The sequence below is a fragment of the Lygodium microphyllum genome, chromosome 10 (genome assembly GCF_053477565.2).
Source record: "Lygodium microphyllum isolate KBCC chromosome 10, Lygodium_microphyllum_v1.1.10, whole genome shotgun sequence".
NCBI lineage: Eukaryota > Viridiplantae > Streptophyta > Polypodiopsida > Schizaeales > Lygodiaceae > Lygodium > Lygodium microphyllum.
This window is the reverse complement of record NC_141144.1, coordinates 66,857,290-67,001,468: the sequence shown is the minus strand read 5'-3', so window position 1 is coordinate 67,001,468 and position 144,179 is coordinate 66,857,290. Positions and strand designations below refer to the sequence as shown.

Here is a 144,179-nt window from a genome sequence, read left to right as displayed (position 1 = left end):
TTGACATGAACAGCGGCATCTCCTCCACACACTCAGGATATCGAATCGGTCGATGACACGTACTACGTCAAAATTCAAATCGTGCTTCCTCTCGATCTTGCCTAGCTTGCTGGTACTTGGTGAGCCATGTCTCCATAGAGGCATGGTGCAACATACAAAAGTGATTCACTTTCTCCTCCATTGCAGCATCCATTCTTTTTTCCACCACATCTCCGGTCAGTCTATCATCGTCCTTCAGCGACCATAGCATATTGTTGTTTGGATCCACCATTGGTAGCCATTGTGAAATATACACTAGCGCCTCAGACACCAACCAACCTTCAGCCATGCTGCCTTCTGGCTGAGATCGCTGTCGCACAAAGCCTTTCAAGACTTTCATGAAGCACTCCAAGAAGAACATCCATCGCATATGGACAAGTCCAGTAATCTCCACTTCATCTACAAGATGCACAAGAAGGTGGATTTGTATCGTGAGCATGCTAGTAGGCAGGTATTTCTCAAAGAGCCAGACCGTCTCCACTGCTCCCTGCCTCGTGGATTCAATAGAGGACATCCTAATCTCCTTCTATGAGATCCATTGCACTAAAGTCGACAACCTGTAAATGGCCCCGCGTATTTGTGGAGTAAGGCATCCTGCGATCGCGATCGGTAGTACAAACTACCACAAATGAGAAAGCATTATGAACAATGGCTGCACTCCAAATAGCAAAATGTGCACACCAATTACAATCCATTCGTAGTACAAAACTGACATATCTTATGCCAGTCATGGGATTTTAGCCCTGATCATTGGTCACCTTTAGAAAATGCAGACCTGAGAGAACACATCATACCTATCAGAGTACAGATAGACTTAACTATTTGCTTCACAATGAACTCTTCTTTAGTGGACAAAACCTAAGGAGCGCGAGGTAGCTGCATGCGACCATCAACACTCGACTACGGCCAAAGCGCCTTCATCTTGCCTACCTCCTTCAAATCCATTCATGCCGCTATAGTGTCTCTCTTTCCTGTGATGTGATCCCATAGCAAGCTGCCCACATTCTTAAAAATATGCATGGGATCCAACAAGTGGTTGATCTGTAAGTGGGTCCAATATGGCAACTCATAGAAAACTGAGAACCGTCGCATTCTATTTGGACGTAACTCTACGTGGACCATTTTTAGCTAGTACCAACTTGCGGCATTCATATGTATTAGAGGTCATCCAAGAAAACCTTCCCTGAGTTCATGACCCTCTGGCAAGAAAGCGATGTGTCCTTGATATATCATCTTCTTCATGGTTCGTGACCTTCGGGAATCTAACTGTGGCTCGCACAATGGACATGCATGATAACATGAGGTAACCAGACCTGTTCCAACACCTCTATCCAATGAATACAAACTTGAACAAGCTATGATAGATATTACCAACGAGAACAGAAGTCTATTTACCTGAACACTCTCCAAATCCCAGAAAGTCATGCATCCTCCACATGAAAATGGCTCGAATATTGGCAGACCATTGACCATCGTGCTTGCTCATAACTTGCACAGTGACCCCCTCCTCCCACAAAATCTTAAGCTCATTGACTAATGGATGAAGATACACATCCATATTTTTGACTTCATAGTGAACGGAAACGAGTAAGCTAAGGATGAGATGTCCTTTCTTCATAGAAATCCATGGAGGGATAGTGTAGTTGACAAGGACTATAGGCCACACACTGTAAGAAGTTGAGCGCAGACCGAATGGGTTCACGCCATCCATTGCAAGACTGAGTTGAAGATTCATTGGCTCTCGAGGAAAGCCTGGGAAGGTAGAGTCAATGTGGCTCCATGCATGTGAATCCGCTGATATTCATTGAACTCCATCTCTGGACCTTTTCTGCGCATGCCACGTTGTCAAGCTCGCTATGCTAGACATACGAAACATGTGGTTTATGTGGGGGATAAGCGGGAAGTGTCTAAGAACTTTTTGAGGGATAGTTTGTCCTTGCAAGTCTTGTCGATACTTGTGAGCACCACACTTTGGACATGTCTCCATAGTCTTGTATTCTCCTCGAAACAGTATGCAATCGTTGATACATGCATGGATGTTGTTGTAGTCTATGCCAAGCTTTCGTAAAACATATCGTGCATCATCACGAGACTTAGGCATGGTATTTGCAGGTAGTAATATATGATATTTCAGTAACTTGAAAAAAATCATAAAATACCTTGAAAAAGCACAAATGTTTTTAGTGATAATGCTGAAAAGAAATCAATGAAGTGTACGTACAAGGTACCTGAACAACTCGATCACACTTGCATTGCTCCACCCACATTTTGCTTGCACACTTAGGAGTGCAAGCAGTGTCTTCAAGCGAGATACTCGGCACCCATCATATAATGGTATGGATGCTTCCTCTCTAAGCAGATCAGAAGTCTCAACATCCATGGGAATCAATGCATCGATCATTGCCTCCATCTGAATCTCCAAGATTGTAGATAGGTCTGGAAGGCTACCTATCTCCTCTGGTATTGACGGTATAGATTGGGTAGTACCTTCCAAGTGGTGGATTGGCTCAAGCACTCCATCCATCGCACGCCCACGAACTCTTCTAATTGGTTGCAAAGGGTGCACTCCTCCTTGGGATGAGACGTCACCTTCCTAGATTGAAAATTTGCCAGCCACGCCCAATCTTCTTGTATATGGTATTTAATTAGCTTGCGAGTACAATGCATGATTGATATTAACTTTTCTTACCGTTTGCTGAAAATTCAAGATTGTCTAATCAATGATCTCAGATTGAAACTCACCGAAGCATCGTACATGTTCTATAGACAATCGATGTTTTCGTCTAATTGCCAGCTTGCATTGAGCAAGGACATGGGACACGCTAATTAAGATACAGCTCGCGATCTTGAACAACAAGACCTTCATCATTTTTCATTTTTTATACGTCACGACAAACTTTTTTTTTGTTATCATTCTTTTTTTCTTTCTTAAATTGTTTGAGAAGGGATTTCTTCTCTTGTAACTCAACAAAAATTAACATATGTAAAGTCTCCACCCACCCACCCACAAATTAATGTATATATGTCGGAGTGTTTCCCGTCTCATGGTGTTGCATCGGACCTCGCTGCCACTCTCTCTTTGCTTGTTATCCATTCATTATCTGCTCTCCTTCCATCTCTCTCTCTTTTTCTCTTTCTTTATCATGTTGTATATTTATTCCCTCTCTCTCATTTCCTCTTATTTTTCCTCCCCCTCTCTCATTTTCTTTAACGACTACGACCACGACCACGACCATGATCACGACTATGACTACGACCATGACCACGACCACGACCATGACTACGATAGCCATGATGACAACCATGACCACGACCACTACCACTACCACTATAATAAATAAGAAAAGAAGAAAAAACAATAACAACAACAACAACAACTACTACTACTACTACAATGACCACGACCATGACCACAACCACGACTACCACTACCACTATAATAAACAAGAAAAGAAGAAAAAAAAACCAACAACTACTACTACTACTACTACTACTATAAAAAATAAGAAAACTAAACAACAATAAACAAGAAAAGAAAAAAAAAACTACTACTACTACAAACAAGAAAACAACCTCTCCCTTCTTTTCTCTCTCTCTCCCTCTCCCTCTCCCTCTCTTTCTCTCTTTCCCTCTTATGTTTAATGTTTTCTCCTTCTCTCTCTCGTTCTTTCTTTCCTTTTCTCTCTTCCTCTCCCTCTCTCATTTCCTCTCCCTCCCTCTCCCTCTCCCTCTCCCTCTCTTTCTCTCTTTCCCTATTATGTTTAATGTTTTTTCTCTTATCTCCTCTCCCTCTCTCATTTTCTCTCCCTCCCTCTCCCTCTCCCTCTCTTTCTCTCTCATTTCCTCTTCCTCTCTCAATACACACGAATTATACAAAAAACAAGTAAAAGAGAGAGAGAAAACAAAAAATCAAAGCAAGAATGGACAATGCACTCACCGTAAAGGCTCGAAGAAGGGTTTGGTGGCTCCTCTTCACGACGACGGCTCCTCTTCGCCCTCCGTACACCTCCTCCTCTTCTTCGCGAACGGCAACGGCGGCAGTGAGAAGCCTTCTTTCTCCCTCTTTCTCTATTTCTCTCCCTCACCCTCTCAAATGCAAGATGTTCGCTCTCGCTCTCACTCTCCCTTTCGCATATGCACGCAAAATAACGAGCTCGGATTTCGGCACGCGTTTTTTCGTATGAGTACCATCACTATTTGCGTCATTTGCGACACAAATAGCGACACCGTTATTTTACGTCGCAAATCGCCGTCGCTATACCTCCATATCCTTGTAGTGATGGTCCCAATTATTAGATTGATCGATCATATAAGATCTAAGGAGATCTAGGATAGTTCTATTAGTAGCCTCGATCACCATCACTTTCAAGATGGAAAGTAGAAGTGAAGTCCATTTTAGAACCTAAGTTCTTGAATAAAGCAGCCCAAAAATAATTATAGAAGCAATAGCCATGGTCGAATAGAAGAATTTAGAAAAAACCATGGTGCAAAAATATAGTGCTAATGAAAAGCTTGGCAACTTGAGAGAAATTAAAGTCTTTTTGCATGGAATATAATACGCTTGTTTGCTAAACCTATCAATAATAGTCCAAATCATATCATTATGGGCTCAACGGAGATTTGTTTCCACAAACTTGTAGGGACGGATAATTGTACTATATATTTTACCATGATATTGTCTAACTATTTAACAGATAAGACATTTAGATTCAAATTGAGCTACATCATGTTTTAAATTAGGCCAATAGAAAAATTCATCGCAAACAGTTAAAGTAGATTGAATATGTCTATGGCCCATACAGGGTAGTGCATATGTTTCGTTCATAGCCATTACCCTAAATGATGTAGATACACAAAATTTCTTTTGAAAATAATGAATCCATTAAAAAAAGTATAATTATTAAAAATAGAAAGATTAGAGTTGTGTATATGATACTATACATTACAAAAGCTAGGATTAGAAGAGTAAGTAGAAATCATGGCATCAAAAGATTAAATTGCTATTGAAGACATAGAATTTAAGTAAATAATTTTTATTTGGTCAAAACCAAGAATATAATGAGTAGAAAAATGATTGTGGGGGCGATGACTAAGAGCATTAACAACAACATTAGCACGTCCTAGTTGATATTGAATCATAGGATGAAAATTATGAATAAAGGAAGCCCATTTAAATTGCCTATTAGAAATTAATAACTGAGATAAAAGATGCTTTATGGCTTGTTGATGGATAATAACTAATGATTCCTTATCATGAGTGCTATAATTTTGCTTAGATGGTTTCAATTTGTGGCTCTCGTAACAATGGGATGGTCATGTGGCATGAGTATAGTGCCCATTTCTAATCCACTAGCATCGATGGTGATAACAAAAAAAAGGCTAGTTAAAATTAGGTAATTTCAAGACAAGACCATGAGTTAATATATTTTAATGAGTCAAAAGACATTTGTTAACTAGACTTCCAAAATGAAAAATAATACTTTTACAAACTAAAAGTGTTACAGGTAAAGTAATTAAAGAAAAATTACACACAAACTTCCTATAAAAATCAACTAGTCCAAGAAAAGAACAAACTTCATACGCATTTATAGATACAGGCCATTCAGTTATAGTATGCACTTTCTTTGGATCAGCACTCTAATATCTTGGGTGGAAACAATATGACCTAGATATTTAATTTGGACTTGAAATAATACACTTTTTATAAGGTTAGTATACAAATGATTAGCTTTTAGTAAATCAATGTAGCATACATGAATCTTTAAAGAAAATATACTCAATTACCATATTAAAAATGATTATGATAATTAATATTTTTTTGAAAATAGCATAAATTTTTAACAAAACAAGTATAATTTTTTAATTATTAACTAAAAGAAAATAATTTTATTTTAAATTATTTATTATTAAATTTTTATATTAAAAACCAATTTTTTAATCTATTTTATAAACCAAGTTACTTCCATAATTTTGTTTCTTTTTTAGAAATTATTTTGGATTCTTAAGTAATTTTAAGAAATATAATGAATTATATACTTTTTATATTTTTTGCCAAGAATTTCTATAAAATATTCTAATTTCTTAATATTTTTGAAAAAAATATCTCAAAAATTTTAACACATACACTATATATTAAGGTTACTTACCTTGGAGGAGAGTTGGGGATAAGAGGGAGAAAAAACAATGCATGATGCATGCCCCCCTACCCCCCCCCCCCCCCCCCCCCCAAAAGGACTTTGTAGCTATACCATGGCATTACTGCTAGAAGCACCTATGTAGGGAGTAGTAGTGACTCTAAACCCTACTTGGCGTCCACTCTACGTGTGATTCCTTATACCTAGTGGCGAGCCCTCATATGTGCACAAGGGTGTACTTCTGGGATGTGCCTATGTTGTATTGTTTCTTTCATTTAATAATACAAGAGTATACCTTACTCTTGCATATTGCATTACCTTTTTGTGCCATGTTGAGTGAGTGATTAAGCATAGGTCCATTACACTTGGTATTAGAGCAACTCTTGCTTGGAGTTGAGGAGTATTCACAGAAGTGGGAGAGAAGATCCATGCCCTGAAATCTTGTCATGATAACCCACATCACATCACCCCATGCATCAATGCCCATCATGTCAACCCATGGTGTGATGACCTCGATAGGAGTTACCACCTGAGGATCTGACACGACTTCCCCATGGCACAACTACCACCCAAAGGAAAATGTGGCTTCTCCATGTTGATAACCCCAAAGTCGAGGCACAGCTCCCTTGCAATACACCATTAGGAGCCTAGGTGTGGCTTTCCACAACAACATGGAGCACAACACAAAGAATGTACCAATCCCCTTGGTGGTTGAAGAGAAGAAGAAGAGCCATGGTCAAGAATGGAGAGAAGCTCACGAGGAAAAGGTAGCCAAATTAGAGAAGCAATTAGAGGGCAAATCAGGCTTGTTAGATGCAATTTGGAAGATCATGCAAATGAGGGAATAAGAGGAAGAAAATAGAAGAAAGTTTGAAGAAGAGCAAGGATATAGGGAATGGCTAAAACAACAAGGGGAAGAGAAAAGGTGCAAACTACAGCAATAGGAGGAGGAGAAGCGATGCAAACTAGAAGAAGAGATAGATAGATTGGGAAATATGTTAGCTAATGAGGAAGCATCCAAGAGGTATCATGACACAAAAAAGAAGAAAAAAGAGAAGGAATTTGAAGTAGGAGACAAGAAGAAAGACAAGAGACAAAGCAACAAGAGAGTAAAAGTTCAAAAGATGACTATAGCAAGTTCAAGATGCCTCAACCCACCAAGTATAAGGGAGAGAGAGATGGGTTGATTTTGAAGAAGTGGATTGCAAGGGTAGATAGATACTTGAAGAATGATAGGATCACCAAAGAGAAGAAGGGAGATGTGGCAGCCATCTATCTTAAAGAGCATGCCACTAGTTGGTATTTACTGGAGCAAAAGCAAGGCTATACCATCTTTTTATGGGAATAAATACAAGAGGAGCTTAAGGATTACTTCATCACGAAGATAGAAAAATTTAAGGTTGGTGGCAAGTGGAGAAATCTCAAACAAGCACAAGGGAAGATGAAGGAATATGTTAGCAAGTATAAATAATTGATGTTGAAACTCCCAAACATGGATGTAGATAGACAATTGCATGGATTCCTATTCAACGTACATGAGTGACCTAGAAGAGATATAGAGCGACAAAAGCCAACAAGTCTAGCAAAGCCCATGAGAATGGCTGAAAGGTTAGTAGATTTAGAAGGAAGGAGGACCATCCAAGAGTTCCAAACTAGATTCAATAGCAACCTCACCACTAGCTCTTGGACCACAAGACCAAATCCCCCAAGAGGCTCCAGCATAGAGATTAGAACCTAGATCTCAGAACTACTTCAGAATCTACCTTCGTACCAAAAGAAGCATCTTGAAGATGGGAAAATATTCACTATAGACCAACTTCAAGCACATTTTATGGTAGTAGGATCAAATACACCATGGCGCAAACCCCAAGCCTCAAACATAGGAGTTCGACATTTCAAGTGTAAGGGACCACACTACCAGAATAGATGTCCCATGGAAGATACAACATCAACAAGTGGATCCAGAATAACAGCCACAAGCTTGTTTGAAGGAGAGGAGCCACAATCCCAATGCATTCAAGAGATCCCCAATGGGAGTGAGAAGGGCCTATATCACCCAAGAGTTGGGATAGTGAGTGCAAATCCTCAATGCATGGCGGCAAGAGTAGTAGCAATGCACCATTTATACTTGAAGGGAAGAGTTAGTGGAAGGGATCAAGCAATCATGGTGGATACAAGAACAACCCACAATTTGATCATACTAGAGTGTGCAACAAAGCATGGGCTAAAATTATATAAGGCCCTAGAAGGATTAACAATAACTTTTGTTCAAGGAGAAGCAAAGGAGGTGAAACAAGTGTTCATAATACAAGTGGAAGTTGGGAAGTGGAAGCCATGCTCAATTTTCTAGTAATCCCTATGGATGACTTTGAAGTCATTTTGGGTCTAGAGTTCTATGACAAATATGTAATCTCAATGTTTGGCAAGGGACTCAATGAGATATTACTAGATATGCAAGGAGAAGGTATATAAGTGCCATGTGAAAGCATGTAAATCCTAGGTAGAACACCAATAAAACCGCATATAAAGGAGAACAAGCTAGGAGTCTCTTGCCACGTTGCAAAGTCAGACCCTAGAAAACGAATAGCTCCAATTCATGCAATGCCATAGCCAGTTGCAAACATTAGGCCTCACATCATGACCTGCAGTGCAAAAACAAGTGGAGAAGTCAATGAAGCAAGGAGACATGGTGTGATTATGCCCGTGGAGAAGAAGATAGCCAAAGGCCCCAAACTACAAGTTGGAAACAAATAAGTAGAAGAAGTACTTAAGGAATATGTTGATGTGATGCCCGTAGAACTACCTAAAGGCTTACATCCCAAAACAGATATAGACTATGAGATTGAGTTAATCCCAAGAGTAGTCCCATAAGCTAGGGCCCCATATCAAATGAATCACACTGAATTAATGGAGCTGAAGAAACAACTACATGAATTGGAAGAGAAAGGCTTTATCCATCCAAGCAAGTCCCCATTTGAAGCCTCAATGTTGTTTGTCAAGAAGAAGGATGTTAAACTCGGATTTTGTGTAGACTATAGGGCACTTAACAATATCACCATCAAGAACAAATACCCAATGCCCTTAGTGGAGGAATCGTTAGATAAAATCGGTCATAGTCCCACTCTCCCATTTGACCAAGGAGAAGGAAATTTCATATGAGGAAGTGAGTAGCAAGCAGCCTTTGACTTAATGAAGGAGTGTATGAGCCAAACCCTTGTACTGAAAGTGCCAAATTTCACCAAACCCTTCAAAATCTCAACATACACATCTAATTATGGCATTACGGGAGTATTGATGTAAGATGGGCACCTCGTATCATAGCTTATGAATCCAAGAAATTCACAAATACGCAAAAACTAAGTGGAGCACCCATTAGAAGAAAATACTAGTAATAATCCATTGTCTTAAAAAGTGGAAGCACTATGTATAAGACAAGCACATAGTTATCTTCATGGATAACATCTCACTCAAATACTTCTAGTCCTAGCCCAAGTTGTCTACCAAACAAGCCAAATGGCTACATTTCTTGGTAGATTTCAACATGGAAATCAAATATAAGCCAGGATCCACAAACAAGATAGCTAATGCACTAAGTCGAAAAGCTAATTTGAAAGTAGTGAGTGTAGCCAATAGCAACTCCTAGAGTAAGTGAAGGAGACCCTAGCAGATGATCAAGAAATACACAACCTAATTGAAAGTAGAGAAACACCACATGGCATGTATACACTAGAAGAAGGGATCATTTTTGTGGAAAGGAGATTATGCATCCCCAATAGTATGGAGTTAAAGAAAATCATACTACATGAGGTGCATGTTGAGAAACTAGGGGGACACAAAGGCTAAAGCAAGATTCTAGAAGCCTTAGCGAAATATATATTTTGGCCAAACATGAATGAGGAAGCCATAGACTATGTCAAGACATGTCTTAGTTGCCAACTAGTGAAAGCTCCACAAGCTAAAATGGCAAGCTTACTTCAACCAATACTAGTGCCCAGCCACCCATGGGACACCATTAGGATGGATTTCATTGTAGAACTCCTTAAATCCCATAACTATACAAACATATTTGTAGTAGTGGTCTATTTTTCCAATAAATTACACTTCATACATGACAAACCACTATTGAATGCCAAGGAGGTAGCCTGCCTCTTTGTCATTCATGTTTTCAAGCTACATGGGCTATCCTTAGCCATTATATCAGATTGAGATGGGTGCTTCATGAGCAATATGTGAAAGGATCTCTTTAAGGCTCTGGAAACACAACTATGATTCTCCTCATCCTTCCACCCAAAGATAGATGGATAGACTAAACAATTGAATTAAGGTATTGAAGACTATCTCAAAAGTTATGTACGAATGGACCAAAAAGATTGGGCCTTGCACTGTGATGTTCTTAGGTTCCACTACAACAACTCAATCCATTCTGCAATTGGTTAAACCCCTTTTGAGTTAGCCACAAGAAATAGTTCATCACATCATTGGCCTTAGCCTCAAGAGATAGCAAAGTAGAAGATCAAGATACAAAAGATTCCTTAAGGAAATGGAGAGAGAGAAGTGCAACAGTAAAGCAGAGTTTGCAAAAGAGTAAGATCAAACAAGCCAGCAAGAAGAACAAAATAGTCCTATTCACTAAGGAAGATATGGTTCTTGCAAGTTCAAGCATATATCCTTGCCTAAGATATGAGCCCCAAGTTCAAGCGCTAGTACTATGGACCATATTGCATCACCAAGTTTTGAATGAGGCCACCTACAAGTTGGACCTATTAGAGAGCACATGCATATACAATGCATTCCATGCTGGCCTTCTATGCAGGTTGTACCTAGATACCCAATGGGGGCGGAACATTCCACTATTTCATTCAAAAGGCTCCTTCGAAGTAGAAACATTCCTTCAATATCAAGAGCACAAGGGTGACCCCAAGTATCTTGCCAAGTGGAAAGGACACCCTCTCAAGGAAGCCCCTTGGATTTTCAAAGTAAAGGCTTGTGAATATAGCAAAGAGACCTTTGCTACATAGCTAAAGGAGAACACCAATACTTTCAATGTACCTTGAGTCATTCCTTAGATTATCTTAGGACTTTGAAGCCTCCATTCCTCAAATGAAATTGAGTCGAGCATGAATGGAAACAACACCAATAAAAATTGGTAGTCACACTGGCCAGCTTGATAGAAAAAGCTACACTAAGACCCCAAGTCATAGTGCAACAGATACTAACTAGCTTGATAGGAAACATTGCATTAAGACATCGCCCTTGAGTCAAGTCTTAGTCCCAAATCTTAGTCTGGTAGACGCTAACCAGTTTGCTAGTATGAGCTATGTTAAGATCCCATAATGAGTCAATCAATGCCGCTCTTAGATTACTAAGGACGATAATCCATTTGTGTGGAGGTGAGTGTAAGGCCTTTGTAGCTACACCATGGTGTTGCTTCCAAAAACACCTATATAGGGAGTAATAGTGACTTTGACCTCTGCTTGGCTTCCACTCTATGTGTGATTCCCTATACCCAGTGCTAAACCCTTATATGTACCGCATCATGAGGGTGTAGTCATGGGATGTGCCTACGTTGTACCATTTCTTTTATTGAATAATACAAGAATATACCTTGCTTTTACATATCGTGTTACCTTTCTGCACCATGTTGAGTGATTGAGTGTAGGTGCATTAATCCCCCTCCCCTCTCCCCCCTTATATTTTTATAAAGGAAAAAACAAAAAACTTTTTTCTAAACTATTAAGGGACAAAAAAATAAATTAAATTACTTTTCCATAAACTAATTAAAAATTATTTTCTATGAAAAAATGATATCCTTTTATAATAAAACAAAAAACAATCCACTTCTTTCATAAGCTTATAAAAAGATGAACCCCCTTTTGTTTAAAAAAAAACTATGCAAAGAAGGGCCCCTCTTCTCATTTTCAACACACAATGATGAGGACTTCACTCTTGTGAGTGAGTGGGAGAGTGATAATCTTGAGTTAGAGGTGAGGAAACTTTTGCATGAGAAAGTTAAAAGCTATTTGCATGATGATGTCCCCTTTTTTGAAAACCGTTCTTTTCTTATCCTTCTTATTCATGATATCCCATCAACATAGCAGGATCTTCAAATAGCCATGATGCCGAGATTCCAATCATTAATATGGTTGATGTATAGTATTTAATTCATATTTGCTATCAAATAATCAAAATAATGCCCATTTTTTAGAAATATAATTAAAAATCCTTTATTAACCAAAGTAATACTAATTTTTTAGAAAAAATAAAACCATAATGATTTATTTTATTTTTTATTATGGTTTTATTTATCTTAAAACCTTCTTTAAAAATTAATACAAGAATCCTTATCTTATTATTTTTACATCTTAAATATATTTAATATATAATAAAAATAATTATATATATAATGAAAATAAATTAGAATAAAATATAAATTTACTTAAGTGTGAGTAAAAGTGTTAGTGTTGTAAATTTTTAATTTAAAAATATTTAAACGATTAGAAAATGTAGTAAAATTGCATAGAAATCCTATTAACTTTTAGGTTAGAAATTCTAATCAATGTTTGGAATTCTAAGTTTAGCTTTTATTGTAAATTATAAATTTAAAGGTTTATTGTTATTTATTTACGTGTATAAATTTAGTAGTGTTTGTAAATAGAAAAAATATATTTACATTGGTATTTTAATAAGGTGCATTCATATGCACAAGTTTAAGTGCGTTCTTTAGGGATTGTTCACCTATATCAACAATGATTAGATTGTTTTCACAAATAGTGAGATGGAGGATAAATTGTATTCAGACATATGAGTGGAAAAATAAATTTAGAATATTTGGTTTAAATTTTCAATAGAAAGGTAAATAAAAAACCGTATGTTCACATGCATGGAAACTAAATATGTACAAATGCATGAGACGAGCTTATATTGTGAATTTATGGATAAATACTATTTCAAATATTGCTTTGAAAAGATTGATTGCTTGAGAAATTAGCAATTGTTTGTGATTGCTTTTAAATGTAATGAAAATCATACTAATTACATCCATGTCATGAGCATTTGATTGGAAATGAGATCTATTGCCATTCCCACGGCTACCTCAGTTACTTCTCACATAAAGTTTGTACATGACCTACTGCAGTTAGGTACATTTTGGTCCTCCGTATAGGAAGGTTTGTCGTTATGGTGGACGAGAACTAACAGGGCTTTGGCATGAGTTACAATCTCTATCCTAATCATCCTAAGATAGGGTTGGAAACCTATATAAATCCAATGTAGTTGGTGTTGGAAGGCTCAAGAAGAATAGGGGAAGGGTGGAACCTAGCTTATGGATTGATTCACTCTTTGAGCAATTGTATATGTAAAAATAAGAAAAATCAATGAATAATGATTTTCTCAATGGATTGCTTAGTGTACGCAAACTGACATGATAAGGAACCAAGTGTGAATATTAATTAAGGAAGTTGTTTTCACATGTTATAAATAGTGTGGCAGCATGCCTTATTTAAAACACTAAAATACAACTAAGAGGGAAGTAGGTTGATGGTTTCTTGACACAATCACCTTAGGCTAGGTGGATCTAGTTAGTTAGGTGGCCTTTCCCTGAACTTAGAATAAGGACCTTTAATCCGCAACCTTCCTAATAAGCAATCCTAAACTAAGTACTGTTTAGGGGCCCAATGTGAGACTATACCTTATGGGTAGTTGGGTTGATACTTAGCTCCCTCTTGTTTCTCACTCTTATTGAACCAAGTGTGGTGCTTGCTTACCTGAAGCTTTAGTGATTTGCAAATTGCGTTCATCTTAAGTTTGATATTAGACTATTGATAGCAACCCTAATTGTGTAGTAAGAATCTACAAGTCCATACTCATGGGATAAGGCTAGACACTTCAAATACGAGATAGACATAGGAACTGCCTAGTTGACTAAATTTGAATGCTTAGGACTTTGAGCATCAATGGTGATTATTAGAATTGATTCCTAGAAGATTATTGATGACTACCCATCGTAAAGAAACTTAGTTATGGATACGTATCAGGTGGAATTAGAGCATTAATTCTAGATTATGCTCTATCATTATATTAAGAATTGAAATGAAAATTTTCTTAAGCTATTTAGTGTCATGATCAATGTAGTTTTACTTTTAGGGAATCTTTGATCAATTTATGGTACATGAGGTATACCAAGCCTTATTCACTATGGCTTATGGGTCTAACAACTTTCAATTTAGACATGATATTATCTAGTGGATGCCGAAAAAGTCAATCACATAATAAAGTTTATCTAGTGGATGCCAAAAAAGTCAATAACACCATATTGGGGAATATGGGAATTTCCCATAAGTTTGGGACACGTGGTCAAATCTTTGGATTTGTCATAACTTGAACACTATAACTCCAAATCGAGCGCTCTATAGCTCAATAGATTGCATTTTTCAAGCACTTTCCAATGATAGGTCACATCATATGGTTTTGAGAAACTTATGGGCATGTTATCTGGGTGCCATCTTTTTAGTATTCAAAAAATGAGAATTGGGAGATTCCCAAACTCACTAATATTGTGTTCAATCACATTGAAAAATATATTTAAAGGACTCAAAATCTTGCATGATGATGTCCCCTTTTTCGAAAGCCTCCATGATACCAATTCTTTCATGCACAATACTTGACACAATATACACGTTGGTACTAGATATCTACCAGCTACTATATGTACATCCATCATATCGACAACCCAAAGTATGAGCTATGGAGGATACATTGGGCCAAGAGACTTAACATAATCCGACTCTTTACTTTCTACCCAGGTCCTCTAAGAGTTGAGCTTCATGAGGGTGAGGAGATGACTCGAGCAGCCCAAGTGAGTATATTGTAGGATTATTTGGGTCTTTTGATCCAATCATATTGTATTTGCACATAAATCTTATTATTCCATTTAACTGGTAGAGGGATTTCTTGATCTTCCCATTCGATATCTATTCCTTAGTGAGCCGCCCAAATTTGAGACTATTTCTATTTAGCAATACCATGGTTGATTGTATATATTTATATCATGCAACTTTTAGTGAACAAAACATTGCATATAAATAAAAGTATAGGGGCTTCTCCTTACTTTCCTTGACTTGCTAATTGTATTAAATTAATCCACCTTGTCATATATAGGTTCAAGGTGAACCCTGGCATGACCTTTTGGTCTTCTAAACAATGTATCAATCTACCATTCACTCGTTTCTTATTGATAGGAAGATTTCATGAAAATCTTAGAAAAGTTATATTGTTCCCCTAAATACTATTAAAAAAGGTGATGGACTCATCATAGTGACTATTGCTTCATCAATGCTGAAAAATTAGCCTATAATACTAACCTCAAAAGAATTTGATGGAGATGGAGAAGCTCAAGCTTGTTAATATACTTTTGTTTGAAGAGCCATGCATAAAAACTATTATAACAGTGGGATAATACAAGTATATATCAAGATTGTTATATTTACGATTGAGTTACTGATGTCCTAGCCGTAGATAGGATAACTCACCTAAGAAGACTAAAATCAAAGGATTTCTTGAACAACCAAACCGTTATCACCTCTTTTTGGTCCATGAATTACCACCTATGTTCAAAGAGATGCCAATGTACAAATTTCATGACTAAAACCTTTTTTCAAATGTATCAAAGCTCCCTTCATAAGCTACATATTGTACATACTAAAATAATAAAACTTAACCTTTGGATATTGTAAATATAGCTTGTCCTAAATAATCTTGTCTAAGGACATCCTACACCTTTTAGATACCCCCATTGCCAGTTTCTTAGGTCGATCAACAAGAAAAAGAAATTCTATTAAAATAGGTTAAGCCATCATGATTTGATGGCGAAGGCTTAAAGGTAGAAACAAATGATGAAACTTGGATAGAATAAATTGAATATTTTAGCTAGAACACATTTAGATAATTAAGCTATGGTCGCCTAGTTGTGCCTCACTAGTGAAGCTTGATTATGGTGGAAACAATGGTGTTGAGACAAAGTTGCCTCCGAGTTATCCCAAACCCAAGAACAAATCAAGACAACTATCCATGGAAGATACTTGTCTCTGGCCTATTAGATCCACAAAATGTGTTCATCTACCTCACGCAATAGACCCTAATAGTAGAAGGGTATTACTCTTATTTCATTTCCCTTCTGAAGTATGCCCCCAAGTTGACTACAACACAACAAGTAGCACATTTTTATTGAGGCCTAAACCCACTTTTCAATGAGCAACTTAAGGCCATGAGACCTTGTGACCTAGAAGATGCATTGCTAAGAGCTTAGCCCCTAATGGAATCTCTTCCAAAGATAAACTTCTACCCTTACCCCTTCTACCCAAACCATGTATTTCCCTACCCAAAGAGAGATTAAGTTAATCTTTATCCCAATATTCAAAACAACAATAATAACAATCTCCATTCTAGAAATCTAACCCTGGAGCTTAGCCATGATGCTTTAAATGTAACCAATTAGGCCAATTCGGGGCTTAGTGTCCCATTCATATAAATAATGCTAAGCCTCTTACAATCTACCAGCAAGGGGTAACTTCAATAATCGAGGGCAAGGATGGGGAGTAGAACAAGGAGAAGGTAGTCGTGCATGTTTCCTTGCGAGATAAGAAGAGGAAGAGGATCTTGCCCTCTATGAGGAAATGGAAAGAGGAACCATTCATGCGTCCATTAACAATCACTCAACTAAACCCCAGTTCACCATCTTGCAAGTGCATGCAGAGCATTGAGGTAAAAATCTTCAAATCCTTGTTGATTGTGGTGCTACTCATTTAATTATATCTCCTAAGTGTATTATGAAGATACAGTTGTATCCTAAGCATGTTAGGAAACTCATAGTTGAACTAGCAAATGAGAAGGAGGTATAATCAAATCAAATCCTTAGTAACATTAATTTACATTTAGGAAATCAATACACTATGAAATTTTTTTAAGTTTTATTCCTAGTTACCTACAATTGTCTTCTAGGCATGGATTGGTGGCTAGGCCCTAATCAGGTGGTGTTGAGAGATAAGCATGTGAACCCTAAGTATGCAAGGGTGAATAAGGGTAGTTGGATGTGAATGAAATGGTGGGCATGGGAAAACCCTAACCCTAGCCATCCAACAACTATTTAAACATCCTAGAGATTACTCTCAATGTAGGGGAGAGTGTACCGATTGTACTTGTGAACAACTCATTATGTAAGATCTTCTTCTTGTACTTGAGCTCTCTCTCCCTTTTATGCACACTTTCTCTTGCTCTCACTCTGATATTGCAACATGTTATCGAATCCAACTTTGATCCAACAAGCCTCCTTCAATTCCATTTCCCACTAAGTGCACATGAACATGTTGGTTTCTCATCATACTTTCACCTCCATCACTGTCTACCACACCCACCTCTATTGTTGGAGGACATGGATGTTGGGGGTAAAGGCGCCTCCGCCTAGCCGCCCGTGTATTACTACACTGACAATCACCACCACTGCACACTGCAGGTGGCGGGCGCCCGTCACCATCACTTTATTCTTTATTCTTTATTCTTTTAGTGACAGTTTGAATAAAGGAAGGCCCGGTCACACATTGTGACTGTTGGAGTTCCCATTTCTTGTCTCTCTCTTTCTTGCTCTTGCTCTCCCGCCATAGCTCTCGAGTGCAAGCTTCGATCCTTCTCACCTTTCAACTAGTATCAAAGCTCGGCTTCTCAATTCTTGAGCTTGGTTCGTGGCATTCTCAACTTCCCATTGACTCCCCACTCGCATTGGGTCTCCTTCCCCACAGCTATATGTGACTCCTTCAAGCTCCCATCACTCCTCGGCTTCCCGAGCACCTTCCCGAACCCTTTGGACATCCTCAAGGCATTCACACAGAGGTATTGCTTCACTCTTTACAGGGTTTACCTAAGTTTTCAGGTCTCTTGAAACATGGGCAGCCATAACCCAAAACCCTTGAAGCTTCTTTGCTTCATATCTTGGCATAGACCTCTTGTGGCTACTTGAGGCTTCTTGTGTGCCTTCCACAGGCCCTCCTTGAGCTCTCTTTGGCCTCAATCTACAAAATGTTGATTAGCATGAAGCCCTTTTAACCTCAACAAATTTGCACCAGTTTTGGCCTGTTTTGGAGTGCATACACACTCCAACAATCTACCACTTCTTGGGCAGCCACTTGGAAAGGCTCCATTTCGAGCATATGAACATGCTTTCATGCTTGGTTTTGATGGTTGATGTGTTGACATAGCATTTGGACTGATTTAACACTGTTTTGGTACTGTCATAACAGTCCATAAGCAGTTTATGACAGTGTTACACTAACATTTGATGCTACAGCTTGTTTGGGATTGTCATTTGATGCCTAGTTGGTCCCGTTTGATGCCCGGATGTTAGGGGAATGTATGTCTATTGTTTGGCAACCATGTGGAGCTGATTTTGGTGCTGAAATTCTCAGTTTTGAATAGTAAATCACTGTTGTATACAGTTGAGCTGAAGTCATTTTACTAATGTATACTTATGCCTATGCTTTTCAGGCTATGTTTCAGGCATATATGGTGATGTATTGACACTTGGGGCTCAACATAGAGTTTGGTTTTGATTTGGGATCATTGATTGAGCTTGAGCTTGCTTTGCAAAGTATTTGGATGCTCCGTCTTGGATGTACTTATGGCATGTATGTTGCTTATGTCTGACCGGTCTTGACATGCTTAGCCTATGCCATTACTACATGCTAGTTACATTGTTTGGAGCCTATTGCTACTGGAGCTCGGTCTTGGCTTGACCTTGGATTCTTGGAGCTTACTTGAGCTATTTATTGGCTTGCCAGAGTTGTATCTTGGGATGTACTTGATGTCTTACATGCTTATGGATGCTACATATGGATGCTCTACCGTCTACATGTCCAGGATGTACCATTGATGCTTGATCTTGGACACTTGTCACTGGTGTTTGTACATGCTTTGTTCAAGCTTTGTTGCTTGATAGATATAACTTTTGTGCCAGTGGGATCATCTTTGGATGCTTGACAGCCATTGAGCAAGCTGTCTATGCTCTTTGAGCTTTTGAGACTATTTGGGATCTTTTACCCTTCAAGATGATGCATGGTTCATATGTCTTGGTTCCTCTAATGCTTATGAGTTGACTCTTTGCTTTGGGTCCCTCTCTTTGTGAGCTAACACCTACTTGTGTCAAGTATTGGTAGTGGAAGGAACACTTTGCCTCGTTGACTAAGGGGTGTGCCTACTCACTGGCAGATGTTTGTATGACATGTTTGGGTGTTGGATTCATGCTTATCGACTGTCATATGCCTATGTTATGCCCGCTGTCAAGATCGTGGGAGAGAAGGAAGGACTCTCACTTGTAGCTTTCTCACTTGCACAATGGGGGAATACACATACAGGTGGAGGCTGAAAACAGTTTTTCCTCTTCTTAGTTGTGTAAGCCAAAAAGAACTCTAGTACATAGAAATAGAAGAACCCTATATATGGGTCTCAAACAAAACTCAACTAACTAAGGTGACATACTAACTGAGCCACAAACTAGAGTAGATAAGGATAGCTGTCATCTAGCTATTCTTCATGGGCAGTGTACCAACTGCATCTGCAGCTAACAAGTCGGTGACATAAATGCACAACGATCACCCTGGCATATCACGAGTGGAGCTTGATATCTCAACACTCGCCCTTGAGCTCAATCCCAATATCTGCACACCAAGCAGGTCTCTGAACTTGCGCAGCTTCTCTGCGTGCCAATGCCTTCGTAAATATGTCAGCTACGTGATCCTCTGTGCTGACATAAACTACATCAATAAGATCTAGTAAAACCCTCTCCCGCACATAGTGATAATGCACCTCAATGTGCTTTGTTCTAGCATGATAGACTGGGTTATTTGCCAAGTGTATGCTACTCATGTTGTCACAATAAATGACAACTGGCCCATCTGTAGGTTGATGCATATCATAAAGTAGCTTATGCAACCAAGCTACCTCACATGCAGCCATTGCTGCACCTCTGTACTCAGCTCGACAAGGCAACTATAGACTGTTTCTTGCTACTCCAAGTGACTGCAGCACTCCCAAAAGAGAACACATATCCACTAGTAGATCGTCTATCAAAAATACTACTAGCCCAATCAGCATCAGTGTATCCATGCAATTGTATCTGAACCCCAGTCTCATAAAATAGTCCATACTGTGGACTTCACATACCTGAGTATGCGTCTAGCCGCATCCAAATGTGGTTTCCTTGGAGCCTACATAAACTGACTTACCAATCCAACAGCATAGCTCAAATCTGGCCTGGTAATAGTCATATAAATCAAACTTTCTACTATGCGTCTATACATAGTAGGGTCTTCCAGAAGCTCACCTGCATCTGTGCTCAACTTCACATTCTGCTCTAAAGGAATTGAAATAGGCTTACAGCCTGTCATTCCATATTTGGACAGCATGTCCAATCCATACTGCCTCTGCAAGAGCCATATCCCACTTGGTGATCTAATCACCTCAATGCCCAAGAAATAACACAACTCTCCCAAATCCTTCATCTCAAACTTCTGCTTCAATAGCATTTTCACATGAAGGATATCTTCATCACTATCACCTGTCATAATCAAATTATCAACATAAATGACAAGTAGCATAATACCTTTCTCTGTTTTTCTCACATAAAGTGAGAAATCTGCCTTGGAAATTTGAAAGTCAATAGTGACAAGATACTATCCTATCTTGTCAGACCATTCTCTAAGTGCTTGCTTCAAGCCATATAAGGCTTTCTTCAACCTGCAAACAAACTCAGGATGAATAGCATGCACATAACCTGGTGGCTGCTCCATATACACCTCTTCTTGCAAATCACCATGCAAGAAGGCACTCTTTACATCCATATGATGTAAAGACCATCCCTTTGATGCAGCCATAGCAATGACTGCTCTTACAGTTGCCATCCTTGCAACCGGATTGAATGTTTCTTCATAATCAATGCCATATGTTTGTGCATACCCCTTGACTACTAATCTTGCCTTGTATCTGTTCACAGAACCATCTGTATTGTGCTTCACCTTATAAACCCACTTACAACCAATTGCATTCTTATCTTTAGGCAAAGATACCAATTCCCATGTAGCATTTGCTTCCAAGGCATCCATTTCTTCATCCATGGCTTTCTCCCATTTTTCTTTTCCCATGGCTTGCTCAAAAGAAGTGGGTTCTGGTTCTTGTATCACTTTGACTATATAGGCATAGTGAATGGCTATAAATCCATCATATTTCAGCCTATCCACAGGATACCTAGCTCTGGTAGACCTACACAAAGTAGGCTCACTTCCAGAAGCTCTCAAAACATCCTTGGTCTTCCTTACTCCAAGTGTAACAACAGAAGGAATACCCAACTCATCATCAATGCTCTATTCTGAGCCACTGGATTCACCATCCACATAAGAGTGACCTGCATTCACATCAAACATGGACTAATCTACCTTCTCTTTTCCTTTTTGTGACACCTGCATACCACTATCTACATTGCTTTGAGGAGATTCTCATGATCTCAATCTGCCTGTCCATGGCGAAGAATCTGAACCACTGCTAGAGGACACTCTAAGTCCACTAATATTTTGTGACTGCCGTTGTGAATTCTATGCAGCATTACCATTTTGTGCATCTACATCATCAATCACATTTACTAGTTTATACCAGCTACTCATCTCATCAAAAACAACATCTCTACTCACTGTAAACTTACGCGTAGAAGGGTTATAGCATCTATACCCTTTCTGCAGAGAGTAACCAATAAAGATGCACTTCTCAGCTTTTGGATCCAACTTGGATCTCAACTCATCTGGCACATGAACATAGGCAATGCAACCAAAAATTTTCAAATGAGAAATATCTGGTTTCCTACCAGTATACCTCTCCTCTGGAGTCATGCCATGTATTGCTGTAGTGGGAATCCTGTTCATTATGTAAACTGCTATAGCAACTGCTTCAGCCCACTAAAAATCTGGCATGTCTTTTTCATTGAGCATGGCACGAGATACCTCTCCAATATGCCTATTTTTTCTTTCTGCAATTCCATTTTGCTGTGGGGTATGACTACATGAATATTGTTGCTTTATGCCATAATCCTGCAAGAACCTTGCAAACTCATTTGAGAGGTACTCTCCCCCTCCATCTGACCTTAGGCATTTTATTTGCAGGCCTGTCTATTTTTCAACCATAGCTTTAAGAGTTTTGAAATGCCCAAATACTTCACTTTTCTTTTTCATAAAATACACCCAAACTTTTCTGCTATAGTCATCAATAAAAGTGACAAAATAATGACAGTCTCCAATAGATGCAGCTTTAGTAGTCCACACATTAGAGTGGATTAATTCCAATGGCTTCTTACTCTCTTTAACATGTCTAGGAAATAGTTTCCTTGCCTATTTTCCAAATTGACAGGCTTCACATACCTTATGCATTTCTACAACCTTGAATTTAGGAAGTCCTGCAACAATATTTTGGGCCTACATTGATTTAAGTCGCTGTACATTAACATGACCAATGCGTTTATGCCAGATATCAATATATGCAACTACACCGGTCCCATGTGCAAACATTGCTGCACTCAATTCAGGCATGTCTGCATCCAACGTAAACATTATGCCCTTCTTATTTCCTTTTGCTATCAAGCGACCTTTATTTTTCATATCCTCAACAAAGCATCCATGAGGATTAAATCCGACCTGCAAACCCTGCTCAACTATTTGACCAACAGAAACCAGGTTCTTGGTGATATTCGGGACATGAAATACAACCGACACGCATTTCTTTGTTCCATCCTACATAGACAAATGAATTTTTCCAATTTCCACAATAGGATGTGCAATATCATCACCAGTCTCCACAAATCTTGGTTTTTCCATTTCCTTGCATCCTGCATCCATTCTGCATGACCTGTCATGTGGTTTGATGCACCTGAGTCAACATACCACACATCGTTGCTTTCTTCTGCACTTGTCACAGAATTGGTCATGTGCTGCACCATAAACAAATGCACATTTTTGTCATCACCCTCTCTACTAGAAGATGCATAATTCCCTTGTTGCAATTTTCCATTCATGATGTCATTCTGCTTTTTATAGCAGTCTTTAGCCATATGATCCATTTTACCACAGTAGTAATATTCAACATTGCTGTTTGCATTTTGGCCTCTTTGCCATCCACCACGACCTCTTTGGCTCCCCCTGCCTCTAGAGTTACTATGTCCTCCTCCATAGGACTAGTTTTCTTGAGTTTGCTGCATATTTTGATTTCTACCACGGCCTCCAGATCGGCCTCCTCTACCTCTGCCTCTACCTCTTTCAGCATTTGAGTAGAAGACAGCTTCTTTTGAAGTTCCTCCTGAAGAAGATGCACCACCATTTCTCTGCTCCTTAGAAATTAGAAGAGCAATCAACTCCTCAAAATCAGGAAATCTTTTACGGATGGAAATTGATGTTTGAAACTATGCATAATCCTTTCCTAGACCGTTCAAGGTCACAAAAACTAAATCATCATATTCCACTAGCGACCCAATGGAAGAAAGTGCATCTGCAATCTTCTTCACCTTCATGTGGTAGTCATTGATGCTCATGCTTTCTCTTTGCACATTGTGCAACTCTTGCTTGAGCTGCATTTTCCTGGCTTACGTATTTGTGCTATACATTTTTGACAAAGTATCCCATGCCTCCTTTGGCATACTTGCATCCTGAATATGCACAATCATAGAGTCTGAAATACTGATAGACAGCCAGTACATAACTTTTTTGGCTCTCTCATGCCATCCTTTAAATGCTTGCATTTGCTGTTGATTGGGAATATCAGGAAGAATTGGTTCTTCTTCATTTCCTGCAACGAATTTCCAATATCCTTTTCCCATAAGGAAATTCGTCATTCTAAACTTTCATGCTTAGAAGTTGGTTTTGTCAAGCTTTTCAGTGACAATCTGTGAAAGAGAATCAGACGCCATTAAAAAACACTGCAAAAAATTCTGTCATTGCAAAAAACACAACTTCACCCTCACAAAGGCAAATCTGCAAAATTGACAAAAGTGGTATTTGACCACATAGTCACTTCCTAGTGACGATTTTGCATCAATATGCAACAAGGATGATTCTGTAACTCCCAATGTCTCTGCGCACAGGCATACGATGCAATTTCTACGATAACTTTTCACCGACCTGTAGAACAGTGGTCGCACAGTAAAAAATAGGGCATTTTCTTGAGTGCATGCGGAAAACTTCTGCCTTCAAAATGGGCCCCGAAATGGCCTCAAATCAAAACAACAGGGCAACCAGAGGCTAAAGCCCTATCCTATAGCATATACTACCCTCTTGCTACACCGCGAAGGGTGTCTCAATCTGAGACAATGCACTCTTGCACTTTTCGGCTGTGCTACCTGCAGAGACTTGCTCCCAAACTCAAAAAATGAAAGTAACACTAGTCCTCTTACCAGAACACCGCGAACTTGGTTTGCTTTCTTGAGCTCCTTACCACGAACCAGGCTCTGATACTATGTCAAGTTATGGGAGAGAAGGAAGGAGTCTCACTTGTAGCTTTCTCACTTGCACAATGGGGGAATACACACATAGGTGGAGGCTGAAAATAGTTTTTCCTCTTCTTAGTTGTGTAAGCCAAAAAGAACACTAGTACATAGAAATAGAATAACCCTATATATGGGTCTCAAACCAAACTTAACTAACTAAGGTGGCATACTAACTGAGCCACGAACTAGAGTAGATAAGGATAGTTGTCATCTAGCTATTATTCATGGGCGGTGTACCAACTGCATATGCAGCTAACAAGTCGGTGACATAAATGCACAATGGTCACCCTGGCATATCACGAGTGGAGCTCGATATCTCAACACCCACATGATGCCGGCTTTGGTCTTGGTAATATCTGATTGACTTGGATGCTCTCATTTACTGAAATCTGTAATTTATTATAGCAAGCATATATGTATGGACTGACATGAATTTTCATGCTGAAATATTCTGAAATGATGTACTTTCACTAGTACTTGGTGGGTAGCAGCTTTGGTTACACTTTTCTTGCCATTTTCTCTCGATTTTGGTGTTTTTTTTGTCATTTTCTACAATAAACAACAAGCAGTTTTAAACTGTCTACAGTCTTCCAGCCTGCATTATGGCGAGTTCGTCCATTGAACGTGCTATTTTCAACATAACTAAGCTTGATGGTACAAATTACTCTTATTAGAAGAGCCAGATTTGGCAGGTGTTGGTGCAAAAATTGCAGATCAAACCTTTGAGGTTGAGTGGGCATTCGTCTACAACTATGCCAGATGAGGAATGGCTTGAGCTTGATGAGTTATGCAAGTCCACTATTATATTATCTCTCACAGAACAAGTTCATTATAATGTCTTTAAGGAAGAACAGAGTGCATGGCAGTTGTGGGATAAAATCAAGAATCTCTATGACAAGAAAAGTCAAGCGAGTCAAATGTATTGGCTAAAGCAGCTTATGGATCTGCGCCGCATGAAGGAGAATGTGACTATGTCTGCTCACTTAAGCCAGTTCCATGCTATACTCAAGAACTTGACTTCGCAGGACATCACTTTTGCAGAGGATGTCACTCCTCTTTTCTTGCTTGGTACTCTTAATGAGTCATGGGATGTATTCCGCACTGCATTATGTACCTCTACTGCTAACTTGAAATTATCTGATGTTGAGAGTGCTCTTTTGCAGGAAGAGGTTAACCGTAAGAATTTGGATGCCTCATGTATTCTTGTGCACTTTATTTGTCATATAATATAACTCATTTTGGAGAGAGAGTGTGTATGCGCGTGTACTTTGCGGTATAACTCATTTTGGAGAGAGAGAGAGAGAGAGAGAGAGTGTGTGCGTGTGATAAACGCAGTTTTTAAATTGAGAGAGGACGAGAGAGAGAGAGCAAGCTGTGCTTCGTAACAGCTACACCATGGCGAGTAAACAAGGTAATGCCTCGCTTTCTTTCTCCTTGAGTACAATAATGGCGGTCGCAATCCTTATGAAGGTGCGGTCTTGCAGGGCCAGATGCGGAAAGCAAACAATACGAGGAGGTGAGTCAAATACGAGAGAGAGAGAGAGAGAGAGAGAGAGAGAGAATGCATGTGCGTCGAAGCAACTCCATCAGCCAGCTCTCGTGTAATCATAAAGTCTTCGTAGAGGTTTTCAATCACTGTCACAACACGACTAGGTCTTACTTGTATTTTTGCATGTCCTTTTGCATTTTGATACGCCTTGTGCTCTAGAGCTAGAGCCAAAGGTCCCTAACAGATGCTACATAGTATAGCAAGGTTCATCAGAACTCTTGGTAGAGTGGCCCAAAGAGCTTATCACCTTGCTGATATAGGACTTCTGTTTGTACACGGTTCATCTTGCCAATAGAGATACTTCACTCGTGTGGATACGTATATGGGCAATTCAATTTACATGTAGTGAGTGTGCTTCTTTTGTAGAGGATACCATGTCTTTAAAAAATATGTGCTGAATGTAACTCCTCTCGTCCAATCATTGTTATCATTTCTAAGTCCAGTAATGGTTATTAGTTCAACCGAGTAAGGCAAAAAGAATGCAAACTAATCAAATGAGACACGAGGCTGAAAAGAGGTCAAGATTGTATTGTCATCTGGATTCAATTGAGTATGTAGAATGTAAGGTAGAGGAGTATATGTTTCCCTGTACTCCAGCTAATGTAGGTGGCTACGAGGGGTAGATAGCGATTCAGTGCATGCACTCACTTGGTAAAGCTTGATTCGTTGGTTAGGGGGGCTAGGAACCAAGCTTGATTTTGTGATCGATTGTTGGTTGTTGGAGTTCAATGTTTTTGCGCTTCTGCTTTCTGCTACTCAAGCTGCAAGTGGAGAAGGTATATTTAATGTGGTGTGGGAGCTTGTCAACTTTTTACTTACCTTCTTAGGTACTGCTTGTTGGGATGCAGCCAGTGCATTTTTTAAACTGCTGCACTTGCTATAACTGATGGAGGCAATTATGGCGGCTGTTGCCACATTCTGGTGATTGGAGGGCTGATTGAAGGTGTTAGTGCTGTCTATTTTTTGGAAAATCCAGCTGCTGCAATTTTTGGGCTGTTGGGTGGTATAGAGTGAGTAAAAAAATTGTGTTTGTTGCTGCATAACTTGATGGCGGAATCAAGGATGTCAGTATTAGCAGGCATGTTATTTCTTGTCTTTTTTTGTGTCCATCTCCTGGTTGTGAGCCTCTGCCAAAGTCTGTTGAGGACATTTGGAGTTGTGGCACTCCTTGTCCCATTAGTCCTTTGTGTTATTATAGCAGCATCCATCCTAGCCTCTAGGCACATCAGGTGGAGATCTCAGATCTGTCCATTTGCTTTCTCTGACTTGTCCATGGCCTCTCCAGGCCTGCCCACTGTTCATGAGCATCCATGTGGCACTCCCGCAGCAGTCATCCCTTTTCCTCTGCACTAGGATCCTAGATTGTTGTTTCCTGTTGCCTCCCTTTGTGGCCTTGAAGCATCCAACAATGCAACAAATTTAGGATTCTTTAGAAGTTGGGCAAAAGTTTCTAGTGCACTTGAGAGTTGAGTGAACTTGTTAACTACAGTGAGTAGTTGTGCTTTGAATAAAGCATCATCGTTCACATTAGTCCTCCTTGGCTCCCTAGATTCTCAAGCAACATTATCTGTCTTATCCCTATTAGTAGACAATTATGTATTGTCTGGTCATCTCTTACTTGGCAGCCTCAGTATGAGTTCAACAGGGACATTAGGAGCTATGACACAGACTTTGTCTGTTAATTTATCTCTTCGAGACACGTTAGGTGGAGGTTCTTCTTGCTTATGTCACTGAGCAATGGTTCAGCTTGATTTCCTTTGTTCTGGGCAGGCAGCATTGCCACTTGACAGGGTGGACATTATCCCATCAGCGGGTACACATGGCTGTTCACACTGGTCCCCGACCTGCATTAAATGCAAGTTGGCCGGATCAGGTCAGTCAGTTTCATAGCTTGCGGCCATTTATTGCTGCCTTTCCACTCCTTTGTCAGTTCATGCAGATCATCACCAACCCTCATCATTTTGTCATCATCCTCCTGCCTCTATTTGGCACCCTCCCTAATCCTCCGTGTTGTGTGTGGGGGACTGATAGTTCCAGCCGTGTACCTTCAGTTTTCTTCCTTGGACTCCATTGAGTTTCTTGTCTCCCCATCTTCTCTTCTCATTCTAGCTCTTGTTTTCTTCTGTTTTCTTTCAGTTTTGTTGCTTGGACTCCATTGTGTTTTGTCTTCACCTTCTCTTCTCACTCTTGCTCTTGTTTTCTTCATTGTTTTGTATCCATCTTCTCTTCTCACTCTTGCTCTTGTTCTCTTCAAGTTTTGCTGCGCACTCTCACATAGTATCATTAGCCATTGTGTTTTGTATCCATCTTCTCTTCCCACTCTTGCTCTCATTCTCTTCAAGTTTTGTTGCTTGGACTCCATTGTGTTTTGTATCCATCTTCTCTTCTCACTCTTCCTCTTGTTCTCTTCAAGTTTTGCTGCGCACTCTCACATAGTATCATTAGCCAAGGTGGGCGTTTGGAAGAGATTGAAGTGGAGCATCCATTATAGGCTGTACCAGCTGCATTTCCATTCATTAGGGGCCTCAAGTGCCGCTTTTTTTGTAGGGAAAGCCTTCCAAGATCAGGTTTTCATCCCCAATAGCTCCACATGTTGCATTTTCCTCATCAATAGCTTTCCCCCTTGCATTTGCAGCCAGCCAAACCCTACCTGTTGTGTTTTCTCAGTCTGCCCCTCTTTTTGCCTGATTTCACTGCTGATATCAACATTCTAGGCCATACAATCACCAAGCAAGACTCCTTTCTAGGCTGGTGACCTCAATAGCAGGTCACCTCAACAGCATCAGCCATTCTTCCTTGTTTTTTGTAGGTATCTTTAAAGGGCATAGATTGTAGGCTGGCACGAGTGGCAGGATTGTGTGGATTGAGATTGCCAAGACCACTGAAGTGAATTGAGATTGAGAAGGTTGGCTTTTTGACTGCTATGATTGAGATTGTTGCAAAGATTGGCAAGATTGTGATAGAGATCTCAACGTGGATTGATAGGCACATTGCTACCACACCAAATTCCAACTCCCAACTGCCTATATACCATTCTCTCCTTATTCTTTCTTTGATGGCTGCAAGTCCATGATTGGCAATCATGGCACCATTTGTTTAGCTGTCCATTCTACCCTCTCTCCCCGCTTCTAATAAGATGGATGAGGCAAATTACTCATTACTCAATCTGGTCATGCAAAATTGAGTGCATTCTCAATGCTTTTGAGCTATGGGAGTTTGCCATTGTCCCTCATCACCAACCTGTAGTGGATTCCCTCGTTGGAGCAACCATGGACTCAACGGCTCCATAGGATTGACCCAATGCTAGGGTCCACTCATTGCTCTTTTCAAGTTGTAAAGACGTGCATGACATGTCTCCATTGTAGGGTTGCATTCCGTGCATGTATGGAATGTTCTGTACGGTTCTGTGTAGGATCCATGCGTTCAAATCGTTCGAAAAGGTGACCATTGCCTGCGTGTAGAATCTGACTGTTGGTTTTGCATTTTGATAATATTTTTGGAATTGTTTGGAGTTTGAAGTTTGAACTTCACTTTTTCTTTCACATTCCTTCCTTCATGAATCATGAATCATACTCTCTCTTCTCCTCCCTCACCTCAAGGCCCACTCCTTGTAAAAGGGCAGTCTCCTTCCCCCTATCTCACCACACAGATCAATTTGTAGTGTGCTCATCTTCTTCAATCGTCTTTTAAGTCTCCATTTTCTTCAAGCACCCTACTTCCTCTCTCCCTCTCTCTCTCCCCCCCTCTTCCTCTCCCTTTCCCTCACCTCTTTCATGTTTCTCCTATTCCTATCTATCCCTATCCCCCTTCCTCTTCCTATCCCTTTTCCTCACATCCTCTCTCTCCTCTCCCTAATACCTATCCCTCCCTCTTTCTCCCTCCCTCTCCCTCTCCCTCTTCATCACTTTCAACTTTCATTCATCGGACATCCATATCACATCCTCTGCATGTCCCTATCTCTTTTTCAAATCCCATTTCTCTCCCTCTCCTTCTTTCTCTCATTTCTTTCCACAATGCCTAGGTCTCTCCATGAAGCTTTTCGTCTCTATACCACAAATCTTGAGAAGACCATGTGCAAGTCAAATTGCTACCGTTGGACTTGCAAGTTTTGTGGGAAGACAATGACATGTAGTGTGACAAGGCTCATAATCCATTTGACCAAGGTGGGTGGTCAATGCGGCCCATGTTCTCAAATCCCCCAAATTGTGGCCGGTGAAATTATGAAGAAGTATTCTTCCCTCTCCATCAAAGCGGTCGTGTGTCGAGCTTGTCAAAGGTTCAAGAGGAGGTGGTCACCCCCAGTATGGAAGTGGATACTTTCAAAACTCCTAATCCTAGTCCATGCACCTCAACGGCCTTGAGTTCTACTACCATTGTTGGAAGCAAAAGGCCATGTAGATAAGCTTTGCTACAAGAAGCTACGGGTGGCTTTTTTTGGCTTTTGTCTTTTTTCAAAGAGAGACAAAGAAATGTGGAGATAGAGATTGCACGCACCATCATTGAGTGCAATCTCCCATTCCATTTGCTTGGAGTGGATAGGTGGAAAAGAATGGTCAAAGCCATTTCCGTGGTTTGTTCATGCAAGGAGTGGTATGGTATCTCCTACAACAATATGTGGACTAAGAAGCTCAACGAGGAGAGAGAGAGAATCAATAGATCTCTTAAACTTGTGCATGTTGGATGGGCAAAGTATGGTTGCACCATACTCTTAGATGGATGGAGATATAGGAAGAAACGAGGTATGATCAACATTCTTGTTTCTTTACCTCTTGGCATCTTTTTCTTGTGAACTATGGATGCTGGGCAAAGAGGACGAAGAAGAACACGGGCTTTTATATAGGCACATATTCGACAAGCTATTATTGAGGTAATCTTAAAACTCAAGATTCAAAATTTAAATTATTTTATAGTTTATTATTCATTTTTTGTTTAAATTTGTATTTTTTAGAATCTAAATTTAATCTCTTGAGTCGTATTTTACCATCTACCCCAATATCTCTTCCACTTCATCTACAACCTTAATCTTGGTTCTCACCCACCTTCTATTTCTCTTGTACCATGTAGGTTGGTATGGCCAATGTGGTACAAGTGGTCACCGACAATGCCTCCAATTGTCAGAGGATGGGATGCTTGCTTGTTGCGGAGTTTCCATCCATTGTTTAGACCTTGTGTGCCACCCATTGTATTGACCTTCTCATGGAGGACATTGGGCCCCTTGATTGGGTGAAAAAGATTGTTGTAGATGCTTGCTGCATTGTAGATTTCATCACAAAGAAAGTAAAGATCTTGGCTATCTTTTGCGCCTATAGTGATGTGGAGCTAAAGAAGCCCTCCAAGTCTTGTTTTTTTGCCATGTGATTGCTTTTAGAGCAACTATATGATGTGCAAAATAAGATTTAGCAAGCCATGGTCTTAAAGGAGTTTAAGACATGGTTGCAAGAGCAGCCACTCGAGTGTAGAAGAGGGAAAAGCCATTCAGGGGCTTTTCTTGAAAGAGGTGTTTTGGCATGATGTATGTGCATTGGCCATAGCGATCACCCCCTTATATAGGGTGTTAGACATAATTGACATAGAGGGTGCCACCTTGCGGTTTCTTGTACACTTTATGAGAGAGGTCATTGAGGAGATCAAGGCGTATAGAACACTTGGTGTCAAGGACTTGAGGTAACTACTTTAAGCTTTAAGTTGATTAATTGATTTAAGTTTTAAATTTGAAAGGCTAAATGTAATGGCTGCTACTCGAAGGGCTTCTATACCATTGGAGTTGGTCCACACCAACCTATGCGGTGCTTTGGGCACAATCTCCATTGGGAAGGCCAAGTATTTGATGGTGATCATTAATGATTTCAGCTGTTATGTGTGGTCTTATTTTTTATAGTACAAAAGCGAGGCATATTTCAACTTTTGTGATTGGAAGGTGTTTGTGGAAAGGCAAACGTCTACCTTGCAAATGGATTCTCGGACAAGCATAAGGCTAGGCCCATTGCCAAGGGATTTGCCCAAAGGATAGGGTTGGATCATGACCACTGATTGGTTTTCTAGATGGACGTGAAGTTTATCTTTTTGAATGGCATTTTAGAGGAGGATATGTATGTCTCATAGCCTCCAAGTTTTCTTATGCGGGGGGAGGAGTGTGAAGAAAACTGCTAGGGTTTGCACCAAGGACACACAGAATGTGATCACGATAGAAATACAAAGAGACAAACACAGACTCAGAGGGCAAAACTCAAACCCTAAACGTAAAACTCAAAAACTCAAACCCTAAATGCAAAACTCAAAACTCAAATCCTAAACGCATAACTCAAAACTCAAACATAGAAACTCAAGCACAAACAGAAGAAGGGAAAGAGAGAATACAACTCTGAAGTGAATGAATGTTGTAAATGAATGTAAGAGTGTACAGTGTGCTTAAGAGTAGAGCAATGTCGGAGTGTGATGTCCACCGAAGTTGGATCCGAAGTATGTGACCACCAGTCGGAGTGTAGAAGTTGCCAAGAATTGCGTGGTGGGGAAACTTGCTTGAGGTGCTGTGTCAAACACACACTGTATACACAAGAGGAAGCTCACTCAAGAACACAAGAAGAGAGATGGAGGCCAAAACGTTTTCTTGTTGATTTCTTATTCTTCTTCCACACACTATACAATGTACACAAAGTATAGATAAGATACAATATAAAGGAAAGTGGTCTTCTAAGTCAAACAGTGCATAACCGACTTCACTAATCGAATGGCATTATATCTTTGCTAGCTGTAGGTAGGTGTAATAAACTAAATATAATAAGTGATAAGTCAGTGGCCATGTGAGTATCATAATGACCATCAAAGTGCTAAGTGTAGATGTGTGGACTCATCTAGCCAGACGGTCCATCATCAATGTTTGCACGTGTTGAGCTTGCCATCTCAACACTTTCCCTTAAGCTCAATTCTATCTCTACAACTCCAAGTAAGCTTCGGAACTTTCAAAGCTTCTCTACACCCAATGCCTTTGTGAAAATGTCAGCTATCTGATTCTGTGTGCTGATATATACCGAGTTAATCTCTCCTGCAAGTACCTTCTCTCTCACAAAGTGGTAGTGCACCTCAATGTGTTTTGTTCTAGCATGGAACATTGGATTCCTAGCTAGCTGTATGCTGCTCATGTTGTCACAATGAATGACAACTGGACCACCTCCTTGCACGTCCAAATCACCTAATAACTTTTGCAGCCATACCATCTCACATGCTGCTATAGCAGTACTTTTATACTTAGCCTCTATACTCGATAAAGCAACTGTAGGTTGCTTTTTGTTGCTCCATGTTACTGCTGCACTACCAAGGGAAAACATGAATCCACTTGTAGATCTTCTGTTTGACATGCTACCAGTCTAATCTGCATTTGTGTACCCAAAGACCTGTACAGTCCTTACCTGCCTCATAAAAAAGTCCATAATGTAAAGTGGACTTCACATACCTCAATATACGTCTAATTGCATCCAAATGAGGCTTTCTAGGCATTTGCATAAATTGACTGACAAAGCCAACAGTATAGCTGAAGTTTGGCCTTGTGAGTCATGTAAATCAAACTCACTACTATAGTAGGGTCTTCTATCTCATTCCCAACGTCAGTACTCAACTTCACATTTTGCTCCAATGGTACTGAAAGAGGCTTATATGTTGTTATACCATACTTGGATAACATATCCAGGCCATACTGCCTTTGGGATAGCCATATACCCTCATCACATCTGATCACCTTAATACCAAGAAAATATCTCAGCTGATCCAAATCCTTCATCTCAAACTTATTCTTCAAGAAGTCCTTAATTTCAACAATCCCATTGTCATTGTCACCTGTAATAATCAAGTCATCCACATAGATGACTATGATGACTAAACCTACATCTCCCTTTCTCACGTAAAGTGAGTGATCAGCATCAGAAATACAAAATCCAATATTGACAAGATACTCTTCAATCTTGTCAGACCATGCTCTAGGTAGCTGGTTTAGCCCATAGAGTGCCTTCTTTAACATGCACACATATGTGGGATGCTCTAAATCCTCATAACTTGCTGGCTGCTCCATATACACTTTTTTTTGCAATTCACCATACAAGAAGGCATTCTTAACATCCATTTGCTGCAAACTCCAACCTTTGGCTGCTGCCAAAGCAATCACACATCTAACAGTTGCCATCCTAGCAATTGGATTGAATGTCTCTTCATAATCTATGTCATATGTTTGAGCATAGCCTTTTGCAACCAGCCTAGCTTTATACTTGCTAACTGAACCATCTGCATTATGCTTGACTTTGTAAATCCACTTATAGCCAATAGCTTTCTTACCCTTAGGTAAGGGCACCAAATTCCAAGTCTTATTGGCTTCTAATGCAGCCATCTTCTCATCCATTGCTGCATCCCAATGAGCATGACTAATAGCATTCTCAAAACAAGTGGGCTCAACATCCTCAACTAGTTTCACCATATAAGTATAATGGTGAGTTGCATAACCTTCAAAACCAAATCTTTTAATAGGGTATTTGACCCTCCTAGATCTGCGTACCATCGGATTACTCAATGGAGCCTTTACATTACTCCGAGCTCTCTGTACACCTGGTGTCCTGACTGAAGAAATACCAAGCTCATCATTCAAACTCTCTGAGCCATTGGAATCTTTGTCAAATCCCAAATGATTGGTAGATGCATCATCACCATTCAACACTTTCTTCTTTGCTTTGTCCTTCCGTGCAACACTTATAGATCCACTTGAAGATGTGGGGCTGCTACTCAATCTCCCAGACCAAGGGCTCACTGTAGGTATAGTACCAGATGATGTTTCTGGTCCACTAAGACTCTGCGATTCTTGTTTTTCTTTCTGCACATAATTGTCATGATCATTATCATCATCTAATACATCACCAGTAGGTGCATACCAGTTGCCCATCTCATCGAAGATAACATTCCTGCTCACTCTGAACTCACCTGTGACAGGGTTACAACATTGATACCTTTTCTACTCTAAAGAGTACCCAATAAAAATACATTTTTCAACCTTTGGATCAAGCTTTTTCCGTAGCTCATCTGGCACATGAACATATGCAACACATCCAAATACCTTGAGGTGCGATACATCAGGCTTCTTGCCAGTAAAGCACTCTTTAGGAGTCATCCCATGAATTGTAGCTGTGGGAGTTCTGTTCATAATGTGGACAGCAGTATGGACAGCCTTAGACCAAAAATGTTTGGGCATATTGTTTTCAACCATTAATGCTCGTGCGACTTCTGCAATATGCCTATTTTTTCTTTTTGCAACTCCATTTTGCTGTGGGGTATACTTGCAAGTAAATTGCCTCTTTATTCCATGAGTCCTCAAGAAGCCAGTAAACTCATTAGAGAGGTACTCTTCCCCTCTATCTGATCTTAAGCACTTCACTTTCAAGCCTGTTTCTGTTTCAACAGCTGCCTTAAAAGATTTGAAGTGCTCAAACACATCACTCTTTTTTTTCATGAAGTATATCCATAGCTTCCTTGAACAGTCATCAATAAATGTGACAAAGTATTTGTTGCCACCAAGAGATACATTCTGTGTAGGCCCCCAAACATCTGTATACACTACATCAAGTATTTTTCTATTCACTTGTCTTTCATGTGAGAAGGGTTGTTTTGTCTGCTTACCAAGCTGGCATGCTTCACAGACTTTATGCAATTCTACAACTCTAAAAGAAGGCAACCCTGTAACCAATCCTTTGGACTGTATTAATTTCAGCTTTTGCACATTGCATGTCCAATATGTTTGTGTTATATTTCAATATCTACAACTATTCCTTTTCCTTTAGCATACATAGCAGTATCCATTGCAAGGATTCCAACATCTAAAGTGAACATTCGGCCAACTCTATTTCCTTTTGTGACCAACCTGCACTTATCATTAAAGTCTTTTACAAAACAATCTTTTGCATTGAATTGGACATGCAACCCCTGCTCTACCATTTGGCCAACAGACACTAGATTCTTTGTAATTAATGGCACATGTAATATATCTGTCAGACTCTTTGTCTAGCCATCATACAAGGATAAGGGAACCTTTCCAATGTGTGAAATTGGGTGGCATGAATCATCACCCGTCTGCACATAACCTGATTTTGTAGGTCTTGCATCTCTCCAAACCATTTAACATGATTGGTCATGTGATTAGATGCACCTGAATCAATATACCATACATCATCATGTGTCCCCTTTCTTACAACTGCGTTCATCAAATGCTGCATAACAAACAGACGCTCATTTTTGTCTTCATTCTGTCGTGTAGATGATGTATAGTTTCCTTGTTACAATTTACCATTGTGTATATCATCCTTCTTAGCATAGCAATGGGTTGCAATATGGCTTGTTTTGCCACAATAATGGCAAACAATAGCAGAATTTCCAGAACCTTTATTCTGCCATTCACCTCTTTCTCTAGAGCTCCCTCTGCCTCTAAAGTTTCCTCGGCCTCCTGAAACCTACATTTCACCAAATTGCTGATTGAACCTGTTTTGCTGGTTATCGCTAGCACGTATCTGTTAGCAGAGTATTTGTCAGCTCATGTGTGAGTCTGAGCTTGATCTGGGCTAGGCATTTTTTATTAGGTATTTTAGGTATTTTTTTGGTGTGGGATTTTATGCCATTGGGGCATTTTATGCACCAGTCGGCCAGCATTAAATGCTGTCCGACCAGCATTATTGCTCTCCACTTTTTCAGCCTATTTATACTCAGTGGCTCCTCCTCAGTCAGTCACTTCATTTCACCATCTGCAGACTCTGTGGAGAGAGGAGCCAGTGCCAGTGCCCACGCAGCCAGTGACTCACTGTTGTATGCGACTGTCTCGTGTTCAGATATATGGATTCCATTTCCCGTGCATACATCTGAGTTCTCATCTGTATCGTATTCTTTTCTTTTCTCTTTTTGTCTTGTGTTTCAGCAGTTTATTTCAGCACATGTTTATGCTTCCACCGCTGCTCCACTTCTGACATGGTATCAGTTTTCAGGATTTGTGTTTCTGCTGTGTTTTCTTGCTGATTTCAGGACTGTTTTGTACCCCTGCTGATCAAACGACTGCTGTAGCAGCCAGGCGACCTGTTTTGGGGCTGTTTTCAGCCTGCGTTTTTTGCAGTTTTGCCATCGCCTGCTGCCTACGCACCCTTTGCTGCCTGCGTTTTTCATCTGCAGCTGCTGGCGACAGTTTTCTACCTGTTTTTCTCCAGTTTACAACCTGCGTTTTGCTGATTCAGCATCTCTCGTGGCTGGGTGATTGTTACTTCAGGCCGTTTTCTCTGTTTTTGGCAGTTTTTGACTGATTTTTTGACTTTCTACAGTAGATTTTGTCTTCTATTGATCAAATTTTGGGTTATATTGCATGTGAACTCTCATTTTCTGCAGTCTGTGCTTGTGTTTTGGCTGTGTTTCCTCTCTCAATTCCATCTCTTCTCTACTTCTCTTCTTATCCTCTCCATATGGCTCCTCCGTGCACTTCCACTGATGATAAGTTACATGGACCTGATTATCTCACATGGAGTGCTGTCATGAAAGCTTGGTTTGTGCAGAAGCGGCTATGGTACATCGTCTGTGGAGCTATTGCTCGACCTCTCCGTCCTTTTCCTCTTCTTGAAGACTTTGATGAGGACAACCATGAGGAAGCGGTGCTCACATGGGACTTGGACGATGCCCGTGCTTACTCGGCGTTGCTTCGGTGTATTTCTAAAGCGGTCTTACCGGCGGTTATCTCCTGTAGGACATCTCCTGAAGTATGGCAGAAGTTGCAGCAGATGTACGAGGCATCTTCCACCATGCGGGCAGTCACACTTTATGGCCAGCTCCAGCAGATGAAGTTTGAGCCGAAAGATACTATTCAGTCTTTTCTTCTTCGTGTTACGCAGGTACAGGACCAGCTTCGGCACATGCATTCTGCTCTTTCCGAGGCGCATCTCGTCGAGACGGTCCTCTCCAAGCTCCCCCCGGAGTTTGATGGAGTGGCCAATGCTTTGCGGGCGCAGACATCATCGACTCCTGTCAATTTTACACATATGACCTCGATGCTTCTTGAGCATGAGATATCCTTGAGATTACAGGGGCGGCTTCCGGCACATTATGGAGGTGAGGCTTATGTAGCTTCAGAGAGGGGTAACGGGAAGAAGAAGTCGAAGGCCCAGTGTTACCACTGTGGCAAGAAGGGACATTTGCGGAAGGACTGCAAGAAGTTAGTGGCTTCCAGGAAGAAGGAGCAGAAGACGAAGCGGGATGCTGACTCTACCGATGAGTCCTCTCCTTCATCAGACTCCGACTCCGATCCTCCGACCAAGGTGAAGTCCAAGGAGCGGAAGGGATCCTCTTCTTTGGATCGCGGGAAGGGCTTGGTGGCACCTTCCTCGGCTGCTTTCTAGTGGTGGTGATGAGGTCATCCCTCACAACTCTCTTGTGCCAGAGAGGGAGTGTGAGCGGGTGTTCAGATGGGGCAGCCGCGCGCCTCATCTATACTTTTATACAGGTGCACAGGTTCCAGAGAGGGACGTCCCTGACGCATCGACTTCAGTCTGGTGGAATCAAATCCTGGAGCTGGGATTGACATCCAGGTTCATGCTGAGCTGGTTATCTGACAGAGAGCGGGAGGCTTTCGTCTGGAGCTTACATGAGGGGACACTTTGGTGGTTTGGCCAAAGGCAGGGAATCCATGGTCACATATGTTCAGAGGCATTTTTGACAGGTTGGTCTTGTATGCTACTGCGAGACATTGATGATGGACACAGAGACATTCTATGATCTTCTCTATTTTCAGGTGTTTGGTACGATTGACATCGGCATCAGGTTCTCTCCGAGGCACCTTGGTGGTGGCTTGATCACCCACTGGTTGGGTATCCATGGTTCTACTTGGTGGTTCTATGTTGTATAGTTTTTGATCCCTTTTCATTGTACTATTGTATTGTATCAGATCACTCATGATTTGAGAGAGGGTGTTAGCAGAGTATTTGTTAGCTCATGTGTGAGTCTGAGCTTGATCTGGGCTGGGCATTTTTTATTAGGTATTTTAGGTATTTTTCTGGTGTGGCATTTTATGCCATTGGGGCATTTTATGCACCAGTCGGCCAGCATTAAATGCTGTTCGACCAGCATTATTGCTCCCCACTTTTTCAGCCTATTTATACTCAGTGGCTCCTCCTCAGTCAGTCACTTCATTTCACCAGCTGCAGACTCTGTGGAGAGAGGAGCCAGTGCCAGTGCCCACGCAGCCAGTGACTCATTGTTGTATGCGACTGTCTCGTGTTCAGATATATGGATTCCATTTCCCATGCATACATCTGAGTTCTCATCTGTATCGTGTTCTTTTCTTTTCTCTTTTTGTCTTGTGTTTCAGCAGTTTATTTCAGCACATGTTTATGCTTCCACCGCTGCTCCACTTCTGACAGTATCATACCACGGCCTCTCGAGGAGAATCTACCACGTCCCCTTTCTGAACTTGAGTAAAATGCTTGAACCTGTTTACCATTTTTTTCAGATGAGTCACCCTGCATGTTGATCTCTTCGGTAACCATGAGAGAGATCAACTCATGAAAATTTGGAAATGGCTTCCGTACATATATTGAAGTAAGAAATGATTTTTATGCCTTCTCATTGTTAAGGCGACTCAAAGTGGATGAAACCAAATCATCATCATCAGGCATTGCATAAATCGCTGCTAAAGCATCTACAATGCTCCTCACCTTCAACACATACTCATTGACATACATTTTCCCTTTCTTCAAGGCATTCAACTCTTGCTTGAGTTAAATCTTTCGTGCCTTTGTATGTACTGAAAACATGTTCTCAAAAATTGTCCAAGTTGCATGTGAAGTTTTTGCATTTCTGATATGTCTCAACATTATATTATCAATGACTGCAGATAACCAGTACATTATCTTTTTGTCTTTTGCATTCCATTCTTTCCATGCTTTTAATTTATCTGCAGTCGGGGATACCCAGCTCTGGCTCCTTTTCTTTACCTGAAACAAATTCATAAAGACCCTTTCCAATGAGGAAGTTCGTTACACGGAACTTTCATGAAGGGTAGTTGTTCTTGTCGAGCTTCTCAATAATGGGATTTCCACTGCTCTCTGCCATTATCATAAACAAGGATACGACACAACAAGCTAGTCTTCTACAATCTTTCACAACACGTTCACAGCACTATACTAAGTAACCTTTTTCACTGATTGCTCAATAGTATATGTAATCTGCAACGTGTTTGCAGATAAACCTTATGTTTGCTTCCTGCAAACACCTAAAAAATTACAGATTCGCAATCTGTAACCTATGTACCCACCTTCGGTCAATATAGCCGAAATCATAGTGTACCCTGAAAGTGCTGTCCGCAATCTTGCGGCTCTAAAACGGAGTCTGAGACGGCCTCAGACGCCCAAAATATACAGTGCTCTGCTCGCATACCAAATCTCACAGCAATCTATAGAATATACAGTGCTCTGCTCGCATACTAAATCTCACAATAATTTGAGATTTTTGCTCTACCGTGCTTCCGGTGCCTCCACATGCACTATTTGTCAGAGTGTAGCGACGCGGAAGCGTGGGACCAAGACTGAGAGAGAGAGAACGCAGAGAGAAGAGAGAGACAGTGGAACATGAAGATCTGCTGTATAAAGTGTGTTGTATACAAAGATATGCAGATATGTACACGGGTGCAATGCGCGGGATTGCGTCTCTCCACCTCGACGATGCAACTTGTTGTTCACCTCGAAGTCCGCTGCAGTCTGCACAATCTCCAATCTGAAATCTGCAGATGGAGATGAAATTTGCACGAGTCTCCAGCCAGAAACCTGTGAAGAGTGATAGGAGAGACTGTAGAAGATCGGCTATAAATAGCCAGAAACTGGGCGCTAAAAATAGGCAAGTCGGCTGCATTAAATGCAGCCGATTGGTGCAATACCAGGTCGGACTGCCACGCGGCAGTCCGATTGACCAGTCCGACTGGCTGCCAGGACAGGATCTGATCGCTAACACCCCCTCTCAGAGCCTGGGCAGGGCAGAAGCCTGAGGGATCTGGCATGTCTCCGAAGTAGAGCCTGGGGAAGTACCTTCGTAAACAAATCTGTAAGATTGTCCTCCGTCTTGCAGTACTCCACCGCGATGGTCTCATCCAGAAGCTTCTCTCTGATGAAGTGGTACTGGATCTCTATATGCTTCGTCCGGGCATGGAAAATAGGATTCCGTGCCAAGGCAATGCAACTCTCATTGTCGCATTGCAACAAAGTAGGACGAGTTTGGGGCAGCCAAGCTCCTCCAACAATCTCCGAAGCCACACAGTCTCACATGTGGTGGAAGACGCGGCCCGATACTCCACCTCAGTAGATGAAAGGGCTACCATGGGTTGCTTCTTGCTACTCCATGAGATAACACCTGCACCCAAGGTAAAACAATAACCTATTGTAGATTGCCTGTGGTCCACATCACCAGCCCAATCCGAGTTGCTCCAACTTGCAAGTACAAGATTTGAACCACCTGTTGTAGACCGCATGTGGTCCACATCACCAGCCCAATCCGAGTCGCTCCAACCTGCAAGTACAAGATTTGAACCACTATGCTTGCTGGATAATGAATTCCTAAATCAGATGTCCCCCTCAAATACCGAAGTATCCTTTGGGCAGCCTGCCAATGCACCGTCTGAGGTTCACTCATGAATCCCGCCAAGAGACCAACAGCAAAACAAAGATCAACACGAGTGTTGAGGAGCCAAATCAATGATCCAATCAACTGACGATAGTGGAAAGCATCCGCCAAGGGAGAAGCTGAAGGTGAAGGGGCCTTCCAGTTCGGATCCATAGGAGTAGAAATGGTCCGACAATTCTCTATCGCAAAAGAAACCAAGAGCTCCTGTACATATCTCTGCTGAGAGATGAAAATCCCCCTTTGAGACTGATAAATCTCATGGTCCAAGAAGAAACGGAGTAGACCCAAGTCTGTCATCTCGAACGTCTGATGTAAAGCTGCCTTAGTCTCTTTGACCTTTTGTGCATGATCACCTGTGACAATCAAATCATCAACATACAACACAAAGCACACAACCAGCCCTGGAAGTGTGTACATAAAGTTGCGGATCGGCCTTGGAATGCCGATATCCTAACTGTGACTGAAGAAACGAATCAATCTTCTCGTTCCATGCACGCGGAGCCTGCTTGAGGCCATACAAAGCCTTCTTTAACTTGTAGACTTGCCCATCTGAAGATCCAAAGCCAAGAGGCTGCTCTACATAGATCTCCTCCTTCAAATTACCATTGAGGAAGGCCGACTTCACATCCAACTGGTAAACATGCCATCTCCTGTGGCCGGCCAAGGCAAGAACAGCTCGAATAGTCGCTATACGAGGAGTGGGGGCAAAAGTATCATAACAATCAATCCTTGGGCGCTGTGCAAAACTTTAGCAACAAGGCGAGCCTTGTGCTTGTCCAAAGAACCATCGCTAAGGTACTTGGTCTTGAAGATCCATTTGACGCCAATCACCTTTTTATTCGGGGGGCGAGGCACGAGATACCAAGTGCCATTCCTCTCAATAGCCTCCAACTCGGCTTCCATAGCTTTCTTTCATGGTGCGGACTGTAAAGCCTCCTTTACGGAGGTGGGCTCTCGTTCCTGCATAACACGGGTCATCAAACGATAGTTAGAGCAAAGAAGCTCCGTAGAATATGCCTGGTGCCTCCGTGACCGCCGTGGACCATCCTGCGGTCCCCACTCCTCAGGGACCCCCTCGATCCCTGAATCTCGGAGTGTGTCACGGGCCCAACGAGGAGGAGGCCGGACCTCTCCTCTTCTCTCTCCATCAGCTGAAGACTCTGGGATATCCACCGGTGGTAACGCCTCGGGGGTGACCGGTGGAACAGTAGACTCTGTATCGGAAACAGAATCGGAATCAAAAGGCGTAGGCTCCAAAGGAACTGTCTCGGGAGCCCAACTCTCCCCTGGATCTCCAAGAATGGGATGCTCCTCACCCGCTGCTATGGCCGGAACCTCCACGAACCGTACATCTCGACTGGTGGACACATCCCGCTTGACGGGATCATAAAAACGATAGCCTTGGGATTGAGAGCTATAGCCAACAAACACCTGTCTTCGGGAAGTTGCTTCAAATTTATCACGATGAGCCTTGGGAATGTGAACATAGGCATCACACCCAAAAACCCTAAAATAAGAAACATCGGGCTTAGTCCCAAAGTAAGCCTCAAAAGGTGTCATCCCATCAACGGCCGAAGTGGGGGATCGGTTAAGGATGTGGATTGCAGTAGCCACAGCCTTGGCCCACAGAAATTGAGGTGTCTGTCGGTGCTCCATCATGGTGCGCGCCATCTCGATCACACTTCGTTTTTTCCGTTCAAGAATGCCATTTTCTTGAGGAGTGTTAGTATTAGCAAACTCTTGGTGAATACCTTTATCTGCACAAAAACGAGTAAACTCATTAGAAACAAATTCACCACCCTTATCGGATCGCAAGGTCTTCAATCTTCGGCCCGATTGGGTCTCCTCAAAGAGAAGCCAATCCTTGAAGTGGGAGAAGGCCTCCGACTTCAATGCCAAGAAATAGGCCCAAGTCATCCTGTTGTAGTCATCTACGATCAACATGAAGTACGAGCTTCCTCTTAAGGACTCGTTCCTCATAGGGCCACAAAGATCCGTAGATACAAGCTCCATCGGTGAAGTAGACCGCCGCGAAACTTTGTTGGGAATCGCATCCCTATGCTGTTTCCCACGAATGCAGGAGACACATGGCTGCTGGCTCACCACTATATCCGGCAACCCTTGAACAAGTTGTCCACGTGACGCCCTCCGAAGATAATCATAGTTGAGGTGACCAAACCGAGCATGCCATAGCTCTGACTGTGTTTGAGAGGTAAGAAGAAGAGTAGGGAGGGTGGTAGAAGACGTTAATTTGTAGATGCTGTTCTCCTTATATCCTGATGAGAGAATCTTCCTCAACCTACGATCAAGGACTCGAACCGAATCACTGTCAAACTCCACCAAAAGGCCAAGGGAACAAATCTTATGAACCGAAAGTAGATGATACCCTAAACCTGGCACATGCAAGACCTCTGAGGTATGGGTACCACCACATCCATGGGGAATAAGCTGCATCTCACCCCGTCCTGCAATAGACACCGAAGAGCTATCTCCAATGATAATTTGCCCACGCGAAGGTCGCAACTGGGCAACACCAACTGATGAAGGAGTCATGTGCTGGGAGGCACCACTGTCAACGATCCACTCTCGAGCCTGGGGAGCTATCATCACAGCATCAGAAGCATTCGGTGTAGAGTCCTCAATGACAGCTAGATTAAGAAACGCAGCTGATGAGGGTGCAGCCACCGCTCCAGAATCCTTCGTGTCCTTCTTGTTGGTGTCCTTGTGTTTGTCAGGGCAATCTTTCTTCCAATGGCCAGTCTTTCCACAAATATGGCATGTGGAATCTTTGTCCTTGTCCTTCTTTGACTTGTTGTCCTCCTTCTTCTTCTTTTGGTCCTTTCCCTTCTTCTGAGAGGCTTGACCTGTCAAGGCTTCCGACTTGGAAGCATGCTGTCCCTTCAGTTGTTCCTCTTGGTCCAAGACCATAGGAACCAACTCGTCCCACCGAAGAGTAGACTCACGTTCCGAAGCAATAAGGGCGGAGTAAAAAGCACCGAATCGTGGCGGCAACTGGGACAAGAGTGTGATCGCCATGTCTTCGGAGGAAATCGGCTTCCCCGCATTTTGAACCTGCATCTGAAGCTGTCTAAGCTTGTTGATGTGCTCCCGCAACAAAGAAGACTTGTTCACGGACAAGGTTCGCATCTGCACCTCCAAAGAAACCCGCTTCATAAGGGTCATCCGGTTATATATCTGGTCAAGCTCCAGCCATATCTTCCGAGCCACCGTCAAGTGCTCGATGTGGGCTATCACGGCTGTAGTACAAGATAGAAAAAGAAAAGAACGAACTTGGGCATTCAGTTTGTCCCAGTGAGACTGTGCCTTGGCCAACTCCGCACGAGCATCGGAAGAGAGTTTGGACTCATCTCTCACCGAGGGCCAGTCGATCTCCTCCTGTACAAGCTCCGCCAAATCGTAAGACTCAAGGATGGCCAACATCATCACGCGCCAGATGCGGTAATTATCACCATCGAGCTTTTGATTTGCGGGAAGAGTCGGTAAGACAGGCACCTTCTGGTCCATGATCGTCTGGAACTCCAAGTCAATCTCTGTAGACATCTTCACTTGTAATGCCTTCACAAACGCAAAAGCAGCCCCCTCTGACTGTGAAAACGCAGCCTGCTAGGGCTTTTTCTTCCGCGTCTCGAACCTTCTTTACCTGCCGGAGGTGATGAAAAAGCAAAACCTGCACTTGAAGACTGAAAACTCAGCCTTTCTCCTCTTTAAACAGCATCAAACAGCAGCAAATCCACCAACTGGATTCCTTTTCCGCGCGCCCATGCTTGCTTCAGCCTTGTTACAATGCACAGCCCTCCCGCTCGCTCTCGAACGCTGGAAACGCAACCTTGTGTCGCAATGGAATCTCCTCTTCAGGTAGGTTCTTCACTCAGCCAACCCTTCTTCAATGCTTTGATACCATGTCAGAGTGCAGCGATGCGGAAGCGTGGGACCAAGACTGAGAGAGAGAGAACGCAGAGAGAAGAGAGAGAAAGAGAGAGTGGAAGATGATCTGCTATATAAAGTGTGCTGTATATAAAGATATGCAGATATGTACACGGGTGCAGTGCGCGGGACTGCGTGTCTCCACCTCGACGATGCAACCTGTTGTTCACCTCGAAGTCCGCGCAGTCTGCACGATCTCCAACCTGAAATCTGCAGACAGAGATGAAATCTGCACGAGTCTCCAGCCAGAAACTTGCGAACAGTGATAGGAGAGACTGCAGAAGATCGGCTATAAATAGCCAGAAACTGAGCGCCAAAAATAGGCAGGTCGCTGCAGCCGACTGGTGCAGTACCAGGTCGGATTGCTACGTGGCAGTCCGACCGGTCAGTCCGACTGGCTGCCAGGACAGGATCTGATCGCTAATACTATCAAAGGTAGAGAGTGGAAGAATGGGAGAGCTTCTTACCCGTTGCTTGCTTGCTTAAACCTTGCTTTTTCTCCTTCACTTCAGCCTTCAAAATTAGCCTATTTCAGTGGCGCCGCTCTGATACCATGTCAAGAATCGCGTGGTAGGGGGACTTGCTTGAGGTGTTGCGCTAAACACACACTGTATACATAAGAGGAAGCTCACTCAAGAACACAAGAAGAGAGATGGAGGCCAAAACGTTTTCTTGTTGATTTCTTATTCTTATTCCACACACTATACAATGTACACAAAGTATAGATAAGATACAACATAAAGGAAAGTGGCCTTCTAAGTCAAGCAGTGCATAATCGACTACACTAATCGACTGGCGTTATATCTTTGCCAGTTGTAGGTAGGTGTAACAAACTAAATATAATAAGTGATAAGTCAGTGGCTTGAAAACTGGTAAACACAGCAGTGTACCGCTGATGGGAGGTTGGAAATTGTGCACAGTCTGCTGTAAACAATAGGTTGAAAACAATGTTTGCTTTGCTTGGCGATGACTAGATGATCAGATCGCAGCAGATGATGATGTCACCAGCAGCTGATGTTAGCATGGATGAAGGTGCGAGCAGCAGGAGTAAACACGGATGGAGTGGCAGTGGTCTCGAGGGTTGGACAACGACGTGGGAGGAGGTTGATGGCTGAAATTTGCACGTGGAGTGAGAAACTTGCACAGACGGAATGAGGCTGAATGGGGGCAGCCTGTCTATTTATAGATGTGGAAGGGCGCCCGAAAAATTAGGGTTTCCACTGAACTCTCTTGAACTGCTCCCCGTTTTAGGGTTTTACTCTAAAAGAGCATTTTTAGTGTGTTTTGGGGTTGTTTAAGAGGCTAATCAGCAAGTAATGCATGCTTTAGCTCAACAAGGAGGACTATGTTTATAGGTTGCAAAAAGCCCTCTATGGCCTGAAGCAAGATCCTTGAGCTTGGTATCGGAAGGTCGATAGATTCTTCTTACAAAGTGGCTTCCATCGATTAGATCATGACCCCAATGTTTATTATAAGGTTTAAGGGTGGTGGAAGTGTACTAGTCATCTTCTATGTGGATGATTTGTTTATCACAGGGAGTGACTCCCAAGAGGTTGATTAGGCTCAGGAGATCTTGTGATAGGAGTTTGACATGATGGATCTATGGATCCTACACTTCTTCCTTGGCTTGAAGATCTATCAGATGACACAAGGCATCTTCATTTTCCAACATAGGTACTCTTTGAGTTACCTTTGGAGTTTGATATGATCGAGTATTAGCCTATTTCTTCCCCCATGGATCGAGAGTCCAAGCTTTTGGCTATAGAAGATTCCCTTCTAGATGCTACTTGCTATAGGTGCCTTGTTGGCTCGTTGATCTGGTTTATTCACACTCGGTCAAACTTTTCCTTTGTGGTGGCATTGTCTTCTTCTTTTATAAAGGCTCTTACACAACCTTATTGGAGAGTCTTTTTGGACGTTTTGCGTATAGGGGATTCGATCCTACAAGATCATGTGCGGAGAGGGAGTTACTATTTTTAGATGGAGTGACTCTAATTCTGCAAGAGATGTGGATTCAAGATGATTCATTATAGGTTATGCTTTCTCCCTCGGGTCGGGAGCTATCTTGTGGAGTAGTAAAAAGTAGCCTATTGTAGCATTTTCTTCTATAGAGATTGAGTACTGTGCCCTTTGTTCCACAACTACGGAGGTAGTTTGGCTCCGTCAAATGTTGGTGGAGATTGGCTTTCCTTGGATAGGTCCCACTTAGCTACATGTGGATAACTAGAGGGCCTTAGCTTTGGCAAAGAATCACGTGTTTCATGCTCACATGAGTAGTATGATTATGTATGAGAGTGTGTTAGAAACCACTTCTTTAGTTTATTCACTTTAGTTAGGGCTTCACACTAGCACCCCCAAAAAGGGTTTGCGCTCTCATTTTGGGCACTTTATTAGTAGGCGCCCACACAATGGTACGCTACCCTAGATATCTAGGGCCTATATATAGGTCACCTCTCCCCTCATTTACACACCACCATCCCACAGATTCATTCCTTTTGTTGCTTTGTTACTCTCTTTCACATTCTTCTCTCCTTTCTCCACCCTCTCCATCGCCGTTCACACCCTGTGAAGAGGACATTACACTTCGTGGCTTCTGCATCCATCTCCACTCGGCGTTCTATTCTTGTGTTCTACTACAACATTCTATTGCTGCGTTTTACTGTGGCGTTTTATTGCGGCATTCTACTATTGTGTTTTACTATGGGGTTCTGTTGCTGCGTTCTACTACGGCGTTTTACTGCTGTGTTCTATTGTTGTTTTTGCAGCTTGGTCCTCTTCTTGGCATCTAAAGACTATGCCTCGCTCCTTTGAAAGTTGGTAATTATCTTCTCTATCCTTGATTGTATTTGAGGAGTGTGTTCCACTCGAGGGTCAGTTGAGGGTGTGTTCCGCTCCCTCGACAGCTTGTTGCTGCCCTTTCTATGCAGAATACATAAAAGAACAGGTAAATACTTCATGAAGCAAATACCTAATCTCACACCCAGAAATCATAGTAACTCAGAACCAACCATAGGAAAGCATAGATACACTACATTCAGCACCACTAATCAGAAAATAGAGAATAAATCACACAAGACATGCTACAAACGAGATCAAGATTTCAGCCATGATGGCGCCAACTGCCAGATCATCTTCATAATTAGGTAGAAACATCATACATCGGGCGTGATTATCACCAGTGATTAGATAGACAAGAACACACAAAATGCCTCATCAGGTCATGTTTTTCAATTGCCCCCAAAACTGCACTTCATGAGGCAAACTTCATAAGACATGTAAAGGCTGCTTTACATAGGAAATAGTAATAACTAAGGTAATGCACCATTCTAAGGGTAAATGTAGTGTCAAGCCAACGGCTAACACCTGGCACAGCCCGGTGGATGGCTGGCACAGCCATGACTTGAACCCTTGAATGATTGATGAAGTCAAAATGCCTTATCCAAAACCCAACATATCTAGTGAAAAAGATTATGCCTTACCCACAGCCTTTCACCGTGAAGTAAGCCACAAAGAGTAACCATAAGTAGAGCCTCTCTAGTAGGATACTTATAGCCCTCTACTGCAGTTGCATAAGCCCCTCAAAAGACAGTCAAAAGAAAACATAAAGGCATAATCCCAGAGGCATACATATCAAATATGATGTAAGTATGATGAACAAAAAGAGAATCAGATCTGATAGTTCTATATCAAAAGAACTTATGAACTATGAGGCTCATGAGCATCATTGCAATCTGTAACAGATTGCTCCTGGACATGATGCTCCTGCAATCCAAAAGATGCAATATCATGAACTGTATCCACCATATGATCTTGAATCTTAATCTGCTGATTTATATCCTGCAAAACATTATTAATATCAGCTTTGACCATATCTACTGCATCCACAGACAGATTTTCAGAACCCTGAATTTGCTTAACATTCTGCAACCCAGACACTACATCCATCATCCTATGATGGTCGGCTTGCATACCATCCAACTTTTCCTTTAACATATCTTTCTCATGAATCAATTTCTCCATCTTTTTAGACACAAATGTTTGCTGTAAAACTGCATATGACCGAGAAATAACTTGAGACATTCTAGCAGCTATGCTAACCCATTGATCATGCATAAAGGAAGTCAATGTAGTTCTCATTGATGCCAAATCTTGCTGCATAAAAATAGAGCCATCAAGATCAACCTCCATATCTCTCAAGATTTGCTTTTCCACTTTAAAAAGAGGTTGTAAACGGGCATTCAATAATACCCTTTCAGCCTTCAACTTAGCATTTTATTTAGCCAACAAATCCAATTCACCACCAAACTTATCCTGCATATTAGCTGTCCATTCCTTAAATGCAACAGAAGACAATTTACATTTAAGCAACATATCGGCATACTCATCAATTTGCCTTTTCAAAGCATCCACCTCATTCTCATGTAATTCCTTCATTTTTTCGATTTCAACTTGCATAGAATCTCTTTTAGTTTTCATGGACTCTAACTGCTCCTGCAAAGATTGCACCACACTTAACGGCACCATTAGCATGCATATCCTGCATGAACCGATGTAACCTTGCAACCAAAGAGCAAGCTTCACCAAGACTTTGAGGAACATATCCATCATGAACCACTTCCCTGTCATAAGACAAACCCATATGCTGCTGCATAGTATCATTGTGCTTTGGTATAGGCATAGTCTCCATCTTCAACTTGGAGAATCTAACCTTCTTCTTAACCCTTGAAATGAGCACATCTTCACGAGCATTGTCATTCTTGACATCATCATTTAACCATGCTGATATATCTAAAGGCACAGTGCATCCCAAAGTACTAGCATGTGAAGCTTCAGGAGATGAAAAAGTCATAAACAAAGGATCCACAAACTCCTTTGACTTAACATTCTCAAGATCATTCAATGCATTATCATGAGACAAATCTTTATCATAACAGTCAACCATTATCCCATCCACTAATTTCTGCCTTTTAAATGTAGTAATCTTGTCCATACTTGGAGATTCCCAAAGTGATGGATGCAATGTTGGACATACAACCTGCAAATGAGTATATAAACTAGCCAACATAGGTCCAAGTCTACTTTTTTGCTGCTGCTTACGAATTGTTGGCACATGAACTTCATGCATCAATTTGTCATATAAAGTTCCTGACCAATTTGGAATCCCAACATTTTCTGCATACCATAAAATACCAAAGGTATCCTTTGTTATTACATCAGGCTTTATGAACAATAAAAACCGCTGCATAAACCATTTGATGAAAAACCTCCTCTTTGCATCTGCATGCCTTAACACATACTGATTTCGAACACTTGTAGGAAGCCTAAACTCCTGCTGCATAGCTTCATGTGTGCACCGCCAATGCTTTGGCCGATCATTAAGCGCAAGAGAGAAAACATGTGCTAGTAGAGTAGGAGTAAGCTCCAATCTTCCGCCAACTTTGCTACTTTCTCGAATCATAAGTAACTGCTGTTGAGCATGTATATTATTTCCCCAAGCCTCCCATGGTAGCTCCGCATAATCAAGCAACCCAATTTGCATTAATCAGCCCTTGGTATTGGGTTCTTTGGTATCCATGAGTATAGAGCAATCAAGCATAGGAGTAGGCAACTCACTGTCATCTTCACTCGACATTACAGAAGGCGTTTTTGGCGTGGAATTCTTGACTTTCGATGGCGTTGTATCAGGTGGACTATCACTAGAGTCATCATCTTGGTCCAGGACTGCTCTCGGCTGCTGTCGTGCCCTCTTAACAGGTAGCTTCGAATTCTTCTTTTGTCTGGTCTTCACCATGGCTGCATCAGCGACGACCTGCTGCGAATTAGGAATGAAAAGAGATGAAGAAAACGATGAAGCTTGATGGCGTGAAGTCGTAGAGAAACGCTGTTGAATAGGCGCAGGCGAGAGCACACAAGTCTTCTTAGCCATAATTTGCCCTTTTTCCACTTGCCTTACCTGACCATGAGTTAAACTCCTTGAAAACAGAGACATGGTAACATACTGATTGCCACTTGTACTTCCCCTAAGTTGAACATGAGAGTCTTGTTGCTTCAAACCCACCTCATGCAACTGAAACTTGATAAGTTCACACAATAAAAATACCAATAGAAGTGGAGTTGAAGACAGTTGATCTTCTAAAGGATCACATAAACATCCCAAGTTAAAAGGTAGATATCTTTTCAAAGCACAATTTTCCATGGCCATGATACCACTTTGCCCAATCATGATTGTAGGACAAAGAAATTTAAAAAGATAATCCTCATAAAGTAAATTCCAAGAGCCAACTTTGAATATCATATATTGCCACCACTTCATGTAGTACAATTGAACCTTTACATTGAGATAGAACAATTGACAAATAAATTGCACTTCATAGAGCACTACTGAAGTTTGCCTCACTTTTTCATGTTCACCACAAGTGATACACAAGATAACATCATCAGCTAATTGCTCACCATAAAAGAATAGTTCTTTTTGCCAAAAACCAAGCCAGAACACCCTAAAAACAATAATGAGAGTCATAGAATCATAAAGTGCTCCATGAGGTAAGATGCCACAGATTACTCCATGAGGCAACAGTGCTGAAATTTGAACCAAATTTAGTGCAACTTGTTTTTGTTCAACCCCATAGAGTACCTTATCATAATCCGGTTGAACTAACCTTCTTAATCTAAATCCATTCACTGCAGGCTTAATAATTTCACCCTGTAAAGTAGTCAACACAAAAGTGCCTTGACCAACATCTTTCAAAACTTCATAGGGACCAGTGTACCTTAACTTTAACTTCCTTGGGTGCTTCCCAATCCGTGAATTATACACCATAACCAAATCCCCTTCTTTGATTATCTTCTTTTTAATATGCCTATTAACCCATGCCTGTCTTCTTGACTGCACCACCCCTTGAAGGTAGTGAGCTATAATCCGATCTTCCTCTAACTGGAACAACTTCAGGAGCCTATAATGAAGTGATTCTTCTGGACACAACCTATAAGCAACCGCTATCCTCAAACTAGGCACAAAAAATTCCATGGGAACAATTGCCTCAAGTCCATAAACCAACTTAAAAGGAGTTAAGCCTGTTAATACCTTATATGCTGTATGAAAGGACCATAACACCGAATCTAACTTTGTATCCCAATCCTTACGGTTATCAGCCACAATTTTCTTAAGAATTCGAAGTAAAACCTTATTTGAACTTTCAGCCTGTCCATTTGCTTGAGGGTGATAAGGTGTAGACTTCTTATGAAGGATCATATGCTTAGCAGTAAGCTCTTTGATTACTTCATTCAGAAAATGCGTACCTCGATCACTTACCAACTCTATGGAGCATCCAAAACGGGTCATGATATTAGAGTACAAAAACTGAGCTACACTTACCGCTTTATTATCCCGTAATGCTTTGGCTTCAACCCACTTAGTACAATAATCGGTACAAACCAGAATATACTGATTCTTACTCCGACGAGCAGCTGGCTTGATGGGGCCCACAAAATCAATACCCCACTTTTGAAATGGTTCCAAAGGTAAAACTGGATGATCTTGCATTCGATCTCGAGATTGAGGTTGACCCTCCTTCATACAAGTAATGCATTCTTTAGCATATTGATGCGCATCTTTGAGCACAGTTGGCCACCACAATCCCGCTTGAAGAACCTTTCTAGCTGTAATTTGACCAGAGAAATGCCCTCCAGTTATTCTTGCATGTGCTTCATGGAGAACTGCAGGCTGCTCTTGAACAGTTACATACCTTCTTAGCACATTATCAATGCCTCTCCTGTAAAGAACTCCCAAAATAACTTGATAACTCTTGCTTTGTAATGCCAATCTTCTACAGTGGTCTCTAGACAAATCTGGAGGCATCACTCCATGAAGCAAAAATTGTAACATTTGATCATAGAAGGAATTAAATTGGCTTACTTGAACATTGAATAATTCTCCATCAGGCAACTGATCATTCACCCCCACTACAGGGTCCACTGACTCAATTCTACTCAGAAAATCAGCCACTGCATGCTCTTTACCTGGTGTATATATTATTTTGTAATCAAACTCTTGCAATAATAACATCCACCTTGCCAATCTTCCTGTAAGCTGTGGCTTGTTAATAAGATACAGCAAAGCCTGATGATCCACATGAAAAACAACTTGGTTTCTGAACAAGTAATGTCTAAATTTTTGCAATGCAAAGATCATCCCCAAAGCTTCCCGTTCAGTAACAGTATAATTCTTCTCAGTTGTTGTAAGCCGTTTGCTTGCATAATAGACAGGTCTGAACCAACCAACAACCCTTTCCTGTATTAAGACTGCACCTACTGCAATATCAGATGCATCGACAAATACATGAAACGGAATATTCCATTGTGGTGGTTGCAAAATTGGTGCTACAACCAGCATCTTTTTCAATATAGCAAAAGCTTTATCCTGGTCATGCCTCCACACAAACTGAACCCCTTTCTTGGTTAACAATGTTAGTGGAGCACAAATATGAGCTAGATACCTCAAATACCTGCTATGCCATTTGACCTACCCCACAAAGCGCATCACTTCTTGAACTGTTGTAGGTACTACAACCTTTTGAACTGCTTGAATCTTCCTTGAATCAATAGCCATACCCTCTTCTGAAATAATATGCCCCAACAGAACTCCTCTTTTAGCAGCAAAAATAGATTTGAAAGGGTTAAGGGACATCCCAAATTGACGGCATCTTTCAAAACAAAGTCTAAGATACTGCAAATGATCCACTTTCTTACCAAATACACAAAAATCATCTATGAAGACCCTCATAAAAGATGTAAGATAAGGATCAAAGGTTTTATGAGCTGCACCCTGAAATTTTGGGGGTCCATTCTTCAAACCAAAATTCATGACAGTACTCACAAAAACACCCCATTCGGTTACAAAAGCTGTCTTATCCATATCTTCCGGATGCATACGAATCTGATTAAAGCCAGAGAAACCATCCAAAAAACTATAAATCTCATGGCCCGCCACATCATCCAATAAAGAATCCGTGAAGGGAAGAGGGAATGGGTCAGTAATAGTTGCTGCATTCAACTTTCTATAATCTACACAAACCCGTATTTTGCCATTCTTTTTAGGCACCACCACAATTGGTGACAACCAAGTCACTTCATTAACAGGGCGGATAAAACCCACTCGAAGAAGTTTGTCAATCTCTTCCTTCACCTGTTTAGCATAATTAGGATTCATACGATACCGTTTCTGCATAATGGGCTTTGCATCTGCCTTTAAATTAATTCTATGTTGACACACCTTTGGATCAAAGCCCTTCATATCCGTATATTCCCAAGCAAAAATATCCTGAAAGTCCCTACACAACTTAATTAATTGCTGTTTGAAATCTTCCTCAATGAAAATACTCACCTTTATCGGCTTAGAACCTATTTCAGCTTCCAAATACACTTCTTGGACATCATCCTCAAAGACTCTAGCTGACTTATGCATAGTATGCTCATATTTCAGCTCTGCATCTACAATAGCTTGCTGACTCACTTTGTCTAAATCCTCCTCTGCATCCAAAGAAGGCTTCTTTTGGTCTTTAAGTGTTCCCAAATCAGTGTTTTTACTTCCCTCAGAAGTAACATTACTTTCCACCACCAAATTACTATTCTGCTGCATGAAATCACTACTCTGCTCCATGAAGTCACTGTCTTGCTTCATGGAGCAAACAGTTTGCTGCATCAAATTACTCTGCTGATGCATGGGGTAACTGTTCTGTTCTGAAGATAAAACCACTTCTGATGATAATACCGCTGGAAATACCCTATATTGAGCCAAAATTTTCTGAACATCCACTTCAAAAACTGGTACAACTGTGGGGTTAGCTTGCATAAAAAGTTCCTCCTTATCATCCTCAATCTCAGGTGCAACATTGATTGGTTGAGCAACTAACGGACGGTACTTAGGTTCCAAAATTACCCGACTACTTGTGGACAACTTGACCTCCTTACTTCCATGAGGAATAGCCACTGTATTTGAGCCCCAATCCTGCTTCAACTTGGCTAGTCTAATCCAGGTCTTCCCAACAGCATATTATATGAATCTCCTAAACCTTCCATACGAAGAACAACAAAACTAACCTTGAACTTCAGCCCGGCTATCCGAATAAGATGATTCTTTAATATTCCCAATGGCTGAATTCTTCTTTGATCTGCCATTTTAACTTGAAATGGTGCTGCCACAAGTCCTTGCAACTTATGTGCCAAATACATCTCTTCAGGCAAAATATTAACTCCAGAACCTCCATCTAGAAGAACATCATCAAATTTGCTACCCAAATAGTCAACTTGAATAGTTGGAACTTTATAGTCTACCACCGCCATCAGTGTGGGAATCATCGCTTGACAATCTGAAGTTTGCTCTCGATCCATAGCATAATGCTTAAACACTCCATCCTGATTTGACATAATCTTAGCTAAAAGCTTCTCTTTAAACCCTGGAATTAAATCAAGGATTTGTTCCAAAGTCAACTATAATGAAGATTTGGCTAGTGCAGCAAACAACTCATGAGAACCATGCAATGCCTCATAAGGCTTCAAACTTTGTGAGTGTTTACTGAACTGCATTCCTGGCACAAACATATCCTTCTGATTTTCCTCATGAAGCAGCTGACTGTCTTGAACTTCATGAGGCAATTCTGCAACTTTAAGCTGTTTTGAAGTCTGTTTTTTGTGCAACTTTATAACTTCATTGGAAGCCACTTCCCTAGCATTTTCTTGATCTTCCCAATTAATCTTTTGCTTAGCTTTTGCTCTGGTAATGGCCAAAACTGCTGTCTCATCCGGACAATCCTCCACAACTATGCAATTTGAACAGTCACAGCTCACTTGCGGCTCCAAACCATGCTTAGTAACATTTAACACACCCTTATATAGCACTTATTTCTGTATAGCTTCACAAACTTGCTGGTTCTTTTGATGACTTGCTGCCTCACTCTCCATGACTTCTGCAGGTAACTCTACTAGGACTACTGCTGCGGGTGCCGATGGTTGCTATCCACGGGGTAGTCTTGCCGGTTGCATTTCTTGCTGCTCCCCGGTCTGCATTCCCCTTTCAGCCCTATGGCGTACCCATAACTCACAGTTAGGTCCAGACATGTGTCCCTGCCTACCACAGTAATAGCAAGGTCCTTGCTACCTCTGTTGAACATTATTCCACTGCCTTGGCTGGTCAGTACCCCATTGCTTAGGTGGCTGACCCTTCCTACCAAAGCCTCTAAATCCTCTTTGTTGTGCCAATTCAAGTGCAATTTGGTTAATTGGTGCCGCCGGAGATGCTGTTTGCTGCCTTGCATTTCGTACAACTGGATTATACCAGCATTCTCTAGCCTCATGACCCACTTTTTGACAAATGGTACATGATTTTACACTTTTGGAAGTTGTCAATACTCCCATCCCCAACAGTTGCTTCTTAATTTTCTTTTCCAACCTTTTCTCCAAGCCCGTTTTTTCCTCTTTCTCTTTCCCCTTCTTGCTATCCCTAGAAGAGGTTTTATCTTTCTTGGATTTCTTTTTGTATCTCCTCTGTCTACGCTTACTTCGATCATCATCTGAGTCACTTGATTCGGTTTTCGACTCAGAGCCTGATGAAGTATCTTCCTCCTCACTACTATCCTTTGAATCAGAACCATCAGAGTCAGAATCTGAAGAGTCATGTTTACTCTTCTTCCTGGATCTACTCTTACCAAGCCTCTTTTCCACTTGCTAGGCTGCCTCAACCAGCCGATCTATACTATTATTGTTTCCAATTTCTGCATTAGCAATTGCCGCTGCAATAGCTTTGTCCAAACCCTTAACAAAATAAGAGTATTGTAACTCCATAGAAGGTCTATCTTCCTGATTCAACCTGTTTAATAGATTTTTAAATTTCTGTGCGTAATCCTGCACTAACATTGTCTTCTGCTTGATCTGCTTCAACCTTTTCAACACATCAGTAGCTGTCTTATGCTTTCTAAACCTACTTAAGAAAGCGGTTTTAAGATCAACATATGTGGTATAGTATCCAGTATCATGAGTACTATACCAATCCATAGCTTTACCCTTGAAGGTTGCAGCAAACTGCTGTAATTTAACTTGATCCCCAAACATATTGTTGAAGCCACTGGCCAACCACCTTGTCTCGAACTGAGCGACATGACAATCCGGGTCTTCCTTCCTCCTCCCTGAGAATTTAGATGCCCTAACCTTAGGGTTAAGTGGTGGATTAGGATTCATAATTCGGAACTTCTTCTTCTTCAATGGGGGTAAGGGATCAAAAGTTAAAGACTTCCTAGCAGTACCCATTGGTCTCCTTAACAGGACTGCACTTCCTAACACCAAATGCTGTAATCGCTGTGCTGCACGATCCGGAGGAGTTGAAAGATCTTGTAAGTTAAGTACTCCTTTTGCTTCATCAGGAGAGCTTGAGGGAGATTCAGTAGACGACGCAGGGGAATGATACACAGTAGCGGTACTAGCAGCAGAGGTACCAACATCTCGGAACTCCTCTCCAAAAGATGGAAACTCCCCCTCATCCAGGGTGTTAATTCCTCCTGCTTCCCAGCTGTCATTCTGCAATAACTCCCTGTGTTGTCCTGCCAATAACTCCTGTAATTCTCTGGATTTGCTTCGGGTCAGAATAACATTTGATCGGTATGGGTAATTCGTTGACATATATGAAGAAATACAAAGTTAAACCTGTAATCTGCATCATGCTGCTTGAAGCAATATACCACTGCCCCAAGAAGCAACTAGATTTTCAGATATATATCATCAAAGAAAAATATTTCGACTATGGTTCAACATCCAGAAATAAAAACTACATAAAGAGTGTTAAATTGTCTTGGTTCTGGTTTTGATTCTTCATGCAGAAAACTTCTGCTTCACGCAGAAAACTGTTGCTTCGTGCAGCAACTGCGAACATATGGGCTTAACCTTCATCATTCTGAATAATGTTTCGACATAGAGGTTCCAAGAAGGCAATGGCAGGATCGCCAAAGTGTTGCTGCCCTTTCTATGCAGAATACATAAAAGAACAGAGAAATACTTTATGAAGCAAATACCTAATCTCACACCCAGAAATCATAGTAACTCAGAACCAACCATAAGAAAGCATAGATACACTACATTCAGCACCACTAATCAGAAAACAGAGAATAAATCACACAAGACATGCTACAAACGAGATCAAGATTTCAGCCATGATGGCGCCAACTGCCAGATCATCTTCATAATTAGGTAGAAACATCATACATCAGGCGTGATCATCACCAGTGATCAGATAGACAAGAAGAACACACAAAATGCCTCATCAGGTCACGTTTTTCAACTGCCCCCAAAACTGCACTTCATGAGGCAGTAAACTTCATAAGACATATAAAGGCTGCTTTACATAAGAAATAGTAATAACTAAGGTAATGCACCATTCTAAGGGTAAATGTAGTGTCAAGCCAACGGCTAACACAATTGTCCTTCACCTTCTAATGATTACTTTGATAGCCCATTGCCCAGAGGATTGTGTTTCACTCCCTTCATAGTGTGGATTTCCCACAAGTGTTACCACCTGACTTAGACATGACAGTGCAGTCATCTTTTGAGCTTTGGCAATGCTGTATTAGCTAGACAAACCAACAGCAAAGACTTCACAAAATAAGAGTTCACATGCCGTGTAACCAAAAATCTGATCAGAAACGAAGGCCAATTGTTGAAAAATGAAGAAAAACCAGTCTAATATTGCTAGAAACAGCAAAAGTGGCTTGTAAGATAGCCTTGGGCAGCCCATTGAGGCATCCGTAGTTTGATGCCTATTTGTGGTGGGACATTTTAGGTATAAAGGAGGGTAGAGGTGTCATCTTTGGCATAGTTCTTTTTTGGGCCTAAGATGGGGTGTTGAGTCACTAATTTCAGGGTTTTGAAAAAAATAAAATAAAATAAAAAATATATATATCATGCATTAACCCCTAATTAGTTCTCCTTAAAACAGCCCCAAAACACATTTTATGATGAATTACCAACAATGATTGGTTTTGTCTTTGGGGCCTGGGCTATAGGAAAGGAGGACCAAAATCCTCTATAAATGGAGTCAGTGCTTGTGCATCTCTCATCCATCGTTGTCTTCATCAGCTGACACCCTCCCACTATTGTCCACACCCCATCTGGAGGAGCTGCTGGTCATTTTTCAGCCCATTGTCATCATCCACCTGCCAATGTCCACGTGGAGGACATTGTCATCTGTGAAAAATGTACTCCAGCTGCTGTGGTCTGCATCTAAGAGCTGTTCTAGCGTGGAGGACATCGTCATCTGTGAAAAATGTGCTCCAGCTGCTGTGATCTGCATCTAAGAGCTGTTCTAGCGTGCTATGATTTGTTTTTGAGGCCCTCCTTCAGCAGGCTACTTCATCCCTTAGCTGGTGGCTTTAGTTCCCACACTCTTACTGCTGCATTTCAGTTCCCACCCTTAGCTGGTGGCTTCAGTTCCCACACTCTTACTGCTGCATTTCACAATCCATCATGAGTATGACACACTCCTTAACATTTTCTTCGGACACCTTTGCCTTGGTTCTTGAGACATGGAGGTTTGAGGCTCATTCATTGTATCATCTACATTCTCGTTAGTCATGTTATCATTTTGCATTCTATAAATTGTATTCTTCGTGTTATCATTCATTTCATATTTTCTTTGTTTGCCATACCCTTCCTTCATAGTGGAGGCAACATGGGAGTCACTTTGCTCCCTCGAGTTGCTTCTCTAACTTTCTTCTGATTGAGGACAACAATTTTCTGTAAGGGAAAAGTGTTGATATCCTCAGGCATCTTGGATGGATGCTCATAGCATTGACCTTTTGCCATTGACCAGTAGGTTAATAGCTATGAATGTGCCCCAAAGGCTAGGGCAGTTAAGGGTCCTTACAATGTGAATATGCGTCAAGTCCCATGGCTAGGGTTTCTAAAGATCCTATAAAATAGTGCTTAGGGGTTCAGTTGTGCTAAGATCGCCATGCTTGGACTTTAGACCCTTGGTAGCTTCCTCCACACATGCAGATGGTATGAGTTCAGGATATGTGAGATCAACTTGAGCCTTGATATGATGTTAGCGTGTTGTTTGGTACCATGCTTGGCGGTGAGCCTATATCCGCTCTATTGCTGTGAAATGAGCTTGATGTCTATCCTTCTGTGTCTTTTCTCTATGCTTGCATGGTTTGTGTCATGTCATGTGTGTAGGTTGGATATACAAGGGAGTTTGAATATATATTGTGGCCTCATGAAAAATATCGGAAAAAGATCGCGTATCACCTTAATGCTTTATGGAAGTACTTTACCTGCAGTATATCCCTGTTTTAGAAACTTAAAGGCTTGCTACTTTATGCTGTGGTCTTTCAGATGGTTGGCATGGCTAAGCAGGAGATGGAATATAGAGTTGAACTCTTCAACAAGTAACTTTCTCTACATTCATGTCTGCTTCAGCTTCATTGACAAAAGAAAGTATTGGCCATAATGGACATAAGGAGATTTTATTTTTAATTTATGTTGTGTTGTTAATGGCAGTGCTTGCTTTTTGATGGCTGTCCAACGGATTGTATGTTGCTTATGTGTAGGTTAACAAGCTCTTGCTTTGACAAGTGCATTGAAAATAAGTAAGTATTGATTTTGAATATTCAACTTTTTTTTTGGGGTTTTTTTGCTTTATGAAAATTTATATAGGCATTCGGAACCATTAACTTCACTTTTTGTAATAATTTCTTAATTTTTTTTTGTTTCTTGACTTACATTTATCAAATTTGATGTGTTTTAAAATATGAATGCTTTTGTGTTGTCACACCAATGTTCCAGATAAAGTTAATTTTCAAGGGTTGATGTTACTAGGAAGATTAGCACTGGACAATGTATTAGGAACATTGGGAAACAAGTAGAATGTAAACTATCTACATCACCGAGTGAAGGAAAATCATGCAGTGATGTTGTTTTGTAAGGAACCATGGAAAAAAGAGAGGCTAAAAAATTGAAGACCCAGGACGATCATAATTTCCTACTGTCCATATTGTCCACCACAGGATCTGGTTCATGATGATGAGGTAATTTATCAACGACCAAAATTATTTGCCAAAATTTGTATTTAGGAAATCTGCATTGGAGTTGTGCAGTCCAATGATCAAGTAGTGACTGTGAATCAAGACAGCTCCAAAAGAGATGATGGACAGTTGTGCAGGCCCATCAAACATGTCCAGAAAAGGGACCTTTGTTTCAATGCAAGTTGCTTCTAGGTTTCAAATGACATACCTACTAGCATCCTCGTGTGTCGAAGGTGGTGTAAGCAGGCCTTTGTACACCCTTGTGGCTGAGATATCATTTGAAGGATGAAAAAAGCTTTGTTACTATGGTTCAATCCTGTAATATAAGGCATGAGGAAAGGGAAGATATTAGCTCAAAAGTCGTTTTTATTCCTTCAAATGGGCATACTATGCATCCTAAGCCCAAAGCTTCTACATGGTTGTGGAAAAGTAAGATTATACCCATCAATGTCAACTGCATAATTGATTATCTTAATGCCATGTTGTGCCAAACATGTACAAATGTGCATACATAATATTTTGTGGTCATTGTTTATTTATAGTTCGGTCTATTGCTCTATTTGACTACGCATATTTTGACAGTCAAATGTTTGCAACTTCACAACCCAAATTGCTAGCTATGCATACTACTTTATAAACTCTTATCTACTAGACTTGTAGTCCATTGTCACTTTCACTAGCATTCATTTATTGCTCCATGATGTGGGCGGCCAAATACACAAAAATAGTCACAAGGTTGGGTTATAGATATGTTGTCTTGCATTTAAATGCACTTAGTAATATACATTCCCTACCCTTTGTTGCTTTAACTTTGATAGTAGGTTAGAAACATTGGAGGGCGAATGCTTAATAGGTACTTGGAATAGCCCCTCTCTCAAATCTGAGTCACCCAAGAAATTTCTATTTTCTCTTTGTGCTCTCTATTTATCCTCTCCTTTTATGAATTATGATGGAATGCTCAAATGGTTTGTTCTTGATTGATATATCCTTTCATTCAAAAAGGTTTAAGACATAGTCACAAGTAATTGGGAACATGGATGGTGATTAGGAGCAAAGAGTTGATTAGAACAACCGAAAGCAAGGGATGGGGGTAGGGGAATGAGAGCAATATTGAAAATCCATATTACACTTAAAAAACCAAATTTTCAAATGTATCCTTAGAAAACTTTTTATGTTTGTTTACATGTTTCTACAACTCCATTATTATGCTCTATGTGAAATACTATTACACTTATTTTATTCCTTCTATCATTATGGTGTGGACATACTATGCAAAAATAAACATTTGACTTTCTTGTTGGAGAAGGGGTTTTTTTCCATGCGAACACCCACATGGTGCAACTCTCTGTCTCTCTCTCATTGCTCATTGCTCATTGTGTGTGTGTACGTGTAGCTAGCATCGATCCAGTAGTAGTATTAGAGCCACTACTGCCAACTAGCTCTTGAATTGCTATTGTTGCCACTGTTGAGCCCTCAACTCAGTTTTCTTTGAGCATGGCCTCCTTCTATTATGAGCTCATGATTATTTAGATTATCTTTATAGAGTAATTGCATTATTAGGATGAGTTAGAGATTTATATGATCGTATTTTAGTTTAAAATCTAGTTGAGTATTTATGCTTTATAGGATTGTAGAATGCTCAAGTGTGAAGAATCTCTAGGCGATTGTAAAGTAAGTGTAATCTTATAAAAGTATATATATTAATATAATAAATAAGTAAATTAATAAATAAATGCATATAATATTTGTATATCATTAATAAGAAATGCTTATTATCAGGTTTTCAGTGGTGTATTTTAACAGACGGATTGAGGGTCGAAACTACCCATCGCTCAAGGATGACACTACTATCACGATCTCTTTTCGTGGCCTTAATGAGTACTTCACTCCATACCTATTTGAGATTGTGTAACGTACGCTGTCCAAGCACGTTTTAGCAGTCCATCAAGAAATGATTCTAAGCATCATTTCCCGTCACTTCCATGGAATGTTTCGGGATTTGTCGCCTAGGGTTTCTCAAGTCTGTCTCGCAATGGAACGTTTCCAGTCGAACCCACTAGGATCGACCTGAGATTTGGATTTCTAGTAGTCAAGGTCTGCTGACAGTATTTTAGCATCGGGCTTTGGACGTTCTACTTTACGCAGAGATACCCAATTTGAAGCAGATCCATGTTGCACTTGGTTCAAAGAGAATGGGAAACGAGAGGGATGTGTCGCTCAACCTCTCTGCCCATAGGGCATAGTCTCATTCCGGTCCCCCAAAACGGAATCTGGTTCTAATCTAACAATACCTAAAGGTCGAACAACGGTAAAACCTTGTGAGAAGCCTTCTAATTGTTTGGGACCGCCCTATCTTGGGGGGGTTCTGCCCACCTGCTTTTCTCAGTAGGCGTTTTTTAGTTATCTAATTAGGTCTTATCACATTTATGTGTGACATTTAAAATCAGCTTCATTAATTAAGCCTTTTAGGAAACATGGTTCATTTGTGTAAGTTATGGCACAAACTCGAATACAGAGCAAGCAATTCTTTGACAAACAAGTTTAAACAAATTCCTTAACTTATCTTCACGTTAATCTTTGTCTCTTGCCCATATAGGAGAAATTATGTATCTCTTTTGTTCAATAGAAGTATCCGGTCCAAATCGCATGGCACCATAATTTCCATCCATTATCTAGAATAGGATCTTTCAACGCCTTAGACGTTGGGCTCATGGCAATCTACAACTCTGTTTCGGACTAGGCAAGGGGTGTCCAGAGCTCCATTGACCCCAAGCGACCTAGGAGTGAGATATAATTTCCGTGGTTGGCCTTTTCACCACTTGACCTTCGGCCGTTAATCGAGCAGTGCCCACTTGGGTTGAAGCGCGGTGTGACCTTGGAGATAATCCACCCATGCAAAATATCTTTCCTTAATTAATCCAATTAAGAATAAAACATAATCAAGGCAATCAACCTAATATCATCTTTTAAGACAACATTCCTTCATTCCCATGGCAACTTGTTATCATAGACCCCTGCCATGCATTTACCCTCAAACACAAGTACTTGGAATAATCATCCAAATCACATTCCGACAATCGGTTTAATGCAAAAGCATTTAGAACGTTGCTTGATCAATCAATAAAAACAATGGTATCCTTTTCCAAACATTGCAAGAATAGTTGCGACAACCTTTTCGTTGCGTATTTGCTCTCCCCCTTGGAATTAGGAGCAGTTCCATGTAAAATTTACTTAACATACCCTTCTTCCGACTAAGGCATACGTTAAGGTTTCAAACACTGTACAAGACATAAGTTCTAGTAGTCACTTATGTTGATCGATAACCCAATCTTCCTTCCAACAAGTACAAAAGCATCGGTCTTTCCTTCGACTTAGGGTTTCCTAATCCCTAGAGCTCTCCACTTGCCCTTGAAGCTTGGAATTATAGTTTGTACCTAGTCCAATCCCTGAGTTGGGTTGATGAAGGTAATAGTTGCCAGACGGACCCCAATGCATTTTAGTTTTAGCCCTTATGATTGTTATTTGTGCTAACTATGCATAACATCAAGATTCCAATCTACCAAAGATGAGCTATTAGTTCATATTGTTAGCAAGAGCTTGGGCAAAGCCTAGAGTTTTTGGGATGAATTTCCTTTAGTCTCTCTCATTTAGCAGGTCACATCCACATGACTTCTTGGCCAATGCTTCGCTTGTAGGATGATTGAACACCTTGCAGTGGATTGCACCAGGACATGACATTGATAGGCCTCCTTTAGAAATGAAGGAATCCATGGACTGAGGCCATGGAGGAGGAGCAAAATGCTAGAAACAAGGTAATGGCAAATAGAGGGGGAGATAGCCCTAGGGACAGTGAGAGCTCATGGGCGAGGGACACAGATGGGGGTAGGAGCAAAGAGGTCTAGAGCCATAGAGACAAGTGGAGGGATGGTGGAGATCGGTCAAGGATCTTAGGTTGCTAGTCCATGTGGTGCCACCTCAACCTCCTATGGCTTCCATAGACACTCCCTTGGTTACCCAGAAGCGAGAGATGCCATAGGCTTTGATTGTAGTAGCCCCATAGAGGCAGTGATATCAGCAGTCCCCTAGGAGATTCGGTCCATCGTAGATGCACCATGGTCTCTTGGACTCTTTGCCCATTAAGTGAAGATCCTAGAGGTGATTCCATCATAGGTCCATGATACCTAGTAGGTGGGGGAAGTTGAGGAGATCTAGGAGAGTGAGTCGGAGGCAGAGGACTTGGATGCATATTTAGAGGATTTCCCTCCATTACATGCTATAGAAGAGCTAGTAGAGAGGACATTTGAGAAGGTGTGTGCTAGGGGTATACTAGGAGGCAATAGAGATAGACGTGGGCTATAGAGCCACATCAGTCTAGAAGGCTAAGATGCATTGCATGAGGTCACTCATGTGGGCTATAGAGCCACATTGGTCTAGAAGGCTAAGATGCATTGCATGAGGTTACTCACATGGAATGCATGAGGCTTCAAAGGATGAGATTTCAAGTAGGGCTAGAGCTATTGTGAAGAAATACCCTAACACAAAAACTCAAACACAATCGTATGACAATAGCACAAACTGATAAAGAACACTGTTAGGGTTAGGGTAACTTAGAGGCAATGAACATAGTGAATAAGAAATTGAATGAATTTGAAAAGATACAATGCTCATGCAGTAAACAGACTATGCATTGAAGGAATATTGATCCTTGAATTCCTGTGTCTCGAGAAAGTATGAGCTGAAGAGTATGTCATATTCTGATAGATCTCGAAATGCAGCATGGCAGCCTGCATAGGTTTTTGGTAGCAGCAAATACAGTTGTGGGCAGCCGGATCAGTGGTAGATAGGCAAAGGGGAGAGAAAATCAGCAAATGCAGCAGTTGGTGATGATGTGGCAGGCTAGTCTGAACAGCAAAATGCAGGTAGTTGGGTTGGTGCACCCAGCATCAAAATGCTCGAGTCTATGGAGTGGTTGAGGGCAGGGTGGCAGGCAGCTGGTGAAAATGCAGTAGTTGCTGCCACATGGTTGTTGGCGGCAACAAGAAAATTAGGCAGGAATATTTGGCCAGGCTGAACAGCAATATCATTTGGATCTTGCATATCAAAGGAGAAATGAGAGAGGGTTTTGATTCATATGACTCAAAGGAGTTGTATGAACCCAACTTGACCTTGTCGAGATGAAGAATATGGGTTGCTAGATGTCTCGAATGTCATATGTCCTCCATGATCAGAGAGGTGATCAATCCCACAAATCAGTCTGGATGTAGTAGCAAAGCTGGTAGGAGGGGTGTAAACTTGACTATACATGATCCGCAAGTACTCTTCAAACTCCTTCTCTGTCAAGCGACTAAAATTTGGAGCATGAGACGAAAAAGAAGGTGAAGGTGAAGGTGGGATGTTGTCTTCCTTGCCGAGTCCATAATGCCTCCTCAAGGCCTCCAATGATGGAGAAACCTAATAAGACATCATGGGAGCCCTAGAAGAAGGTGTCTAAGACATTATGAATCAGCTTCGTGTCATTTGTGTACCTCGCACAAAACCAAGCCTCCACAATATCCATAGGATACTCTTTACAAGAGCGCTAGCTCTGATACCTTGTGAATAAATACTAGGGTTTGCACTTAGGAAATAGAGAAAGTACGACCACAATTGAAACACAAAGACTTAGACAGTGGTGTGGGAAACTCAAACCCTAAATGCAAAACTCAAACACAAACAAATACGAAAAAAATAAAATAAAAAAAATATATATATATATATATATACATATACATATACATATACATATACATATACATATACATACATACAGATAGATAGATAGATAGATAGAGAGAGAGAGAGAGAGTAGTTTGAAGTGAATGAATGTTGTAAATGAATGAATGAATGTAAGAGTGTGCAGAATGCTTAAGGGTAGAGTTGAAGAGTGTTGGAGTGTGACGTCCACAATGGGAGATGGATCCGAAGTGTTATAACCACCGGACTGAGTAGTCGGAGTATGGGAAAGTGCAAAATACTAATCACCAAGGTAGTAGGAGACACAGGGGACAGCATAAGACACAGGCTAATACAGTTTGTAGGTGGAGGTTAGCTTGTCCCCAAGTTTGGAGGTGTAAATGCAAGCTGATCTGTGTGTCGATGATGGGGAAATTGTAGGTGATTGGTGGCAATTGAAAACATAGTAGTGTGAGACTCTTGGACAGCAAGGCGACAAGAGGGATGGAGATGCCATGTGTCGAAGAGGATGGTGCTAGAGGGGCTAGATATCAGAGGAAAGGTGGTTGGTGGTTGAAATTTGCATGTTGGAATGAGAAACCTGCACACAGGGATGAGGTTGAATGGTGGGTAGTCTCTCTATTTATAGATATGGAAGGATCCTTCCAAATTAGGGTTTTGCATGTGGGATACATAAACTCTCTAGAACCGCTAATCGTTTACTGAAAATTTTGGTATTTTATTGTTTTGGGGTTGTTTTAAGGAGCAAAGTGTTAGAGATTGACATCCCTTGGATAGGCCAGACACATGGCAATTTGGTCGTACGGCAAGTGATATCAACAAAAGTAGGCAGTAGTTAGCATAGGTGCCACGTGGCATAGGAGGTCCAGTCGGATAGATTTTGGGCAGTCAGCTGTAGCTGATCTACATTACTTTTGGCATTTCTTTTGGGCTATTTATTTGGTGTAGCCTCCACACACTTTCAATCATTTTGATCACAGGTTTCTAGATTGGTGAGTGGAGATCACTTCGAGGTTCATAGACTATGAGATCTTCGAGGTGGAGACATACGTAGACATACATTTTGCACGGGTGTATCTATCTGCTTCCTTATACAACATTCTTCATTGCAGATTTTCTATGTTTGACTCTCTCTCTCTCTCTCCCCTCTCTAGTCACTCTGTGTCTTGGTCATATGCTTCCGTATCACTTCACTTTGACACTAAGAAGTGGGTAATTAATTTTTAGCTCAACAATGCTAGGTGTAACCCAAAGGTGTGAAGGATGGAGATAGAGCCTTCCCCAAAGCTACATGAGCACCACACGGAATTGAAGGTGTAGAGGTTCTTAAAGCTGTCTATGTTTGACGGACCTCCCAGTGTGGTGTGTGTAAAACCTTGTGGTGTTTGATATGCAAAAGTGAAAGTTATGAAAGGAAATGGTAATGCAACTGAAGAAGTAGGTGGGATGGGTGGGTTTGAAAATTGTGATGATTGATTAAATTGATTTTGGTTTTGATTAGATGGAGGAAATTGAAATGATGGTGAAGATGTTGAATGCAAAGAAGATGATGCACCAAGCTTATTTTGACTATTAGAAGCATAATGAAAAGAAGGAAGGGAAGAAGAAGAGATACCAAACTTTGTCTTATAATCACCCCTTCTTGTATTGACATACATGAGTGGGTCTTCCATGGGGGATTTGCAATGTTTTGCATATGGCACTCTTGCTTCAATTTGGTCTTTACTAGCATGTTAAAAAGGTGGTAAAGAAAGAGAAATAGAAGAAGAAACAAAAGTAGAGACTTGTGTACCTTGTACCAAAGTAGAAGAAATAGGTTGAAAGTATGAAACATTCTCCGAATCTCATTTTTCGAGAGGGGAGCCCATCCCTAATGAAGGTCTTGATGGCCGTGCAACATCATAAAATTTGTGCACTACATCTGATGAGAAAGAACCAAATATACATTCTTCATGTAGCTTTTCATTGAAGACTCGTTGACATAACTCTTTAGACTTCTTGGCTCTAAAAGCCCAGATTAGTAGCAACTCCTCATTGGTGATGTCTTCAATGAAGTCATGGGAATGAAAGAAATGCAATGCCTTTTGAAATTCATGGAATTAATAGGGATTTCAGAATGCCAGGCCATCCATTGTGAATTGGGGCAACATTTGGCCAGTTGGTGGTTCTATTTGTGCAATTCTTGGGTAAAAATCAAGGGGCAATGGGCACAAATTGCTTGTTGATTGTATGTATAGCAAGGGGCTTTTTGGATTAGCAAAAGAGATTGTGGAATCTCAACTTGTACTCAATCCATTAGCAATTAAAGTTAAAGAAATATCGAAAGGGGTGCCAATTTCGGGGCCAACCGGGTGTTTATTGTCGAAGATTATTAAGGTAAATTGTGCATTTAAATTTATGTTTATTTGTTGAGTGTAGTAACTAAGTGTTTAATTAGGGAATTACCTCCAAGAAGGAAGGTTGGTTTCATGGTTCTATTATTGGGATACCACTCAATCCCTTGATTTGGTGGGCCCAAGGTACTTGATTGTAAGTCAAAACTTTATATTGATGCTGAATTTTGCTCTTAGTTGAGAAATTATAGTAATATGTCTTCATATAGTGAAATGTAATTAAACAGTGATGATGCCTCTGGATATAAACATTTACATGGGAATGAAGAAAATGCAATGCTTGACCTCGGACAAGGCTCACAAACTATGGACAATAAGCTAAAAATGTTTGGCAAGATGTAGGGCCTTCAAGGCATAATGAGGCTGATGACCAGCAAAGTGAAGAGCAATTTGAGGACTAGTTTAAGAATCAGATGAGGACAACAATAAATCTCTTTGCTGAACTAGCAAAGGATCCTCAACCCACTTGATTTTTGAATGCTCTAAAGAAGGACATCAAGGGCATGTAAACGCCCCGAACAACGTAGTATGCTTAACAATTATGATATTCGCTTGTTTTCGAGATTTAATATAAAAGAGAATGAACACTTAAAACTGAAAATGAAAATTACTCACAAAATTACAGCCATGAAAATGTAAAAGTAATGGAGACAAGATTGAGGGTTGAAGATGGGCAACCCCCCCCGAAGGAATGTATTTCTGCTCAACCCAAGTCCCTTAGGGAAGAGCTCAGCTACAATCAACCTGAGAGTGAGGAGAAGTAATTCTCACTCTCACAAGATCATGCAAAGATGTACAAACACACATGCATTATCTATTATGCAATGATAAGAACTGATTTCTTTACAATATGAGAGAAGAAAGAGGGAAAATCAGCCTTTCTCCATCGTTGATCAGCAATACATGGATAGGGCTTGCTTCTTGTTGCTAAAATGGAAGAAAGAGCTCGAGAAAGAGGTGCTGTAATGAATTTACAGGCTTGCTGTCCTGTAAAACAACAGTGATAGAAGAGGGAATATGGAAGAATTTGATAATGGAGAAGTGGGGAATGATGATGGGGATGGATGGGGCCAGTTTCTGGCTATCTATGGGTGTTGTACATGGTTTACAACAAAGAAAAATGATGTTGAATGAAGAAAAACGAGCTCTTATTTATAGGAGAGGGAAGAGCTAGTACAAAAGGGGAAAGTGGAGTAGCACAAGACAAGTGTCCAGCCACATGTCATGAGATGTGACAAGTGGTGGGACACTTGGAAACTTGTGTGACAAGTGTGACACTTGTCTCTTCTCTATGGCCTTCCTTTTTGGGTTGAATACTATCAAGAATAGAAACAACCAAATTTAGTAAGCACAGTCAGAGTACAGAATTTACTATTTTTAGAATGACATCCCTATTTTTTAGGACTACCATTTTTAGGCTAATTCGAGGCTCCTAAAATTTAGGGATCTCCTAAAATTTAGAGACCCTCCCAATATGGGTGTCATATGAAAGCTTTTTCCGTGTACATCACAAAAACGGTATCAGAATCTTCATATGACTTTCCTATACAAAGAAATGTGCATTTCAAGCTTTCAGCCCACACATACACATTGTACAAGCATTTCATGATCATGCCATCTTGTTGATTGTAACTGTCTGTTCTGGCGGATCTAGCCCACACTTCAAGGCATCAATCCTTCCTGTGTGCGAGTCTAACCCTGATATGCGTGAGTTCTGGTCACAGGCACCCAATCGGGCCATATAGGTGGAAGTGTGAACTATCTTTTCTCTAACCTACCGTGTGGGTCCACTATAACCTGTGACCACTCATTAGTGGCCAGCTCCAATGCACTTTTCTTTATATCTAATTAGTGCAAAGGAAACAAATTTAATAAATCATTATATAGACAAATTAATGAAAAATGATACAAAGTCTGTTTCTATAGAGTTGTGACAAACACCTTATTCAAACGGTGTATAGAAAGAAATCCGGGTGGATGCTCTAGATAGACTTCCTCCTCCAAATAACCATTCGGAGAGGCACTCTTGATATCCATTTGGTATACTGGCCAATCGTGGTGAGTGGCAAGCGCAACAAGCAAACAGAAAGATGTCATTTGGGAAATGGGTGTGAAGGTCTCCTCATAATCAATACCTTGCGTCTGACAAAAATCTTGCACTACAAGGTGAGCCTTGTACTTGTTTAGAGTCCCATTAGCCTTTAGCTTGGTCCTAAATATCCACTTCATCTCGATGACCTTCTTGTGACTAGGATGATCTACTAAGGTCCAAGTCTCATTTTGGTCAATGCTATCTAGTTCCTAACCGTGGTGAGCGGCAAGCGCAACGAGCAATCGGAAGGATGTTATCCGAGCAGTGGGTGTGAAGGTCTCCTCATAATCAATATCTTGCTTTTGATGAAAATCTTGTACTACAAGATGGGCCTTGTACTTGTCTAGAGTTCCATCAGCCTTTAGCTTGGTCCTTAAAATTCACTTCGTCCCTATGATTTTCTTATGACTAGGACGATCCACCAAGGTCCAAGTCTCATTCTAGTCAATGCTATCTAGTTCTTTCTCCATGGTCTCACGCCATAGAGGGTCTTGGAGAGCCTCTTGCTAACTGTTTGTCTCGGAAAGTGCAATGTAATGAGCCATACAGGTTGAAGCATATGAAGCCTGAGGGCAAGTTGAGTAGATCTTCTAGGTCTCTCTAGAGAGCAATCCAGTGGAAGGATACCTGAATCTCGTAGAGTGTGTTGGTATTGAAAAGTGCAATGTAATCAGTAGTAATGACTGTAGTATATGAAGCCTGAGGGGGCAAGTTGAGCAGATCTTCTAGGGTATTTCGAAGAGCAATCCGATGGAAGGATATCTGAATCCTGTAGAGTTTGTTGGTACAGCGAGGTAACGGGTCTCGCGGAGGGGGCCTAGGAACAAAAGAATCTGTAGGAAGGTTATGAGCGAGCAGTAGACCCGTCTTAGAAGTCCTAATGTCTAATGATGTAGGTTAAGGTAAGGACAGAGTTCAGTGCATAAGGTTGCACTATGTTTCTCTCATCAAAGACGATATTCCGCCTAATGGTCACCTTGTTTGACTGGGGATCAAACAGACAATAGGCTTTCACTTCGAAAGAACAACCCACAAAGATCAATAGATTAGCTTGGGGAGTGAGCTTTCTTATCTTCTCGTCAAGTGTGTGCATGCATGTACGACTCTCGAAGACTTTGAAGTGAGAAACAATAGGCCTCTCACCAAAGATTGCCTATAGGGACTCCGCTGAGAGAGTGCCGCGGTCGGGCATTGGTTGAGGATGTACATTGTAGTGCTGACAACCTCAACCCATAAACAATTGGAAAGCTCTGTTGCTGCGAACAACATAGAGCGTGCCATGTTTAAGACTATCTGGTTCCTATGCTCTACGACTCCATTTTGGTAAGGGGAGTTAGTAGAGGTGAGCTGGCGAGAAATGCCAAGCTCATGGAGAAAGTTAGAAAACTCGTGGGAGATGAACTCGCCACTGCTATCACTTCTCATGTTATCTACAAGACGTCTAGTTTGGTTATGAACCAGCAACACCCAAGCATTGAAATAAATGAAACCATCAGACTTGTGCTTTGAGAAAGTACACCCACATGTATCGAGAGAAACCATCCACTATCAAAAAGAAGTAAAGCACACAATTTAAGGCGGTTGTGGGCGTTGGGCCATAAAGATCAATGTGAATCAATCTCAATGGAGCCTCAACTCAATGAGTGGACTATTGTGGGAATGGGGTATGGTGCTGCTTATCTAGCTGACATGATTTACAAACCTCTCAAGATAGCTTTAGGTGGGGAATGCCATCAACCATTTGGTGATGCAACAACTCATAAAGAGAGTCGTATCCAAGATGTCCTAGGTGGTAATGCTAGAGATGTTCAGTGCTCGAAGGCTCTCGTGCAATGGCTTAAGTCTGGAAGTGATGGAACTCCGACTTTTTGGCTGTCAATGCAAAAATTACACGATGTAGCTAACAAAATCTGAGAAAGAGATAGAGAGTACACAACAGGTAAGAGGAAAATAAGTAAAATTCTTTAGCTCCAAACAAGTGATACAAAAACGGCTCTGTCCACCCGTGTGCTTCCATTGTGAAGCTTAGATGGCGATCTAGACAGAAAATAGGTGAAGAGTTTAAGGCTAGCTAGAACAACTCTGATTGGGTAAAAGATAGATGATAGATGGCTGTGAAGGGGTTTAGCTTTTATAGCCTGTGAAGGTGGTTAGGTCGGCTTGACCAACCTACCATATGAGCCTCCAGTGGTTGGTCAAGGAATATTCTAAGGAATATTCCCTTTACTGTCAGTCCAAGGGTGTTGCTCCCGGACCCCCACCAGGGGGGCTGCTAGCCCCCCCTCGGACCCCTGAGCTAGGGGCCGCTTCCGTTGGCCCCGGACCCCAAAATAGGGGCCCCTTTTAACTCCCTTACCTTGCAACTCGATGCAATGTGCCTCGAGTTGCTACCAGCTTAACTACTTTGTCTAACCCAAAGATTAGACCCATAACGGTCACCTTTTTGCCAACCGATCACATAGACCTCATTTGACATACAAGTCAGGCCTCCACCAATATTCGGGCTCACATATGGCTTCTCCTCATAATGGGGGCCTTACAACTTTGAGCACCATGGGTCATTGGTGGCCTCCTAGGGGTTCGTTCATCTGACCATAAACTATAGTGTTTCCAATCCAAACAAATGATTAGTTAGAGTTTCCTCTCCTAGACTTAACTTAAATTACAGAATATAATTATCACATCAGCCAAATCTAGAATAGTTTCGCTAGCTCCCGAAGTGTTGTAACTTTAGAAAGAAAGGGCTCTAAGTCGGCTTCAGGAAATATTATATGTAGTTATGATGGAGAAGAACTTCCGTCATGGACAACGGTAGTTACATGTGTCACGATCTTTTGAGAGTAGTTAGTCTATAATTCGCTAGCTACCGAAGTGCTGTAACTTTAGGAAGAAAGGGCTCTAAGTTGGGTTTAGGAAATATTATATGTAGTTATGACAGAGAAGAGCTTTCGTCATGATATACAACAGTAGTTACACGTGTCACGATCTTTTGAGAGCAGTTAGTCTATGATAAAAACCTTGTCACCACATAATTGGATTGAGTCGATCTGGATCGAGCCGATTTCCAATGCAATCATTCACCAAGTTTGATACAGGTGGTGCATGGTTGTTGTTAACTCATGCTGGTTGAGTAGCTTTTCTACTATATACATGAGAAGAATACATTAAGCAATGGATTTGGGACCTAGAGCGTATCCGGGTAGGGAGTGGCCAACCTACCACCAAGATGCCTTAGAGAGAATCTATATTAATATTGATCGTACTAGATCTTGAAAATAGAGAAGAATCATAGGAGCTCTCTATATTTGTCAACAATGTCTCGCAATCGCATACAAGTCCATCTTGTCAAAAATGCCTCTAAACATATGTGATCATCGATTTCGAGGACTGCAAAAGTATCTCCTCATGTGAGTTTAGACTAGGAGCCAACCCCCCTCTTTGTCAAATAATGAGCTCATCATGAACTTGGATATCAATCTCAACTCTAGGATTTGAACTTTATAGACTTTGGTCTATGTGTCAAGGAAATCCCTCTTTGGAACTTGTGCACTTGTATATGTGTATAGATGAGGCTTAATTGCTCCACCTCACCACCCCCTCACACTCCTTCTTTGGCATTGGAGAGTTGTGAGGAATGATTGCATCACTTGAACGAGCATTATGGTGTTGGGTTGAAGGCCCGGTAAACCCCGTGTATAGTACACGCACATTGTACATGTGAATGTACCCTTTACGTGCCCCAAGTATAAATACATTTTATTCTTTGTGTACCAACACATTGTTGGTACACTCTAATCGACTCGTACTTTCACTCTGCTCATTCATTCTTCAGCTGCCACTCTCTCTCACTTGTTGACTCCTGCTCGACTTCTATCCCTTTCACCTGTGCTCTTGTTTCAACAACTCGTATCAGAGCTTAAGGTTCTATGCACACTTCCCAATGTCTTACCAATCGAACATGACCAGCAGGCGGGTGATTGAACATTTGTGTCGTGGACCAGCCATGTTTCGTGTCGTGGACCAGCAGGTGTCGACTGGTAGCAAACATGCAGACAGGTCGATGGGAACATGGACTAGTAGGTGTCGACTGGTAGCAGGCGACAGGGCAGGTGACCTTTGTAGGCAAGCGACCTCTGTGGGTAGTAGGTGGCACCGGCCGGCAAGACATGATGGGACAGGGTCAACGGAACAACACCCACCCCCCTCAAAGAAGAAATTATTACAGACCCCCTGTTATTTCGTAAATCATAACCTTTCATTTCTTTCAAATTCTTTCTTGAATTCCTTCTCCTTGGCAGGAGTAGACACGCTGGAGGCACAGATCTTAGATCTGTGAAGATTCAAGCCAAAAATTTGGGGCTTTTCCCAGATTTGACATCGTTTATGCCTGTCAGTGACTTTCGAGTCAGAAATTGCAGACATTGCGAGCGGTGACCCAAATTAATTTGGGGATTTTGCCAAATTAGTCAAAATTTTGCCTCTTTGAGCAAAATTTCGTGACTCTCTCACTCTTGAAAAAGCCCACAAAACTGTAAACGCAAATTATTGAAATCTGGGAAAAGCCCCAAATTAGTCAGATTTGACTAATGCGGCAGCTGAAGAATGAATGAATGAGTATGCTCAGCCTTGAAACAGCCCACAAAATTGTAAACGCAAATGGCAGATAGCAAAATGCTAAGAGAGATAGTAGTAAATAGGCTGAAAATTATTAGACAATGGTTGCCTAGGCTGAATATCAGTTGATAGTGTAGAGTAGGGCCAAATAGCAGATGAAAGTTCAAAACACGGACCTGCACTAGCAGAAAATAGCAATAAGAACCTAGATCCTGAAATGTGATACCATGTCAGAAGTGGATGCAATGATAGAAGAGTGGAAAACTGTTGTAATAGACTGTTGAACATGAGGCAAAGAAAAGAAGAACATTGCAAAAGAAAAGAATGCTGTACATAGAACTTAGAAGCAAAGAGATGCTCGGAAAATGGAATCCATATACCAAGATATGAGACAATATAGATCCAACATGAGTGACTGGTTGTGAAGGCACCAACACTTGCTTCCTCTCTCCACCCAAACTTGTAGGAGGTGAATGATGATATTGATCGAGGAGAAGGAGCCCCAATATATAGGCCAAATCAATGCCATAAATGATGTCAGATTGGCCAGCTTCTAGATGATGATATCGTTAATGACATAAGCATTGTTGACATAAGTAATGGCATAAGCCATGCTAATGTAAGCATTGCCATAAGTGCTCTTCTAGTACCTTTTAAAGAATTAGCTAAATTTTTTTAAATCTTCTCGAATTTTCTAGAAGGTACTAGGTTTTGTGGTGTCCATGAGATGATCCGCTCCTTTAATGATGAGTTCCGCGAGGAACAATGGGGTATCTTGGTAAGGCTCTTGGCTTCAATGGATGTTGTAGATCAAATTCCTTTACTTTAACAGGTGCTTGGAGAAGATGAGAAGTCTGTTTCCATGTTTGCTCGCTAGTATCATAGCCCTTCCAATGAACAAGGCATTCAAGCCTTTTGCAAGGGATTCTGGAATCAAGGTTCGTACTTTGAGTGACCTTTGATTCAATAGGTGGTGGTGGTTGTAAGTTTTCCTCTTATTGAGGATGTATGGTAAGGTTCCAAGATTGAGACATGGAATATTGGGTGAATTTTCATGGATTGTGGTGATTGGGGACAATAGGTGATCGGACTCACCCTGCCAATGAACTTGAAGGTTCCAAGTTTTGGATAATCGAACTTTTGGGAAGCGCGACAAAAACATAAATCTTGCCGTAAAAGCTAAACTTAATCTCTCATGTTGTAAGTTGGATGTTGCATCTGTAAAGAAATACCCTAACGCAGAAACACAATATAATCATATGACAAACCACAAACTGGAAAGAACATAGTTAGGATTAGGGTAACATGGTAACGATGGACATAATGAAGATTATAAATGAATAAATCTGAAGAATACAATGCTCATGCACCAAACACACTAGGGAGTGAATGAGTATTTTATCCCGAACTCTTGTGTCTTGAGGACTAAGGAAGAGGTAATGAGTTGGAGAGTGTGTTGTACTCTTGACATATCTCGAAACTGAGCAAGTCAGTCTTTGAGATGTCTAGCAATAGCAAATGTAGTAGTAGATGTTGGATTTGAGTCAGACAGAGCAATGAGGAGAGAGAAAACTGCAAATCGCAACAGCGTATGGAGGGCATAGGATTGCCTGGCAGTAGCAGATAGGGCAAAACACAGCCTTTTGGTGGTTCACAAGGAGCAGACATCAGCAATCAACACCAAACACAGCAATAGTAGTCTATATAGGAGTAGTTGTAGCTCGTAGACAGGCCGCCTAGTTGAAGTGCACCCCTTGGGAAGATGGCGATAGCTGGCAGTGACAAGTAAGGGGTATAGGTAGTGCCGGAGGGTTGGAAATAGGTGCTGGATGGATGAAGACAATGTCAGGTAGCCTCGGTTGAAATATCCTTCCACGAACAAGGGTGGGCAGTGAATCTAGAGTGTCTGAAGCTTGCAAAGACGAGATTGAATGAATGGGAGGGTAGGCTATCTATTTATGAAAAGTTTGGGGTCTTCCAAATTAGGGTTTACATTTGGGACACTGAAACTCTTGAGCTGCTCCCAGTTCGAAAGAATGGTTAAAATTTATCAAGGAACTTGAGTTTTTAAGTTGTTTAATTAAAGCTAATGGTAATTTAGCTCAACGTCCCCTCTCTAGTCCAAAATTGGAACTAGAAAGGAACTATAAAACAAGCCCAAGCACTTTTTTCCCTAGGAGTCCCATCCCAAAGCAGCCAGGTTATCAAGTGAAGGGTGCACGTCAGCTGCATAGTGATCTACCAAGACTACAAAGTCGATGGTTATGTTACCAAAGGAGCCCAAGTGTTCATCTCAGAGAGAGTAGAGCATCGGAGAAAGGGTGCTCGTCGGTTACCGAGAGGCCTAGTAAGTCTTGCAACGACTGATGAAAACACATTGTTTTTTCTTGGAAAGATTTTATGTTGCTTTTTAGAAAGATTTAACATCAAGTGAGTGCTTTTAAATAGTTTCTGGTTGATTGTAGAATAGTATTCCAAAGGAAGATAGAGATGGTTAGCCCCAAGACCTTCACAAATCAAAGAGACCTATCCCAACCACTATTGGGTGTCAATGATGATGGAAAGAGGCTAAGTGTGGGAAGCATTTATGGTGAGTAAGTATGTGGAGAGGCAAAAAGGATATGCGAAAACGAAGTTAGACAAGCTAAATAAGCAAGGGTGATTGCCTTTGAGATTGCCATGTGCCAATCCATAGTCGATCACTCTAAAGACTAAAAAGGGATAAATACACAAAGATGAATCTTCACACAAACAAAATGCTAATGCATTGGAGTTATGCAAGAGAGAGTATGCTCATGCAAAATGCGATGTAATGGTGCTACTTGGATAGTGCCCTTGCAAGGGAATCATTGAAAAGCCTTCCTTCTTGGAAAGGGCGGTAATTCCTTGACTAAGCACTTAACTACATCAATCAACAAATGAATATAACTTGAAATGCACAAATTATCTTAATAATCTTGGACACCATGTTGGCCCCAAAATTGATGCTTCTTTCAATATTTCTTTAAGTTGATTCCTAATGGAACAAGTATAAGGTGACATTCACAATCACCTTTGCTGTTACAAAAAGCCTCTTTGCTGTAGTAACAATTAGCAATTGATTCGGGCCAATTGCCCCTTAATTTTTCACCTAGGACTTGTATAAGTGGAACCACCAACTGGCCAAATGTTACCCTAAATTACAATGAATGGGATGACGTTTGAATTCCTTGACAATTACACAAATTTCAAGTGCTGAATTGAGTATAGGATAGCTCTACCAATTGACACAGATCTCGAGGTAGGTGTGAAACCCTAATTTATGCAGAAATTTAGGGTTTATAGCTTGTCCATAAAATTTGGTTGAGATTTGCTCAAAATGGCTGAGAAATGCTAAGAGCTCTTGAGAATGGGTTGTAGAAGGTGAGAGAAAGCTCGGATGAGAGAGAAATCTGATTCTCTTCGCAAGAAAACCATAGATTCTGCTTGTTGCCTACTCCAACCTGCATTTAGTGCAGTTATCTATTGCCAAGCACCTCCAAGATGGTGTCACTTGATTAGCAATTTTGTTGCTAGCCCTTGGAAGGTGATTTCCTAGTGTCCCCTATTTGTTGAGGCCCCCAGATGGCTGTTTTCTATAGCAAACTGCTGTTATTTGATTGGAAAATGGACCAACAGCTCTCTCTTCTCCTCTTCCAAGTTGTAAACTAACTAAATGGCTGAGAACTAGCCCCTAAGGACATTTTCTCAGTTTTTATGGGTATTTTTGCCAAGTGGCAGCCTTCTAAATCCATTTTTCAGCATTATCTAGCCATTTAATTAATTTTCAGAATTAAATAATCTTGAAAATTAATTTTAGTCCTAACCCTGCCCAAAATTAAATATGCCCATTCATAATTAAATTGGCTAGGCCATTTGCAACCTAGAGTGGTCCCCAACCTCTATTGATCCTTAGACTGGCATTAGTTAATTAATTAATACTAGTCCCTAGTATCACCACCGACACTTATTGGCCAAATTACTATCCCAGCGTCAAAATTGACACCAATTGACCCCCAAAGTCCAACTGGTATAACTTATCACAACTTTTGCCTTTGATACCCACCGCATCCTCGAGGTCCTTAGTCTGCTACCATGAAATAATTGCCATGTGTATCACATGTGAGAAACAATCTTGCACATTTGATCAATAACTTAATCAAATGTTATTAGCAATATTAAAGTATCTCAAAATTTCATGTCCTTGTGATAGACCTCTCCCTTGAAATCCTTGCAATCGTCCTTGATTGGATTGCATTGTGCCAAAGGAAAAGCATACTGCATCGGAATTTCCATAAGATATCACAATCATAATATTGGCCACTGTTGTCCAACCGTGATACATGTCCCCAACCTATAGAAAATTTCTAGCCAACTTATACATAACATAAAATTGAAAATCAGTCTAGGATTGTGGCTAGAAACTCATCGGATGCATCAATAACTCATGTTTCTCAATTGTTCTCACTATCAACCATAGAAAAGCATTAATTCAGCACAAAGCATGGCTAAAACTATCAATGGCATTTACTAACATGCCGTTGTCCATGGAACCAGCTGCAGACCATTCAAAACTGAACATAGTTTAATCATAAACTGATCACTGGCTGATTTGAGAACTGATCACAAATCGCTACAAATGTGATCCCAAACTGATCACAAACTCATTGCAGAAACTGACCAGCAATCAATGCAAAAATTGATGCAAAACTTGTTCCAAAAGTGACCCTACACGGTTCTCAAACTGATAAAGACCCTACACGGTTCTCAAACTGATAAAAAACTAAGCTGAAACTAAGCAGAATTTTTCTCTCAAAATTGAGGCAAAACTCGTGCCAAACTGATAATTAGCTGATGCAAAAGTATAGTTTTAGTGCTCGTGTGAAACTCATACTCATCTGCATATATCTCATGGTGACTAGTACACTAAGTAGTGATCTCATGGCAAACACAATGTTAGCACAGTAGCTTGGATGCATACTGAATACATTCGAGATTCACTATGTAGGAGAGTTGTCTATAACTAGAAGAGTTTTAAGTGCTACCTCCCCCTTGAGTATTAGGCGATACTCCGGATCCTTGCTTTGTTGAACTTGATGGAGCCTCGAACTAAAGTCAGCTCTAACTGAAAGGCATCTAGGTAAAGCTGCAACAATTGAGGATGGTTTGTCAAGCCATCCTCTTTCATCTATTTGGCATCCATTGGTGAGTAATTTTGAAATTTCACGAAGTATCTCCCGAAAACTTTACCTTTGACCTTACTTTCCTTATGTGCCAAAATTTGCTCGGGTACCAAAATCTCATCCAACTCCTCAATCTCAGGCTGAATTTCGGCAAATATATTCTTTGGCACATCACCATGAAAAGGCCTTAACAAACTAACATGAAAGGCATTGTGTATCCGCCAATGTGAAGACAATTTCAGCCGACATACCACATTGTTGATCTTTTGTAGCTCCTGGAAGGACCCATAGTATCTCATACTCAACTTCAGATACACCCTTTCTCTTCCTTTCATCTTTTTTAGCCTTGCCTTTTCAAAATGCAGCAATACATAATCGCTCTCTGCAAATTACAAAGCATGTCTATGACAATCAATTGCCGTTTTGTTGCTTTTTTTTGTAATTTCTAAAGTGCCTATCTTATCTTTCCACAGTTTGCATCTAAGTTTTCCACATAATGGTCAGCCTCAAAGGTCTTATCCTTAATTCGCAAGATAGGTGGTATCTTCTTGCCACCCTCAACCACCTCAAATAGAGCTTTGCCAATGGAACTATGTTGTGTTGTGTAAGAAAACTCAACCAAGGGCAAATATGGCTCCCACTATCTTGTGATCTCAAACATAGCACATCAAGGAGTCTTAACATTGTGGAATTTTCTTCCTCAGACTGACCATTTGTTTGTGGATATGGAAGGATGATGAGAATTTTAGCGTGGTATCCATATTCTCAAACAATCTCTTCCAAAATAAATTGGTTATGCGAGGGTCTCGATCACTAATGGTCGACTCTGGTGTACCATGATACTTAAAGATGTTTTGCAAAAACAGTCGTGCCATATCATCAGCCTTTATTTTCTTCTGCACTGGAATGAAATGGGCTTGTTTGAGAGACCTATAAATGATAGTAGTATCCTAAGAAGCTCGAAAATAAAGTCCATTGCCATGCTTTGCTAAGGCCTATTTGGAGTAGGCAAGGGTTGTAATAAACCTGACATCTTTTTCCTATCACGCTTTACCTTCTGACATACAATGCATATCCAGACAAATTGTTTTGCATCATGCCTCAAAGCTGGCCAATAAAAGAAATGCTTCACTGCCTTGACCGTGGCATAATACCTCTGTGTCTTGTATATATAGGAGCATGATTTTCAGTGATAACTCTGGGCCTTAAGTGCTTTATGACACACAGTCGTGTATGCATCATCAGAAATCCATCTCTTAGTACAAAGTGCTTATGCTTCTAGCAAAATTAAAGTTGATCATAAACATTAGCAAATTCCAAATCAACAATATATTGTTCTTTCATGGCATCCAACTTAGTGTGATAAACCATGCTAATGGCTGAAATTTGTGGCTTACGTGATAGTGCATCAACCATAACATTCTTTTTACCATCAATATGTACACTCTCAAAATGAAAGAACCCATCTAATATGCTTCTTTGACAACTTTTTTTGTGTCAAAAAGTACCTCAAAGTGTGATGGTTTGTTTGCACTGTAAAATCAGCCCCCAACAAGTAATGTTTCAACGTAGATAGCTCCTAAATTACAGCTAAGAGCTCTTTTTCATAGGCCAACAAGTTCTTTTATGCACTGTGGAGAATTCGGCTCTCATAAGCCACAACTTGGCTATCTCTTGGCTATCTTGCATAAGAATATCCCCAATGCTGTTACTACATACATCACACTGAACTATGAGTGACTTCCTTAGATCGGGAAACACAAGCACAAGATTCCTTCAACTTTTCAAATGCTGAAATTTCCACTACTGTCCATCTAAATGGCTTATTCTTCTTTTGCAAAGCATGCAATGGAGATGTAATTTCATTAAATCTGCGTACATACTTCTTGTAGTAAGAACATAAATCCAAGAAGCAGTGGATCTTATGCATACTTCTCAAAGGTGGCCGTGATTGTATTGCTTGAACCTTTGTAGGGTTTATGCGAATACCATCAGTAGATACAATGCGTGCCAAAAAGTGGATTTTATGTAAAAAGAAAAATTTCAACTTTTCAAATGCTGAAATTTTCATTGCTATCCATCTAAATGGCATATCCTTCTTCTACAAAGCATGCAATGGAGATGCAATTTTAGCAAACTTGTGTATATACTTTTTGTAGTAAGAACATAAACCCAAGAAATTGCGGATCTCATGTACATTTCTCAAGGTGGCTATAATCGTATTGCCTCAACCTTTGCAGGGTCCATGTAAATATCATTAGCAGATACAATATGTCACAATAAGAAGATTTTATGCAAAAAGAATTCACGTAGCTCATTGAACACAATGTCGAAGTGTCTTCTATGCTCTGCCTCGTTCTTTGAATAGACAATCATGTCATTTAAGAAAGTGTCCACAAATCTTTTATGTGGCCTGAAGATGCGATCCATCATTTTATTAAAAGTGCCAGGAGCATATATAAGTCCAAAAGGCATAATAAGAAACTCATACAATCCAAAAGATGTTTTGAAAGCTGTCTTAGGTACATCTTCCGGTTTAATGCATATTTGATGATACCCACTTTTCAAATCTATACGGCTGAATATGATTGCCCCTTGCAATCTATCCATAACATCATGGATCCGAGGAATCAGAAAGCACATCTTTATCGTGATCTTGTTCAAAGCACAATAATCAATGCACATCCGCCATGAACCATCATTTTTCTGTACCAAAAGCACTGGAGAACAAAAAGGAGACGAGTTGGGCTGAATCAACCCTTTTTTTAATAGCTCATTCACTTGACTGATAATCTCCTCCTGTTGGGCTGCACTGACTTTGTAGGGTGGCTTATTAGGTGGGCTACTTCCATGTTTAAGATCTATGCCATGATCTTCTGGCCTGTTAGGTGGTAGTTACTCTGGAAGTGACTGAGAGAAGCAATCATCATACGTTTTCAGAAATGATATGTGATTCTTCTCTAACTTAGACATGTTTCCAATATTTTCACTATTATCTTTCTCCTTACTAGAAACCAAGTACGTTGAAGTATGATTTTTCATTTTTTTAAAGATGGCAGCTAAATATAAAACATGGATATATTTACCTTTAAATTTTAGATCAAGTGTGAGTGCCTTTCCCTCATGTTGAATAGTGATCTCTCTTGCATGAGAATCAATCACTACATGCATATCGTGACACCATGGCATACCAAGCAAGACATGACTTCCCTCAAGTGAAGGAATAAAGAAATCTTCGCTATCCACATATCCCTGTATATGCAACTGAAGCTTTCCAATGAGTGGTGTGACAGGCTCTACATGGCCTTTACATGCCATTCCAACTTTTCCCATGGGTTCCATCTCATTCTCTCTGATATCTAGACAGGCTGCCATGTCAATAGGGATGAAGTTGACTTGTGCACCATTATCAAAGAAAATCAATGTATGTTGATTCCTAATTTTGCCTCATGCTTTGCACAACTCAGAGCATCATGATTGGGATAATCACTAATAACATCGGGCACCAATCCCACTGATGTTTTGGGCTTCTTTTCTTTAGAATCTCCTCGATTTTCTGATTTTTCAGCTTGTTGCCTATTGGGATAGTCCCTTGCAGTGTGACTCACTTGTTCACAAATAAAACATTTATTTCGAGCAATCAATTTTGTACGTTGTACCAATGTTTTTGAGCCCATTTTTTGCTGTCTTGGTTGCTTTTAAAGCTGATTTTCAAATCTTTCCCTTTTCTCAGCCTTAAACAACTTTTTATTTGGCTTCTCCCCACACTTTAGGAAGCTCGAATCATTCCCACACAGCAAAGCATTGGTTGTAGGAACAGTCTCTACGAGTGGAGATATACTAGATACGGTGGATTTAATGCAAAAATCCTTGATTTCTTTGGGCAGCCCATAAATATATTTTTATACTTGCTCATGAAGGGGTACGGGGCGATAATAAGTAATAGGCAACAATGCATCCCAAAACTTCTTATACTGCTCCAAATTTTTACATTCCTCAGCATCCAGCTTATTCCAAGCTATCATGATGTCCATCTCAAAGGTACTTTTCAACCAATTTGATGCAAACATTTGCTTGAATTGTACCCATGTTGATGGTGCCCTACCTCGCATAAGAAGGGTGGACAACCACTCCATTGCATTCCCTTAAGAAAGTGGCTGCCTTTCGAATCTTTGAGGACTCGGTGAAGTTCCCCCTTGAGTAGGTTGCATCAAATTGCTGAATGAAATTCAAAGCTTTTAGTCTATCTTGTGCACCACTATAGGACTCAAATGTCATGAGGACGTGAAAATTTGATGCTTTGCTTATGTTTAATTGACATTTGATTAAAGGATTAATCAAATGTGCAATTAAAAGATGCACATGTGTTGCATTTGTGAGGTGCAAGTTACTTTTTCACAGTTGAAGGCCAAACAAAGGACCCTGTGAAAAAGATGGGTGCCAAAGGCAAAAGTTGTAACAAGTTATACTTGTTAGATTCTAGGTGAATTTTGGTGTTAGTTTGCTCCTAGGACCATTAACTGGCCATTAAGTGTCAGTGGTGACACTAGGGACTATGCATTAATTAATGGATTAATGCTTGTCCAAGGGTCAATTAATGCATGGGACTACTTCGGGTTGCAAACGGCCTAGCCAATTAATTTTTGGATGGGCAAGGTCAATTTTTTTGGGCATGGATTAAGGGCTGCATTAAGTTTTAGAATTAATTAATTCTGAAAATTAATTAAATGGCTGGAAATTGTTGAAAATGGATAAAGAAAGTTGCCACTTGGGAAAACTTTCCCATGTAAATGGAGGAAAGGCTAAATAGGGCTGAAGGAAGAGGGAAATCTCGTTTTTTCATTTTGGAGCTGTTTGGAAGAGGTGTTGGACTATTGCTGCCAGCTTTTGGGGCCATTTCCCAGCCATTGGAGACCATTTTGGTGATGGAGATTGCATATTCTGGACCTTGGGAAGCTGGCAATTACTGCTGATGCACTTTCTCCTGAAGATCACAGTCTCTGATGCTCCTATTGTTGTTGGTGCATCCGTTTGGGGCTGGTACAGCAGGGCAGTTGCTGTTTTTGATTAGTTCTTCGCGACAAATCTCAGAATTTTCTCTCTCTACAGCATTCTCTCATCTCCTTTAGTCTATGCTCAGCCATTCTTAGCAATTCTCAGCCATTTGGAGGAGATTTCAGCCATTTTTGGTGGGGTGATCTGTAATTTTTGCATAAACCCTAATTTACAACAGAAATTAGGGTTTAGGAGCCACCTTGGGATCTGTGCCAGAGATTGAGGGCTAAAGGGACCGAAATCAACAGCTGATAATTGAAGATTATCAAGGGATTTCAGGAGCCAACCCATCCCGAATTGATTTGGGGCAGCATTTGGCTAGCCAAGGGTCAAATTGGAGAAGAAGTCCTGGGTGAATCAAGGGGCAAATGACCCAAAAGGCTTGCTGGTCATTTATGACACCAAGAGCAATTGGTTAGCAGGAGGAGATTGAAGAATCTCAAGTTGTATTTCTTCCAATTGAATGAAGCTAAAGAAATACCGCAAGGGGTGCCAGTTTTGGGGCCAATAGGGAGTCTACTGTCCAAGAATGTCATGGTAAAGTGTGTATTTCATTTTATGTGCATTTATTTATTGCTGTAATCAACTCTTAAATCAGGTTATCACCACCCGTTCCAAGAAGGAAGGTTGGTTTCACAAACCTCATTGCTTTTCTACCCTCATCATATTCTTTTGCTGCCCCTTATCATAGACTAGGTGTTGTAAGAAGGGTGTTGAATTTACATCAAAACTAACACCAAACGGAGCATTTGCATGATCAACACTCATTCTTGAGCCCCATAGGCATTTGGGGGTGCAGATGCTTTACCAAACATGTTGCTTTGTGTCCCAAGCATTCAACCAATGTTGCCATACATAGGGTTTTGCATATTTTTAGCCATATCTGCCACCATGCATTGGTTGTTGCATACCATAGGGAGTTGTGCCATACATTCCCGTATGTAGTCCATGTCCAAACATAGCATGGAAAATTGTGTTTCCACGAAAATATCTTGGCTGCCCCATCATGGCATGCATGCCTGGCTCTCCAAAATCCATTGGATTGGCACTTTCATGGCGGTCTTACATTCGCATTCCTTGCCCCATAGGTACCGATTGTTTGGCTTTATTAGCATCTTTGGGAGCTTCAAATGAAGGCTTTGGCATTACCTTTGATACACCTTGCTGTCTGAAAGGTACAGAATATGTCTTCATTTTCTTGCCCTTGCTGTCCTTCATTGAATCATTCAAAAATCGGGTAAATTGACCATCCTTTGTCAATTCAACAAAGAGATTTGCTGTTGTTCTCATCTGCTTCTTAAATTGCTCATCAATTTCCTCTTCACTTTGTTGGTCATCAACCTCATTATGCCTTGAAGGCCTTGTATCTTGCCCAACAACAACATTTGAGTTGTTGTCCATGCTTTGAGCCTTGTCCAAGATAAGAGATCTGTGTACATTTAGCGGGTGGTATCTCTTGGAGTAGCACCCATAGTGGTACCACCTATAGACGGTTGAGCGAAACTTGGATTCACGGGAGTGGACTTCCCTACATGTGTGACAAACCTTGGAGGTGACAAGTTTCCACCACATTGATGAGATGAGGATATTGCATCAGTGCCTCCACAACACCCACCTGATCCATCCTCTCTAGAATCCGTACGAGAGTGAGGAGTAGGAACCGGCCATTATCTCACAACATCTACATCTCCGCAGTACCTCCTAGAACCACTCCCTCCTTTTGGGGCTAATGGAACCATAGGACTAGCCTTCCTTCTTGGAAAGGGTTATAAGTCCTTGATTAAGCACTTAACAATGGTAATTAGCAAATGAATATAACTTGAAATGCACAAATTACTTTGATATTCTCAGACATTGGACACCTTGTTGGCCCCAAAATTGGTGCTTCTTTTGGTATTTCTTTAACTTGATTGCTAATGGAATAAATACAAGTTAAGATTTACAATAATCTTTGTTGTTCCAAAAAGCTTTTTTGCTGTAGCAACAATCAATAATCAATTCAGGCCAATTGCCTGTTGATTTTTCACCTAGGATTTGCACAAATAAAACCATCAACTAGCCAAATGCTGCCCCAAATTACAACGAATGGGCTGGCATCTGAATTCCTTGACAATTACACAAATTTTAGGTGCTGAATTTAGTGTACGATGACTTTACTAGTTGGCACGGGTCCCGAGGTGTTTGTTCAACCCTAACTTCTGCAGTAATTTAGCATTTGTAGTAGAGATCTCTCTAATGTCCACCAAAATTGCCTGAGATCTACTCAAAAGGGTTGAGAAATGCTGAGCTCTCTTGAGAATGGTTGGAGAAGGTGAGAGAAAGCCAAGATGAGAGAGAAATCTAATTTTCTTCGTGAGAAAACCCTAAATTTTGCCTGCTGCCATGGTGTCACCTGATCGGCAATGCAGTTGCCAGCTCCTTGGAAGGTGATTCCCTATTGTCCTTGCCTGTTGAGGCCCCCAAATGGTTGTCTTTTGTAGCAGATCGCTATTCTCGGATCAGAAAATGGACTAGAAGCTCTCTCTTTCCCTCTTTCAAGCTGTAAACTAATTGAATGACTGAGACCTAACCCCCAAAAAGGTTTTCTTAGTTTGTATGGGTATTTTTGCCAAGTGGCAGTCTTCTAAATACATTTTTCAGCATTATCCGGCCATTTAATTAGGTTTCGGATTTAAATAATACTTAAAACTAATTTCAGCCTTTTTGACCTTGCCCAAAATTTAATGTGTCCATCCATAATCAAATTGGCTAGGTTATTTGCAACTTTGAGTGGTTCCCAACCTCTGTTGATCCTTAGATTGACATTAATTAATTAATTAATGCTAGTCCCCAGTATCACCATTGATACTTATTGACCAAATAAACGTTCCAAGGTCAAAGTTGACACCAATTGACCCCCAAAGCATAGTTGGCGTAACGTATCACAACTTTTGTCTTTGACACCTACTGCATCCTCGGGGTTCTTGGTCTGTTATCATGAAATAATTGCCATGTGTATCACATGTGCTAAACAAACTTGCACATTTGATTAATAACTTAATGAAATGTTATCAACAAGATTGAAACATTTCAAAATTTCATGTCCTTGTGATAATTGTTCACTTGTCCAAGTGCCCTTTTACAATCATGGTAATCCTAATGATGCAGATGAAGATACAAAATATAATATATATAATGTTTGAATAGAAAATTGTGATTATTATCTTGTCACCATCAAGAGAAGAATGCCGTCCCCTGGAAGAGAACCTTGGAGGGAAGCACCCCTTTCCTATCAATTTGAAGTAGGGGAGAAAGTATCTAAACCGATCGTGGCTAGTAAGTATTGTAGCATCAATTGATTGAGTGTCTTGGTTAATATGCTTGTAAAATTATTTGATGAAGATATAGACTCTAGATGTATGGTGTCTAGCTCAGCTTGCTCTTTGGTGAAATGGAAAATATGCCAACATGCCGCGTCTCAGGTGTAATAATTGGATTACAAGCTAGTGCAATCACACTTCAGTTCTCACAATAGAGGATAGTTGGTATAGCCCATGGGATTTAAAGTGCTATTGGTAAGGTCCTTAGGTAGATGGCGTTGGTGGTACCATCAAAGAGAGCTCTATACTCAGCCTTGACCATGAAAGGTGCCACTGCTCTTGCTAATGGGTGGCTCAAGAGATGGGAGTTGCATCTAAGGTAAAGATGTAGCCGCCATGGGAATGTTGAGAGTTTGCATCTCTTGTCCAATCAAAATCTATGTATTGTTGCAAACATAAACAAAAACTCTAAGTTAGGCCATAAGGATAGGTACACCGCAAATATCTCAAAATATAAAGACATACAATCCAATGTGACATTCTACATGCAATGAAATACTGATTGAGCAACTAATTAAGTATGCTAAATCATGCCTAGTATGAATTAACGAAAGCAATTTTTCTACTATAGATCTATAGGTATGCTAGTCAAAGGGTTGATCCAAAGTATCTTGGATAAGTGGATAGTTGAGACGAGAGGTGTTGCCAGAGGTTGTGTTTGATCCTAGCAACATTCATAGTTGCGTTCGTACTACATACAGACTAGTTCGTTTTGTACGGTTTGTACCATACTATACGGTACGTATCCGTACCATTTCGTACCACAAAACAAGCTATTGAATTTTTTAGCTCTAAACATGTGCTCTATTATTTATAATCCAAAATAATTAAGTTTTTGTTTTTTTCTTCGTACTAATATCGTCCCGTATCTTGTAAAATCGTAAGGTACCAATTAGTACCGTATTTTATCATACCGTACTGTATCGTATCTTTCATACTTGACAACCCTGGCAACATTGATCTATAAATTGGAGAGCATACTTTTGCTGTGACACAAAACTATATCTTTTAGATTGAACTATATTCATTTCAAAAAGTAAGACAATAAATCGAGGTTTGCTATCTTGAAAGTAACACAAATCTGGGTCTTAATTTCTATAATGGCATCATAATTTGCATTGATATATAATAGGATATAGTTGATCCCCTTTGAAGTGATGCAAACATATAAGTCCAGGTCACAACGGGTAGAATGGTATACGTGAGTTTGAAGGAACTCATTCATTCTTTGGAACCAAGATCGTGGTGCTTGCTTCCATCCATAAAGAGCTTTTTACTATGAAAAACCTTATCTTTCTAGTTGGCAGAAGAAAATTTGGATGGTTGCTCCATATAGATTTCCTTCTTTAGATACTACCAATCATGGCGAGTAGCTAGCGCAACCAACATAGAGAATGATGTTAACCGCATTGTAATAGTAAAGGTCTCTTTATAGTCAATACCTTGGTTTTGTCAAAATCCTTGTACATCAAGTGAGCCTTAAACTTGTAACCTTGGTTCAACTTTTCAGTATTCCAGTTGATATTGAAATTGTGTAGTTTGAGCCAAGGGAGATCAGCGATGATTGGATTGCCACATAGGATGACATGACCTAAAGTAAGCAGAGAGATGTCTATGACTTTTGCAAGAATTGGGTTAGATTTCTCTTCAATTGTGATACCATGTCACCTAGTAAACTTCTCATCCATGAAACATGCTAAGGCTCCAGAGTCTAAAAGTGCTTTAATATCTAGTTGTTGATGTGGTGTATAAACTCTTATCAACAACATAAATCTTGAATTAGTCTAAGTAGACAAGGAGGGGTCTTCTAAGAGCTCTTCGTTTTTATCCAGTTGTATGGCTCCTATCGTGGCTGGGTATTCATGTTTCTTGGAAATGAGGGTACAATAGAGCTTCATATTTGCAACTTGATTTTAGAACAACGTTGAGCAATATAAGTTTTTCACAATACAAAGATAATCCTCTAGAGCGTCATTGTTACTTTTCTTGGGTTGACAATGGCTTGAATTGGGATCGATCTAGTTGGTATTGGTTTATTGTTTTCCTTGGGAGGCCATTGTTATTGTAGCATCTAGACTTAATGAGACTTCATGGTGCTTCTCTTGATATCTCTCAAATAGCGGATTATTGCATTGTATTGCTTGAGAAATAAAGTCACTTAACGTATAAACCTTTAGCATTGTCAACAAAATGTTCTTTCATATAATCACTAAGTCCCAGATGAAAATGGCTAGTAAAATAATCCTCATATTTGGTGGCACGGAAGGTTTAGTTACTATTCTTGGCCATTTGGTCCCGAGTGGTTGGGCTATTGATGCTTCCAGAAGATTGGGTCTTTGGATATCCCAAGTTTGTGCATCTTATGCAGGCTGATATGAAAGTGCTGTTTCATTTCTTACACTTTTGGGATTGTTGGCACATATGGACTATGGGGCATGTATTCATCTTTGATGCTTTGTGAGGAGGGTAGAGTTTATAGTTTGCTTGAAATGACTTCTTAATTGATAGTTTAATATAATTGAGTTGGTTGATATTTTCCCTAAACATGATTTGCTATCTTGGCACACTGTAGTTTTTTCAATTCCCCTCCAAGCCATCTAGTTCCTTGTACTTTTGATCGTGATGTCTCTTTGTACTTTTGGTAAGGCCGTACTTTTGAGCTTATGTTTTTGTAATTACTAAATTATCTTTTATGAAAAAAATACCCCTCATGCCAAGTCAAATTGAAATTTCACTCTCTACAACATCCTTTCTCATCCCCCAACCATCTTTCAAGTTATTTCAACATTTTCTAGTAGTTTGAGCCATCAAAGAAAGAGATTTGAGTCAATCTTTGATGTAAATCCTAATCCACAATAGAAATTAGCTTAAGAAAGTAGAAAGAAACATACTTTGAATGTTGAATAAGACTTTTGTGGCAAAATCCTATGTGCAAAGCCTTCAAACACTTGATAATAGAGTGCACTTTGATGATGATGATGAAGCAGCCTTCGAGATGGATGGTTGCTTTCTCTTTGATGTTGATGCATTCACCAATCACTTCACTTTGATTTCAATGTTGCTAGCCTTCATCACACAATAATCATAAATTGAGAGAAAATAGTAATTGAACAAATTGTAAGGAAGAAAAGAAAATCCATAAAAGTCGCATGACACAAGATTAGGTACAATCTCCCCCTGTGAATGGGCGAGCACCTCCCCCATGCATGTATTTATAAATTGTATAAAATGAGGGTCTAGTACTTGAATTCCAACAGTTGGAATTGGGAAATTTTAGAGAGATTCAAGAGGCTAGCCTGCCAATATCAGACTGGGGTTGAATTTGTCTTTCAAGGAGTAGGGTGAAAGCCAATTCTCAAGCAAATCAAGGGGCAAATTGGTTTGGAGGCTTCCTGGCCAGTTTTGATAGCAAGGGACACTTGGAATAGTGGAGGACATTAGAGGAACTCAGTTGTACTCCTTCCATTTGCAAGATAAGATAAAGAAATACCACAAAGGGCGCCAATTTTGTGGCGAAGAGGGTGTCTAATGTCCAAGATTAAAGTAGTAAAGTGTGCATTTTTGATTTACATGAATTTTATGCTTGCTGTAATTAGTGCTTAATGAGGTTATTTACCACCCTATCCAAGATGGAAGGTTGGTTTCAACTTCTCTCATCAGGCTGGATTGATTTGAATTTTGCTCTGCTTTCCCTTTGCCTTTGTACCTAGAAAGCATGGCTGAATCACTTTGAGTGTAGGGTGACATTCTTTGGAGTTTGCTGATCTTAAAGCAAGAGGCCAATCAACTCCATGAATGTAAGGGGCTGAGCTGCCCCCTCAATGACAAATTGAGTGGTGTGAAAAATAAGGTATAACTTTGGAAGAGAGTTCAAAGTGATGCTAAACATTTACCATCTTCAATCACATCATCAATGTTGAGCAGTTGCTCATGCAAATCTTGAATGCATGTGATGTAATGTGTCATAGAATCACCTTCATTCATGTGAGCATTTGACAACTATCTTTGTACGGAAGAGATGCGGGCCTTATTCCTGGCTGCAAACATTTGCTCGAAGACAACCAAGCTGCATTTGAGGACTTGCAAGATCGAATGCGAGATACAATGTCTCTTGTCATTGATGGAGCTATTAAAGACAAAGCTTGCGCATCCTTAGAATCCCATCTCTTCTAGTTAGGCATAACAACATGGGTAGCAGCAAGATGTCCTCTCTCTCTCCTTGTGTGGGAGAAGATATGCCAAGAGCAATCCTTATGGTTTGAACTTTATCAGCCGTGACATAATCCCATAGATTCTTGGCCAAAAGGAGGTTTTAAATCACAAAACTCTAGAGGGAGTAATTTGTACCATCCAATTTGTCCTCATTGGTGAGGATGCCAAAAACATCATTGTTATTCCTTGGCATTGTTGAATCAAAAGTGAATGGAAACTGAAAGTGGTTGTGAATGCCTTGATTTCTATGCTCAAACTGATTCAACCAGCAATTTAATGCTGTACAACCACATGTAATGTGCTTTTGAAGGTAGGAGAGTGAAAAGCCCTTTTTTGTGTAAATTTTGAGAAATTGCAGAAATTCAGAATTACTTACAGCCAATAATCAATGGCAATGATAAATTGTGATATCTCAATACATCGGGAGTAAATTTGAGCAAAAGTCCTAGACTTTTTGATGGAAATTACAAGAAATTGACATTTTGGCCAAAAATCGCCAAATTTCTGGGTGCCCAGTGTGTGAAATTGAGAATGACTTTAAAATTCAGGATGAGACAAGCAAGATGGACCAGAAATTGCACAAATTTCTAAAAACCCCTAAATTCAAAAATTAGGATTTTTGTACTTCTAAGGTTTTGAGTTTTTTACGCAAATAAAAATAGTGGAGACATGCAAGGCGGATTGGAATTTGGCGCCCACACACCCACCACCACCACCACCACCGCCCCCCCCCCCTTCCAACAAAAAAAAAAAAAAAAAAAAGGGTGTTTGAAGTTTATCCTCCAAATTTGCAAAGAATAGTAGGCAATGCCAAGAGAGGCTATGTGCAAGACTGCATGTGGGGTTGTGTGCAAGTTGGAATAGAGCAACTCCTCATCTTTCTTCTTTGGTTGAGTGGACATGGTGCAGGAGGCACGAGTTGAGTGGTGGCAAGGCAGAACGTTTGTGTCAAGTTTTGATAGCAACTATTGGAAATGAAGAGAGACATTGAACACAAGGTAGTGAAGCGGAGTGGGCAGTAGTCTCACACTCAAAAGATGTAAGTATGGGAATTGTAGAATAGAAGTACATATCTATTTTATGTGGATGATATTCTATCGACTAGGTCCTAGGAGTTGCATATTGCAGCTTTGAAGGCTGAATTTCAGCACTCCTTTGATGTTATTAATCTAGGCCATGTGCATTACTATCTGGGCATACAATTTAATGCGATTGCGAGGGCATTGTCTTGAGACAGTCCAAGTACAGTGGGCAGCTCCTAGAGTGTTTCAAATGCAAGACTACAAGCCTATCTCTACACCAGTTGAGACTTGCCCCACATGTTTTTCATTTGAGTATACAAGAGATCCATTCGATATCTTTCTTTATCAATAGGTTGTTGGCTGCCTATTGTAATTATGCAATAATGGCTATGTATCCAATTTGGGGTTTCTTAGCTAGCATGGTTTATGCACAACCCTCTTGCTAAACTTTGGCAAGCAATGAAATAGTTTGAGTATGCAAGAGATCCATTCGACACCTTTCTTTATCAATAGGTTGTTGGCTGCCTATTGTAATTATGCAATAATGGCTATGTATCCGATTCGGGGTTTCTTAGCTAGCATGGTTTATGCACAATCCTCATGCTAAACATTGGCAAGCAATGAAATAGGTTTTCAGTACCTCAAAGGTACCAAGTCATGGGTAGGCACTTTTAGTTGGTTGTATGCATTTATAAACAATGATTGGCTTGGCTGTTTTGACAATGTTTACTAGTGCCAATTGTTCATGTTTGGTGATTCATGCATCTCTTGGCTTAGCAAGAGCTGGTCTACATTGGCCACATCCAATTGTGATTGAATGCATGGCAATAGCAACAACTACATTGGAATGTGTATGGCTTAGATGCGCTTTGGCCAAGCCAGTGTGGGACAAAAGTCACCCTCTCCTATGTGTACAGACATTCACAGTGCCATGGTAGTTGTGAGGAACTTGGGATCTCATACTCGCATTAAGTGGATTGAGATGCACTATCTTTATGTTAAAGAGAGGCTTTCCATGTAGGGAGGTTTTCTTGGTACATCTCCCTATATACGACGACTTGGTATTTATTGAAGAGCTTACAAGAGAAAAGTTTGAAGCCTTTCACAAGGCTTTAGAGGCTTGCTAACATTTGGAAATTGATCCCCAATGATGAAAATTTCAATGAATGAATTAAGATACAATGGTAGATTGTCCACATTGTTACATTGAATAATGAGCACACTTTATGTGTTGAGATGCACAAAATGTCTGTAAATAGAAAACCATAGGACTAATCATCTTAAGTATCCTAGCAAACTCTAGCTATCACAAGGACACATAATTTGATTTCTTTGCTTAGCATTTGATTAAAAGTTTATCAAATGTGCTAATATGACTTATACGTGAGGTGCAAGTTAAGTATTTCACAGTGTGGGACTTGGGACCTTGAGATATGAATTGTTGCCAAAGGCAAAAGTTTTATTAAGTTATGTTTGAGAGGTACTAGGTGGTACTTGTTGTTATTGGTCATTAATGTTAGTGGTGACAGTAGAGACTAGGCATTAATTAATTGATTAATGCAAGTCTAGGGTTGAATAATTGCTTAGGGACGTTTCGAAGACAAATTGGCCTAGCGAGTTTAATTATTGGCTGGTGGAATTATTTTTTTGGGCACTAGAATAATTATTAAATTACTTTTCAAAAATAATGTTTTGAAAATTAGTTTAATAAGATGGATAATGCTAGAAAATGGGTTTAGAAGGTTGCCACTTGGGAAAACTTACCCATACAAGTCGTAAAGATGTTTGAGAGAGAGAGAGAGAGAGAGAGAGAGAGAGAGAGAGAGAGGAGCAAGGTTCACTCCAGCCTTGTGGCCTTGTGCTAGTTGAGAGAGATAGAGAGAAGATTGCCATAGTTGCTACAACATTTGATAGCCATTTCCAATGAACAAGAGACCCTCCAAGAGTACGTGACATGCCTTGAAGAGACTACAACAATAGCTGACAGTAGTTTGAGGGCTGGTTCAGCCAAACAACATTGTATTCGGTATGTTGCATGAGTGGAGACAGCTTTTATGGTTGTCTAGATAGGGTAGCAACAACGGATTTCTTTCATTTTCTCGTAATGAAAGCCTGAAATTTCTCTCTCACTCTACAACCATTTTTGAACTTGCCTCAACATTTTCCAGCAGTTTGAGTTATGAGAGATGGAGATATTGGAAAGACTCTACTGTAAACGCTAATTTACAGCAGAAATTAGGGTTTGACAACTACCCCAAGATGCGTGCTCAGAATTGAGAGCCTAGCTCCAACAGCTGAAATGAAAGAATTTCAAGGAGATTCAGAAGGCCATCCAACCAATGTCAATTTTGGGTTAAATTTGTCTTACAAGGATCAAGATGAAGGCCCATTTCCGAGTGAACCAAGGGGCAAATTGGTTTGAAGGCTTGCTAGTCAGTTTTGACAGCAAGAGGCACTTGGATCAGCGAAGGGGACTAGAGAATCTCAGTTGTACTCCATCCATTTGCAATAATAGCTAAAAAAATTCAGCAAGGGGTGAAAATGTTGGGCCCTATAGGCTGTCCATTGTCCAAGATTAAAGTGGTAAACTGTGCCTTTCAATTTATGAGAATCAATTACTTGCTGTAGTTAGTGTTAAATCAGGTTAGTACCACCCTATTTGAGGAGGAAGGCTGGTTGTACTAGCCCTAATCTCACTAGCTGTAGGAACTTACCTCAAGGTGGCCATGTACTAGTGGAATGAAATGTCTTGAAGTTGAAATGCTATTTCCAATAGTGAATTTTTAATTCAAATTTCTCCTTACTAGAACATTTCCAATTTCACTAATGTCTTCCCATTGTCCACTATGTATATTGGACACTTCCTCTCTCAACCAATCATCTTACTTGATTTTATATAGTATATATTTTAACCTAGTGTGTTGCCCACAACTACTCATGGCTGTAACATTACTTCCCTCTTGAAAAATGCAAACGTTCTAAGAGTGCGTCAATGTAAGATAGCAAGTGACCACTCAAAGAACAGAACTGCATGGAGCAAATCCAATGCCAAAAGGATTAATAGTGAAATTTTTATTCAAATTCCTCCTTAGTAGAACATTTCCAATTTCACTTATGTCTTCCCATTGTCCACTATGTATATTGGACACTTTCTCTCTCTCAACCAATCACCCTGCTTGATTTTATATAGTATACATTTTAACCTAGTGTCTTGCCCACAACTACTCATGGCTGTAATATTACTCCCCTCTTGAAAAATGGCAAATGCTCTAGGAGTGCATCAATGTAAGATAGCAAGTGACCACTCCAAGAACAGAACTGCATGGACCAAATCCAATGTGAAAAGGATTAACTACACAGCGAAAGTTTACATAAGTGATCTTGTAGGTCTAGGAGAAATCAACTTGTCACACACTTTGTAGGCTTAAGTTACACATAAAAGCTTTTAAACTTTAACATGTCTGCTCATTTCTTATTAACCACTTCAACTTGCTAGCCAGCTGTGACTTGTGTGGTGTGCTAAAAAGCTACAAAAGTTGAGGAAGTTATGCACTTCAAGTATGCCTTGTTGACTATTTCAGAATTTCTTGTGCCTGTGTCAGAGGGATGTCAGAAATTTTACTAAGGTGATGGCACATGTACACGTTATACAAGGGGTTTTTGACCTGTGTTTTCTATGCAGGTATAAAGATTCAGACCTCAATGTTGGTGAGAATAGCTGTGTGGATAGATGTGCACACAAATATTGGCAGGTATTGCTGATTTCTGTTTCTTTTCACCTTTTTGAAAGATTGTACAGGACATTCTTATCTACACTTCCAGACTCTCAGATCGGCAGAATAGTGGTTTAAGAACAGGTAAAGGAATCAGAGGGTGACTGGGGTAGTTCTGTTGTACTGTAGCTGACACCCTTGTATGTGGTTGGATGAACTCAGGCAGCTAACACAATGCCTGCTGAATTAGGTGCACATGACTGGTGTTGGGTAGCAATTCCTCATAATTTATAAAGTTTCTTTGGCATACCTCCTAATGCCATGATCTCTCCTGGGTTTGTCGATGAACCTTGCATTGATAAGAACAGGTAAAGGAATCAGAGGGTGACTGGGGTAGTTCTGTTGTACTGTAGCTGACACCCTTGTATGTGGTTGGATGAACTCAGGCAGCTAACACAATGCCTGCTGAATTAGGTGCACATGACTGGTGTTGGGTAGCAATTCCTCATAATTTATAAAGTTTCTTTGGCATACCTCCTAATGCCATGATCTCTCCTGGGTTTGTCGATGAACCTTGCATTGATAAGATCCCAGTAGCTCAAAAAGGAGGACTTATCCAATCCAAAATTTTCTCCGATCTTGATGGCCATTTGGGGCATAAATGACTAATAGACCAATAAGAGCATCTTGCACTCAGATAGAGACCCACATAGCTTCCTTAGAACCACAATGCCCCGATCCTAAACGGAGTCCATTGCTGCCCAACACATATATGCAAACACTAGTCAATATCTTTGTGACTTCCACAGGCTACAGTTGTTACCTAGTAAATATGGCTCTGTTCCCACATCATCAAGATATCCTCTCTACCAGGAGATGGTGCTACTGTAGCGTGAGAAGATATACCGATCCTCCTACTAGTGCTCTTTGCAAGACTTGTCTCAAAAGGCTCCAACCCTACCTCAAATGTCATCCTCCAAAGCCTTGTACATTCCATGAGACTTGAGAGGATCCTAATGGGGTCCATCTAAGTCTCCTATACTAGTGTGGCTCTACGGTCCATGCTTGTCTCTACTACCTCCTAGCAAACACCTTCTCAAGTCTTCTCTCTGCTAGCTCTGCTACTATAGTGTTTGATTTTTTTAAAGGGCACAGTGCCTTCTTTTTTTAAAAAACTTCATTTCTCCCAGTGGTACACATGTTGGAAAGACACTCTCAAAAGCAGAACCAAGAGAGTAAGGAGCTCAGACATGAGAGCTTAGGGGAGCTCAACAGCAATACAAGTCTAGATTGGCCAGATTGTACATGTTATTAAGATGCCACGATACTTCATCATCCAGCTGTTACAACCCTACATATTTTTCTTAGGGTATTTTTGGCTTTGCACTTGTAAGAGCATCGGTCATGTTTGGAAGATACTTGGATAAAGAGAGGAGCTCTCATCAAAGGACTTTCCTTGTATCAGGAACAAAGAAGTCATTCAACTTGTCAACTGATTAAACAACATCAACACACATCGTGTGGCAGTTGGGTTCCTTACAGTACTGAATAAAAGGTGCACACAATGATAGAGACTATAGCTGCACCTCTGAAGAGAGTGCAGTACAAGTAAAAGCTGTCCTTTGGTATTTGCAATTAATGCAGACTATGTCACCTCATTTCCATGGGAAGTGGAGATAGATTGGAGATCACTTTGCTTGGAACTTCCAACAAGATCTTTGCAAAGGTAATTAGTGTCAGACTAGCCCCATCGATGCCAGACATTATCCACCCCACCCACAGGTTTTATTGGAGAGCGTAGCATCTTGGACGAGTGACCTTTTGGGAGCCTTGTGCTCTTGCTTGTTCTAGGAATCACGATCTTATGGTCCTTTTGGACTTTGAGAACGCTTATTGTTAGTTATTATTCATCCTCATGTGCAAACATGTATTACCGTGTGTGTTTAGGTGTGAATACCTTTTGTACCATGTAGCCTTAAATAAGGGTCAAAGGCTTATATACACACCTATATTCAGGCCCTATCAGTTGTACTTCCATCTCACTTATCAATTGATCAATCTATTCAGATTGTGTACTCACAAGAGTTCTCTCTTACACTCTCTTCTCTCACCTCCATGGGGTTCCATCCCCTGTGGCCTGCAGTTAACGCATGTGAGCCTCAAACCCAAGGAGTGGTATCAGAGTGGGTTTCACTCAGCCTTCATTGTGTGTGCTCTTTCAACATGTCAAGTGCCGCCACACACGGTGCACTGTCTGCTGCCCAGGCTTCAGCTGCTGTTGTGCAGAGGAGGAGGTGCTGCACTAGGATGCATCCTGTCCCAATAGCTGGTGCTACTCTCTGTGTCTTCTCCAGTAGATCTCTAATGGCTGCCTTGGCTGTACAGGCTGCTACAAGCATGCCTTCAGTGATCATCCGTTGCCAGTTTTGTGTGCTGTGTGGTCTCTGTCTTGATGTCCTGTCTCACCTAGTCCCTGTCAATGTGATGACTGCTGTCATACATCTTGCCAATCCAGCCTGTCACTCTTGTTACCTATCTCACCAGTGAGTTGCCATATCCCAGCGCCCTCATCAGGTGCCCTTGACACTGCAACTGCTTTTGTGGAGTTGTGGACCTGTCTTGCAAGCTGTTGTGTACTCAGCCACGTGTATGTCACCTCCAACTCGTTGACCATCCATGTCACCCAACGGCCCATCAGATTTGTGCAGACACAATTTTAGGAAGATATGGCATTTTTAATTAAACTTTACTTAATACTAAATCTCTTGGGGCAGTTCACGTATGAGAATTTGGGGCATTTCGATTTTGTGCTTCAGTTTCTCAAAATTTCTTCACACCTTTGGGGTTTTGCTGTGTAGATGCCTCATGGCATACAGCCCGTGTACATATTTGCCTTCTTCATTTCAGTGTTCATGCATTGCAGATTTCTGCATTCTATTGTCTCTTTTTTCTCTCCCTCTTCTCTCCATGTTCATTTTCTTTTAGTCCGGTCATATGATTTTGCATTCACTGCACTCTAATATGGTATTAAAGCAGCATTGAAGGGCTGATTGATCGTGGGCAAACCTGAATGCGAGATTTCAATGTGACAAAAGTTTGCATTTTCAGCATTTAAGGGTCAGTGTGAGGGCTGCACATTGACATAAGGCTGAGGCGAATAGGTGAAGCGCGGTAAAGGAGCAAAGTTGCTGTTTTTCATAGGCTTTTATTGCTGGTGAAGGAGAAAAGGCTGCATTTTCAGCCTTTTGGGGTAGATTTTGAGTATTCATCAGCTTTGGTGATTAAATAGGTTTAGGATCAGTGGAGGAAGCCCTAGTAGGCTACGTTTCGGAGTGAAAAAGAGCTACCCTTGTTTTTGTGCAAGTTATTCAGGTGATAGTGTCTTTCGAGATTGATGCAGAATTTCAGGCTATTATGGACTATAAGGTCCCTGTGTTACTGGCTTTTCCTTCAAAGTAAAAGCTTAACGGGGAGAATTACTGGATTTGGTAGATAATTTCATAAAGGCATTGGATGTAGATAAGCTTTAAAAATTTAAGAGCTTACTTAGAGTTGTAGAGATACAATTGAGCTTGAGGGGGAGTATTGAGATGTGAAGCTCAATATGTATAGACATTGATGATGGACAACCTAGCTAGATGGGTCTGCACATTTACACTTAGCACATCAATGGTCATTATGATCTCCACATGGCCACTGACTTATCACTTATTATATTTAGTTTATTGCACCTAACTATAGTTCCGGCTTTTTCTCATCAAATGGTAAAGTGTATGGAGTTGAAGAAGCCCCTTTATGGCCTCAAACAGGCTCTCTGGGTTTGTAATGAGAAGATGGATTCGTTTCTTCAAGGAAAGTTAGGGCATCAACGTTCTAGTGTTGATCGCTAGTTGTATGTCCACATCTTAGCTTGAGGGTATGCATTGTTCACGCTTTATGTGGATGATCTCATTTTGACAAGTAACTATGTCTAGATGGTCAAGTAGTGGTCGCTAATCGGATGTTGTATGTGTACGTAGCGAGTATCGGAAGGTCCCCAAGAACAAAGAACTCTACTTTAAGCTCAAAATTCAAGAGAATAGACTTGCACGGCATGAGGCAAAAAGACCAATTGGGTGCAATCGCTCTCCAGGCCTTGTGTGAGTGCTCCACAAAGCATGTATTTAATAATTTATTCATCTCTAAGCTAAAAAATAGCCCAATGTTTACAATTAGTATGCTTTAGTTTTTGTGTTTGCTTTTGTTCAAATAAAAAATAAAGCGGTTGGGCGGTCCAAAAGTCAGGCAGTGCTCAAATACAATATCCAATAATGAATATTTAAACCGTGCGTCCATGCACATACAAAATAATAGATATATGTCAAGCGCTTCAATAAATAAGCGTATCAAAATAAATATTAGCGAACGTCTAAGATGCGCGTCCATAAAAAATGATAATTTCTTCTAAATAAGTTGAATACACGCTATCGCCAAGTGTTTCCCAGTGCCACCGCTGTTTGCTCTATACATCAACTAAAGCATTCACAATTGTTAAAAAATAATAAAATTAAACCGATAAAAGTGAATATCTAGCAGTCTTCAGTTACAAAATAATTAAATAGGTTGGAAATCTATCCTAACCTTAATTTAATACGAGTGCGTACTTTAAATCCATAAACGTCCATTAATTTAGATATGTATTTTGCGGAATCACCCGCTATGGAATCACCCACTTGCACATTAAATTAACGTGACGCCCGAAAAGGACAGGTATCTCCGTCAACTTTTCACACAAAGAATTCACCTTGTGTACGAGCCCCAGTAAATAAATATAATTTTACGGAATCGACCGTAAAACCTCACGGAATCCACCGTGGAATATGCTTCCTAACATCATACCTCCGAGGTGGGATAGCAATTGTCCTCAATTGCTATTAGCTCAATGTGGAGCGAGTAGTGAGTGGTAAGCACTTAGGTCACGAGCATGCATCCATTGAGCCTCTTCAATGATTTTTAAACTTTACCAAATATCTTGAATATCTACGGCCAGTTCTAGTGGTCATATAATCAGTGTCTAAAATGGTTTCGAGTTCAAGGATTTCAGTTTCTTCTTTTAACAAAGGAGCATTTTCATAAATAGGGTGGACATGTAATTGGCCTCTGAAAGGTCGTAAGAAACGGATATGAAAAGTATTGTGGATTTACCAGTGTTGGGGTAGTTTTAATTTAGAGGCATTGTCATTGATTCTGTGAATGATTTTGAAAGGTCCATAAAATCTAGGAGCTACCTTTACTACAGAGTATTTCTCAACACTTTGTAATCTTTTCTTTTCAATGCGTAATCAAATATAATCATCAATTGTGAAATTCATAGCTTTTCTTTTCTTATTAGCTTGTTTTGTATATAATTGCTGGGCTTTCGCAATCATGTCTTTGACTTCAGCAAAAATAGTAGCATGTATATTGACAATAATGTCAGCAGCTTTAATTTTGTTTGACAATGAGGTAATAGGTGTAGGCAATCTATATCCATAAATGATTTCAAAAGGTGCTTTCCGTGTAGCTGTATGTGGGGTGTTATTATATGCAAATTGAAGTAAATACAAGTATATATCTCATGTTTGTGGTTTTGAAATTGTGTATATACACAAAATATTCAAATTGTACTGTTTGTAGCTTCTGTTTGCTCATTTATTTTAAGATGAAATGCATATGAAAAATCAATCTTTGTTTCTAAATTAGCAAACAAAGCAGTCTAGAAATTATTGCAGAATCTAGAATCACGATTAGAAATAATAACTTTCGGCAAACTACGGTTAGTGAAAACAGTTTTCAAAAATAATTGAGCAAGTTGAGAGGCAATTAATGTTTTTTTGCATGGAATGAAATATACTTGTTTGCCAAACCAATCTACAATAGTCCAAATCACATTGTGATTAGCTTGAATGTTAGGCAAACCAGTAATAAAATCCATTGAAATATGTTTCCATGGTCGTTCTGAAATTGGTAAAGGCATTAATAAACCATATTGCTTACCATGGTGTTGCTTAACTCTTTGACAAATTAAACATTTAGATAAAAAGTTAGAAACATCAGATTTTATCTGTGGCCAGTAAAAATCTTCAACCAATGTACGTAAAGTAAAAATAATATCTCTATGGCCTTGATATGGGGGATAATGAATTTCGTGCAATACAAATGATCTAAATGGAACAACTACATAAAATCTTTTATCATAAAACATAAATCCATCAGCATAAGGCAATGAATCAATGGGAATCTAGTTATTTGCAATTAATATATTTCAATCAGCTTGAAAACTAGGGTCTTGATCAAATGTATCTTTCATAGCAATAAGAGAATCAAAAGATATCACAGAGATATTATGTATAGTTGGTCTTCTACTCAAGGTATTATCAACAACATTTTCTTTGCCGGGTTGATATTGGATAAGTGGATGAAAACTTTGAATCAAAGCACCCCATTTAATATGACGGTCAGAGATTTGTAGCTGACTAAGGAGATGTTTGAGACTTTGTTGGCCAGTTTTGATCATGAATTCAGATTCCATTAAATAGTGTTTCCATTGTTGTAAAGCTTGTACTACAGCTAGCAATTCCTTATCATATGTAGAATACTTGAGTTCAGATAGTTTAGTTTATAGCTAGAGTAGGCTATGGGATGTGAATCTTGTATAATGACAGTTTCTTTTTCAGATCCACTAGCGTCAGTGATTACTAGGAAGAATGGTCTATTAAAGTCAGAGAGTTGCAATACATGAGCATGTGTTAAGGCATGTTTAAGTAAATTAAAAGACTTTTGCTAATTTTCAGACCAATGATACACAATACCTTTCTTTAATAATTTTGTCAAAGGTAATGCAAGTAATGAAAAATTTCTCACAAATTTTTTGTAAAAGCTAGCAAGACATGCACATTTTTAGGTATTGGCCAATTCAAAATTGCTTCTATCTTTTTAGGATAAACTTTAATACCTTCAGATGAAACAATATGTCCTAAGTATTCAATGTGGGGTTGGAAAAATTCACTCTTTTCAAGGTTAGCATGTAATTGATTTTCTTTTAATAATTTGAAGACCAATGATAAATGTTCATGGCACCGTGCTTGCACTCCCAAAAGAATGGGCAGTGGGGTTGACTTGGATTTGGAGACACATGATTGCTCTTCGTTGGTCACTATTCCAAGCTTTGTGTGAGGGCAGACAGCCCTAGTCTTTGATTGCGAGGTTCTTCCTTGAGACTTACGGTATTAAGCATGGGAACACCACTATTTCAGCTTCATAGTGATAGTGGTTAATACCACTATCTCTTCCCTTTAATGGTTGGCTGCATTTAGGCTATGCTTCAATCAATTAGATATACTACTTGCTTATACGCGATAAGGATTGGCTTGCTCAAAAGGGCCACACCACCTGGGGTCTTGAAAAAGGCCAAGCGTGGTGGAAATCCATGGTGATGGCAGGTCTTTATTTGGTGAATGTTGATTGGTGCTCTTCCTCTTGCCTTGGCACTCTCCAAGCGGTGGATTTCCAATGGCTACAATTGGTTCCTTACTTACCCTGTGGTGTGGAAGGTTTGGTCACTACTATTGGCCATTTGGTCTAGAGTGGTTATGCTATCCATGCTTCCCAAAGTGGGTCTTTGGATAACCCAAGTTTGTGGATCTTGTGGAGGTTGACATGAAAGTGCTCTTTCATTTCTTACGTTCATGGGGATGCTGACACATATTGACTATGGGAATGCATTTATCTTTGATGCTTCATCAGGAGTGTAGAGTCGCATAGTTGGCTTGAAAGGATCTCTTCATTGGCAGCTTGACACGATTGGTAGATATTCTCCCTTGATAGGATTTGATTTGTTGGTACGTTGCAGTTTCTTCAAGCCTCCCTATCCCATCTCGTTCTCTTTGTTCTTTGGATCGTGATGCCTCTTAGATTGTATCTGTCAAGTCCATTGTGTTTGGCCTAGATCCATCTTGCATCTTGTAATCTTGTAGTCTTGATACCTTTCTTTGTGGTTAATACAATACCTATTACATGAGAGAGAGAGAGAGAGAGAGAAAGAGAGAGAGAGAGAGAGAGAGAGGTGTTGTCTTGTGCACACTTCTATCTGATGCTCCTTATCCCTGAGGTACAACAAATAACAAATGAATATTGAGACCTTGCACTATGCTACAGCTCAATATAGTCTTCATAGATCAAGTGGTGGATGCCTTGGGGCGTGATTCGAATGATTAAAAATGGAAGAAATGGTTCCTTATATGGAGATGGCTGCCCCTTGTTCCGATGTCTGGCTTGATGCTGATGTGCAACCCCTTGCTAAATGCAGTAAACATGTCTCTGATGTAGTGATGGGATGTAGTGAGCATGCTCTTGATGATGTTATGACCGGTTCTCAAGCCCCTCCACAATCCAAGCATAGTGCTCATTCTTATGGGCATGTGACTTTTGTAGTTGAGGAGTCATAGGAGTTGGATTGAGAACATCTCTTGGAATTTGCCAATACATTGTTGGATGGACATGTTTAATACAACCACGAATCCTTTCCAATCTAGGATAAAGAGGATATTTTGGATGCTACCGTGGATACCAAGATTGTACTATACTCTTTTTCAGCCATCTATGAAATAAGGGTCATCCTGTTTTTCACCGACAGGATGTTGGTGATCTCCTTGATGTGCCTATTGTTAAACTCCATGTTGGAGGGTGATTGTGTAGAGGAAATTTTTGTTGGCCCTTAAGGCTTCCATGAGATACTGCTCAAATTGATAAGCGCTCTGATGATCTTTTAGCTAGAGTCCCATTGTTCTTTGACAAACACTTGGTGCATGTAATGGCACGGAGACCGTTTGGGGACTTCCAATGGTTGTTACATTAGGAATACCCAGGATGGGTTGAAGTTAATGCCATCCTGCAATCTACTGGCTGTTGCTTAAGGATGCTATGGGAGTATTGGCGTGGTATACCCATCTTTGTGTTCACTCTCTCTCACTCTCAACATTGCTACTCCATCTTTGTCTCGCACTCCCATTGCGCACTCTTCTCTTTTAAACTGGTATCAAAGCTGCGGCTAAGGTGTGTGTGCTTCTTGAAGTCCGTGCATGTTTAGCTTTAGCTTGTCCGCTTGAATAAACGTCATTTCAGGCTGGCTTGTTTGCTTAAAGAAATGTTAGTTCAGGCCAACGTGAGTGCAATCGACAACTTCCTAGGCAATGTCAGCTAAGAAGACAACTAGTTTTATTTTGGAGGTGATTGTTTGCCGTTTTGGTCCACCTAAGGAGCTTGTGTTTGATCATGGGACACATTTTTTGAATAAAGTGATTGAGGCTTTGATGGAAGCTCTAAAGATTAAACATAATAAGACTATGCCTTACAATCCCCAAGCTAATGGGCAAGTAGAGAGTATTAATAAGCATCTTGTGGGGATTTTATCCAAGATTGTATCTGAAGGTAAGCGTGATTGGGATAGGAAGTTGTATGTGGTTGTTTGGGCTAATTATTATTTCAAGTAGCCCCCCTACTCACCAATGGACGTTTGCATGTATAAGCACAGTTCAGAGATTTGTGTAGATTTGTGCTTGAATATTGGGGCTTTTTCCAGATTTGATGCATTTCATGCATAACAGTGACATTTGACCCTGAAATTACAAACATTGTGCACATTGGCTTTGGAAAATTTGGGGCTTTTCATGTATTAATGAATTTTTTCTTAGCTGAGCCGAATTTATTGACATTGGTCCACATTTGGACTTGAGAAATTTGGGGCTTTTGCAAAATTTTGCTAAATTTGCTCGTTTTATGCTATTGGGAACATGTATTAATGTAGTTGAGATAGATTGGTCAGGAAATTTTGGGGCTTTTACTGAAATTTTTTGGATTTTTGCAAAATTGATGTGTGGTTGGGGATATTGCTAAAGCAATCTTGGTGTTGTAAGCAATGTAATTTGAGTCTTTTATCTCCCACTTGTGAGATTTTACAGAAATTGCAAAGAATTTTTGGTGTTTTTGTGTATCAGAAGTTGATTCAGGCATATATGTATGCAGTCTACATGTTAGGAAGCTCCTATTGAGTTGATGTATTGTTGAATATTCATGGTGCAACAATCTTAGATATCAGTTGTAGATTTGGGATTGTTGCAGGTGTATTTTTTGGTGACATTATTGAAGTGGGAGTCACCTGGCAGTGATGTATGCATATAATGTACGTGGAAATTTTGATTATATTGCTGCAAATCATCCTTTCTACTACCGTACTTGTATTTGGGCACTGCCAGTAACACAATGACACTATATCTTGCTTATATTTCCTAAAAATTTGGGCTGAAATTAGCTAAATATTCAGCTTGTGGTTTGTTGTCCTAAATTGTAGTGTTGATTTTTGGTGCATTGCTGACAAATGGCCACTAATGCTTCTAGCAAGAGTGACACTAAATCCCTCCTTGAAATCAAGAGGTTTGATGGCATTGGCTTTGATTTGTGGAACGACAGGATGCAAGGCATTTTGTTTCTCAAAGACTATGATGAAGCTCTCTTGGAAACTAAGCTTGCAACTATGGTAGATGAGGATTGTGGTAGATTCAAGAAGAAGGCCATTGCATACATTAAAATGGATGTATATGATGATATACTTATAGACATTAAGTATCTTGATACAACTTATGCTGTATGGAAAAAGTTAATGGATACTTATGAAAATACAACTCGAGTAAATCAAGTGCATCTCATATGCAAGCTTGTGAACATGGAGTTGGATGAGTCTAAACCAACATCTGAGCATTTGAGTGCTTTCATAGGGATTAGTGTTAGTTGCAAGACTTTGGTTTGCATCCCTCAGTGATAAACTGAAGGGCTATTTTCTTGTTGATGACTTTGCGTGATAGTTGGGAGGTGTTGCTTGTTTCACTTAGCAACAACATTGCTTTATCCTTTGATGGTGTTAGGGGCTCTATGCTCCATGAGGACATTAGAAGAAAGTCCAATGGAGAAAGTAGTGGTTCAACCTATCATCTTAGAGGTAGGTTAGAGGAGAGGGGTAGTGTAGAAAATAAAGGTAAAAGTGGGAGTAAAAGCAAGGGTAAACAACAGGTTGTTACTTGCTATGAGTGTGGGTGTAAAGGCCATAAAAAGCTCGATTGCCGGTATGACAAGAAAGAGCAAAAAGGAAAAAATAGCAGGGAAAGAAAAAGAAGGATGATAAGAAAGATGATGACAACTCTCCTTGAAAAGAAGTTGCAAAGGCAAATGTTGAATCTAGTGTAGTCATTGAAGAGCTCCTTGACATTAGAGAGATACTTGTTGCAGCCTCATACAATGATGTAGACATTATGGCAGCAACAAGTGATATGCACATCACCAATAAGGAGGTAATTGATGCCTTATTTTAAGCTCATGATGGGCTGTCCCAATCACGGATAGTGGACAGCCGTGTCTCTTTTCATATTACTTCCTCTTTTGGAGTCATTTTCTGAATACATTGCAGGTTGCCTAGGCAAGGTTTACTTAGGCAATAACTATGCATGTGAGATAGAGGGTGTAGGCACCATTCATTTGGTCCTTGAAAATGGCAATGCTGATTTTACAGGATATTAGATATGTATCTGGCATAAAGAAAAGTTCCTGTCAGTTGGGCAGCCTGATGCAAGAGGGTATTTTACTACCTTTGGTAGTGCATCTTGGAAGGTCCACAAGGGCTCTATGCTAATTGTTAAAGGTAGCAACAAGGGGACTTTGTATTATTTGCATTGTAAAGCATTTTCTGGCAAGTTCTTGGTTGTGGCTGAAGTTCATTCATAGATGGAATTTTGGCACAAACAACCTAGCCATATGAGCCAAGAAAGGCCTTCAGATTCTCTCCTCTTTAGGGAGATTTGATGTAAAAGGCTTTGGTCTAGAATTTTGTAATGATTATATATATGGAAAACATGTGAAGTCTCCTTATGACTCCGGTGTTGTTAAAAAGTCTAATGCTCTTGATTTAATACACTTTGATGTGTGTACTATGCCTGTTAATTCATATGGAGGTGCATGGTACTTTGTCACTTTATTGATGATTTCAGTAGAAGTTCATGGATGTATGTGCTAAAGAGCAAAAAGGAAGTGTTGGATGCTTTTAAAAGGTTTCATGCTTTTGTTTCCGCATAGAAAGGACTTAAGTTAAAATCTATAAGAACAGGTAATGGGGGTGAGTATATTTCTAATGAGTTCAAAAAGTTTTGTGAGATGCATGGCATTAAAAGGGAGTTAATAGCCCCTTATAATCCTGCATCAAATGGCATGGTTGAAAGACATAATCGCACACTTTGTGAGAGAGTCAGATGCATGCTGTCCGCAGTTAATCTCTTACAAGAGTTCTGGGGTCTCAAAACTACAGTTCATGTATGCAATCGCTCTCCAAATTATGCATTGGAAAATGGCATTCTTGAAGAGGTTTTGTATGGCAAACTTGCTGCATATGAGCATTTGCATGTCTTTGGTTGTGATACCTGTGTATGTACCTGTAGATCATAGGACCAAACTAGACATGAAATCCATCAAGGGCATCTTCGTGGGATATGGAGATGAGGAAGAGATGGGTTATAGAGTTTGGCTTTCTCAGGACAGGAGGATAGTACACTGTTGAGACGTAGTATTTAATTAGGCAAAGTTGTTGAAACACGCTACACAAGGTGACCTTGACAAAAAGATCAAATTTCAGAATGAATAGCCAGCCATTCAACAGCCTTTAGTTGAAGATTCTATTCTTTTGATGCTCAAAACGAGCAGTAACCCATTGTGCTATAGCTAGAACATAATGGACAACAAGTAGATGCACAAGATGGAATAGGACAGCAAGAAGAATATGCTGAAAACAGGTTACAACAGCAAGACGATGCTGAAAATCAGCAACCTAGTGATGATGTGCTTGTACTTGAGGATGTAGTCTCATTGCTTGATAATACGTATCATTGGGTAAGAAGGTTTCAGCCATCTTTGTATTGCATTTTGTTGATTGATGAGGGTGGGCCTTTGACATTTAGAGAGGCACAATCGTGTGAAAACAAGAAAGTGGAAGGTTGCTATGGAGGAAGTGATGAAGTCTCTATATACAAATAACACATGGGAGCTTGTACCTTTGTCCAAGGATAGGAAAGTTTTTTCTAATAAATGGTTTTACAAAGTGAAATGTATTGATGGAAAGCCCAAGTACAAGGCATGGTTGGTTGCTAAGGGCTATACATAGAAGGAAGGCATAGACTTCCAAGAGGTCTTTTCACTAGCGGTGAAGATGACTATGCTTCATGTTTTGTTTGCTTTCACTGCATACTTGGATTAGATGGATGTGAAGATTGCTTCTCTTCATGGTGACCTAGATAAAGAGCTATACATAAAATAGCCAGAATGTTTTGCTATTCTAGGGAAAGAGCATTTGGTTTGTAAGTTGAAATGAAACTTATATGGGCTAAAACAAGCCCTTAGACAATGGTACAAAAAGTTCGATACCGTTATGCTCGGCCATGGATTTAAACGTAGTCATGCAGATCACTGCTTATATACTAAAAAGGCTGATGTGGGAAGTCTTATTGTGCTGGTCTTATATGTGGATGACATGCTGATTGCAGGTAGGGTTGTCAGGTACAAAAGGTACAATACGGTACGGTACGATAAAATACGGTACTAATTGGTATCTTATGATTTTTTAAGGTACGGTACGATATTAGTACAAAAAAAAAAACTTGGTTATTTTGGATTATAGATAATAGAATACATGTTTAAAGCTTAAATAGCAATGTCACTTGAGTTAATAGGATGAAGACATGAGGATAAAAACCTCATGCACAACATGCGCAATGCGCTACTAGAAGACAAACGGGAGTGTATATGTAATACATCAAAGAACAAAACAAAGTTTAGGGTGGATGGACAAACAAGCTCTTTATCCTTTTGTGTATGTGTGTGTGTGTGTGACGAGCGTACCGTACGGAACGAACTAGCCCGTACGTAGTACGAATGCAACTATGATTGCAGGAAAGCATAAAAGTACTTTGAATGCTCTTAAAAGGCAGTCGAGTTCAATTTTCTCAATGAAAGATTTGGGGGTAGCTGAACACATTTTGGGCATGCGTATTAAAAGAGATAGAGGGAAACACTTGTTGTTTCTCTCACAAGATAAGTATATTAGCAAAGTACTTGACATGTTTAATATGGTTGATACTAAGCCTCTGAGTGTGCCTTTAAATGCCACATACAAAGCTTAGCAAAGCTGATTGTCCAAAGGGTGATATGGCTACTGGTGCTATGAAGGGCATACTTTATGCATCAGCTTGTGGATCTTTAATGTATGCCACGGTTGCAACTTGCCTTGACATTACTCATGTAGTGGGAGCTATTGGTAGATTCACGTCGAACCTTGGCAAGCTACATTGGGAAGCAATAAAATTTATTTTCAGATACTTAAAAGGTACACAAGAGAAGTGTATATGCTATGGAAAGGGTACACTAGAGTTGCTGGGATTCTGTGATTTGGACATGACAAGAGATCTTGACAATAGGAAATCTACTAGTGGGTATGCCTTTACTTTGGCCGGTGGGACTATCTCTTGGTGTTCAAGGTTGTAGAAAATTGTGGCACTGAGAACTACAAAGGTTGAATATATTTCAGCCACAGAAGCTTCTAAGGAAGCTATTTGGCTTGGCCATTTAGTCAAGGATTTTAGTCTTTCTTCACGTACTCCAGTGCTTGGATGTGATAGTCAAAGTGCAATATGTCTGGCTAAGAATGCCATGTCTCATACACGTACCAAATACATAGATGTTCGGTACCACTTCATTCAACAGGTCTTAGGTGATAGTCTTGTCACACTAACTAAGATCAAAACCCAAGATAACCCTTCAGTTGTTTTCACAAAGAGTCTTGTAATGGCTCAGCGTAAGCATTGCATCCGATTAGTGGGAGTTGGTTAGCTTGAAGGTACCACTTCGGGCCTTCAAGTGGGAGGTTGTTGAGTGTAAAGTCTCTTCGTCTCCGTGTAAAGTTATTTAGGTGTGAACACATCCTTATTTATACCCTAATATATAAATACATTTTTTATTCTGTGTACTATCATAATCTGATATACCCATCTTTGTGTTTACTCTATCATTGTCAATACTGTTGCTCCACCTCTGTCTTGCACTCCCATTGCGCACTCCTCCCCTTCATGGTATTGGTTTCCCCTAGCTTGTAGGCTACTAATCTCGACTGCCTGTGCATATTGTGGGATACTGTGCACAAAAGGCCTAGTTGGTTATGCTTGAATAGTGTTGGAAAGACGTACAAATTATCCAATCCTGACATAGGGAGGTAGTGACAATAAATAACAATATTGGGCTTGTAGAAGTTTGGTAATTGGAATGAGTTCAATCTAAATCCCTTAATGGGGATCCATGGGAGGGCAATTTTGGTGCCAATATTCGTGGTAATTCCAACTCCAATATTATATATTCTTGCTTTGACTACTCTAGTTTTTTCAAAGTAGCATCGCCAAATCCACATCTCAACCAATTAAGCCCAGAAGGGCATCTCCGGCAAAAAAGGGTGGGGCGATCAATGCACACCAAAGGAGATGGACCGCACGCTCCGACTCAAGATCCAACTATGAGTAATGATTAATCGGACAGTTGGGGCCATATGATCCATGTACTTCAAAAGTAGAGTATAGCGATTTTAACAGATTTGCAGTATTGAATGACTTTCTGGACAAGGTCACTCTTGATATTTTGGTTGCAAAAGTGAATCAAGGCAAAATCAACCTCGACATTGAAATGCTTTAGTCATGACATGTGAGACTCACCACTTGGAATGAGTGTGGCATTTGTTTACACAGCAAGTAGCATGATATGTGGCATGTTTTGCATGACAACCAATGGGATGTGTTATGTGCTATTGAGCATTAAACTTATAGTGTAGCCGACAAAATCGTGGATTTCCATGGCTACTTTCTAGTTGTTGAAATTCTATTTGAAGGGGAGGTACTATGGCTGGTAGGCCTCTATGCATTGAATGACTCTTCATCTCCCTGAGATCGGTTGGCAGCTTGCTTGTCTCTTAGTAGATTGGGAATATTGATGGGAGATTTCAATATGTGCGTTTGTTATTCGTATCCTACCTTTGAGCACTCGGTGGTGGATACACCTGAGAGGTATGCAAGGCATGATTTTGAGATGATCATTTTGAAGCAGAATATTTGTTCTTGGCTCCGCCCATTGGATTGAGGTTTTACTTCTCAATTAGCATAGTACTTGGCCACATGGTTCTGCTTAGATCGTAGGTATGTTATTCATGATGATGCTTTCTTGCCAGAGATTCTAGATATCCAAGTGCTGCAACAATATGTTTTGCGGGATCATTTTCCTTTGCATCTTGACATGCTTGCCCACCTTGTTGCCCCTTTTGTGTAATTCTTGGGAAGGCTTCGATTGCGTTCTAATTCATCTTATGTGAAGCACCTAGTCTTTAATGGTTATATGGAGCAACTGGTTGACATGTTTCTACTTGATTTCCTTGCAAGGGGCAGCGACTCTTTTGAGAAATTGCTCCATAACGTGCAAAGGGTTCCCAAGCATTATGGTATTCATCATGCTTCTCTATGTAGGCAGCATCGGCACACTGCTAAAGCAATGTTGGCATTGGTCCACTCCTTGCTAAATGATTTTCCAGTTGATTTGTTCTTGCTACCATTGGCCACAAGGCTAACGAATCTCAATCAGCAATTCCGGTTGAGATCTTATCAGCAAGCCAAATCTACCAAATGCTTTGTGTTAGTTGCATAAATTTTTTCGAGGCTTGCATGTCTCTCTTGCTCGAGAAAATATCGTATGCCTCTTGCATGCATACACCTTGAAGGTTACGGTCCATGGACCCGCCCGCAGTCCATTGTGTGTATGTTTAGAGGATATTTTCTTGACCTTCTTGGTACTTCGTCTCCTCCTACTTAGCAGACCATTCAGGCCCGTTCGGCTTTCTATATCTTGGTCAAGGATCAAGCATTGTGCGGTGTGCATGATGATTTGGACAGAGATATCTTATAGGGAGGGGTCATCGATATTTTATTACATTTACCCAAGGAAAAAAGTCTAGAATGAGAATGCTTGACTAATGAGTTTTTTGAAGCCTATGCTACTACAGATCTAGAAGACTGTAATTATGCGTGCCTCATGGAAGGTGGAGGTCATTAAGTTGATTCCGAAAGTGTCGTTGCCCTCGATGCTAAAACTTTGGCAGTCAATTTCTTTGATGGGACCTATGTACAAAATTTTCACTAAAGTCATAGCTAATCATCTCCACAAGCATCTCTCTACCCTTGTGCACCCTAATCTGTATGGATTTATTAAGGGCTGGAATGCACAATGTATTGAATGTTCAATCGATCATTGACTATGCAAAGCATTGGAAGCAAGAAGTCGTGTTGATTCAATTGGAACTTGAAAATGCTTTTGATTCTTTGGATTTGTCTTTTTTGGCAGAGCTCGTACACATTATGGGTTTTGGTTTGTGCATGCCCCGTTTGATACGCATAGTCAACATGGATACATCTTCGCGTGTCATGCTGAATGGTGGGTTCATTAATCCATTTACTCTTTCATGATTAGTCAGATAGGGTTGCCCTTTGAGTCCCTTGTTCTTTGCCTTGGCGACCTACCTGTGCTTTGTATGCTTTCTCACTTGATGACCATGGGATAGTTGGCTCGTCTCTCTTTCCTTTGGCAAATATTTTGTGGGCCAATCGCTAGTAGATTACACATTCATGATTCTCAAAGTGGAACGAGAGAACATCCACAAGGCATTGGATGCATGGAAACTTTTTGGCCAAGCCTTTGGCTTTGTATTAATGTAGCCAAATCCTCCCTCATCAATCATACTGAATCGGATCTGCAATCTTTGCATTGGCAAGGGATGGTGATCCGTAGTGGGAATGTCATGCAGCATTTGGGTTATCCCTTGGGCGTTGATGTTCAGCCCAAGTAGATATTGCGATGGATTTCTCTTAAATTGGATGCAAAGTTTCTGTATTGGAAATCCGAGGCTTGGCCTTTCGATGTTTGCCTTAAAGTGGCACAATCTATTATACTTCCTACTCTCACGTATTTTTTGCTTCGTTTGCCTTGGATTGCCTTCACCTTGAGGGTTCTTACTACACACAATTTGCTTTATACTATGGAAAAAGGATACTTTACATGTAGGTATTGGGTGGGTCACTTGGAGCCATGCTTGCACTCCTAAAAGTACGGATGGGGTGGCTATTTTGCATGCGCACACTCGTATGGTTGCTCTTTGGTGGTCTCTCATTCGTGCCAGGTGCACTAATCGCCACCCTTGGGATTTTGTTACCCGGTTGTTTTTGGAAGAACGAGGCATGGTTCATAGTAACATGATTATTCATGGTTCATGGTGGCAGGTTCTTAATGCTGATACCCCCTTTTCCTTATCCTCTTCCTTCTTGCTCATGGAAGTTGGTCCTTCAAAGAGCCCAGTGACACCCTGTGGAGGATTGTTTGGCCGCTAACTCTTTTCAAATGGAATTGCTAGCAATGTCCAAGCTGATTTTACGCGATGGGAAGCAAGAGGTTGGCCCTAAATTTAAATGTATGGCATGACTAGGCTTATCTTCAGTTTCCAATGCCAATATGGTGTCTCACCAGGAGTTAATACCTTTCTGCATCGCTAGGAAGCCTTTTCACATCCCTCCAGGTTATAGGGGCTTGTGGGACCTCCTTTCGATGATATTGTAGCTTATAGAGCACTTTCTTACCCTTGTTCTTGATCGACCTTGGTAGGATTGGGACCTTGTAGGTCAAGTCCAGCTGGAAAAGGCTTTGGCTAATCAAGTATACCACCATATGATTAAGGACCACCATTGGCTAGCCACTAAGACCAATACTGTTTGGGGCGCGCACAGATCGCAGCATTGGTGGAAAATGACTATCATGGAGGGTTGGCTCAATAAGACACCATACAAAAGTAAAGTCTTCCTTTGGTGTGTCATAGTTGGTGGGCTGCCTCTTGCTGTGGCACTTGCAAATTTTTGTATCTCAAATGGTGCTTGTTTTTTTTGCCTCACCACTATAGAAACTTCTTGCCACTGTTTTCTTTCGGGAAAATCTGGTCCTTGTTATCTGCTATTTGGTGGGGCGTAGTTGGCATGTCACTATACCCCTTTGATTGGGTCTTTGCTTGACCTAGATACCCTTCTTCAACACAACCACATATGAAGATTTGGTTTCCACTCCGTTTTTGGGGTTGCTTGCACAATTGGACAATTTGGAATGCTTTTGTTTTTGATTCTGCATATCTGGTGCGAACTCACCTCGCCCAGTTGAAAGGTCTTCAACATTGGCAGCCTGATCTTATTCAGCAGACTGATCTCCTTTTTAGGGACGACCTGATCCCTTGGCATACTGTAATCTTTGTTGTTTCTCTGCTATGACTTTTGCACTCTTTTAGTTATCTGATCTTTTGTAAAGCCTATTCACGCGTGATGGCATCTTATTCAGCACACACCTCTCCTTTCCAAGGAGAACTTGGTGCCTTGGCATAGGACAATCTTTGTTGCTTCTTTATGATGACTTTTGTATTGTTTTAGCTATGCCTAGAGCCATCCTGCATCTTGTAATCACGTAATCTTGTACTTTTTGTAAGGAGTACAATTATCTATTACGAAAAAAAGAGAGAGCTCTTGCAAGTATACAAAACTGAATAAGAATAGGTTGATGTGATGGACAGGAAAGTACAAATGATAGGGCCTCAATATATAGGCCTAGGTACTCCCCAAACCTTTGATCCTTATTAAATGCTGGGATGTGTAGAAGGTGTTCACATTTGAACACAGTAATACACACCAAAGCGTGTTAACATATGGAGGTGATAATCAACTAACATTGTGATGCTTTTGTTGCACTTGGGATTGATTTTCCGAAGCTTCCATGAGAGTAGTGGTTGTTGGACAGCTTTGCATCTTGAGCACTTGCACATCTATACTTCATCATTCATTTCATTTCATCTTTCATTCATTCATCAGACACTCGTTTCTCATGTGTTTTGCGTTCTTTTTCGTGTTCACTGTGTATAGTTGTGTTCAGTATTCTGTCTAGCGTATCTTCATAGCACATTGGCATGGGAATGGTTGGACAACACTGACAGTGCAGAAAATTAAATGAAAGATTGTGCGGGAAGCTACAATAAAGAGGACAGGTGTGGCAATTGCTACAATGCAGGCTCGTGCTGCCAGGAATGGTTGCTAAGGATGCCAAAAGGGATGAGCATTGTTGCACCAGCAAATCTGGCCAGCAATGGTGCCTTCTACGACAAGAAATGCAAGCCTAGACTGTAGTACTTCCCTCAACAACTTGCAAAGACCTTCTATGGAAGCATTGATGGTGACTTGGTGAGGATGTCAAAAGGTGAACATTGCTGCAGCAGCAAACATGATCAGCAAAGGTGCCTTCTGCCACAGAAAACATGGAGTCCAGACTGTAGTGCTTCCTGGAATAGCTTGTGAGCACCAAAGCTTGAAGGGTTTGGATGAACACTGTGCTTTGATACCATGATGGAGATAGAGGTACAATGAAGGTGCAGCATCAAAGAGAGATGAGGACACAAAGAAGGTAGGGATCGGAATGAAGGTCAAAGGCTGAAGAGACACCCCATGCATGTAGGATCAATGAATGGCTTGAACGATGTACAAGTGGGAGACATATAGGCCACTGTGAGGGAACTGGGCAGGCCATATCCATGTAGTAGAAAAATTTGGCCGACTAGTCATAAAGGATTGCACGACGTGCCCTGTGGCTAAATGCCTAGAAAAACTCAGCCAGTGTAGGGAAGATCCCAATGCTGCAATGGGTGCCTGATATGGAGCTGGACTCCAACACTGAACAGGAAGGTTTCAAGGCAATAGTCTTGATGACTTTCCTGAAAACGAAAAACATTTGTTAGTCGAATGGATCATTCTAATTTAACATTCTAAGAATACTAGAAGCAACATGTGTCCTAAAGAGTGATCTTCTAATTATTTCAGTTTGACCATGAAGCTTGTTCTTGGAGTTCTCTTGAAGCTGCTTCGGCAAAACCTGAAACTTGGAAAAACACAATTTAATAGTGAAGTTGAATGAAAAGAAACAGACTACCCACTCAATAAGATCCAACTCATTAGAACATCGGAATTTCTACAGGGAAGGCTGAACCACAACCCCTTAGAAAACTTAAAATCTGCTGGAAGAGCTCCCCAAAGCATAATCTTGATGTTGGACTTAGGTGTGTGAATTGACCTTCATGCAGGCCAAGACACTAAAAGTTTAGAAGGATTGTTAGAAGACAAGTGCATAATCTTTTCTGTGCATAAACATGGAAAGGAACTTTCGGCTGAGGTCGAATCGAATCACAATACTTGCATTTATCACAATTCAGGTCTAAATGCACTGATGATATAATTTGGTTGTGTAGTTTCCTGACAAATGAAATATGTGAACTCATTTAATGCGAACTAATAGATTCTATATGATGATGTAGGGAATCAATGCTTCCCATGATGCTTAAAAGATTATTTCAAGGTTTTTTTAAGGGGTAAACAAGTGTAATCTTATTGCAGGTGGTGGCCATAGTCGGTCAGCTGTTGAGTTCAAGCAGGCCACCAATGTGACAAATTTCACCTCTGATATAGTCTCTGAAAGGTTTTATACTGAAATCTACGTTGCACAGAAGTCTACCAGACAAAAGAAGTCTCCCTTGGATTGGGCTTAGTAAAATAACTTTCAGTATTCTAGCCTAGTTAAGTAAGGCAGTTTAGGAGGGAGGTTTGAAAGTGATTCATTCATCTAGTCAGTAGGGCTCTTTTATACTTATTTTTATTTTTGGCAAAGAAAGCCTTGCCCATGCTTGTTACGCTCATTTGAGCATATTTTTCACAGATAGGATTCAAGCAGAGATAGACAAACATGGATTCAAATTCATCATGTTCAATGTCGCCAAAGTCATTATCTTCAATTCTGCAATTATTTGCAAGTTTCAATGTGAGTGTGAGATTAAATGTGGAACTCATGAAGTGCAGTTTTTTGGTTTATTTGGATTGCTTGAAGCTCATGACGCTCTCCAATGTCTCTAATTATTATGTTGCACTCTGGTTAACTTGCCTTGCCTCCTTGAGCTTGCAAGGAGCCAATGAATGTGGAAATCCATATGCACTCTAGTTTTGCATTAATATTGCAAAACATTTGAGTAAGTTGCATGTTTCTCTTACGGAGATTCCCTATGATTCTTTTAAAAAGTAGCCCTAGTAGAACTTTTTTTGTTAGAAAAGGACTAAATTAAGGTTACTCTTGCAAAATTTCAGTCTTTTTGTAGTCCAATATTTAAAGATGCATAAATATCTCAAGATTCTTGATTTGATGAGCAAATTTCTAATGTTACTATCGTACTCTCTTGAATACATCAAATTACAAAATGTGTATTTTAAGAGTGTTTTAGGAATATGATATTGCAAAATTATCATTCAAGGAGATGTAGTGTCATATTGAAGGGTAATAAGAGTATTGGATTTTATGTTAGTTAATGATAGTATCAAAATATCCGAAGTCGTATTTCAAGAATCATTAGCCATTCTATTTTACAAGTTTAGACCAAATAATAAATGTCTTTTCTCTTTTTGAGTTCAACCAATTATATGAGAGAAGATGAACTAAATTGAGTCGTCCTCCTATTAGATTCAATATGTAGATCAAATACATAATATACATTCTTCACGTGATGTATTATTAAGATTAGAATAAAAAGATAGAAATTAAATTTGAAGAAACCAAAATTAAGTTTGATTTAGAAAAAGCTTATTTGTGAGTGATGCATATTTCATCAAACAATTTAAAATCAAAAGGTATAAAAATTGAGTGTTGGAAAAGGTCTATTTGACATCCTTGTGGTACTTGACATCTCAGTGAATGTCTTAAAGAGGGCCTCTCCCAACAAAGCATATACCGTTTGTTCATATAGCGGTGCACAATGTTTTATCATCTCATTTAGAAATGATTGCGCAATCATTTCTGTATTTGAACGCAAGCCAGACAATAATAGTTCATGTTATTCCTTGGATTCAAACCATAAAGTTTCCTAAATAGTAAGAAAATGCTACAATGTATTTTTATCGAAATTTGGATATTTTAAAACCATATATATTTGATGCCTCTTTTTGATGCAATATAGTATACCAGAGGCAAGATTGCTTTTCAAAACAATAGAAAGACACATGTAGTCTCTAAGTATAATTAATTTATGTTTTGTAACATGATAGGGTGTTGTGTTGAATTGAAAGCTGGTTTAGGTGCATTACGTGTTCATAGTTTTTCTCATGCATGATATGGATGAGAATATATATTTATCCAATAGTTCTTCAAATGGTAAGTGGAAGCAAAAAGAGGCCCATCCAATAGTTTTTGTGTTAATGAAGTTTTCTCTTCAAAAAGTAGTGTTTGTTACATCTTGTTAGGTGTCCATGGAGGTTGTGAAAAATGGCAATACTTGTGACTTTTTGAAGAAATGTGTCTTGCTCTATGTTTCTTGCTTTGTGTATGCTATCTACTATTGCTTTTATCTTGACCTCAAAATTATCCGTGAAGGGATGGTAGGTTTGAATGTCTTTCATCTTTTGGATGGGCCTCCTTTTGTGTGTTGTTTGTTTCAATTTTTGTAGTGTGGCTTATGCATACCTTGTTGTGCTTGCATTTTGATTTGCAGCTTGCTTATGTGTATTGTTTTGGGTTGGTTGTAAGATGATGAAGTTACACTTGAGATGGTAGTATTTGTATTGAATGAGGTAGATATTGTGGCATTATTATCAGGGGGTTTCATGGTGGGTTACCTTGAACTTTTGCAAAGTTTGATTATTGGCATGTTCTCTGTACCATGATATTGAATTGGTTAATTTGGTCACTATGGATCCTATTGTAGATCCCCTTGTTAAATAAGAAAGTAATCTTTTCAATGGTAGGGGTTTAGAGGATTGTGTGTGTGGCAGTACACATGTGAAATCCTTGAACGTATTATCAGTTGTGATTCTATCTTTTTCTACCACAATCCTAAGGGAGACGTATCTATACTTTAAAAGCTTGATAGTGTAAATGGAGATCTCCTTGTTTTTTATGTTTCGCAAGACATGTAGTAATTGTTTGTATTTTAAACTTTGTAGTACTTTCATACTTGGGCTCTAATTTGTTGAGGATCTCTTTTAGGAGTCTTGTATATTAATTGAACTTGTGTGATTTGCATTTATTTATACATCAATGAGAGTTTCTAAGTTTGAAGAGTGATTTCTCTTGCTTGCAATTCTCTACTATTCTCCATATCGATTATTTCCAAGTATGTGCTTGGTCATGTCTATGAATGTTTGATGCTTGTTGTAGTCTTTGAATCCTTTGGCATATGCCAATGGTAATTGTTGAGTAATGTTTACATTCTTATTTGGCGCATTGTCAGATACTTGCAACACTCTTTGTTTGTTGCCTCTTGCTTGATTTGAACTTGGGTGGTCTTGTGGTTTTTGTACATTTGGTAACCTTGCATGCAAAGTTTAATGTGGTTAAACTTGTTTATGTTGTAGTAAACTAGTAAGCATTCCCTATAGTTTTTGTTGTGCGTACCTTGTTCATATTTCTCTTCTTCTTTGTAGGCTTTGTTTATGTATACATAGGTGCAAAAGAAATTGTGTTGGTTAGGGATATTATATTGGTAACAATCTATGAAAGAGAAACCAACAAGTTGTATTTCTTTGTTCGAAAGAAATACAAAAGGTTCCTCCCCTCCCTTCATTGTCCCATGTTGTATATGGTATGCACATGATATGCGGCAGCATCTTGTTTGTGTGTGAAAATCATGATCTTGTGTATGGCATTGGAACAAAGGATGATGGATTAGGAAGTCCAACTATTTGCAAGTTTGTTCTCACACACACTTGGGAGAGTATCATGTACACGAACAAGTCTTGGAGCAAATACATTCCTTGTGTAGAAGAGCTTTTTGGGCGATTTTGGCTCTCTTTGTATTATGACCAATGATGTCATATGTAAGTGTTAGTAAAAATATTAATTTGTAGAATGATTTGCTATTTAATAGCTTTAATTTGTGTTTGCTTCATTGTAGTGTTAGTTCTATGTTGATGGACAAAATTGTGACTTAGATTCCAAACATGGTTTTGTCTTTTGTTCTTTTGATGTTAGCAATGGTACATGTTGCACCTTTCACAATGCTTATGGTGAGGTTGATGTTTTCGCTTATCATTGCGGTTGCTTGCTATCTGATCTATCTTGTAGAAATTCCTACCTCTTAGTCAATTCTATAATGCTAGTCTCTTTTGATCGTGTGGATTTCTTCTTCAAGGTAATATTTGTGGAGAAATTGCTTGTATTTGTGAACATCTTCTTTATGTATGTATATTATTGTAACCGTTTGGTCATAAAATTCTACATCCCTCTTGTCGATGATGCATTTCCACAAATATTTATCTCTCTCGTCTGGATATCTGTGCTTGACTATTTGTAGGAATTGCAGAAATGGTTGGTTATGTGCATTGCCACACTGAAGTATGTAGGGTGTGGTGTTGTCCATGTGCTCAACAAGCTTATAATGTAATGCGATTTTGTTGGTAGATTCGATTGTTGCAAATTGGTGGTAGCTATGTGAGGTCATAAAATAATATAATGAGGTGGTTTTTGAATTCGTAGAGGAGCGATTCTCCAAGAACACTTACTATTTAGGAGATTATATCTCAAAATTTTTCATTTCTTATTGGAAAGAATTACTTGTTTGTCACTTTAATGATATTGACTTCTGCTATGCATGCATTGCTATCTTGACTTGTTATTGAACTGTGGTGGAAACATTAGATAGCCTAGCTATGGTTTATCTGGTGCTTGCTATTAGAAAGACACTCTTATTATTGGCAATGGAGTTGTAAGTGTAGTAGCACATGAGAAAGATTTTTACACTTCCTTGGCCTTGTTTTGACAATATGCAAGTTGAAGGTTGCATGGATGAGTTGGTTATAGAGCATGTGTTGTTTTGTTGTTAGATCATGGTGAGCTATTATTTTGAACTTTTTCTTGGGCTACAATAGTTGGGTTTGTGTTAAGGCCAGCTTGTTTTGGTGCATGTTAGTAGTTGTTAGAGATGTGCATCTTGTGAGGTTGTCTCAGATCAATCTAATGATAAGCTCTATCTACTTATGCTCAATCACCTCTACAATGATGAAATGATAATGAAACTCAATGTGCTTGGTCTTCATATAAAATACCAGATTATATGCCTATTGTGTGGCACTCATAAAGTCCAAATACAATGTAGGAGTCATAGTCATACCAACATTTACCACCAGACCACCTAACCATAGAGCCTCCTTACAAGAATCAATGGTTTCAATGTACTCAATCAGTAGTAGACAAGGCCATGCATTTCTGCACCTTGGATATCCAAGAAACAACACCTCCAATAAAAGCTGAAGACATAGCCAGATGTGGACTTTCTACTATCTACTTATCTTGAAAAATTAGAGTCTATGTAGCTCATGACTCCAATATCTTGACCACCATAACAAATACACATCTATAATGCTTTTTCATAATCTAACTTGGAATAATCTATTGGAATAACCTTTATATGAGAAGGTAATGCACGACCATAGACTTACTACTCTTCATATAGAATCGCTCAAGTACTTTATGAATGCACTCCTTTTGTAATAGGTAGAAGAGTCATTTAGAGAAATTGTGCATATTGCACATATAAAAAATGTTAGAGACATATTGCATGTCCTTAAACTCAAAGCTCTTCTTAAGTTGAGCCTTTAAAGTATCCAACTCATCATGAGTACTTATAGTAATCAACATATCATCAATATATAGCACCAAAATGATAATGCCATCATTAAGATATTCTTCATGCAAAAATAGAGATCCATTTCATTACAAGAGTAACCTAGTGAATGCATAAAGGGATCAAACTTATGATACCATTTCCTAGGTGTGTGCTTACGTCCATAAATGCTCTTTCTCAACTTGCACACCTACTCCCCTTCTCCTCAAAGCCCTTAGGGTGCTGCTGCATATAGATATCCTCATGTAAGTTCCCAGGAAGAAAAGTCATTTTCACATCCATCTAGTACATGTCAATAACTAGGCAACCAAGGCCAATACCAAGTGTAGGGTAGTCATCTTGACCATATGAAGGAATATCTCATCAAAGTCAATGCCATTCTTTTGCTGAGAACCCTTAGCAACTAATTTGGCCTTATATGCTAGCTTAGAGTAATTGAGGGAACCAAAATCCATGTACAAATTTTTTGTAGTGAATTATACTCAGATTGCATGTCCCTCTCCCAAGAGTGGCTTTCACCTCTACATGTAGCCTCCTCATAAAGGGTTCACTAGAATCTATTACCATCACATAATGCATAAAGGGCTTAAAACAATCAGGAGGATGTGAGGCTCTAGTAAGTGTCTCAAAATGTGTTATGGGGTATGTACGACCTATACTTTCTATTCAATATCATGATCCTACACAACATGTGAATCCTAGGTCACGATATTATCTAAATTAAGCTATCTAATTGGAGCTAGCTATAATGTAACAAGAGGTTCATGAAACATCACTCGATGTATCACAACTACCTGTTCTGGTCTCATGTCCATATTTTTTCCATGGAATACAACATCATGGTGGTAGGATAATCTTTTGAGCCTATGGATCCCAAAGATGATAGTCTATCTCACTTGCATCACCATATCCAAAAACGATGCTTTTGATGGACTTGGGATCTAACTTAAAGCGTTTATGTTTAGGGATATGGCAAAAATGTTCACAACTGAATGCACACAAGTGCGCATATGAGGGAGGTTCACTAGACCACACCTTCTCTACAACTCTAGCACTAAAAGAGCATTGCATGGGGATCTATTAATCAAATGGATTGCAGTAATAACTACCTTAGCTAGAAGTACTATGGTAAGCCTACCTAACTAAGCATATTTTGAACTCTTTCTTGAATTTTCCTATTCATGTACTTTGCAATATTATTCTGGGATGTATATGGTGGTTAACTCATGCTTAATACCCCTCTCATCACAAGACTAATGAAATGCCTTGGAGACATATTCATCCCCATTATTAGATCATAGACATTTTAGCCTATGCCTAGGCTAGTTCTTAACCATAGAAGGAAAGCACTGAAATATAGCTAGCATATTTGATTTTTGCTTCATAAGGTAGGCCCAAACTTTATGTGAATAAATATCAATGAATGTCACAAAATACTTAGCACTACCTAATGACTGGTAGGGCATGGGACAAAAAATATTTGAATGAATAAGAGCTAAAGGCTCAACCACATGCATAGAGCTAGACTTTTTATGAGAGTTACGTGTTTGCATATTGTATAAAAAATGAACACAAGAGTCAAAACACAAGTAGTCAATAGGTGGAAAAAACTGCAAAAAATGAGTTAGTACTTTCATTCTGTTAATGGACATATGCTTAAGATGGTGATACCATACATTAAGAAAATCAGTCTCATGACCATGACACGATCAACACATGTAGATAGAAGTAAAATTTAGAGACTGCCAGCCTTAGAACCATAAAACAAGACTGCCATGGGTAATATTCCATACAAAATCATCAAAAAAGACATGGTACTTGTCATTATACAATTGTTTAGTGGAGATAAAGCTTTTAGTGAAAGTGAGGATATGATGTATATCATGAAGCACCATTACCAAACTGCAAGCTTATATCACCAATGCCAATAATATCTAATGTAGTGTCAACTTCTAGTCTAATTGAACCTACGATAGTATGATAGGTATAAAACCAATGATGATGTGGGTTATCATGAAACAAAGCATGGAATCAAGAAGCTCCCGCATGTGCTCCTCTTGCCTTTTGCTTAAGAGCAATTGATGCAGTAAATTCCGTCTCCGCAACTCTCCCCCCCGCTCACTTACGCGTTTCGAGTCACTCTGCCTGAGATCTCCTCTTCTGCGCGAGACACAACTTTGCAAGACACGGTTTTAACAAAAACCCGGAGGCACGGGGTGAACAGAGCCTATGGAAGCCTTAATGGAAGCTTCCAATAGAAGCAGCTTCTGTCATCACAGGTAGATGATGTGGAGGTGGGGAGATGATTGGGTGGAGATGATGACGACGATGCCGAAGATGATAAGAGTAGGAGCATCGATCAATTGGGTAGCATTAAGTGATGAAGTAGCAAAGTATGTAATCATCTAAGCATCATGCATGAATCATGTGGTGGGGGGACTTGCTTGAGCTACTACATCAAACACACAGTATACACATAAGAGAAAGGCTCACTCAAGAATAATGAAGAGAGATGGAGGCCAAAACATTTTCTTCTTGGTTTTTCTTCTTAATAACACATAATACAATGTACACAAAGTATAGATAAGATATAACATAAAGAAAAGTGGCCTACTATGTCAAACGATGTATAATAGATTGTGACTAGTGCCATAACTATGCTAGCTATAGGTAGGTGCAACAAACCAAATGTAATAAGTGATAAGTTAGTGGCTATGCGAGGATCATAATGACCAGCCATGTGCTAAGTGTAGATGTGCGGATCTATCTAACCAAGTGGTCCATCATTAATGTTTGTATGTGTTGAGCTTACCATCTCAATACTCCTCCTCAAGCTCAACTGTGCCTCTGTAACTCCAAGTAAGCTTTGAAATTTTTTGAAGCTTCTTTGCATCCAATGCCTTTGTGAAAATGTTAGTTATTTGATCTTATGTGCCGACATATACCAACCAAGTCAATCTCTCTTGCAAGTACATTCTCTCTCATAAAGTGATACTACATCTTGATGCGTTTTGCCTTAGGATGGAACACTAGATTCCTAGCTAATTGTATCCTGATCATGTTGTTAGAGTGAATGACAACTAGACCATCTCCTTGCACATCCAAATCACCCAATAACTTTTGCTACCATACCATCTCACATCCTGCCATAGTACCACGTGTGTACTTAGCCTCTATACTTGATAGAGCAATTGTAGGTTGCTTTTTGTTGCTCCATCTATTTGCTACACTATATCAAGGAAAAACAAAAATCTATTGGTAGATTTTTTGTTTACAAGCCTAATCTACATTGGTGGATCCAATCACATGCATATCCTTACATGCTCTCATAAAAAAATCCACAATGCAAAGTGGACTTCACATGCCTCAATATGCATCTAACTGCATTCAAATGAGGCTTTTTAGGCATCTACATACATTGATTGACAAGGACAATAACATAGCTCAAGTATGGCCTTGTGATAGTCATGTAAATCAGACTTTCTACTATCCTCCTGAACATAGTAGGGTCTTCTATCTCATCCCCCCTTATCAACTCTCAACTTCATATTTTGTTCCAATGGTATGAAAAGAGACTTACACACTCATTCCATACTTGGACAACATATCAAAGTCATACTACCTTGGGACAACCATATATACCATAATCACATTTGATTACCTCAATACCAAGAAAGTACCTTAGCTCACCCAAATCCTTTATCTCAAACTTATTCTTCAAATGATCCTTTAACTTCACCGATCCCAATATCACTATCAACTGTAATAATCAAGTCATCCACATAGATGACTATGATTACCAAAATCACATATCTCTTTCTCACATAAAGTGAGTGATCAATATTAAAAATATAAAAGCCAATGTTGACAAAATACTCTATGATCTTGTCAAACCATGCTTTGGGTTCTTGCTTTAGCCCATGGATCACCTTCTTTAACGTGCATACATAAATGGGATGCTCTATATCCTCATAACTTGTTAGCTTCTCCATATACACCTCTTTTTGCAATTCGCAATGTAAGAATGCATTCTTTATATCCATTTGCTAAAAACTTCAACCTTTGGTTGTTGTGAAAGCAATCACACATATAACACTTGCCATCCTAGTAATTGGACTTAGTGTCTCTTCATAATCTATGCCATATGTTTGAGCATAGCTTTTCGCAACCAGCCTAGCCTTATATATGCTAACATAACCATTTGTATTATCCTTACTTTTGTAGACCCACTTATACCCAATAGCTTTCTTACCCTCAGGGAATGATATTAGATTGCAAGTCTTATTGGCCTATAATGCAGCCATCTCCTTATCCATTACTGCATCCCAATGAGCATGACCAACATCATCCTCAAAATAAGTGAGCTCAATATCCTCAATCATCTTTACCATATAAGACTAATGGTCAGTTGCATAACCTTTAAAACCAAATCTTTTAACATGGTATCTGACCTTGCTAGACCTGCATATCATTAGATCACTCAGTGGAGCCTATACATTACCATGTGATCTCTATACACATGGTGTACTAATTGAAGGAATACCAAGCTCATCATCCAAACTCTTTGAACTACCAGTATCTCCATTAAACCTCAAATGACTAGCAAATATTTTATTACTATATGTCACTTTTTTCTTTCCTTTGTCTGTATCTAAAACACTTGTAGATGCACATGAAGATGTGGGGATGCTTCTTAGTCTCCCAAACCAAGGGCGAACAACTATAGATGTACTACTAGATGATGTTTTTGGTCCACTAAAGGTTCATAATTCTTGCTTTTTTTTCTGCACATAACTATCATAATCATGATAATCATCCAATGCATCACCATTAGATATATATCAACTTCTCATATCATAAAAAATAACATCCATGCTCACTTTGAACTCATTTGTGACAGTGTTATAACAATGATACCCTTTTGGTGTAAAAAGTATCCAATGAAAATACAAATTTCAATCTTTGGATCAACCTTCTTTCGTAGCTCATCTAGTACATGAATATATGAAACACGATCAAACACTTTCGTGTGTGACTAATTGAACTTCTTTCTTGTAAAGCATTTTTCGGGGATCATTCCATGAGCTTAAGTTGTGGGTGTTCTATTTATTAGATAGACGACAGTATATATAGGTACAAACCAAAATTGTTTCAGCAAATTCTTTTCAATTATCAATACCCGTGGAGCTTTTGCAATATGTATATCTTTCATTTCCAAAACTCCATTTTAATGTGGGATATACCTATAAGCAAACTATCTCTTTGTTCCATGAGACCTAAAGAAGTCATTGAACTCATTAGAGAGATGTTCTCCCCCTCCATCTGACCTCAAGCACTTAACTTTCAAGCTTGTTTCTGTTTCAAAACCAACCTTGAAAGTTTTGAAGTACTCAAATATATCACTCTTTTTATTCATCAAATATGCCTACAACTTTCTTGAATAATTATCAATAAAAGTGACAAAATATTTATTGTCAACAAGGGATATGTCCTATGTAGGCCTCCAAACATCTATATGCACAATGTCAAGTATATTCCTAGTCACATCTCTATCATGTGAAAAATGTTGTCTTGCCTACTTACCAAATTGATCTACTTCATATGTTTTATTAAATTTTGTAATTTTAAAAGCAGGTAACCTTGTAATAAACCCTTTGGGATGCATTAATTTCAATCTTTGCATATTTGCATGTTCAATATGTTTGTGCTATATTTCAACGCCTGTAGCCACTCCTTTGCCTTTAGTATACATAACAACATTCTTAGCATGAATTCTAGCATCTAAAGTGAACATGCAGTCAACTCTACTTCCTTTTGCAACCAATCTACACTTATCATTAAAGTCTTCCACAAAATAATCTTGTGCATTAAAATTAAACCTATAGTCCCTTGTTGTATCATTTGGCCATCAAATGCTAAATTCTTCATGATAGATGGCACATATAATACATCTAATAGAATCTTTATTTGACCATCATGTAAATATAATAAAACTTTTTCAATGTGTAAAATTGTGTGGCATGAATCATTACCCATATGCACATAACCTAGATTTTGTAAATCTTTAATCTCTCCAAATGATTTAGCATGACTGATCATATAATTAAATGCACCTAAATTAATATACCAGACATGATCACGTGTCCCCTTTTCTGTAACAACATTCATCACATGTTATATATTAATTAGACACTCATTACTATCTTCATTTCGTCATGAAGATTATACATAGTTTCCTTGCTACAATTTATCACTGCCAATATCATTCTTCTTAACATAACAATGGATTGCAATATTACCTATTTTGCCACAATAATAACAAATAATAGCAGAGTTACTAGAACCTTTGTTCTACCATCCACCTCTTCCTCTAGAGATCCCCTTATCTCTAAAATTTTCACGGCCTCCTGAAAAGAAGCTATCTTCATATAGAGCTATAACTGCTAATTCTAATTATAAACTAAATATCCAAATAATAATCCCTAATAAAAAATATGATGTTTACGTAATCTCTCCTCAACCCAATGTTGCAACAAGAAATAAACAGATTATAAGAGCTCTTGAATGAAATATAAAATGCAAGCTTGTTACTATATAATAATTGGCTATCTCTCCTCCCTATGCAAATATAGCTTTTCTAGAAGATGCTTTAGTCCATGGTGCTTCACATTACTCTTTCTTTGGTTACATTGGTAAGCAACTAGTGTAGCTATGGTGGAAAGATATGGACAAAAAATATTGAATGTTACATTAAATAAATAGAATATTACAATGATATATTGAATCCAAATTGAAGCATAAATTCTATGAACTCTCTTCAAAGGCTTCCCATCTACCACTCGTCGCAAGTTGCGATAATGAGCATGTACTTGGTAGCTTGGATTATGAAGTAATGTATCTCCTAATCTATGATGCATCAAGCCATGTTGACCAATATAGTAGTAATTTGTGATGAAAAAACAAACAAACAAATATGCATTGTTCTTTATCACTCCATCCATCTCTCTCTTCGTTTGTTTGTCTCTCGCTCTCTTTCTCTCTCTTAATTTAGAATAGGTAGCCAGTATAGGCAACCTCTCTTAGGGGTGATTTCTCTTCGAAAGGCTACAAAGAATAAGTTGATTGTGGTTATGGTCTTAGCCTCCAAGCCATGATAGCACATTGTAGCTCTTCCTTTCAGAGTCATATTGAAAAATATCATAAGTTGTACTTCGTCCCTTAATTTGGCAATTGAACATTAATTTTTAGAACTCACTAATGTGAAGTTTTACATCTTCCTTGCTAACCCATTAAAGATGGGTAGAGGGAAAACTAGGGTTGGAAAATCCAACACTCCTATAGGTATTGCAATGAGTTACGCCATTATGACGATCAGGTTTTCTCTAGGGGTTTGTTTCGATGGGGTTATACTCCTACTTAAAGAGGATCTACCACATCCCCTTTCTGAACCTGAGTAAAATGCATGGACCTGATCACTACTTCTTTCATATGATTTATCCTGCATGTTGACCTCTTTAGTGTGATCATGAGAGAGATCAATTCCTCAAAAATTAGAAATTACTTCTGTACATACATAGAAGTGACAAATGATTTCTAGGCCTTCTCATTATTAAGGCCACCCAAAGTAGATGAAATTAAGTTATCATCATCATCAAGCATTGCATTAATAGCTATCAAGGCATCTGCAATGCTTCTCACATTCAAAACATACTCATTTATTGACATATTTTGTTTCTTTAAGGTATTTAACTCTTTCTTGACTTGAATCTTTTGTGCCTTTGTGTTTATTGAAAACATATGCTCGAAGATTTTCCAAGCTACATATAAAGTTTTTGCATTTCTCATATATATCCCAATATAGGGTTATCAATGATTGCAAATAGCCAATACATTATTTTTTTAATCTTTTATATTAAATTCTTTCCACATCTTTAATTCTTTTGCAATTGCATAATTACTTCACTATGGCTTGTTTTCTTCACCTAAAATAAACTCGTATAGGCCTTTTTCAATAAGGAAGTTTATCACACAAAACTTTCATGATGGATAGTTGTTCTTATCTATCTTCTCAATTGTTGTTTCCACTGTTCTCTGCTACCATTATTAAAAAATTGATACAAAATAATAAGTCTTTTGCAACCTCTCACAACAAATGCACAGCAATACACTAAGTAGTCTTTTTCGTCGACTGTTCAATAGTATATATAATTTGCAACTTGTTAGCAAATAAAACTTATGTTTGCTTCCTAAAAAGGACCTTAGAACTTATAGATTTGAAATCTATAACTTTTCCATCCACTTTCAATTGACATAATGAAAATTGCAGTATATCTTGAAATTGTTGTGTACAACCTTGCGAGCCTAAATGGGGCTTGAAATGATCTCAGATGACAAAAAAAGTAGCAGACAAGCCATAAGGATTAATTGCAAAATATAGAATGCTTTGCTTGTATGCTAAATCTCACAACAATTTGAGATTTTTGTTTTGCCCTACTTTTGGTACCTTCATAGGCACTATCCAAGAGAAATAGTGGAAGAATGGGAGATCTTTTTACCCGTTGCTTGCTTGCTCAAATCCTTGCTTCTTTTCCTTTAATTCAGCCTTCAAAACCAACCTCTTTTAGTGACGTTACTCTAATACCATGTCACAAACTGCATGGTGGGGAAACTTGCTTAAGAAGATGTTGCGCCAAAAACACACACTATATACACAAGATGAAGCTCACTCAAACATAAGAAGAGAGATGGAGGCCAAAATGTTTTTTTGTTGGTTTCTTCTTCTTCTTTCATGTACAATACAATGTACACAAATTATATATGAGATACAACATAAAGAAAAGTGGCCTACTAAGTCAAGTAGAACATAACTAATTATACTAATTGACTAGCGCTATAACTATACTAGTTGTAGGTAGGTACAACAAAGAAAATATAATAAGTGATAAGTTAGTGACCATGTGAGAATCATAATGACCATTGACATGCTTAGTATAGACGTGCGGATCTATCTAAGAAGATAGTTCATCATTAATGATTGTACTTGTTACGCTTGCCCATCTCATCACTAACCTATACTTCAAGGCATTTATCTCTTCTATCTTAACACTAGACTTAAGAAACATGTTGTAATCATCAAAAGATTTAATATTATCTTGCACTTTTCATTTTTCTTTTTTGTTCCTATCATTGTGCATCTTATGGCATTACTACCTTATATGACATTGTTGTGTACAATAATGATAGGTGAGAGAGAACTTAGGGCTAAGGGACTTACTTCATGATTTCCTATGAGAATTAGACTTGCCTCTCTTGGGATGTGTGTCTATCACCATTATTATTCACATTACCACCTTTTCTACCCCTCACTATGAGTGCATGAGGAGTAGGGCTGTATCAATGCTCTTCCCGTTTACTTTCTCAATCAGCAAAGCACTCTCTACCTTCTTGAGTTGAAAGCCATCTTCAAGAGATTTTGTACTCATAGCAACACAGAATGTATCCAAAGACTCAGATAGTGTGAGGAGCAAGAAAAGAGACTTAGCATTCTCCTTAAACTTCAAGTCTTGTGAATTAAGTTGATTAAAAATCAATCGAAACTCATTTAAGTGAGAAGATATAGATGCCCCTTCCTTCATATAAATGTCCATGAGTTTCTTAAGCCAATACAATTGTGTTGCAGGACTTTGCATACCACAAAGATCATAAATCTTTTTCCATAATATATAAACACCACCCTTAGTCCCAATGACATTGAAGTATATCTACTTTGACAATGAGAATAATGATGGTAGACTTACATAACTCACCAAGATCTTCCTAGTTATCTATATCATAAATTTCTAGCTTTATTCCCTTTAACTTCAATAGCATGACTTGCCCCTTTTGCACCAATACTTGCCAAATTTGAGCTTGTCAGTACTAGGAGTTATTGCCATCCAACTTCTTTATGTTGAAGTTAACATTGTCATTGGAAAAATTTGAAGCACCTAACATTATGCCTCCAAACAAAGAGAATAGGGACTATTGTAATAACAACAAATCAACCCCAAAACCAAGCCAATAAGTGTGAAATAGGAGGAAGACTAAGCCACTACAATCTAGTCCATAAGCAGGAATCATTAGAGTCCTAAGATAAGTGTATGCTCTCAAAAGAATTGCGCAAAACTAATTTTTAGCATGGTTGTCTATAAAAATGGAGTAAATTAACATATAGCTATAAGCAAACATGCAAATGAATAAGCTCACATTGCTAGGAAAATCAGGATAGCAACTCTGATGAACAATGCAACTAGTAATGTAGGATAAACCACCAAGTACCAAAGACTATCGAAGCATCCAAGATGTCAAAGGTACATAGATGCATAGCACATTACATGCCAAGCATGTATCCACCATTGATAACTCATTGACAATAAGTGGTACAAGCTTCCCAAATCAAAGAAAAATCAACCCTCAATCACAAATCTATGTATTGATAGTATATTATAAACTAAAAAAGCCTATGAGAGTCTCGAATTGACTAAAATGAACCAATCTTTGCGTAGAAATACCAAGTACTCCCATTGGAGAAAATCTAGAGTATCCAAATTAGTAGAGGAAGCTCAATGAATAGAGCTCATAGCATCAAAGCGTCCAAAGTATATCATATATACATATGAGAGCATATACCTTTAATAAGCCATTAAGCATACAAGTGGAAATCCTTGGAGCAAATAGGCACTTCTTAAAAGCAACCAACCAAGCTCAAATCCAAGATATAGAGCTCAACATGAGCATATAAAGTATAAATAAGAATGCCAAGAGTCAACATAACCATGTAGCATACCTGAATAGTATGTAGGCATTCAATACATAGACATTAACTATGAATGCTTGTTATTCAAACAAAAATTATTCTTTTTTGTATAAAATAGAGAACTAAAATTGCACAAAATCAACTCTATGATTGCTCAAATTTGCAATTCTCATCATGCTCTTTGTTTTGAGGTATAGAACATCTCAATCCAATAAATGTATGCAAAAGTTATGGGAAAAATATGAAACTGCTGTCAAGTTGCCATATCTATCCACAATTTCTATAGCGTGTTATGTATTCACTCAAAATGGATATGATGGTTACTTCTCAACTCATTAAGAACTCAATGAGGCTTAGCTAAACTATGGGAAGCTCCTCAACCAACCTAGAACAAGTGTTGAAGGTAGGAAAGCCAATGCTGCTGCATACCTCAAATGGACTGAAATGGGGATGCCATGAAAGCTAAGTTAATCTTTCTTCCTCGACTAAATGCAATGCCAAAGCTCCTTCAATTCCCGCTTTGATACTAGTTGAAATGTAGAGCAAGTGTGGAAGCACAAGTGGAAGCAAGGAAGAAGTAAGAGTTATGGAGGTCCAAGTAAGAGAGAGCAAAATGATATATGGGAACTCCAACAGTGAAAATTTTTGACCTCCTTTCATTATTCTATTGTCAAGTAAATAATAAATGAAAAACTAATAGTGATGGAGGTTGATGCATGCATTGTATAGGTGTGTGGGGGGTAAGTACAAGTAAATGTAGGTGACTAGATATAGGTAGCCTTTTAACTCCCAACATAGCCTTTGGGTTAGATGGTGTAATTATGCTAGTAGAAACTTGATGCACACTGCATGGAGTTGCATGGTATGGAAGTTATTCAGGATCCCTATTTCAGGGTTTGGGGGTCACGGAAGTGGCTCCTAAGTGGGGGGATGTCAAGGGTGATGAGTAGTCCCTTGATGGGGGATTTGGGGTCAATGCCCTCCGCCTAATGGAAAAAGGATTCCTTGGTTAATTAGGGAAGATTCATAATATGGTAGGATAGATCGATCACACCCTCTTCCTAGGCTATAAATGGAAGAACCCTCAAAAGCCATTACCAACCTATTTCTCACCAAAGTAGAGTTCTTCCAACTGGCCTTCAATTCTTCATATGCCATTTGTCTAGATCACCATCTAAACTGCATAGTGCAAGTGCATGTGTGGATAAAACCATCTTTCTATCCGAATTTTTGTAATTAAATAAGTTTTTGTTCCTCTCATATTTATTGTGTATTATCTACTCTTGCTCAGATCCTATTTGCTATATCATGTAATTTTTACATAGCACTTGAGAATCTTGTGAGTAGTAATGAAACTTTAAAGTTTTGGGCTACTCTTGAGTGGTGTCTTTGTGCTTTGTTCACGAATATATTCATCTAGTTCTTGTCTTGCTATTGAATTTTGAGTTATATATTGAGAATTAATCCAAGGCCTAGAGAGCAATATGATCCTTTACCTATGTTATCTCCTTGCAAAAATATAATGATAGAAGACACAAAGATTTTCCTTAAGTGATTGTTGTCATCGATCTATGGAATTCCCATGGAAAAAACCTAATGGAGAAAGTTACTTAACCCTTGAATTGATCCATAGCTTGCACACAAGGAATTCAATGATAATGTTTTAGGTATAAAGCAAGATATAATTATGGAAAATAGAAAATAGTCCTTAGAATCCCTTAAACGGTTGGAGGCTCATGCTCCATTATATGGGAAGTCATGGATTTGAGGTAGTTTCATTGGTGCATACTCTAAAGTTTAGAGGATTGGATTTGTTTGATGGAGAGAGATGGCATCTAAAACCTTTTACATAGGAAAAGATGGACTATATCTTATTGTATTGATATTTAGTGTGTTCCTTGAGGAGGACCATTGCACTACCAAAGGTGTTTGCTATAGCATTTTTGAAGTAATGATCATTTGTGGAGCTATCCATGAAGAAAATTTGCATTACTAAGAATCAATGAGATCCATAACACAAGTATTTATTTGGAAGGGGTTCTCATGAAGAGAGGGACCTTGTAGGCATGCATTGGAGAATACAATTATTTCTGAGCTTTAGGGTAAAACATGCAATGGGTTTTCACAGCGGTAAAGCATGCAATGCATTTCCAAAAAAATTTCTAACCTAAACATACTTTCTAGTTCACTTTAAAAGAAATTGGATATGGAAAGTAGTGTTTGAGAAGATGTATGTAGCACCTTACCAAAAATATATCACATAAGTTGAGGATTTTGTGGCACTAATCTTTGAATGCAATTTTTATTGTTTTGGAAAAAGCCAATATTGATGCTTGAAGTGGTTATTTTGGCCATTTCTAGTGGCTCAAAGCATAAGTTTGAGGTTCTATGTGGAAAAATTGGCTCTATTACTATGCTTGACAATAATTGGAAGGCCTTTTGACTCTTTAGGGGCATACGAGTGTTGGCTCTTTTCTCCGCTATCTTGGAATAGCTTGAAGGATCAATCAAGAGCCAAATTATCCATCATGTTTTTTAGTTACAACTTTTAGATCACCAAATTATCCATCATGTTTTTTAGTTGCAACTTTTAGATCTCTTAAACAACAAACAAGCTTGTCTAAGCCTACTCCAACCTAGGTTGACCCTAGCTTATGTATCAAATTTCCCTGCCAAGAAAGATGGTGCTAGCTTCACATTAACAAGATAAGCTTTTTGCCATGATTGTGATTCTTGACTGATTATTGTGAATCGTCAATACCTTGCTAAACCCTGCTTCTATCTCAATAGTAATATAGTCAAATTTTGTTAGAGGGTCATTTTGTTAAATCCTTATTAGTAGCAAATACTTTAGACATTGTGGAAAGAATCTAGAAATATTACTTCATATTTCACCTATGCTCTATTTTTTTCCTATTATGGAGGATTATCTCACATTTTCAAAGGCAAACCATCCTCATTGCTTTATTGTGGAACTATTCCACAAGTTTCATATGGTTTTATGCAATTCTTTTCAATTTTCAAAAATTGTGGCTCAAAGGTTTTAAATTTCCAAGAGTACACACTATATATTGTACTATTATCTCTCCTTGGTATAGACAAACACAATATAAATTATGTATAGAGTAGAGAGACTTGAAATAATCAAACCTTATGCTGCATGTTCTAATAAATGATGATGTTTAGTATTTATATAATGTCATTTGCAACAATATTGAGACAAGATTGATAATACTATGTCCATAAGATCATCTCTTGAGGAGGTTATATAAAACAATACTTTGTTACATGTAGATGTATTATATGTGTGTGATATGATAGTCCAAGTGATGCTACATGTCCAAGCTACTCTTGTGCAAACATGCTACTCTTGCCTCATTGTGCTAGATGTGTCCAACATACCCTTGTCTAAGTCTATTACAACCACGTCAATGTGCCCAATTTGCTTTCCCTCAAAGTGAAAAACAAACCATTCTTATGTTCCTTTCTCAAGGTAGGCCACATTGAATGTCAACTTGTTTGATTAGGCTTCTCTTTATTGAATAAGTACCATGACCCATTTTTGTTCTTATTCAAACTCTTAGTTCAAGGAGCTAATCTTTATGCTCATAGGATGACAATTGGTGAAGTCTAATCTTGGTGCAAGATTAGTTTTATGTAGAGCCAATTTTAGATTGGGAGTAGAGAAACACAAAGGCATTTAGCTTGGATCCATTTAGTGGCATCTAATATCTCACTTGTTATCTCTACCTATGAGACAACTATAACAATTTTCAAGACAAACTATAAGATGCGTAGAAGTAGAAATCCTCTATTCATATTTCTAGACTAGCTTTTCTCCCTTAGCTACATAACCAATGAGACCATGCAAATCTTCCTCATGTTAGTGAAGGTCATCCATGATGACTTGAAGTTTCGTATGACCAGATTCACCCATGAATATTTATGTGATTTGGTTCTTTTAGCAATGTGATGGCAAAGCCAATCATTTGTGAATTCCAGTGTTCTTTGAGTCTATTAGGAGCATGATAACAAACCAAAAGAGTTTTGGGTTCAAGTCTTCTTTGGTTCTCTTACGAGTGTGATGTCAAAGCCAAGGAGCTGTGGGTTCAAGTATTCATTGTTTCTTTCAAGAGTATGGTGGAAAAGCAAAGGTGTTGTGAAATTAAGTGTCCCTTGAGTACTCTCCTTTGACATCTTCACTTATTCTCTACTTGAAGGGACTAATGTTCCACTTTAATAGGAATTCATTTTTCCATGCACAAGAACTTCCCTATTTTGAGATTAGTGACAAATTTGGGTCTTGACGGTTCTATATCAAAGAACGAGAAGTCTCATTGTTATTTGTGTGGAAAGTTGAACACTTTTCCAAATATTACAAGAAGGTTACCTCCTTGAAAACAAAGGGAAACACTAAAAAAAAGAGTGCTTCTAAATTTTTATCAAATTCATTCATGAGCTCCTCAATTAATGCTATTGTAGTATTTGTAGGGCCCCAAACTCCTTCTTGTCTCTATGATTTTGCCTTTGAATGCTTTGACTAGAGAGACATGTGTGGAGGTACAAAGAGAAAGTGTTGATGATAGAGTAATAATTAATGAAATTTTTTGAAGACATTATATCCACACCCTTGAAGAACTCATAATATCCTCAACTTGGTGTATTCTTTTACAAGGAAGTCTTCATCAACCCATTTTCCATCCTTTTTTGGGTAGTCCCTTCCATTGCACCAAGTGTATAGTGATGGTGTAATTGCAAAGATGCCTAGTCTTAAAGTCTAGGATCCTATATGATGAAACTTAGAGAGGATAAGCATTTTTTACCATATAATGCCTTGAAAGGTGACATCTTTATTCCTTGATGATAAGAGTTGTTATAGGACAATTTTAACAGGGCAAATACTTCCACTTTTTCATTCTCTTCCATAGTATGTCCTAACTATATATTCAGTCACTTAATTTACTTGCTGTATTTGTCCATCCATTTGAGGATGATAGGAGGTACTGAATAATAATTTTGTTCCTATCACTTGGAATATGGCCTTCCAAAAGTTAAGATGAAATCAGAATCATGATCATAAATGACCATCCTCCAAGGTAATCCAATTAGATAGAATCTATTTTAAATAAAAAGGTGACTACCCTCCAAGGTAATCCATGCAGGTTGAAAATTTCCTTAGAGGTGGGAAATATCTAAAAACTAACATTGTCTTCAATTGAATAAGATATGCCACCTTATTGTATAGATCCACCACCCCTAGAATGGAATCATAGTCTCTTTGACCAATTGAAAGACTTGTAGAACAAACTCCATCCTGATGCACTCCACTTGATTTATGGTATGTCTAAGGGACATAGTTTTCTTGTAAATTTTATCCTTTCACCCTTGTTCTACTAAAGACAAGGATCCTTCAGCATGACATAGTATATCTTGCTTTAACCCTAGTCAATGGTAGCTCTTCCATACTACATTTAAAGTTTTTGCATAGCCTAGATGACTTGCAACTAGGCTTTCATGGATCTGCTGCAAAATGAGCATCTTTAGTTCTTGACATTTGAAATGGCTAGTTGATGGTTCAAATAAAAACATCCATTGTGAAGAAGATGGTTCTCAAATTTTGGGCTTTTCTTTCTAGGATGGATCTAATGAGTAGGCATGATTTCTTGTCATTGTGAGTGGTTTCTTGTTTCACCATGAGGGGTTTACTATTCTACTAAGTCCATTATGGGATTGTTGAGAATGAAGATTGCATTAATATATCCTTTCAACTAAGGGGATTGGCCACTACATTCTCCTTGCTTGGATGATACTTGATGTTGAAGTCATACTCATGAAGAATCTCTATCCTTCTCCTCTATCTTATGTTGAGGTTTTGACTAGGTGATCTTCACTTTAGACTTTTGTGGTTACTATTAATAACTAAAGCTTACATCCAAGAAGATGGTGTCACCATAGCTTGAGAAAACATACCATCATAGGAACTCTAACTTATGAGTAGCATGATTTGATTCATAGGACTTTATTTTTCTAGAGACATAAGCTATTGGTCTCTCCTCTTACACTATAACACAACTAAGCACAAGCATACTTATAACACAAACTACTTCAAACTCATGAGTGAATTTGGGGAGTTTGAGAAGTAATGCATTTGTGAGAATATGCTTAACTTGAACAAAGCTAGTTCACCATACTAGTGCCCATATTATTTGGGTATAGATTGATCTAGAGTGATTTGATAAGGGTATAGCTTTGAATGAAAATTTTGTACTACCTTGTGAGTCCTAGAAACCAATGAGTGTCCTTGATAGAGTCTTAGGTTCTAGCCATTCCAACACATCTTTACCTTAGTAGGGTCTATAAATATATCATCCTTGGAGACAATGAATCCAAATGTTAACCCTTTTGAGGAAGGAACAACCAAGGAGCATGCAGAAGAATGAAAAAAATTAAAAATTAAAAAGTATATAAGTGTAAAAACAAAAAAAAAGAACAATAGTTTACTATATGCAATATTTTAGAACTAGAATATTACTTGGAATTATTTTTGTAGAAGAGCACTGGGCTCACCTGAACATTGTAATAATGAATTTTGGTCAAGCCAATAGAAAAATGGTTGAAAAAAAAAAGAGTAAATGGTGAGTGCAAAATAAGGAAGGGCTGGTCTAGGCAAATGCAATAGGAGGGTGTTCAAAAAATTAAGGCCATGTGTAAAAATTGGAAAGTGAACGGATAAGCTCATTCTTGTGGTGTGCAATCTTGAGAGCTCTCTTCTTGCTTCTTGCTTGAGAGAGAGAGAGAGAGAGAGAGAGAGAGAGAGAGAGAGAGAGAGAGAGAGAGAGAGAGAGAGAGAGAGAGAGAGAGAGAGAGAGAGAGAGAGAGAGAGAGAGAGAGAGAGAGAGAGAGAGAGAGAGAGAGAGAGAGAGAGAGAGAGAGAGAGAGAGAGAGAGGAGTCTTGAGGGAGTAGTTAGAGAAGCTCTTCCTTCCTCCTCCTCTTCTTCTCCTTCTTCTTCTTCTTCTTCTTCATGGAGTTTGTGTAGTAATTGAAGACTTTCACGAATAGACTACAATGAGAAGGTAAATCGATGAGTTCACTACATTTGTTTTGAGACCTTGCAATGGTTAAGTGAGATGGAGCCATAGCCGCACTGCTTGAAATGCTTAAAACAATATG

At 39.6% G+C, this 144,179-nt stretch overlaps 1 protein-coding gene across 2 annotated transcripts; it reads left to right on the top strand.

Annotated features, from left to right (window-relative positions):
• The first annotated feature begins 25,984 nt into the window (after nucleotides 1-25,984).
• Nucleotides 25,985-121,407, top strand: LOC148030111 (mitochondrial import inner membrane translocase subunit TIM10-like). 2 transcript variants are annotated; one of them, XM_087686381.1, is made up of 6 exons: nucleotides 25,985-26,143; nucleotides 26,217-26,248; nucleotides 61,268-61,320; nucleotides 61,483-61,521; nucleotides 99,320-99,389; nucleotides 120,950-121,407. In XM_087686381.1, exons 1-6 carry the CDS (start codon nucleotides 26,128-26,130, stop codon nucleotides 120,998-121,000), a joined length of 261 nt encoding a protein of 86 aa, XP_087542507.1. In that variant the 5' UTR covers nucleotides 25,985-26,127; the 3' UTR covers nucleotides 121,001-121,407. The 2 variants fall into 2 exon arrangements, with proteins under 2 accessions (XP_087542507.1, XP_087542508.1); XM_087686382.1 differs by lacking the exons at nucleotides 25,985-26,143; nucleotides 26,217-26,248 and adding an exon at nucleotides 31,859-31,945.
• Nucleotides 121,408-144,179: the final 22,772 nt, after the last annotated feature.

What these genes read in the sequence shown, in the direction of transcription:
- LOC148030111 (XM_087686381.1), top strand. An exon ending in AAAGCAAACAATACGAGGAG is followed by an intron (nt 26,249 to 61,267) that starts GTGAGTCAAATA and finishes GTGGTCTTTCAG; the next exon opens with ATGGTTGGCATGGCTAAGCA. An exon ending in GACAAGTGCATTGAAAATAA is followed by an intron (nt 61,522 to 99,319) that starts GTAAGTATTGAT and finishes TTTTCTATGCAG; the next exon opens with GTATAAAGATTCAGACCTCA.